This window comes from Pelmatolapia mariae, linkage group LG12 (genome assembly GCF_036321145.2).
Source record: "Pelmatolapia mariae isolate MD_Pm_ZW linkage group LG12, Pm_UMD_F_2, whole genome shotgun sequence".
In the NCBI taxonomy this organism is placed as follows: Eukaryota; Metazoa; Chordata; class Actinopteri; order Cichliformes; family Cichlidae; genus Pelmatolapia; species Pelmatolapia mariae.
Window position 1 is genome coordinate 20,363,294 of NC_086237.1, and position 126,186 is coordinate 20,489,479.

General features: G+C 41.4%; 1 protein-coding gene and 2 long non-coding RNA genes across 10 annotated transcripts; 2 read left to right on the top strand and 1 right to left on the bottom strand.

The window, feature by feature from the left end:
- Nucleotides 1-10,713: 10,713 nt before the first annotated feature.
- On the top strand, nucleotides 10,714-70,604 carry mef2cb (myocyte enhancer factor 2cb). 8 transcript variants are annotated; one of them, XM_063489223.1, is made up of 11 exons: nucleotides 10,719-11,223; nucleotides 32,574-32,815; nucleotides 42,160-42,363; nucleotides 55,996-56,139; nucleotides 58,858-59,044; nucleotides 59,866-59,913; nucleotides 64,224-64,396; nucleotides 64,972-64,995; nucleotides 65,910-66,039; nucleotides 66,366-66,501; nucleotides 66,797-70,604. In XM_063489223.1, the coding sequence occupies exons 2-11, from the start codon at nucleotides 32,762-32,764 to the stop codon at nucleotides 67,143-67,145; spliced, it is 1,449 nt and encodes a 482-aa protein (XP_063345293.1). In that variant the 5' UTR covers nucleotides 10,719-11,223; nucleotides 32,574-32,761; the 3' UTR covers nucleotides 67,146-70,604. The 8 variants fall into 8 exon arrangements, with proteins under 8 accessions (XP_063345299.1, XP_063345297.1, XP_063345293.1 ...); XM_063489225.1 differs by having other exon boundaries at nucleotides 58,858-59,035; XM_063489222.1 differs by having other exon boundaries at nucleotides 10,722-11,223; nucleotides 58,855-59,044.
- LOC134638528 (uncharacterized) lies at nucleotides 69,531-75,574 on the bottom strand. Its single transcript, XR_010095263.1, has 2 exons — nucleotides 75,335-75,574; nucleotides 69,531-72,983 (listed from the first exon to the last, which is right to left on the bottom strand). It is a non-coding gene; the product is annotated as an uncharacterized LOC134638528 (long non-coding RNA).
- A 1,273-nt stretch (nucleotides 75,575-76,847) lies between these two features.
- Nucleotides 76,848-113,027, top strand: LOC134638527 (uncharacterized). Its single transcript, XR_010095261.1, has 4 exons — nucleotides 76,848-77,174; nucleotides 90,739-90,836; nucleotides 109,473-109,570; nucleotides 112,779-113,027. It is a non-coding gene; the product is annotated as an uncharacterized LOC134638527 (long non-coding RNA).
- Nucleotides 113,028-126,186: the final 13,159 nt, after the last annotated feature.

A 126,186-nucleotide genomic window follows, 5' to 3' on the forward strand; every position in this document is an offset into this window, starting at 1 on the left:
TAAAGGTTTTGTGATTGTGCTACAGCTTTACTGGTACTTGTGCTCCTTTCTTACCATTTTTCTCCACACTCATAATCAGACAACCAGGATTTGGTCATCTGTAGTGCACTCTATTGATATTTGGATGGGGGGGGGGCAGACCCACTATTTCCCAACTGGCAAGAAAGAAGTGTACTAAGGGGAAGTCTTTAACCAAAATACACAATAATACAATACAGCACGGTCATATCATCTTTGATCAAGACACTGAATCCCTCATAGAGGTAGGTCACAATTAAATGAGCTCCCCCCAACAACCCGCTCCCCACCCAATTCCCTTCAAAAAAGATTAGTGAATTCCTGCTCATGATGTCACTGCAAATGTACCGATGTATAGGTACCCTGGATTGGATAGGTGTACAGGTAGTCATGGTGACAGAAAAACTTCCCCAGATAAACAGATTAGTTGATTATCTGTGCCCAGAAACATGAAAACAATACAACTAGATCAATACAAACCATATTTCACTGTCAGGAGTGTGAACACCTATCATCCAGGGAACACCACTGTTTTATCTCGTGTCTCAGTGGATCCACTCTTTTGGATGTATTCTGGGAAAATACCAATCTATAGTCTACTCATCTTTCCTTTGTGCCATCAGTCTCCACATTAGCAAATTGGTTGACTTAAGAGGGATATATAAAACACTAATTTAGGTGTATTGTTCTGTCATTATCTACATTAGATTTTGGCATCAGGTATGAGAGCGTGACTGGAAAATTTGTGATAAAATTACAATTACCCCTGTGCCACCCCCACAAAACTCAGCTAATGTACAAACAGTCACAGAGGATGTTATGATTTAAGCTTGTTGATTCCTACACCCTACTGAATGTATCATTTAGAAGGGAAAATGGCTTACAGTCTGGATGCCAGCGGCTTTGGGAAATTCAGAAGTTTTCTTTTGGATGAAGATGTATGATTTTTATCAGGTAGCAATGAAAAGGAGAAACATTTCCTGAGTAATATGTTTCTTTTTAAAAAACACAAGACTGTAGGTGGATTTTAGTCATAGATAAACTCAGCTAAATGAGCTTATAATTACGAAATTATAGGTGTATACCACTGCACCTGGTATTTTGACATTGGACAAGATGGTATCAATGCTGACAAATCTCTTCCAGTGGCTCATTTATTTGCACAAATTACACAGATTGGTTATGCAAAGAGTAGGAGTATTTGTTATGTAAAGTTATACTGTATATGTATATATACGCATATTTTTAAGAAAGATTAAAAGAGGATATTGAAAGTTTGTGTGCAGCAGAACTGTGGATATGTGAAGGGGCAAAAAGGGGAGTCTTTTTTTGCCACTGTGGAGCTGGCAGCATTCTTGGTAGGGCTTATATGCCAGTGCTGACAAAGGTCTGGGGCATGTGTATGCATCAGGGAAATGGGGGGTGGGGGGTGACACTGATCCCTCAGAAGGCTATATTTACCCAAGAGTGATAGGGACAGGTGGATTCAGCTGGGATAGAGGGGTAGGGGTGGTAGAGATGGTTGGAAAGAACCGGACCTGGTTTCAGTTCAGTCAGAGACCGGGGGCAAACAGACAACCCAAATTGGGGGTTCTATTCAAAGCCAGCTGGTCTGGCTTTATTACATGCAGGACATCTATTTAAGGTCATTTGTGGCCTTTTGTTTTCTTTTTATCCATTATCACGTTTGGTTTTTTTTCTCTTTTTCAACTTTTTTTTTACCTGTTTGATTCAGTCGGACCTCAGCTGGTGCTGGAGGGTGTAGCTTCCTGGAGAAGCAGAGAAAAGGCACGGGTGAGTTTATAAATTACACCTATTCCACTTTTTTTTCCACCCTCTAGTCTGAATCTCATTCTCTTAGTGGAAAACCTGTCTCTGTCAGAACTTCAAACACTTTGCACAGCAGGTCATGACATGTTTAACAGATTAAGCCATAATTTGGATATCTGAGCTGCACAATTTAAACCATTCTGAAATTTATTTTGCAGCCGCATTGCCTAATTGTTTCATTATAGCTTCGCAGGATTTAGTGAATGATGTCTTTGTCATGTAACCCAACACAGAAGTGCCTATACCAGTATGAACAAGGCTAGAATATCTACTTAACTGCTGTTTACATTTAGATTTTCCTGCTCCTGAAAAAGTAGAAAGACACCAAAAAAAAAAAAGAGAAAAAATCTCAAACAGTGTTGTAGGAGGAGCGAGGTCCCAGCTGGTGCCAATCACCTCTGTTGAGCACTTGGGGAATAGCTGATTGAGGCTCCTGGAAGTGCGTGTGTGTGTGTTTAGTTTTAAGAGTGTACATTTTTATGTCTCCAAGGCAAGAAAAATGGTTAAAGTCAGTAAAGTGGAACTTTATATTGTGCTGTTTCTCTGTTTCTAATTCTTCACAGTCAGTTTAGGTTACTTGTACCGTTATGGGTAATTGCTCAGAACATCTCATTGCGCGATCTGGAATTATCAGTGAAAGAAAGAGCGTGGCCTTAAAGTGCTGTTTGCTTTAGAAATGACTCATTCCCTCAAGGTGGCTGCACTAGATGCAAATACATACTTCAGATGAAACGTGTGTTTCACATTTTGGTGTCTAATGAAGACATACTGGACAAACTTTTGATTGACAGAAGGGGGACTATTCTTCACCAGGGGATGTAAGAATATGTCATTTGTCCCAAACTGCGTAAAAGGGTTTTATTTTTTAAGTTTGTTTCCACATTAGATTTAAATTTGTTGATGCTTCTGAATTTCATATCTTTAAATTTGAAGTTCAGGGTATTTTAGACTATTTATTAAAATCGTTACTAAGTCAACTGTTGACACAGAAAGTGGATATAAAACTTTATTATACTCCTACTTTAAAAGTAAAACAGTTTTATTTTTCATTTTTAATATACATCTAAACTTGAGAAGTACACATGCACACGTCTTTTTTTGATACCCGAGTAGACTTGCTGTCCTCATATTATTCACCCAAAAAGCAGAACAGTAGAAACTTTGACCCAGTTTACAGGAACAGTGCAGTCCTTACTTTACTGATTCTCTGCCCCTGAATTCCATGGCTTTGATGGTCAGCGGAGTTGAGGAAACGCACTGTTTTCTTTCTCCGTAGGGTGGTGAGCGCTCTTGTGCAGTTGCCTCTCTGCCTTTGAAACTCACCTCATCCTGTCTTTCCACCTTCCAAGTCAGCTATTGGTTTCATTGTTGCTTCCAGTTTTTTGTTTTGTTTTGTTTGTTTTTTATGTTGTATGAATAGTAAGTAAATTATAATTATTAATACATTTTTAACTTAAGTGGTAATGTCTCAAATGTGAATGTCAAAGTTTGGTCAGTGATAATACGAGCACAAATTTTCCCTAAAAATGTAGCTTTCTAAAGAGTTTCAGTGTTTCACTTTGTCTGGTGTTAAGTGGAAGGTAATTCAATGCAGATATGCATTTTGTGGTTTCCACTGTGTCACAGTGTCTTTGTGTAAATTAGAGGGAACGTTAAGATACACTGTAGAAGTAATTTGCTGATTTGTTGTTACTGTGTAGCTGCTGCTGACAGAAAGCATTGGTAGTATTTAGTTTCCATGGTTATTTTGTGGCACCACTGATCCAGATGCTCCCGAGTTACTGAAACTATGTTACTGTAGAAAGTGCATTTCATTTTTAAAACAAATTAGAACTGAACCAAGACCAATTACACATATGGGAGTGATTTCAATTGTGATGCATGAAGTACCTTGGTTCTGTAATGGCTTACAGTAACAGCGTAGTAATTCTGCTATTATTTTTTTTCCTTTTCATTCCACTTTTTATTATCTTTATTATTTAATTTTGGAAGACTTCCAGCAGCGGTCCATCCTTCTGTTTAAAAACTCTGTTTCCTTCTAACCCCCTGAGCACTGTCGAGGCCAGAAAACAGTATGACGCTCCGCCGCCACGATACAATGCTTGTGTGCCGGGGCCGCCTAAATCTACAAAACACGAGCGCTGGCGCTAGGCAGCTCTTTTGATCTGCAGCTAATCTCAGTTGCCTGCCTCTCCTCTGATCATGTCTGAATAAGAATGAGTTGGGGGTGATCCTGGAGGCACAAAGAGCTTTAGACATCGCCGCTCGTCTGCCAAGCTCTACTGTGTAACACAGGTCTGCGCCGATGGTCGGCCTCGCTATCATACATCTGAGCTGGGAAATCCTCGTTTAGATACACAACGTATTCCACTCTAGTTGCTTTTCTTCAGTGAGACACTATCAGCTGCTTGGTGAGAGTGTGGGAGAAGTTGCAGAGCCATGCTGAATGATTGTTAATTGTCAAGAGAATTGGCTGAGGTCAACAGCTGCAGGAGGGACTTTTGCTGTGTAATAGTTATTATGGGAAATCAAAACAAAGCTAACTGCAGACTTTCGTGCTATAGTTGGATGCATTGCAGCTGGTTTTGGTTATTCAGGACGTGCAAGTGCAACTTTTTACAAAGGATCATCTTTATATTACTCTTTATATTGTATTATTCTGTTAAAAATAATGTAACTTTACTTCTTCTTCAGTATTAAAAACTACTTTTATTGCTCAGCATGTAACTATATTGCTTCTGCTGCCTCTAATTAAACCACCAATGCCAGTGACCCATATTAATGCTTTCTGATTTGCCTCCTTTGTCAGCAGAACAAGTTTTGCCAGTTCCTTTCTAAAATGCGCTTAAGTTCAGGGAGCGATCATGGACGTGGTTTAAAGAAACCATAGTTGATGGTTAAATAAGAAAGAAACAGCTGTCTCCCATCACATGTTACGCTCAATATTATTTACAAATACATAACAGAGCCAAACTTCAGCTGTAATTTAAGTCTGCATTTCTTCTTTGACATGTTGATCATGGCACTTTGCTCAGACGTGGGCTCTGTTCCACTGCCGCACATTTAACACTAATAATGTTGTTTCAGAAACAGCTTTTGCACCACTTCAGGAAACACCGGTGGGCACCCCTTGAACTGAGACATAAAAAAAAAGTATCACTGGCATCTCTCTTTTATAGGCACAATTAGAGAAAGGGCAGCAAGAACAATGGAATAACTGTGCCTTTGTTGGAGCAGTTCATAGGGAATTACTTTCCAACCATTCAAAATGAGGAAAAATCATTAGCAGAAAGTGAGTTTCTTTTCCCTCCCTCTCGCGAAGCAATCTGCTGGAGACAAAGAGAACTTTGAGCCCTTGATATACAGACAGTAAGCGTGGCAGTTAAGCACAAAGAAGACACGGGGAGAGGAGGAGGTGGGAGAGAAAAAACCATCAGGGATTAGAATAATGAAGGAAGTAAATTAAAAACAATTAAAATATTTGTGGGATAGCGGTTAGAGATATTTAATATTTGTTTAAAAAAAATACTTGGCTAAAATGCCTAAAAAGACAGTTTATAAAAATACGACCGTGTTGAAGTAGTTTAGGGTAAAAAGTTAGTCAAACTTTGGGGCACAGAGAACACCTCCAGTTAACCCCTCTGCTAAACCTCTCCATTCCCCTAAGAAGGGTGCAGACCTCCCCTGCAGGCAGCACACTTAATTGCAGTGCCTGTACACTGTGTTGTTCATATATAGCAGATGGCACACACTGATGGCACCTGTCACATTAATGACATATGTGACATTAAAGCATTTTGATTGTAAATAAAATAAGCTGGCAGTCAATTTGCAGGTATCAAGGCTGAATAATCACCTCTGTAGTCGACGTGAGCTATTTTTATTTTCTTCCCAATGTGATCATCTTATTGAAATTGTTTATTATCATCCATTCGACAGGTGGCACGGTTAGTTCTTCGAATTAAATATGTGGAAGACGTGCTTGCTTTGTGGTCTGTGTCTCTGCGTGTCGAAAAGCCCACGTAGATGTGATATAACAAAGCAAAGAAGCAACAGGTCTGATTAACAGCGCACCCAGCATCGCTGTGTCTCAGTGTGCCAGTGCAGTCACAGACAGGACCATGGAGCTTTTCCTGTGATGTAACCAGAGAATCAAGAAGAACAAAGGGAGAATTTGTTGTTCAGCTTGTGCCTCATCCATAATGCAGGAAAGGTGTACAGACAGAATAGTGTTGGTTAAACGCAACACATGCAAATCACCCGAGCTGTCTCTGACTGACACTGCTTGTTAAGGGCTTGTTATATAGCCATTGCAGTTTTGGATGATAGATATTATTAAAGATGTAGCCACACAGTAGAAAAAAAAATGTGTTATTAACATTAAAACCGTATACAGTTTCACTGAAATATAGCAGGTCACTTCTCTTGTTATTTATTACATTTCAAGATATAACAAGTAAAACTACAGGATGTAGGAATATTTGACACCACAGTTTTTAAAAATCAGCTTTCTTGTAAAGTGATACAATAGTGACCTAAAGTTATGATATATGTATCTTGATCAAGTCTTTTTACATTTGCATACAACTGATTCTTGCAGAGGCAAAATACCTCGAGGCATGAGTGCCAAGTTAAGGCAGAATTGCGTCGCTGCTTTCTTTCAGAAATAAAATTAACAAGGAGATATTGCCTAAAAGCTGAATTGCATGTTCACATATTTAAAAAAAGTGCAAATAAATACTTCCTCATGGTTATATGACTTTCTTTGTTTTATATATATTATAACAAGGAGAAATATGATTTCAGTTAATTAAACCTGATTTTCTAACCTTTGCTCCCTTAATTATAAAGTACAGTAGTACAATTCCTTCGACTATAATTACTGATGATATTGCCCTGTGAGTTTCATTATAATCCTTATTAATAAGGAGCTTCAAATTATGAATAATACCACGCTTTAGATGACTTACCCAAAGACCAAACACAGATCAGCGGGGGAATGTCTCTCATTTTCTAAAGCAGGTGTGTTTTTCCTGAGAACAGAGCCCAGATGTTGAGGCTGAGTGAGAACTGTATGGCTTAGATACTAGGAGTTCAAATGAACAAAGAATGAATGACATTATAGTTTAATAATTGTATAAAATAATGGACCATGTTGTGGATTCCTCGATATTTGTGCTCTTGAATGTATACTGTCACATTACATACACATAGCACGTGAAAATGATTCATAATTATGAATAACGTTTTAATTATTATACACAGGTTTTTTCTTTAGTCATTCTAGGTTTGACCTAACCCTAACTATAATGATACATAATATGTGATGCATTTCAATAAGGCTGAATAAGAATAATAAAAAAAATAAAATCTTTTTTAATAAATATGCACTGAATTTTTAGCATTATATACCGAGTCAAAAAATATTGCTGTGATTACCCTTGAAACACCCATAAGACATCTCCACCTGCAAAAGTGAGATCTATAGATTCCCAGCTGAGCATGTGAGTTAAATTGGCCTGCAGGTCTTTCTGTGCTTTCTGTGAAGCCTTTGGTCGTCACATCATGTAGCATCAATCTATTGTCAAAAAACCAAACGTGTCTAAAATTCATTAGGGAACGAGTGCAGGAAGAGAAAGCGGTAAATACCAAATAAAGCTGCAAGCATCTTCAGACATATCCGACATACAACAAATACTCTGCGTGTTTCGTAGTGCTTCTGTAATCGCTGGCTAATTCTCAGGAGCAGTGAGGCAGAGCGCTTGACAACATCATCTACTGTGACAGGCAGATTGTGTTTTCACGTGAGCATGATCGACAACAGATTGCAGTGAGCCCGGGCTGTTCTTGTTTGCCCTGGAAATGTGTTTGTGTTTATCTTTTGCTTGAGAGAGGCATTTCTTTCTTTCTCCCTCTGTTACCAAAAACAAACGCGCGTGCGCGCACACATACATTTTTAGGCAAGCTGTTCTGCACGTGTGCGTTCGGTGCGTGCGTGTGACACATGCTGTGAAGTGGCTGCCAGGAGAGGCTTAAGAAACAATCCAACCAAGATCAATATCAGCAAACCGCACTTATATGTTTGACTTAAGATCCAGTCGCAGTTTCCCCTGTTTCACTTTTTATGCACAGCCGAAGCCAAACCTCACGAAACTGAATTTACCCGAAAGCCTAAAGTGTGTGTTTATGCACACTGTGACATATTTTGAAATTACATAATTGTTTGGCAAACTCTTAAACTGATTTTTTTCCTCCACCAGGCTTTGATGAGACTGTCAACCCACACTCCAACACACTCGCAAACACACTCCTCAGAACACAAGTTCAGGATTGCATGTAGGAGGGAGGGACAATGGCTAATGAGTAGGTCTGGGAAAGTTTCAGATGGCAAGAAACTAATAATTTAGCTCATTTTGATTAATGAGAAAATAGTTTGTCTTAAGATAACACAAATGCCAAAACATATAATATTTAACTTACGACGCGCTCTGCTTATTTGCACACAGTCATTGTGTAACTAACTCTAAATTTATCAGTTTTAATAGCACAATGTGGCACACCTTCAGCTCTGCAATGTGGATTAATATCAGCCTGGTTATAATGCTGTATATAATACATATAGATATAGATATTTAGCCTTAGACCTGTGCTCAGTAGTCTCAAGAGCAAAATATACAGCAGGTCTTCCCTATTTTGCATTAAATGTATGAGAACTGAGGGAGGCTGCTAGTATGGTTTCACCATAGGTTTATCCCCGTAGACAAGTCAGTCATTTATGAATAAGCATGAGCCAGTGTTTGCCTCATTTAATGATTTTTCACCATTCAAATGTATTCCACATCCCCCCATTTTTTTCTCTGTGTTTCACATGGCTATCATACACACACACACACGTTACACAGATGTTAACATAGATCTTTGCACACTATGTGCAAGTACCTACTCTTACACAGAAGCAGTAAGCACTTCACTGGCTGGTTCACTCTTCTTCTCACCGTGCCTGCCTACTTTGCTTCTCCTCTCAGGTGCTAACCAAATGACGACCTCAAGCACTGGGAACACTGAAAGGACCTCTTCAGTGAACTTCTCGCAAACAGCATAGAAAGCTACAAGAGGGAGGGCACGAACAGAAGAAGAAGAAGAAGGAACACTGCATGTGGTATGTACAATCACATAAGCACCCACAGCTATCCATGTATTTTGGAGACTTACTGCAACTGTCAGGTGCGAGCACCAGAAGAAGTCTGAAAGGAGGAAATCATGTCTGTTGAAACTGTGACTCTGTGAACGCGCCGTTTCATACATGCTGACATGGAACGCCGTTGATATCTGCCGTGTCGCGTTTATGAACCTGCTGTGTCCAACAGCACCTTATTGATTATTATGGAGGTCTAGGGACCAGAGGAAATGCTATTAAAGATTAAAGGGTCAGGTGATGTGAAGGTGGCATTCAGAGTCATCAGACACCAGCGGCTTCGGTTACAGGCTGTAATGTTCACCCGTCAAGCAGATTAGTCAGCTTGATTTATTTATTACCTGATGTCTTACCATTTCCTACCCTCACTGACTGAATAACTGATTGACTGGGTAGCTGACTGCTTGCATAGCTTATGCGTCGTAGGTGAACTTCAAAAGGGAAGGGGAAGATTATGGAGTCACTCGGTGTCTATTTACACAACACGCAGTCTGTATTGCTTTTACAGTGCAAAGCTAATAAAGAGAAAGGGGTTTGCTGTTTAACTGTATATAGGGGGCGCCGAGGGGGGGTTAGTTTGTTAAAATATCAGGATGGAAGAAACTTTTGGAAGCCTGTGATAATGTTTTCCCTTTTTTCAGTGTTAAATTGATATAAAGTCAACAATGGGGCCTAACGGTGTATTGTAGCGTAACAAGCTCCATTCAGGGCAGCCATTAAAAATCCTAAAACCGTGATACGGCACCCATATAATGTGAGTATAATAGAACTCTGGTATTATGAGGCCTATCTGGTATACATCTCTGTACAGAGAGCCAATGCACTGCCTGTCTGTGTCTTATCTGAAGTGGCAAACTTGCTGTTCTAATTGTTATCTTCACACTAATAGAGTGGATGTTTTGAAATCATTTGGTTGGACGGATAAAGGCTTGGCAATTCCCCAATGCTTACTGTCTCTGTCAGGGCTTATCTGTAGGAGATAGCTGGGTCCCTAAGAATGATTGGCGGGGTGCAGGATGTGCAAAAGTGTTGCAGCGTCTGAGAAAGGAGGCAGAGCAGACATCTAAGGAATTGTTGAGAATTAGAAAATGGCATTATTCGGGAGTTGCTAAAGTTGCTCCTACTTTTCCAGCGAAATCGCATTGAGGGAAGAATCATGTCATTTAATGTGATAATTAATCTTAAACTCTTATTGGTAAAATAATGAGTGATGTTGGATCATCTGCGAGTGTGTGTTTGTAGAAACTGGTGAGTCTTTTTTAACGTATTTTCTAAAAAAAAACCCAAAAAACTAAAGGTGCTCAAACACGCTGAAGTGTTTTGCTTCTTGCTACGACAGACTTAAGTTTTGGTGTACTTGGCATCTGATGTGACTCGCATGAAACAAGAGGCTGAAAACTTAACCTGCCTGAGCGAAACACAACTTTCGCGGTACGGGTTTCATCACATGCTGTCGCCTGCAGACCTCGGGGTGCTCTTCATCATCCTCCTCCTCCTCTAGCGGTCCTCTCTCAGCACTAATTGTGTCCACTCTGTCGGGCCTGGTGCGATAATAAAGCGTTAAGAGCCTTGCGTCGTTCATTAAAGTGGAGTTGGGAAATGTGAGACCGCCCCCTTTCAGGAGTTTTTTTTAAAAAAGAAAAGGGGGTAGAGAGAAAAAAATCGATTATTTCTTCACGCAGGAGAGCAGAAGGTTTAGGGAAAGACTTGGTCGGGATTGTGGGGAGGAACAGAAACAGCTTCGCAACATCACTATTAAGCTTCAGACGTCCAGTACTAATACCGGCACCACCTCCAACACAGCCGCTCCACCGAGTCCCTCGCCGCTCACCGGCACTACGCACTAGCAGACCAGACGGTGCGTCCTCAGCGCCTCCTGAGCGAGCTCTGTCGGATCAGAGAGAGAGAGAGAGAGAGGAGAGAGAGAGAGAGAGAGAGAGAGAGGGGTAGTTTTCTCTGACATTATAGGGACTCATACCACGTATTGTAGGTTACTTTTTTTTCCTCTCGGCGCCGTCCTCCTGCTTAGTTGCGCTCCTGGATTTTAAGTGCGTCTCGGCGAACTCCGTCCCCCATCAAGCAGCGGCTCCAACCTTCCTGTCAAACGGCCGGACCAAACACCCGGCGGACCGCTTGTTGTAGCCTTCTCTCGCTTCACTCGGGACAAGATTTCAGATAAAGTAAGTACCGCACTTGCACCACTTGGCACTCACTGGCAAACACCTCACTCCATCGTATGGTTCTTAAAAAAATATTATTTATTTTATTTGAAATGTTCCGTAAGGGGAAACTTGAGGGTCTAGTTTGATGCGCGTTGTCTCCCCTGACAAAGTACAGCAACTGCGTGTATTGATTTGTTGTGACCCCCTTTCGACTCGTGCCGGTAACAGCAATGTAATATAGTTACCGAGCGACATCAAATAACTGGTTATGGTGTATTAGGAGATCCGTGTGGTGATTTTAGGTGTCACTGCTGTGTCGACCTTGTGCAGCTTTCTCGCGTCCACATGCAGGCGCACAGTCCCGAAGCCAATGAACAGGCTGGTCACATTAACACTATACTTTATGCCCTCTTTTTGCGCCTTTGGGCAGGGTGGCATATGAAAAGTTAGATTTGGGTTGTAAAATGTAGCGTTCAGTCTACCTCAAACAAAATTATATAGGCAAAAGGAGATGCACAAGTTTTTACATTTCAGATTTCCATCAAAGCAACAGATTAGGGAAACAGTGATCCTAGTTTGTGAATATTCTTTGCGCACGAAATAAACGTTCTAAACTGAGGTGAACTGATGGCAATTATGCCGTGCTAAACTTTAAACCGGTATATTATGTAAGAAGCTTTGATAATTATTAAATAAATAGCTAATCATATCCTCGCTGCAATACAGGGGAAAACATTTTTTTTAGACTTATTTGGATGTAAATTTATGTAGATGAGCGACACGGCGGACTGTGCTGTAAATCAGTGTTTTAGAGGAGGTTTGGCTGTTCAGGCTCAACTATAATTTCTTCTCTGTGCCTTTGTGACTGAGACTGACTTATTACAAGAGAGCAAGTATGATTAAATTCATATTGCGAGTTTGGTTAAGCCTCACGTTGCTCAACTGAACCTGTTGCGATGAGAGGAAAAATCATGAGGCTACAATTAACTTGTGGCAACTTTTCTCAGGTTTCAGCTTTGGAGCTAAAAATGGATTCTTTGTTTTACACTTAAAGTGTGCGGACACGAGGCCCACCATGTAATGTGCAGAGAAACTCGGGCTTGCAGTGACATTTAAAATTACTATTATACATTTCATTTTCATTTAGATAGATTTGGGGATTGAGTTGGCTGTGGACAAAAAAACGTATGCTTAATGTGAGGATAAACGTTTATCTCTTTACTTATATTCGGCTGAATTAGTTCTTAAGCTGAAACACAGTTTTGTCTCTGAAATAAATTATATAAAAAAGTAAGAAATGAACAGGGCTTTAATATAGTGATAACTGCTTGAAATTAAATATAATTAATGTAACTTTTAGAGAGTATTTTGAGATTCATTAAGCTATTAAATTAATTTTAAAATAACAGCTATGTAAATGAGGTATTTTGAGGCACTTACAGAATGGTAAAAGTGTTTCTGTGTGTAGCTGTATACCAGCTTATTTAATGTGTGCGTTTAAAACACACTGCGTACCGCTTGACTGCATTTCTCAGTTCACTTTCAGAAAAAAAGAGAGATGCTCCGTGTTTTAAGGCATATGTCATTTTTAAGATTTTTAAGAACTTCTGAAGGGAACGTGGTGTCCAGTTGTCCAGTAACCCTTTATTAAACTTTTATGTGAACTTTTTAGTCTTAAAAAAGTCAGAGTGCATTCATTTATATTTTTTTTTAGAAAACAACATCATAAGTGTGGCTTTCCTTTTCTGACTATCGTCAATGAAGTTGTTCTGTGTGGCCTGTCTGGCCTGTTGCTCTCTTGGGATTTAGCGATAGGTTAATCCGCTCAGAGGAAGGTGAGCACTTGCATGTGGACCCACGATTACACACTGAGAAGTCTGTCAGCCAAGCTCTGTAATCTAAGAGACCCTCTACACACACACGGACACACACACACACACACACACACGGACACTTGTATGCAGTCGTGCGCAAACACACACAGGTGCACAAAAGCATGTTCTGTCTCCTTTCTCTCTCTCGCTCTCTCTCTCCCTCCTTACACACACACTTTTACACACATGCATGCATCAACACCCACACTATTTGGCCTGCGCTGCTTTTGTTTCTCTTATTCTCTTAAGACCTCTCCATCTTGACAAATCATTTGGGATTTTAGGCGCTGATTCACAAAACCAACAGCGACAACACACTCTTACCCTTCTCACAGAGAGGGATTAGAAGGTCACGTGTCTCTGTGATTGGCCAGGGCATTGAGCCGATTGTCAGGGCACTTTGCTGTACGCCAAAGGCTCAGTAAAGCTTTAGTTAAGTGAAGGAAGGGAACACATTGTATGCCACGGTCAGGGTAATGCCATGTGTTTTCAAGGCACTGCAACAAAGTCAGCATAATTAGCAAATATTTGTCATTTGAAATGCCTAATATGTTGCTTATAAATGTGTAATTTAACACCCATAAATTAGTTTTACTGGTGGTAACTTCTATTCCTGCTACCAAGTTTCCATCTTCGGGGGGGGGGGTGTAAACTATACCACTGTGCTCCCTGATCTCTGCTCACATAGACATTTAATACTGTACAAGAGGCACATTTCAAAGATCCCCACCTTATGGAAAACCAGATCTATGAAAACATTTTTGCTTAATGGAGACAACCAATGTATTTATGTTTAAGCAAACAGTTTAAAAGCCCCTTTAGCTGTGCTTTAAAGTTTTTGTTTTTTTTTCACTAATGGCTTCAAATATTTTGGAAGAAGTTTGCAGAGTTTACTCAGTTAAACATCAGTAAAACATTCATTTGCAGATTGCCGGTTGGCAAGATCGTGAGGTAGATATTGAAGAACTCTTAAGTGGACTTCGTGCCCTTTGGCTCAAATGAGAGGCTGATATAAGACTCAGATGTAGACATTTGTATTTACCTCATATGCAATGCTTCATAACGTAAGAAAATGTCTTAAAATGCTGAGAGACGACCTTGTGTATCCTGCATGTGAAAACGTTTAATTGGTTTAGCAGCATATGTAACGCAATAAAGTGCAGGCTGTGCGTGTAGTAAAATTTGCCTCGCATAAATAACAGAAATATTAAGGCATTTGTTGAGAAAACAATTCTTCTTGCCAATTTATAAGCAGATGAAAATGCTTATGTTTTATAATAACTTAAAGGCTTCTTGCATTCCTGTTTATTGCACATGGCAGGTGTTCTCTAGTTGCTGCATGGGAGGAATAGTCTCCTTTTTTTCTCTTTTTTTTCTTTCTTTTTTTTCTCTTTTCATACGTTTTATAGTACCAGTGAAATACGCAGGGCTCAACCTCACCATGTGTTTATTTACTCATCTTCAGCAGATCTCGCTTTCATTGTCCTAACTGTTGTGCGTGTTAGAAATGTTTATCCAAATGCATCTTTGCCTTAGGAGCACTGTCTGTGTATCTTCTCATAAGAGCTGCAATTACTCATAAAACTTACCACACACACACACGCACACACACAAAGAAAAAATCAAAAAGTAAATAATTCAGTCCTTGAATGGTTTTTTGGTGGATTGAATGCATATATTTGAATATGTCCTGGTTTTTGCATAATGATGCAAAGTATTCTTCTGTCTCTATCTAGTAATTAGCAGTGACGTTCAGCAACTTTCTCTGTATGCTGTAAGTGGATGGGGGTGTGTGGGGTTTGTTCACTGGGGTGTTAAAGATCACAGAGGAATATATCAGCCTTTGATGTTTAATTGTATTGTAAAACACACTTTAGAATATTTCTGCATAAAGTAGACTTCTGGCTGTGCTGTGCTTTGTGTTTGCTGTTTCTTTTGTGTGTTTGTCTGTCAGTGTGTGCTGTGTGTCTGGGAGGTGTGTGTGTGTGCGTTTTCAACTTTGCGTCTTGTCTCTGTGTATTCGTGCGCTGGAATCTTTGTGCTTTTGTGTGCGTACGTGTTTTTTTTTTTTTTTTTCCTTCGTCTGAGTTTTGTGAGGTTGTTGCTGGTGTATATTCAAATGAAAATGCTTGTTTTTCTTTTTCTCCTTTATTCTCACACTGAAGAGGGTAGGATTTGATGTCTGCGATGATGGAGCAGTCTGGAAAACAGTGTCAGTGTGAGGGCTGAAAAGGCAAACTGAGAAGACAGATGCACATGAAAACAGAGAGAGATACGCGCGCAGAGAGAACACAGATGGAAATTTATTTGAGCAGAGGTTAGTTAAGAGCACGGCGACAAAGTGTTCGGCCTCCGCTCAGGTAACCCTCCGTTAAGATCTCGATGCGTTCGTGATGTCATGTTTAACACACTGATCTAGATGAACAGGATGTCCTGCCCTTCTTCATCCTGTTTCCTGTTTCCTGCCTGGCCTGTTGGCCATTATTACGGCAGCAGCCTGCTGGGTGGTCTGTGCTCGGCAGTGCTGACCGCACAGTCATATCATCAGCTGCAGCCCACCTAAAGAGACACCCAAAACACCTCACCATACTTGAGGCCTGCTGTCTGAAATATTTGGACAGGGAGAGAGAGAGAGAGAGGCCCGGGAGGCGAGAAGGCTGGAGGAGTGCAGGAGCAGAGGAGTCTGAATGATAAGACAAAGAGAAACATTTAGAGTAGAGCAGAGTTTGGGTTTCTTTGTCCAAACATGAGATCATTCCAATTAGGTTGAAAGCCTCCAACATCAAGACTTAAATGTTCAAATGAGAGTTAAATGAGAGTTTTCAGGCTTATAAACTGGCACATTAACTTCCCAAGACTTACCCAACTTTCAATCCTGAGAGAATTTTTCTTCTTCTTTTCCTGCACAGCGCAGTTAGTTTTAGAGGTAACGCAAACATGACATCTGTAATGCTGACTTGAACCGTTACGTGGCGAAACCAGAATTTATCTGACAGATTTTTTAGAAGCCAGTTTGTCAGAGAAGTGTTTCCTGTCTGTTTATGGAAATGTAGCAGCCAAAGGCATTTTCTTTGATTAAACCCTGCTCCTGACCCGTAAATAGTTAGGAGCAACTTCTTACGCCCTAATATTATTTCAGAGAGAGATGCCCCCACCCGCCTTCACCATATTCCTTTGGTGTGGGACGCATTTGGAATCCAACCAATGCCAAGAAAAAAAAGAAAAAAGAAAAAAAAAGAAGGTGTAGGGATGGGGAGAGTGAGGAAAAAAAATGTAGAAATGTTTTCCAGTCGCTGTAATTTATCTTTGTCACAACTGCAACATAGCCGAGTCATTGTGCAACAGAGTCCTGTGAGACGCACAGAGGTAGCTCTGTGCCTTGGCCTCACACAAGCTCGCATCCATCTGAAACCCCCTGCTCGCTCGGCTGCCACAATCCGCGCCGCTGCCGCCACCGCTCCCCATCCGCGCTGCCGCTGAGCGTCACGTTGCGATCGGATATTTATAGCAGATCTTGTGTTCACACCAAATTCAGAGGAATTAGGACTTGAATTCTAACCCGTCAGGCTTTTTATGTGATATTGCTGTTTTGGGTTTTTTTTTCAATACAACATCGCAACAGTAAATATCCAATAATAGATGGCACGACTGATACGTCTGTCTCTCTTTTTGTGCTTTTGTGACTTTTTTCACCACAGCTTTAGAAATCTGGACAACCTGTGTAAAATCAGGAGATCCTCTGTGTCGTTGAAAATGCTGTTAACACTTTCTAAGTTGGGGAATTAAAAAAAAAAAAAAAAGAATCCATGCTCTCAGTGCTCTCCCTTTTCTGCAGAGCACACTGCTTAACCAGCCGGTGTCCTGCCAAAGCCCACACCAGTGTTTCTTTCCACTGTCATCTGTGCCATTCCCACACCAAAGGCCAGCCTATGAAATAATGTGCAACACGGGACTGTTTCGAAAACGTAGTTTACTCAGCTGACCAAAGAATTAAGGAGAAAGCGGGACAAAGAAATGCAGAAAAAGCTGAACAATAATAAAAGTGTTTAAACTTTTTCAGCTAATGTGCATCTGAAGTCAAACTTAATAAGACACTATAGCACACAGTAGGAAGGGCCCTGGAGGCGGTGAAGAGTGAAACAGCGTAGACCTCACGCACTCCTTTTCTCTCTCTCTCTCTCTCTCTCTGTCTTCTTCTTTTTTCAGCCCAGTTCCTTCTGCACTGTGATGTATGGCTTTTTCCTACAGTGGCTCTTCCAAAGTGCAGCTCGTGATGTCATTAATTTTATTCATACTTTATGGATGCTCTGTCTGGAAAAAATGAGAGAAAACGAAGAGGGCCGATGTGAGAAGAGAGGGAAGAAGATAGAGGGAAAGAGAGAGAGAGAGGCCTGGAGAGGCAAAGTGAGAGAGAGAGAGAAAGAGAGAGAGATGTGAAGAAGATGGCATTGCGGAAGGAGATTTTCAGTGCAGTTGCATGTATAATGAATGAGGGGGCACTTTGTTTGAAACTCCAGCCCGGCGCTTCACTTCAAGGTTTGCTGGGCAGAGTGAGGCCTTGTGCTCTCACACCAGCCACTCTCTTTATCTTGCCAATAGATGCTTTCACCTGCCACTGTGGTTCGACCCAGTGGAAAAACAAATAACCTTGATGTGTGTGTGTGTGTGCGTGTGTGTATATAAGAACAACAGAGAGAGAGCGAGAGAGCAGTGACAATGGAACAAGGGGTTGGGTGGAAAGGGTGAGGAGCGGGCGAGAGAGGAAAGAGGTGAGTTTGTATAACTGCAATGACAGCCAGACGATACTGAGGAGAATACTGGCACTTTGCCCGCACTTCCTAAATAGTGCTCTCTACAGAAATAGCTCAGCCTTGATATTGACTTTTGTCTGTTGTGTATGTGCGGATGTGCACATCTGTGTATGCTCAATAGCAGGACATATAGTTTCATTGTCAGGTGAAGACCTTTTTCACTTCTTATCTGTTGTTGTTTGTTGGCGGTGTGCGTGGATACTTTTCTGTTCCTCATATTCGGCGCTGGTGTGTGCGCGTGTGCATTAAAGTGTGTGAGTGAGGGATCTTTATTTGCTTTTATTGTCATGAGCCAAAATGGCCTCTGTCTTATTTTTGGCCCAGCTCCGGACTCGTGGTTTTAAAAATAGCTGAGGAAGTGCGGGGGATACCTGCCGTGGCTCCAGCCTCCCCACAGCAGAGTCCCAGTTCCTCCACGTCACATCCATCCACCGCCGGCCCACTCCAGGCTATGACATAGCAGCCCCTCTGGGGCCCGTGCAAACAGGATTGGACTCAGATTGAGGGTGTGAGAAAATCAGCCTCTGGAGAAAAAGCGCAGAAAGGGCTCGCAGTTTAGTCTTAGCCGACACTGTCAGATTTTGTAACGTACAGATTAGAAACCCTACAAGCTAATTCCCCTTTTTTTTCTTTTCAAATGTAGTCCAGAGTAAAAGATTTTAAGGGGAGTGTATGAGAACTGGGTTTTTCCACAGTTAGTTCATGTGTGGAAGGGCACGGGCTGGCTTGCTCTCTTATCTGTCATCTGAATGCCGAGTTGTCTTGTTGATTTCATTTCTGTGTCTTGCCTATGGGGCCTAACTTTGAGTCTGATCCTCACTCCCCTCTCATTGTACTCTCAATTTCTTATGGAATCATTCGACTGCAGATTTGCGAAGGCAACTAGAGCATTTAATAAATAGGGTTAGCTATAGGAGCAGAACTGGATGTTATTTAGATTTTACCATTTGACATTCATTTATTTTTTTTCAAAGATTCACATTTTCCAGGGTCAAACTCATTTTTAGTGTCTCACTTCTGTGGGTGGATGACTACATTTATTTTTGATTAATTCTGGTATTCTTTACAGGGCATCGTACTTCTCAAGCCCATATCTAATTGTTTGCTTTTGAAACGGCATTATTATCCCGAGATGCTCTTTCATCTGTAATTCTTTTAAACACGAGTGTCATCACTGCTACACTCTAACCCAAGATATTGTTCACCCTTTAAATGAGTGACACTCTGCATCTTGGCCCCTCATAATAGGGACCCCATAATCATATTATAAGTGGGACAAAAAAAGAGAGAGGGAGAAATCTTTGAAAAGCTCCACTGCCCTTGGTTGACTGTCTCTTTACACAGCGAATGAGAAATCTTTTTTTTTCCCGAATGCGCTTTCACCCCCCCACCCCCACCCCTTTCTCTGTGAAGAGAATTGTGCTGCCTGTTATTAATGTGCTTTTGACAGCTTAATTTGATAAGCGGGGTACTTGTTAAAGAAACCTTGGATTGTTCTCACAGCAAGAACGTGTTTTTTTTTTTTCCCCTCCCATGTTCTTCAAAATGGTGCCGCACAATCTGTCGATGACCCAGTTCTGAGAGATGGTCGAAAACAAGGAAGAGCAATGCAAAATCCACAGGGAGAAGAACGGAGAGAAGGCGAGAGGGTAGCAGGAGACAGAGAGAGAGAGAGAGAAAGGATACTATAACTAAGAAAGGCACTTGTGGGAAGTTAACTCAAATGATTTTCTTTCTTCTCTTCCCCTCTCGCTCTTCCTCCTCCTGCACCGAGCAAGCAACCTACCTTCTTGGGCTCCACTTCCCTGTAGCCTAATCAGAAAAGGAACGCTGGGAACGATGACGGGGATTAGCCTCCACTACTCGCCAGTTCCCCTTGGTTAAATACACGTGTAATGAGTTGTTTATTTGGGATAATGCACAGTAGGTGCTGCAGAAGGCCAGAACTGCCCTCGCCTCCCTCCTCCGCCGCTTACGTGCACGCACGCAGGCCCGCAGCAGATAATACATACATATAGTGAACATATAGCCCAGCCAGTTATGCAGAAATATAGATGCAGCATATGTGGTGTGAACACTGACGTGTCCAGGTATGTGCTCATACATACATTCACACACTCAATCCTCCTACAAACACACCCTCCTACTCAGATTCCCACACACAGCTGTGATGCAGGTCACTCGCTGTGGCAAGTTGTACAGAGGGAGAAAAATGGGCAGTTGCAGTTAAAGGGTTCATCTAAGTGTGTGTGTGTATCTGTGTGTGCTTTCTTGTGCATGTTCTCAGGCCTTCATTGGGTCATAAGGCTGGGGGATTTTTCTCAGGGCAGAGAAGGAGTGGAGGGGTGGAGGGTGGGGGAATTGAATGATATGAGAAAAAAAAATCAAGGGAAAAACCTTAAGAAGGAAAAAGGGGCATGTCGTGCCCGCTGGTCTTTGCATGCATGTGTCCAGCGCTCTTGAGGGCGTGCACAGCAGAATATGTGTGTATGTACGTGAAGTGGAAAAAGCTGTTGCCTTGCGGAGGGGACGTGCTCTGCTATCATTAGCGGAGGGGGTGAGGGGCAGGGGTAGGGTGGGAGGGGGACATGCGAGGTTATGTGAACGGTGCAGCTGTGCTCACAGCAGAGGGATTTGAGTGCGGGGAGTGGGTGGAGGGGTGGGGGTGGTGGTTTCTCCAGGCGGCCAGGTCCTTCACTGATCCACCAGCTTGCGAAGCCGATGAGAGGAGAGGAGAAAAATTCAACCAAGAAACAAGCCCAGCGAAGCAAAACACAAACCCGCCTCTGCCCCCTCTGTTCACTGTCCCTCCATCCCACACTCCTCTGCTCCTCCGCTCCGCCACTTTAGCCCATTATTTCCCCAAATAGGAAAAATAAATAAATAACGACTGATGGTCGATGGCAAGGATAAGAGTGCAAAAGAGAGAAAGAAGAGAGGGGGGAGCAAGTCACGATTTATATAGAATGCCTGTTCTGCTTTTCTGCCATCCGTTTATGCATTTTCATTTCCGATTTTCAATTGAAAAACGAGCTAATAATGATGAAGATGATGATGATAAAAAATAATTTATAATTAAATGTTCTCAAGTAACTATACAAGGAATAAAGAATTGTTTTCTGTCTTTTTTTTATTCAGGGGATTTCCCCAACAACTTAACATTCAAATTTGTTTAAAGCTAACTCCACACTTCTCTTCCTTTCCCCGGTGGAAAACGAAAAGACAAAAAACAAAAAAAAACTTGAAGCCCACGTAGAGAAAAAGATGGCGACGCAGACGACGACCCAAACTCGCTTGTCAAGACGTGTGATCAGTCGCCGCAGAGAGCGAGACAAGGCAGAGGTGGCTGAAAGACGACAGAACACAGAATGGCATCAGCGCGCGCTGCTAATGCATTCAGCATGCCACCGTATCCAACAACAAGGCAGAATATCACACAGCTCACTTCACAAGACATCCCCACAACAACAACAACAACAGACGCATAAACGCGCGCGCGTGCGCTCGCCGAGGCGCAGTCATGCAGCCGCACACAGGCATTCACACATGCATAAATATCTGCGCGCTGCACGTTTAAAAACCAACCATGAGGAACAAGAATTTGAAAGCAAACAAACAAGTCAGAATGTAAGCAACTTGTCTGAGACTTTGTGACAGAAAAAGAAGAAAAAAATATAAATGAAAAATGAAATAACAGCTTTCGTTTCATGGGAAGACAAAGAGTTAAAAAGGACAAAAAAAAAAAAATTCCTGGCAGAATTTAGCGTAAGTGTGAGCTACGTCAAAGACAATGGTGAGCGCTGAGCTAAAAATAGAGTGTGGTCAAACTGCAGTGGCGCTTCGGCGGGAGTGGTCAGCTCTGTGTGATAGAGCGGCCTTCGCTGTCGGCCACATATTGAGAGCAGAGGCACTCTGCCAAAGCTTGTAGATTCACAGCAGTAATTTAATATTTGTTTGTCTCTATTATTTCATTCTTCCCCTTTCTCCTTGTCCCTCTCTCTCGCTCTTGCTTATGAGGGTTAAGTAACAGTATGCTTTATCAGATTACTGGGTCTGAGGTCTCTTTCAAACCTCACTTTGCCATCTTGATGTTGTGCAGCTGTGCAGACTCTTTAATCACACGCTATCTTTTTTCACTCACCCTCTCCTCCCTTCTCCTAGTCCTCCCTCCTCCCTTAACATATGTTAATTGGCTGCTTTCTGTGACAAATTACGAGCGCTCACTTTGATGAGGTCGGTTTGTGATGGTGCTGGGAGTGGAGTACAGTGGAACAGCCAGACCCTCACCAGTTCCCCCTTAACCACTCCAAAAAGGAGCGCGGCACCCAGCCGATGACTAATGAGAGGCTTGGACTGGGTCTGGCCTGGCTCGAGCCTTGGTGGGGCCACTCCCCTAAACAGAGGCTGATCTGTAGGTACCGTATGCCGCCACACGCCCTCCACACTCCATACAACCTTTTGCCTCATGCACCCCACCGCCACCACCCTTCCCCTGGGAACTGTAACGCTCTGTGAGAGCAGAAGAGTTCAGGCTGTGTGGTGGAAAAGACTCACGTTACGCATGTTGTGCACGTTACACGTTATATATATGTATATATTGTTTTTCTTTTCTTTATGAGACTGGACACATTTTCAGTGCTTTGTTTCGCTTTCGCGTTTACGGCTTTCTTTACGTTTGAGGCTTAAAACAAAGGCCCAGTAGTAGCATAAATTATAGATGCGGCACATACAGCTTGTGTCTCAGGTTTACATTGAGCGGCATGTGTGTGCGTGTGTGTGTGTGTGTGTGTCTGTGGTGAAGAGGCAGTGCCTGGAAACATTAAACCAGCCATGCTTAAACAAACACTTACAGTGGAACAATCTCTGTTTAATGATGCTCAGCATCAACAGGGAAACAATGCTCACCAATAATCAGCACAATCAGCTTGCGGTAACAAAAAGAAAGAAAGAAAGAAAAAAATGACATCATCCAAGTAGTGTGTTCTGTATTCTTTTTTTTGTGTGTGTGTTCTTAAGTGTTGTTAGTGGTAGGGTGTAATAATGTGGCTGTCTCCTGCCAGTCTGTCATGCTGTTTCGTGTTCTCAGTCTCTTTTTCTACCTCTGTCTCCCATTCTTACTGTCTCACTCTTTTTCTCCCTACTTTATGATCTAGGTTACTTGGTTTCCTAGCAGAGCACAGGGACCGGAGGAAGAGAAAAAGAAAAAAGAAAAACAGAAGGTCGAATCTATGAAGGACATGCTTGTTGAAGTGTGCAACCTTCTACTTCTCTGCAAATTACCCACACACTGTGCATAGAGTCAAAGCGGAGCTGTGGCTCCCATTTCAGCTCCGCAAGGCTGTGACCATGACATGTAACGCTGCTGGGAGCATCACAGCTACGGGAGAGGTGCCGATGTACCGTCAGCTCCGGCGCTCGCTCGTCGCGGAGGACAAAAATATAATCGTTTTATATAATGGTATCGTTGTGGACTCTAAATTTGCTGATGAAGCGAGAAAAGGAAAAATAGTAAATTCCACAACTTCCTCATAGGTCTGCCTGTCTGTACATGCTGACTTAGTTCTAACAACCTCAAAAAGGGAAATTGTTCTATTTACCTCTTCCCATCAACAAAATGCAAAAGAGGTAACAGCCCATAAGCGACTGCTCATTTCCATAGCTACCAAACTGAAGCACGCACACACACACATATATATATATATATACACACACAAACAAACTGGGTGACAGTATGAAGTTGGTGAACAAAAACTGCACTCGGCACCTTGCGGTTGCGTGAGGGCTAGCCATGTTAGCATTAGCCTGAAGGCCTTAATTGAGGCCAGGAGGGAGCATTTAATAATTGCTGTCACAAGATCAAATTTAATTCTCCTCTCTTCACAGCCACCACTGCTGTAGGGTAGAGTGAAACAAATTGTCATCAGAGATTTCTAAATGAACAAAGCTTTTAATTAGGGTGATTAGAATACTGTGGCATAGAGGAAGACTAAAGGGTGGGGGGTGTGATGAAATCATCAGTGGATTGTCTTCACCGTGATGTGTGGCTTTGATACAGTGTGGGGTGAAGAGTTGGGGCACGCGACTGCTATGGGAAGTTGTCTGTATCTTATAAGTCAGCAACTCGTGTCGCCCTAGAAATTATATCCTATTGGAGCAAATTCTTTTACCGCTTTCAATGTGGAGCGAATTAAATCTAGCTGTTCAAGAGCTGTATTTTTTTTTACGAGTGCTGCAAGAGCTCCTAACCGGCGCTGACATTTTTTCTGTTCAACCAGATCGATATGTTTTGCTAGTATCTAAAAATACCCATAAAAAATGATTAATGTGATATTTCCTCAATTAAAAGAGGATGCTCTATTTAAAGCCATGCCTCTGTGTCTGCTGAGCAGGCACCGCCGTAGACAGAAACAAAGGCCGAACCCAGCATGCTGGCCAGCCGTCTCTCACCTTAATGTTGTTGCATGTTTTTCACAATAAAAGCCTCAATTAAACAAAGTAAATAAATAATAGGTTGTTTCTATTAAAACAACTTTTAATTTGAAATGGCTGCATGATGTTTTTAAAATTAAGCTGGCTGCTCTGTGCCGTATACAGTTCAGCTACAGCTGTTGTATGAGTGTTTTAGGTCCCTTGGTTGATGACCGTCTCCGTGTTGGTAGAGATAAGCGAGTGCCAAGTACTCAACTGTTTTGCTGAGTTTTATCCAGAATGAGTCACTGTCCTCTAACAGACTGATGAAGTAACTTTAACGTAGTCAAGGGAAACGAAGGTTTGTCTCTATAACAAGCCTGCTTCAGACAAAGACCTGTTACATTCTGCGGCTGAGATAAATAAAGGAACCGGGTTAACTTTCAAATCTTTACTTACATGTCCAGCCAAACAGACACTATTTCTTTCTTATGATTGGGGCTAAATTTTCTTCAAAATGTATTCACTATTAGAAATTACTTGTATATATAAACCTCAATCCTAGGAGACAGGGTTGGAGTAAGCATAGCCCCTACAGTAATGAGGCCTTAGCTTCAGTTTGAAACCTCTTGACTCAAAACACACATACACACACTTTCTGCCCTTCTCCCCTCCCCTCCGACTGGAGAACATTGCTAACATCCCGAGACATTGTCATACTCGGCAGAGTACATAATTGGGTGAATATGTCAGTGCTTTGTGTTCTTAGTGACATGACTCCCGGCTGTTCCTGTGGGGGGCTGGGTGTGCTCAGTAAAGGGTTTCTACTGCAATTTTGTTACATTTGGCTTATTGTTCATTATGGTTTTGCTTGTATTCTTCTAAATCCAGATAAGCATGTAACTCCTGATCCGTGCACGCAGACCTTGTCCTGTGACAGTGTGGTCATTTAAGCACGTGTGTGCATTAATTTTCTGTTCCTGTACCTTTGGTGTCAGCAGTTGGTCGCACCTGGGTCCTTCGGTAAACGTGGAAACATGCGAGTTGAGACAGTGGTTAATGCTGACTGAAGGGCGAGAGAAGGGGAGAGAGAGATGAAGAAGAAGTGAAAGAAACTGTGGTGGTGATGATAAAGTGAAACCTAGTGAAGTTATTTGTGTTTAAACATCAGATGTGTGTATCGCCACAATCAGCACCACTTCCATATTCAAAACCATTTTGATACCTCTAATTTCAGCCTCTCACACTGTACACTGATCTGTCGGGTACTTTGTCACCTCTGTTAAGCTTATCTTTCTTTTTTTAAAATATATAACTTTTATCTATGCATTATGCTTTAATTCAGCCATTGTCACTTCTTATGCTCGAGCCATGGAAAGACTGAATGTACGAAATGGTGATTCACTCCAGTCTTTCCGGGGCCTCTCCAAAATGTGGCTTGCCTATGCTTCTGCTTTTTCTTCTCTTCTCCTTTTTTCACTGATACCATTTTTTCCAGCTTGGTTCAAGAGTATGTTTGTGGTGAGCTGCGGTCCTCAAAATGTATTTATACATCTCTCATGTTCGTAAGTCACAGTCACAAAAAACAAAAAGCTGCTGAGAATTGACAAGGAATTCCTTTTTAGCCACAACAGCCAGTCCTTCTCCCTGTTGTTGTCGAGCTAGCTTTACCTAGGTTTAGCGTGGGCCTGTTTGCTCATCTACCTTTGGCCTAGCAGCTGCTGCTTACAGCCCTTGGCCTCCTTTCAAACAGAGGGGTTGACGCATCGTGTCAAATCATTTTGTCCTTGGAGCAGGCAGCATTAGGTTATGGAAAGATGGCTCTCACCTGTCTCCGTACTGGCTCTGACGGATGGCTACCTATCTGCGTTGCAGCTCTGATGGCCCAAGGCCTGCATTTCCTGGTGCTGAGTGAGACGTACAGCTGCCCAAACGAAGGGCAGACCTCTGTACACTGTCCCCTCCATTTCTATTCACTCATCATATCAATTTGATACTTTAAAATTTTAGAAAAATGCAAAAGTGATTATATACACACATTACTTGTGGGAGCGACCGTAAACGCTTTCACAATTAAACATGTCTGTAAGCTTTCTTGTTTTTTGTAAAACTTTACATTGTAGTTTACATGAAAAACAGACACATCATCATTTATGCATTAGTCCTCCAATTTACATTCACTCTCTAATTTCTTTTATAATCCTAATGCCTTAATTTAATTTGAAAATGTTTGGTAAAGTTTGCTGCTGTGATGAAAGCCACAGCAAAGTAAACAGAGAATGAATAAAGAAGAAGAATGACGTTCACAGCATCAAGGTACTTTTCTTCATGGGGATATTTTGACACTCCCCTCGCAGGTATGCATTTACCACAAAAGATGCTCAGATGTGTTCAAAAGTAAAAAAATAAAAGTTTAGGGGGGTGTGCAACCAAGAACAACTAAAAATGCACTCATAACAAACCTGACAAATTCTTTTGTTCAAATATGTTGAAACCAGTGAGTGTTTTCGTCTGATGCGTCACAGAAAGGTTATGATTTCAACATTTATTTTTTTGCCTTTTGCTTTGATTCATGAGTTCCTGCATAACCCCCCACCCTACCCCGCCCCCACACTCCTTCAAAATATGTCATAGCCTTACAAAACCAAGAGACACGTTTTGAGGAACTAGAAGTAACTGAGGCCTGAAGTATTTCGTATTGAGAAAAACATGGTTTCTGTTCATTTGTTCTCATTGTCAACCTCTGGAAATGAGAGGGGAGCGTAGCAGTTGAGTTTTGAACCCTAATTCTTACCCTGCGATTTGGGGAAGGAAAGACCTTCAGCACCTTTGATTGTCTATGTCTGCTGATGTCACATCCTTCCCCCTCCCCGCGTATCTGTGTTTACTTCCCGTCTTTCCGTCGTTCGAGACCAGGCAGTGCTGGTGTTGTAAAAATCAGTTTGAAGTTTGAAATTCAGGTATGAAGTTTTAAGTTAAAGTAGGGTTGGTAAGGAATTGAGACGTCACCTTGAGGACTTATTAAAAACATATTTATAAATATTTATTTACTTTGTTCTATAATGTCTCTCACACTATAAGTTGCTGGGAGAGTGTCTAAAACTTGTGCCAATCACAGACTACTGGCTCACTTTGCTCCTCATCAATAGACAGGTGTCTCAGTTCTAAGGCACCTAGAGATTGAAAATAGAATACATGAGAAAGCGTCCCTGTCTCGGTAATGATACAACTAAACCATGATCTAATAGAGAGAGACAGGTGAAGACATATCCTCCAACACACATATACGTGCACACTTACACAGCAGCCTCTCAGTTTCAAGTTTAGCTCGAATGCTCACTGGGAAAAAAAAAAGGAAGAAAAAGAAAGGAATGAACACATTATAAGATGATCCACCGCTATCACTCTAATCCCCAGATGTACATGTTGCTAATCTCTTTAGCTGCTAACATGTTAAATTAGCCCTAATATCTGCTGAGATTCAAAACCATAGAGGCCCACCTACGTGTGGGCTACCGCCCAGGTTTAGGTCACTCGTCTCCCCCTTCACTCAAAAAAGATACAGACTCTGGAGGGAGGGAGGGGGGGTGGCAGTGATAGCCATTCGTCACCCTGCCTATCTTGCTCTGACAGATGGGGAGTGTGGCGTGCCACATAGAGGAGTCACTGCCTGTAATGACATTAGAGGCACAATGAGACCTGATACACATTTTTTTTCCATCCTGCCTAGCCATCAACTTGCTCCTTTGCTTGATTCTTCCCCGCCTCTCATTTCTGCTGCTGTTATGCCTTCTTCTCGCCTTACAGAAGATAAAGTGTTGTCTGCTGCTATTTCCAAATCAAAAGTACAAATGCACAAAGTGCACATTTAACATGCAAACATGCACATAGCTGCAGCAAAAACACAAGAAAGAAACCTCCGAAAAATCTACACTGAAAAAATAAAAAACAGTTTCTGAGCCAAAAAAAAAGAGTTTCCTACATAACAGAAAAACTCGCGTACAAATCGAGCACCGCGAGTGTGTACTGACGTTGAGATTGTTTTGTGCAAAATGGTGTTAAAACATTTTTTTTTCTATCCTCGTCTTCCAGGAAATGGGAGTTTATTTAACAATGAGAGCGTTTATTTAAATGTACCATACACCTCCTAAAAGGTTTACTTACTGCAGTGTAAGATGTTATTTCAAATTCTCACAACCACATTTCCCATGAGGGACGGAGGACACTGGCATTGCACTTGTGCACACAGTTCATTTACAGTTGCCCCAGTTTTGTTTTTACGTTTCCCCACAGAAATTCTCTGAATGCAGAAATAATCTCAACAGATGATTGTGCACAACTTTAGTTCTTGGAAGTGGATCGTGTGTTCATTTCTCCTTATTTATTGCCACGTCCATCCACCTCATTCACAGAAAAAGGGAAAAAAAAACACAAACTGAAACTGTCTTTCAAAATGATGAATTAGCCCTGAGCATGAGTTAAAGTAAAGTTCCTGTTTTTTGTTGCCCCCTGATTCAAAGAAGTCATCTTCAGTGTATGTCCTCAATAACAAAGCCACATTAACAAGCACCCTACAGACGTCTATTAGAATGTGAAAAAGTGCCATGTGCTGTATATTAGTTTTTAGTGACTAAACACTTGGGAGAGGCGACCTAGAATCAAGCCTTGTGGTGCACTGAGTGTATATGTTCTCATTGTCCTCTCAGCTACACTTCTGAGACACAGAGAGAAAATGCTCATTAGATCTATGTGCTGAATTGCTCCTCTCTCTCCATCTCTCCCATCCTCCCCCAACCTTCATATCTCCCTCTCTGGCTCTCTCCCTCTCTCTCTCTCTCCATCCGTCTGCTTAACAGATGGGAGGGTCGTGGGCACAGCTCTTCCCCTCCCCCTGGAGAGGCCTGGTGCCTGTTCAAAAGATCCCTCTTTATGCTTCTCTCCATTTCTCTGTTTTTCTCCCAGCGCTCTTCTTCTCTTTTTATTGTCACCTTTAAAGCTCGAAGATACGATAAAACCGGCAGAGGCATAACCGTCGTCCTTCAGCACGCTCGGTGCCGGCGTGCCCTCTGACCTTAGCATTTGCCCACCCCGGCCTCCTTCCAGTTACCACACATTAGTGTGAATACAGGCATACCGCTAGTCAACAAGTCTACAGAGTATAACGGAGCTCTTTTGTTTATTCTTCATTTCCCTCAGATTCATTCCCTCCTTGCCTGCTTCGGGATTAGTAAATTGGCTTAATGTGCAAGTTTGCTAGGTTGTTTTTTTTTCTGCTCTCTTGTACCACGTGTCTTCATTTTTTTGTTTTGTTACTTTCTCATCCTCTTTGCCCTGTCAAGGTCAGATGTCAGTGTCACTGCCTTGCAAGACATTCCTGCCAAGGACAGCTGTGCTGTGCCACTTGACCACGTTCACTAAGCAGTGCTTATTTCCTGCTTTTCCCTCCACTTCACTGTCTTGGCGTCACGAGGCTAAATTGGATTTAGTGATTCACTGCTAATCTGTTAAGTTAACCGATGATCTCTCCAGCGCTGGGGAAGGGAACGCAATGGGGAAGTGGGCACTCGTTGGTTTTTTTTTGTTGTTGTTTTTGGGGTTTTTTTTACCCAGGAGCTGCCTGGCACCCATAAGGGACGGGGGTGGGAGTGAGGAAAAGTGAGGGGTGGTGGCAGGAGTGGGGAGGGGAAGTGGGGGGGGCAACTTGAGTTGTTGTTGTTGTTGTGTAGGAGGAGGTAAAGGAAGCAGGAAAAAGATGGGATGGGGAAGGAGGCTGGGTGAAGTGAAGAGGCACCAACATGGGGGTAAGCAGCAGCAGAGCTTCACCTCAGGGAGCGTTGGCTGGTGTTCAGAGCCAAAAGCGGGGATTAAATGTTCAGGACACGGGCTTAATCTTAGTGTTAATGTTACGTAAGGCCTAAGGTGTTGCCCCAGCGGGTGTTGACATTGAGAGGTTCAACTCTGCTCAGCGTGCTGTGGGAGGAACACGGAGGAGGTGCAGGCCAGGAGGCAGGGATCATGAAGGTAACGCCTCCTTGTTTGGAGCGATGCCCGGGCTGGGTAGTGTTGAGTACAAAGACTGGGAGGGGATGATGCTGTCAGCCTGTGATTGAGGTACGCTGGCTTGATTGATATCCTTGTCTGGCTGTCTTATGCCAAGCGCCTTAGTGTTGGCTTGTAATCCTAGTTTGTCTGACAACATCCTTTTTTGTTTTCTTCCACAGGGCAGCTCTTTGTGTGTCTGTCTACGGATGGGTGTGTTTGCACAGAGCAATGCTAAAATGTTTTGGATAGCCTCTTCAGAGCTGCCACAGAGTTATTTTAGATCTTGTTATTATTATGATGGTGCAGTCCGGCTGTTGTCCTAACTGCCAAATGACGCATTTATGTTCGTATCTCAGTTCTTCCATGAGTGGGTGTATTCCAAACCATCATCTCAGGAAGTTTTTTGTCATGCATTTCATTATTGTTGAGACTGTATTGTCTCACTTTTTTCAGTTTTTGTGTGATGGACATTTTTGGCAGGCAATCTTATAAAATCCATAAAAATCAATGCAATGCAGTTTCTTTAATACAATGTAATATACTTACTAAATCTGTGTTTCGCATACATACACTGAGAAGGCCTTAATTATAATGCAGGATTCTAAATTTTGAAGGAGTCGTGAATAAAGCACAGAGCCTGCATTTCATGCTGCAAATGGAAAAGATAGCTACAGCCTTGCTTGCACTACAGGCCTTGGTCTGTCATTAAGAGCCACTGCATCCCTGGATGTCTCTATTATGAGTTTTCATTATCAATGTCCTACTCTCTAGCACAAAAAGGTCAAGTGCATAGCAATGTGCTGCATTCACCTGAGGGGTTTAGATCTTTCTTGTGCTTCCTCATGCATGTTACTCAATAAATACATGGATTCAGGTTAGCAGGAGGTAAAAAAAAAAAAAAAAAGGAAAGGAAAGGAAGTGCATTACAATGTGCAGGTATGTGTGCAGGAGTGCGCAAAGGAGAGAATATGAGAGATTGAGGAAAAGAGCAAGGGTGTTTGAGAAAAAGGAGAGAGAGAGAGAGAGAATGATAGAGAGAGAGACTGAGACTGACATGTCTTTTGGTGAAGCGGTGTCGTCTTCCACATCAATGTCTGATGCTTGTGCTGCCAGGTGCCGGAAATCTGGTTCAGAAAGGAGAGAAGAGAGAAGAAGGGGAAAGTAGAGAAAAAAAGGCAGGGTAGATGGAGGATTTTTTTTTTTTTTTCATGTGACGGCGTTGACAGCTCCCCTGCATTGCACTGAGCTTAAATAATGGGATGCTCATTTGCATAACGAGGGACGTTATCACCTCTACTGTCAAAAGAAAACACAACAACAGTTCTTCTGCTCCTCCCTGAGATAGATTGGGTTGGCCTACTTTAGCACTCTGGAGAGATGCACTGGAGCTCTGGCTTAGCCAAGCTCACACAAGAGCACACAGTTATGCGCACGCACACACACAGATGTACGTGCACACGTGTACACACACACACAGTCACTCAGTCATGCAAACTTTTCGGAGCGCAACTCTGCTCTTCCGCCCATTCAGTCCAGCGCTTCAGCTGCTGGCCTGCACCTCTGAAACACAGGTACACACACATTAAACTGTGCACGCGTTTATTGGCTACTCAGATATCTTCTGGACATGCAAGGTTTTTTTTCTTCAAGAAACCATCGTGTATCAAACTATTATGTTGCCACATTTTACTTATTTTTACAAAGGCTTTGTTTTACCAGAACATGGCAACACTCTTAGCTCCTCGTTTTTTACATCTGTATTCTATCCTAGCATATCGCATCTGCCATTTTGGAGATGAGCTGCAGATAGAGTAGAAAAAAGTTGCGGCTGGCAGCTCCACTGTCAATACAGTGCAGTTTCATGGGAAGAAACAAAATGTATTTCTCAGTCTGGAGGTAATGTTACAGTGTTGGTGATTAGAGCGTTTAAGTTAGCGGCACTTCCAAAACACTGTCAAACTCTCTGTGAACGAGGCGAGATCCTGACAGTGCTGTCTCCTCTCATAGTCGGTGCCTAGGAAGAAAAAAAAATGCAAAAACTGATTTGCATGATATCGACAGTGAAAAACACAGCGGTTCTCACAACATTGTTGACAGATTCTTTGTCTTTCTTCACCCTCCCTTGTGGCTGCCACGATGCCACTTTTATTATTTTTTTTTCCCTCTCAGTATTTTGCCATATTTCATTTCATTTAATGCTTATTCTCCCCGACCCCTCCCTTCTGTCTTGCAGGTACAGATGCTGGAATCTTTGAGTTGATTGAAACAAATAGAAAGCAGGAAAAAAAAGAAGAAAAGACAAAGCAAAGGAAGAGCGGAAACGTGAAGAGAAACGGGAGAGAGAGAAGAGAAGAAGAAAGAGAAGAGAGAAGAAAGCTTGAAGTTCTTTAGAAAGAGGAGAGAAAGAAAGAGACGGGGACGATGGGGAGGAAAAAGATTCAGATCACGCGGATTATGGATGAACGCAACAGACAGGTAAGTCCCGGGGGGATGGGAGGATGGATGAGTATGAGGATGGGGGAGAAAAGGGTGGAGGAGGGAGGAAGGAGAAACACCCTACACCCCATATAGCTCTTAACAATGAAGGTTTCTGGGAGTCTGGGCAATATGCGAGCTGGGAGACAGAGCAGTCCTTGCAGGGAAAGTACAGTTATTGCTTTTGGTGGAGGAGTTCCATCGGCTTAGAATAGCAATGTTTGTTTCCCTTCAATCTAACAATCCAGTGTGAGGACACGAGGAGTGTACAGTGTTTCCTAAAATGGATTTTGCTTTAAAACTGTTGTGATTTTTAAAGCACATTCTGCATATCACAGAGAAGTCTAAGGGGTGCAGCCTGCGCTCAACTGAAGCACCCTTCACACACCCAAGCCCTCACACCATGCCACCCTGTTTAGCTCCCTGCCAGTGGAATATTACCGGGCAGAGGGTGGTACCACCAGTGAGGCAGGGTGGAGGAAAATATAAACAAACAACCAAACAGAGGGTTCGGGATGGTCTGAAATGACACACTGGGATGCAAACACTGAAATGCTATTTTTCTCGAGCTAAATCAGTAACAGTGGAAGTGCTGTAGCTTTCCTCTGCTTAGAATAATACACATTAATTTAAAACAAAATGTCAACAACCAATCTTAAGAGTCAAAGAATCCTTGCAAGACACTCTTAACGACAGCTGGCATCACTTGAGACTTGGGATAATAAATTGTGGACACTACTGTCTCAGGCAGGAGACAGAGCTCTCTCACTGCCCTTGAGGCCCACAATCGATCACTTCCTGTGGCATAGCTGACCACTGACACTTTGTCAGCTTCCTGGCAGCCCAATTGGATCCATACGCTGCTAATGTGGCCCCCGGATCACAGGTCAAACACATACACACACACACCAGCACACACACAGTTCTGAACACAATCTGTTTCAATGCTGCTTGAGACTTCTACACCGCGTGACATTCTCAATAGTATTTCTGAGCCATTTCACAATGTGCTTTTATCAAACACAGTCATATGTGGCCGGAGCAAAGGCTCGGTGCATTGATTGGAGTGTGCCGGGGGAGTAATTGAAGTAGATGTTGGCCCTTGTCGTGACTAAGCTCAAGTGTGTTTGCAAGAAACAAGAAGATAATAGGAAGTGTGTAAGAAAGTTTGCGTGCTGGACTCCAAGAAGGTCACATCAGAAATGTTGTTTCTCAGAATCACCGATGCAGCATAAAAAGAAAGAGTGTAACCAAGAGTCATGTATAGAGACAGTTTTTGAAAAGTATGGAGGATGTGAGATGGTATATCTTTGTTTGTTATTGAGAGAGCCAGACGGACAGACAGGTAGAGAAACAAAGAAAGAGCAAGGAAGAGGTCACCGAGTTTTAGATGAGGACTAAAACTATCGTGTTTCAGCAGCACCCACACTTCCTCCTTGCTGTTATCTCAGCCCTCCTCTCTTATCCCACCTAAGAATGGGCCCGGGCTCTTCGACTCTTGAGGAAAAGGAGAGAAAGAGGGAGACAGGAAGGACACCTGAGGGAAATCGATGCCTGAGATATCCGGGCTTCACTTACAGGGAGAGAAGAAGGAGGCAGGAGAAGAGACTGAGGAGAGAGAAAGGGTTCATTGGGAAAAGAAAATCAATATATCGCAGGATTTTGTTGTTTTGATCCTTAAAACCATAGAGTGCGCGTTGATATTATGTACTCTTTGTTGCTTTTAAGCGATTGCGATTCCTCCTGATATTATATCATCGAGTCATGTGGAAAGCACCACATGTTCTGTGGAGCATAGTGTCATAAAACCTACAGCCTAAAATAAAAATGACATCACCGTGTTTTGAAGAGGCGGATATCACAAGACAGGGACAGAGACAGACACAGAAACTTAAATTTTCTTTTTTAAAGAAAAAAAACAGAAGCTCAAGCTTTACATATTTTCACTTCCTTTTTGAGGAAATGTCCCAGAGCCTGAGCCAAATAAACACCAGAGGACTTTTTGCAGTGTTGCTTTTGACCTCACATTCTTCACATACTTTCAGTGATTTACGTGTTTCTGAAAGCCCTTCTACAGCCTTAGCAGGTTACGATCTTGTTTAAATATTGTTATAAAATAAAATATATTGTTATTTTCCATAATATTCATTTCCAAAAGTTTTGGGAGTTGCATAAAAAACAAAACAAGATATGGCGCAATTCCTGCATTGTCCTTCAATACAAGATATAGAGCAACTGTAACATTTCCTTGGTTATGACACTCTTTCTAACGCAGCCCTCTTTGGAGTGGCACCACTCTGTGTAGCTGTCAGCGCTACCTTTCCACCTACAGGGCTTTAGTGCCTCCTCACCCCTGCCCTCCATGCAGCTGCAGCATCATATTGGGCACAGGGCCTGGCTCTCTCTGGGCGGCCACTTTGGGCTGCCACCTCCAGGCCCCGAAACACTTCCCAAGAGCAGTGGCAGAGGGGCCAGGCCTCCCTGGCGTTGACTGGCTGCCCGGAGTGCTGGACAGTGGGCAGCAGTGTGTGAGCCCTGGCTCCAAGCCGCCCGACCACTCAGACCCTCTCCTAGCCTCGGGCACATGAAAGAGCCCCCTGTGTCATAAACTCATGGGCTGTTCACAAAGAGCAGACTCTTGAGCCAGCTTGCAAACGCGCACAGATGGGCAGGCGCACACAAGTTAAACGTACAGGTGTGCGCACGCGCCTGCACGCGTCGACACCGTGGGCGTAGACCGATCGTAGCACACACCTTAGACGGTTCATTTGGAGCCTTTGTTAACGCAGCAGTGACAAACGCATATGTGTATGCACATGTACACATCTAAAAACACATCTATCTCTCTGGAGCCTGTGTTGTGCATCGACTAATTTGCTGCAATTGGCTCTAATTAGTGTTACCTCTCCAGCCAGTCTGCTCAGTGGGCTTAATTTAGGATGACTTGTTTGTGTGAATCATTGTGTTTGTGTGTGTGCGTCTTTGTGTCGGACATATGGGTTTCATGGGGGAAGGGACCCGAGGCCAAAGGTTAAACATGTATCAGGTCATCAGTGACAGGAAGTAAAACATGAGGATCTCCCAACTCCCCCAAACAACAGTCATACCAGCACACACTCGGCCAAAAGAAGCTTTAAAAATGCTGTGACTTTGTTTTTTGGTGTGTTTTTAAAAAATTTTTCTCTCTGGTGAAGAGAGCCACGTTAACTGCACCGCTGTCGCTGTAGTAAGAGGGTCTTTTTGTTTCTACGACAAAGCGTTCTTCCCTCCAATCAACAGTACTGGGGTGAGAAAATGTGCGAGTGACATTAACAGCAGGAAAATAATGAGGCCCACAGGGTAGCTCCTCACCCCTGCACCCCTCCTCTAATTCCCTGTTTCCCACCTTCTACCATCTCGTTCATTTACCACACCGAGTGGCACTCCTTTCTATCGTATGTTCAGCTAACCTGTGGGCTCGCTAAGCTCTCACCTTCACTTTGTTTCCCCCATTTTTTCCGCTCATTTTTTTTTTGTCTCAGCCGCCTGTTCGTCACTTCACTCTAACCACACTCCCCACTACAAAGCATCAATGTTATAGCTTTCGATAGTTCCTTTCCTTTGTATGCTCTGGAATTCATCCCTTTTTGATCTATTAAAAGAAATCTGTGTATTAATGAAAGCATATTTTGCTGGATAAGTAAAAAAATTAAAAATAGAGGGCATACCATAAAAAGTTTGTTGCTAATGACACCAGCCTTTTTATTTGGCCTTGGTTTTATTCATTTTTTTTTCATCTATAACTTTCAGATGAGCTCGTAATCTGCAGATCATTTGCACTCTCACCAAAATGTTCTCATGTCTTAATAAAAAAAAATAAAAAATGGGGTAATGTGGTTTTATTCCGAACTGATTACCGGAACAATCAGACACACATGTAGATAAAGTGAAATGAGTTTAAACCAATTAGTTCCCTGTTTTTACTTATTTTCCTATTGCGAAAATCTGCTAAAAGTAAAAATAGCATCCCTTGCATAAAGTATACAGCCTCGGCCTCAGTGCCACACTGACAGTTTATACCCTTCAAATGGATGACAGCAAAGTTATTTTTGTCTTTCTGACCACTAACTTGGGCCTTGCAAATGTGACATCCCCTTTTTTTAGTCAGCGGGTATATCCTTTTCCAGTTGCGGTTTTTCAGCATAAACAGGAACATGCTGAGATGTAATTACTTGCTCGGCTAAGAAAAACAATCTAAACTGGCATGGACTTGAAGACATCTATGGTTGTACCTGCCATTATTAAGCTATCACGATTAACTTTCACACGCAATTTTTTAACTAACGTGGGATTAAAATACAAAACGTTTGGACCATACTCTCTCCCGCTCTTTGGTGTACAGTGCACCCTGTGATAGGATGACGAGTGGGGTTTTTGAGGAGAGAGAAGAGCACGGCATATATTAGAGGTGGGACAAAGCCTCTTTTGTCGTAATGCCTCTCTTAACAGTCTTGGCTGTGAGGCAAAGTTCAAGCCAAGGTCTTCGGCTCCTCTTATTCCTTTTGCGTAAGCTCGTGTCTTCCTGCTCGGCCCCTGACAATGGGATAAGTGTTTGTTTCAAGTCAAATCTCGCTGCTCCATAGGTGACTGACATCTATGTGTGTGTGTGCATGTGTGTGTGTGTGTCTTCACATGGCCATGTTTGGTTTGCTAACCAGCAGTTTTTTGGTGCCTGTCTCCCCACTCCTCCTCTTCCTTCACCTCCTCCTCCCCCAGGGAAGCAGGCAGGAGGTGGGAAGCAGAAGCGAAGCCATTGTGAAGGGGAAGCCACTGGCCTCTTCCTGTTATGAGAGGAAATGCATACAAATGTGCTTCCTGTGCGTCCGCCCCCTCTTTTCTCCTCCGTCTTTCCCCTCGTCTTTCTCTCACCCATGTGGCAGAGATTCAGCCTCTCTCCCCTCCTTTCTCTGTGTCCCTCTGCTTTTCCTGGGTGTTTCTCTCCATGTGCGCCAGATCAAATGCAGCAATCGGAGAAGAAATTATTAAAATATTTATACATTAGTTTGAATTAAAAAAAATTTGTTTTTTTTCACCAGTCATTTTCTGGTGATAGCACACCAACTCACAAGCTGCCAGAAATAAAGAAAGAAAAACAAAAACAAATTAACTCAAATTTGTTCAATAAAAATTTACAAAAGAGAGACTTTAACAGGGCAGCTAATGGTAACGCAGCTGAGTGGTTGCTGGGTTGTCTGTTTGTGTGTGTGCATTAGTCTAAAGCTCTCCTGGGATGGGGTTTGTGGAGGAGGATAGGGGTGAGTGAATAAGATGTGTGTTGCAGTGAGTGTACAGTTTACGAATAGTTTAGTTCATGTAAATAAATGCCCAGAGTAGTACTTAATATATTGTTTGTAGATGCTGTGGAAGTGTGGGGATGATTTAGTGTCCTTCACAGGGTCTTTTGAAGGTAGTCGTTGCCAAGATCTCTTCTATAATTGAGTAATCTCTTAGGAGCTTAAGCTTGTTGAAGTAACATTTGGACATTCTGATAGTTGCGAGGTTCCCCTGCACATGCATTCATTCAACCTTTGCAAGGTTCAGGCCAAACTTCCTAATTCTGTCTTTTTTTTTTATTGAAGAACGAAAATCAGAAAGCATAACGTTGAGACATCACTGAGATTTGAGTTCTGATAAACTCGTTTTTTGCATATTTTATGGGAAGAATTTATGTGTCAGGGTTAGAATTTAAATATGGTTAGACTAGCATGCCAAGACATCTGTAAAGTAATGTGTCCCATTCCAATTAGTTTAGGTCTTTACCTTTAACGATGACCAAAAATAGTCAACGCATTTTTCCTGCGTACTTGTATGTGTGCTTTTATGTGTGTGAAGATAGGTTTCACACCCTCGTTACCAATATACTGTGAAAAGACACAGTTGGGTTCACACTCACACACTCGCACTGTTCCCTTTTACCAGCATGCACGGCACTGTAATGTCATTCTCTCTGTTATTAACATAGTGATGTGTCTAACAGCACCCACTGACCAAGGAAACAAAGATTACACCCACACTGACATATGGGTGGTTTACAAAATGTTTTGTGTTTTAACAACAAAGACAGAGGACTCATTCAGTAAAAGAAATGTATCAGATTTCAGATTCATCCATTTGCATGTATAGCAAATGTAAATGTTTATGATTTTTTTTTAAAGTGATGATTTGTTCAGTCCATACAAACTTAGAAATAGTAACACAAGGTAAGGTACATTGTGTTTGGGTTACATATTAAGCTTATTGTCCTGATCTTTGGTTATGAATATAGCATGTAAGTGTTTAAATATTGCAAAACTTCATCTTTTTTATCAAGTTTCTTCAAAAGACTGTAGACCAACGACACCTCACATGGAATTAGTTTTAAGTACTTGGAAAACAGGTCCATAGTACTTGTTAACCGCTTCTGTTTGGGCCTAGTGAGATGTTTTAAGCCTGCACAGGAAAGACTGGAGGTGACATAAGCAAATTGGACGTTGATGGGCTATAAGTATTGCAAGATGACATCATATGATGCCAGGAAGTCACAACAGAGTTATCTTGAAAAGTCAACTATTGAGCTTCAAAACCTGCATTGATGCGGTGCAAATCAGCATGTCCTCCATGCCTTGTAAGATCTTTGCGGACTTTAAGCATTCACTCTGTTTACTTGCGTGCATTTCTCTTATATTTGTGGATGTATGCACACAGCGTAGTAGTATGTGTTTTAGAGGTAGCATGTTGTACGTGTCAGGTTGAGATAAGGCGCGGGGGGGTGTGATGTGATATTTATGTAGGTGTTATAGTTTGGTCAGTTAAAACTTTTCATAATCACACCCATTCTCTTCCCTGTGGTGCTGTTGAAGCCAGACTATGTGTAAATTATAATATGTGCGAAATGCTTCTGCACGTAGTTCCTCATTTAAAGCATGAGGCTAAAGACAACTTTGATTGAATTCCGCTCTTTGTTTTCTGCATTTTGAGCTGAGAAGCCGAGAATGCGTGTCTCTGAAAAGTACATTGAAGCATTTGTATGCGTGCGGTGAAGCTCGCGGCAGTCCTCACCTTTGAGACCGGCTGATCTGGACCTCTGAGACCCACGCCCCTTCCAACTGTGCGTCCCATGTGCACACTTTTTTTTTTTTGAAACATTAATGGCCCCAGCAGAGCGAGTGACTGAGTGAGTGACTGATAACGGAGCTTGGCCGCCAGCTAGCTGTGTCCTGCGTCTGCCCCCGGTGCCCCATGCATCAAAACACCAAGGGAAGACAACACTCTGCTTGTCCTGTCCCTGAAAAGCACGCCTTGACCTTATGTTCTGCAGTCCTGTCATCTTATTTACCTGCACAACTTGTACTTCAGCCTCACTCTTGTAGGGCTTGCAGACCCTCTTTTGGGGTGCTCACTTTTCAGTTGTGAATAAGGAGCGCAGAGTGATTTGAATATGACAATTAATCCTATTGTCACAAGATGCCATTTGATCTTAGACTATAAAAGTGAGGCTTGTTTTTTTTCTGGTTTTTTTGTCACTTTTCAGCATGCCTGTATAAATGTCAGCATGGTATTTAGAGCCCAGGGGAGTGTTTTTCTACACATTTCGTCAGTGAGTCACACGTGTGTGTACCGAGGTATAGAACCTGACACAGTGCTTTGTAAGGAGGTAGCACGCTGCATGTTCGTGTCTTTGGTTTCAGCCTCTGTTGTCTGACAAGATAGTTTGGCATGAGGCGGTGACATCAGTGGAAAACTTTAAGATGGGGTGGGGTGGGGTGAGGTAATGGGGTGGCAGCGAGAGGGTCGAGGATAAGACGGTCCAGTCCTGGTAGAAAGGTAGAGCAAGAGAAAGTCAGGGTGGAGGTTAGGGATGGTTTGATGTTCCGTTCCCCTGGTGCATCCTGGGAGATATTGTTTCAAGAAATTCAAAACTATCTATCAATATCTATTCAAGCCTATCTCCTCTTTCAGTTGTAAAAAGAAAATGTGAAGGGCAAGGCATGATAGGTAAATGCCAAAAAAATCTATTCAGGATCTATCACAAGCAAGGCTTTCTTTATAAGGGCCTTATAACTGTATTCGGAGCTTGTATTTGTTCTGCATTCATCTGGTATCTTTGGCCCACTTAAGTGCTAGAGGAGAATGGGCAAAACTGCAGTTAATCAACAAACTGAGATTGTTAGTTACCAGCTGGGCACAGTTCTGGCAGAATTTCCTCTTTATTAAAACAAAAAAAACCCCAAAACTTTGTCAATACAAGTCTCCAATGTAAATAATACACACAGTCACAGAGGAACACAAGAGACAGTTCTATTAAAAAAATGGGGAGGAAAAAAACATGCTGCTGTGTTAAGAGAGGCAAGCTGGCAGTGGAGCATTTTCTCTTTTTTTCCCATTCAACTAAAGAGTGCGCACACATGGCTTGGAAAAGAAACCAGGTGCAGCTCACTGGCATTAACTCACTTTCACTGTTCTAGTTTTGATTCAAACAATAGAGGAATAAGGCTGTTCTATTTTGACAGTGTTGGTCCTTGTGTGCCTGTATTACTAAAGGTACTTGTCTTGGGCTTCACACACATACACACACAGATATATATATATATATATGAAGGAACAGTAAGAGAGAGGGAAAAGAGACAATTTTTGTGGTTCAAGTTAAGCGCGTTATCACGATCTGTGCGCTGACTAAGTGCTTTAAGTATGGTCGAGGAAGCTATCTGTTATTTATATCACTGCTTGTTATTTGCTATGAGACTCGGTTAATTGGGCAAGACAATAACCGAGCTAGTGTTAATGTCGCTGCATGGAAAACAGTTAATCTCAGCTCATTTTAGATGAAAATAGTGTGTGTTTCTTTTGTGCAGAAGCACACATTCGGACCATCTGAAAAAAAGACAATTTAACTTGACATATGTTCCAGGATGAGACTCTGTGTGCTTTGATGTACAAGCAATAACTGACCTTCTTTACCGTTATCTGACTGAGACAGAGTATTTTCAGTTCCTTAAATGCAAGCCCAGCTTCTTTTTTTCCTTTTTCCTGGTATAGTGGATAGACTGTTACAGTCAGTGGGTGTTAAACCATTAGCAGACTTCACTTTCCTTTAATGCCATTTCCCTGAAAACTCAAAATTTTTAAAGAGGAAAGTTGCGGTGTCAAATTCCTATTTATTCTTTCATTGCAAGCGAAGCGGTTGAGGGTGGGGGATTTTTTTTTTTTGTGTCATAATCAAATTCTTATAACAAGTCAGATAAAACAGCTTAGTTTGATTGTAAGTGTGCCACAAAAGTAAACTAAACATAAATCCCTCTTCTCCCTTCTTCTCTCCTTTCACTCAGGTGACATTTACAAAGAGAAAGTTTGGCCTGATGAAGAAGGCGTATGAGCTGAGCGTGCTGTGTGACTGTGAGATTGCCCTGATCATCTTCAACAGCACCAACAAGCTGTTCCAGTATGCCAGCACAGACATGGACAAGGTCCTGCTTAAATACACTGAGTACAATGAGCCCCATGAGAGCAGGACCAACTCTGATATTGTGGAGGTAAGCTACGAGAAAACACAGACGGCACACACACGCATGCACGCGCACAGCCACACAGGAGCACACGCTCAGGCGCAGACATGGACGCTCATGCAAACGCACAGGCAGACAGATGGTTACAGCATTTGTGACTCATTCAGCAACCCTTACTTCTCTCTTTTAGTCTTCACACCTAACATAGTGTACAAAATAATTGCTCCCATAGTTTGTCACTTTTCCCCAAGGGTTCAGTACCACTATCAATCACTGTTAGAAAAACTTATTTTAAGACTCACAATAAGTCATTAATTTCAAGACAGCGTGTTTATTCAAATTGCCTTCTTGTGTCGCCTGCACTTTGCAGCATAAAAGAAGTAGCCTATCATTGATCTGGGCCTTTTAGACTGTCCCCTGCGGTGTGTAATCACCACGCTGTGCCCTTGGTGTCTTGTCACCATTGATGTGCCTGTGAGAGGAGGATGTTGATCGGACTTGCTTTGGACACATGTCGCTAGAGTGGCTCAAGGCGATGTTAAACAGCGCTGTCAGCCACGCCACTAGGCAGGTAGATAAAGCAGGAAATGACGCTAGCACCCTCCTGGATCCTTAAGCTTTCAACGTGAACCTGTTATGCAACATTCACTCTGGAGCTCTGACCTCCTGGGCCACACACAAACATGAATGCAGTCATGTGAAGTTTATCCCTTTCCCCTGCTCTCTCTCTTAATTACGCTCACACTGTGCTTTGCAAATGTAAGTGTGCCTGCCCCACAAAGCAATCCTGAATGGATATTACATATATGTATATATATAAACATTAGAATCCCTGCTCTTTGTCTTTATTGTTACACGGAATCCTTAAATATATAAATCCAGATTTAATTAGACTCAATTTACTACAACATTTGCTAATTCCATACATTTGCCTGTTAACCAGAATTAAAATCCTCTTTATGTTTGATGTTTCCAATTCTACCCACCGACCAACACAATAGCACAAGTAGAACAATATGTATCCCATTTTAATTTTAGAGCAATCTATTGTGACAGTAAATACTACATAAATACTGTTTAGGACTTTGAGGTTAAGAAACGAGTCTGTGTCCATATATAATCCCCCATTTTTAAATCAATTGTTACTGTAGAATACAACTGATTCACAACATATTTTGCTTGCAAATGATAGGTCACCTGGTTATGTTCATGGAAGATACACAAAATAAATAAATAAAAACATTAACATTATGAAGCGGTTGGCCACTCTAACACAGGACAGAACAGTATGAGACTTTTTTTTCCATATGGCTGTTACTGGGCTTCATGCCCATCTAACATCAACTGGTGTTCACATTTACATGTACATATTGCCCACGTTTTCTACATGTCATGTTTGGAGTTAGCCTAAATAAATTATGTGGTAAGAAATGCTGTACTACTGTTGTACATTAAGCGCATTAGGCATTAGCTAATGATGATCTTTGTCAAACACTGTGTAGATTTATGTGTAACCACAGCTTATTTTTTAATGTTACTAGAAATACTTATCAATTGCCGGAGTTTCATACTCCTTAATTGTATGACGTTAGTAATTTTTGCATACTTTTATCACCAGTTTGCCTCTCAGCACAGGTGTCCTTTGCTCACCAAGTCTTTCGCTCACTCTGTAGTCAGTTTATTATCCTTCCCCAGCTGAACCCATGAAGAGAGTGATGTATAACTAGTGCTTGTGACAAGAGCTCCCTGCTTTGAAGCTCTTTCTCTAACTGTCTCCATTAGAGAGCAGTGGATATCTAACGTGTAAACAGCCATGTCAGGGGGAGATGCTAAAGAGCCTGGTGGGGGGAGAGTGCTATAAAGCACTACATATAATGTGATCCCTGGAGAACGGAAGCTCTGCCATCTCTGAGAGACTCACAGCGGGAGAAATCGACCTGAAGGGGCCTTTAGCCTGAGCTGCGGTGTGCTAAAGGGATTGGCCACAGGGTTGACACTAGCACGTTTAGCGTGGGAGGGAGGGAGGGGGGGGGTACAGAGAGGGAGGGGGAACAAAGGGGAACAGCATGGTCAGATCTTTTCCTACAAGCCATGTGTGCCGACGTCAAAGCTGCAGTAACATGGGTGGCGTGTTGAGTTTTGGCTAAGTAAGGAGCAGAGCAGACTTCCTCTTGAGATGGCAGGATGATGAAAAGGAAAAGGAGGAGGTTCTTAACAAGATGAGGCGCTGATTTTAAAGTGTAACAAAACAAAGCAAAAAAAAAAAAAAACCTTAAATATGAAGTCTTATATATGTCAGATCTAATTTCAAATTTGTAGAAAGCTCTTGTCTTTGCCACTATGCTCAAATGCATGCATCTCTCTTCCTCTGTTGCTGCTGTGCCTGAAGGTGTAGTGGGAGGAGAGGCAGAGGTAGGGGAGCGGAGCTCAGAGTGTGGGCGGCTGGCATAGAGGCCCGCTACATTAGCAATAAAGCTCTATGTAATTAGCATGTCTTTGGTTGATAATTAGCGTTGTTGAGAGAGTGGCACTGAGTACGTTGCACAGCCTCTCTAGCAACAGCATGTTTACAAGAGGCTGGAGGGCTTTTCTCTCTACCTCTCTCACTCTAGTCTGCCTTTCTCTTCTGTATCTATTTTCTCATTGGAGTCTCTAAGCTTTTTTTTTTTCATTATTATTATTATATAGAATTTATGTATGGGTCAATGGGTTTATTTATTTGAAAGACAGAAATAGGAAATAGAAAAAAAGAGAGAGGAGTAGTAAAGAAGGTCTGATGACTCACTGCAAAACCGTTTCATCTAGGAACGACACTTGTTCAAATATACGAGAAAGCAAAAGAACAATAAACCAAAGCTAACCCTCCTGTGAGAGAAGTGGTGAAACAAAAGAGACATCACTAATGGAAATTATGTTCACAGTGCACAGTGTCTTTTATTCTGTCTTTCTCCCATCACCCCCAACCTGCTCCTCCCTCCCTGGCTCTGACAGAGGTTTCTTCCTGTTAAAAGGGAGTTTTTCCTTCCCACTGTCACCAAGTGCTTGCTTTCTTAGATTGTTTGGGCCTTTCTTTCTATTATTGTAGGGTCTTTATCTTATAATATAAAGGCGACTTGAGGCGACTGGCGCTATATAAATAAAATTGAATGAACTGAAAGACATATACTAATCAATAGAGTAGCAATTAGAAACAAAGTGAGGATTTTTTTTGTTAGTCTTATACACTCTTCAATTTAATCCTATTTCATGTAGGACCTGTTAGCCCACTCAGACTCCAGTGACTGGATTAAATAAAAACATAATATGTAGCTCTTCCATAAAAATACGGAGAAGTCCACTTAATTAATGCTAAGTGTTCAAAAACACATCCAAGCTGATCTCTCTCTAGTAGCTCGATGAAAGCAAACACAGAGGCAGACCCTCCATCATTTGATGTCCATGCAGGTTCCAAGTGTGCCGTCCTGGCAGGTCTACAGCACACTCTGAGTCTGGCTCCGGATAAAACAGTCAAACATGCAGATAGATTTCCTATACTCTCTGTCTGCCAGGCCAGTTTCCTGTACATGTGAACAGCATTAGAGGAGAAATGGTAAGCTGTGTTGGGAAATGACAATAGAATAGATTCATCACTCGCTTTTTCGCTGGTTTTATTCATGCTTAAGAACAATCACTTTGAGCCGTTACTGGTGATTTATATTCCGGTATGGGGGTTGTTAATTGCAATAGCACATGAAAGAGTCCTTTCTTCCCCTCCTGGTGATTGCAGATCTATCCCAAACCTAAGAAGCATTGGCTGGGTCTTGCTGTGATCGAACAGCCCCAAATCCAACAACGCACTTCGGCTTTGCCAAATCCCTCTTCTACAATGTGCTTGTTTTCCCCCGCTGTTGAAACAAAGAACACAGGTTTTTGAAACAACTGAAGGGTTAGTGAGTGTGTGGTGATCTGAAGATATATCGCCTCAATACCTAAAAAAAGAACCCAAAAAAACCCGCAAATGAAAAAGTGTTTGTGTGCCTGTATGCACACTTATAGCATACATGTGCTTAAACACACAAATACACTAATGTGTTTGCTGTGTAGGTGTGCTCTCACAGTGGCCTCACTGCATGGGTGTATGTGTGTGTACATACACAGTGACAATTGGCTCAAACCCTGCAGCGCTAATGGCATTGTGATGACCTCAGCCAGGGTCACACGCTCCGATGCCATTGGCTCAAGTATCACATGGAATAGCACATGGCTCTTGGTACTGAAGTGACCTGCATGCTTGCCTACCTGCCAGAGGATGGCCACTGGCCAATCCCATTTCCAGCAGATTAACCTAATCTGAAAGTTCAGCTCACCCTGTAATCTTAAACAGCAGCAGCAGGGATCTGACTCCCTGCCTATCCTCAACTCTTTTTTTTTTCACTTTCTCTCCCTCTGTCCTTACCCAGAAAAAAAAGCTATTGAATGAGAGGGGGACGGGAGGGACAGAGGGATGGATGAGTGTGAGAAGAGAAGGAGGGAGGGAAAGAGGGATGGCAGGAGGAAGGCTGGTAATTATTTCCAAAGGTCATTCTGTTAATGACTACCTGCTTGGCTAATGAGATTCAGCAAAGCTCCCTCACCATGTTTCACCCTGCGTATGTTTCACCCGTGTGCCGAGATGTGCGAGAAGCACAGGTGTGATTTCAGCCCAGTGACAGTACACTTGAGGGAGGGAGAGTGTGAGAGAGGGGGTGGTGTGTGCTGCTGGAGGGGTGTAAATGAAGAAACATAAAGAGAAAGTACATCAAGCAGGTATATGCATACCAGCTCAACGCTCAGCCATTTGGAAAGAACATCACATTACCATACATTCTAAGCACTGCTTAGCCAATTTCGCCATCTCCTCAAAAAATTACTTACTTTCTCAAGTTCTCCAAGCCAACCAGACCTGAGCTCCCTCTCTGAAGTGCTAGTATGCTCGAGTTCTGCCTCGCTCTTATGAAAATATTTTCCAGCATCTGTGCTATTCTGCGTGCTTATTTGGTTTCTAAACAGCAACGAGAACATTAGCCTTGAGCGGTTTTTCGATGCTGATCGGCTCACTGAATGGCTTCTTCTCATAGCTCTTAAAACTGTATTAATTGCTCCAACAAGAATGCAATTTATACCCTATTGCTTTTGCGTTGGTCGCCTCCAAGAGAAATAAGGGCGTCGTATCATATCTTGTGCTTTGGTTGTCCACGGTAATTGAGTGTGCAGTCGTTTTGTGTTTTTTGGAAGAGGTTGCATGTGGTATGACATGGGAAGGGGTTGTCGGCACATTCACGAGGCCTCGGTGTTTACCGGGGATGAAGCGATTGACAACAAGGCTTGTTTGTCCTGATGAGCTAAGGATTAAGTTCTGAAACTGCTTTGAGGGACTAAGTAAATTAACCTTGTGACACTGACGAGCTCGTAGTAAAGCGGTTTGTTAAAACAAAGGCTCCCGATGACAGACTGTTTACATGCTGTAGCAGGTTGTCAAAAATTCCTTGTATATGGGGTTGAGTGCATGTTAATTAACGTTGAAAAGCAGGAAAGAGAAATTGTACCACTTTCAATACTGCTTCACACATCTCTATCATCAGTGCATAATTCATATTTACAGTGTTAGCAACAATTCATCTATTAATTTACAAGAATACTGGACTAGTGTAATAGTCTGTTGCCAGATGTCTCTGGCCTCCTTTGAAATCAACAAAACACATTGCCTCTTTATTCATTCAGTTACGCAAGACGTTTTTTCAACCCGAAGCTTGAGATACAAAAAAATATTGATCATTAAATGTACGTACTTTCAGCTACTCCACTACTCTAAAATGTAGCGAGCTCACCACTTAAAGCAACAGCCTAAAAACAACCCACCATTTTCTTTAAAATACCCATTTCTTAATAAATTCCTCAAAAAGTAGTTGCTTTCTAAAAATAGTCTACGGTGAAACTAAATATAGACGTCTAGCTGGCGGTTCTTGCTGTGAAAGAATAGAAGAATAAGACTGTCTCTGTCTCTCTCTCTCTGTCCCCCCCCCCCCTCCCCCCCTTGTGTTTTAAACAAGGCTGGGTGGGGGTTGTTTCTGAAACAGAGGAGTGAGTAAGCAAAGTGTCAGGATATTCATCCAGTTTCTCTCTCTCTCTCTCTCTCTCTCTCTGTTCTTGTTGATCAGTTATGAAGAGTTGCCCTCGGCGACCACATTCATAAGACCACTGGTGTGAGACCCTGAGCTGCCTACAAACATTTGGTCCTTTGAATGAAATAGTCTGTTTTTTTTTTGGTTTTTTTTGGTGCAATTCTCTTGTTGATCCCCCGCCTCATTCCACCAAACAGAGCCTTCCTGTCTGCTTTTCAAAAACTTTTTCATTACAGAGAAAGGAAATTAATTTCTCTGAATTGCTATCATATGTTTGGGCCAATCTGAGTACGTTTTGATCAGCAGGTCTGCTTTACATACAATTGATCAGCCCGGAGAACCCATATGTCTGTGGCTTCCACCCTGCATCAAGGCACAAAGAGAGCAAATTCATGCCCACCCACCCCTTTTTTGAAAAAGTGGTTAAGAACAAGATTTCAGATAATACAGTATATGTGATCCACAGGCGCGGCACTTTATTCCACATCACATGCCCGCTGACCAGAAAAGCAAAAGCTAAGGCAAGAAACTATACCTCTTAGATCGCTGGCAGAGGTGTTTTTTAAGGTCAATACTGAAACGGAAGTCTGAAGTACTCACACAACAACAAAAGGTTTTAAAAATAGACTGTTTGAAATGTGCCAATATGTGGTCCCCGTGGTGAGGAGCAGTGAAAAAGGCAGGCCACTTCTGAGGCCACGCTGCCAAAAGGCAAGACTTTTCCACTACACACAGCCCAAAACAATTCACGCCAGCCATTAGGATGAAATGATGCCTTGTTCTTTGAAACTATTTGTGGAAAATTCAGAATAAAGATCTATTTTTACATATGGCATTCCCTTCCCTGCCTAGAGCTTCCTCTTGGCCCTACCTCCTCCACCCCCACCATGGTTACTGCTTTGGGCAGGGTGTGGAAACTCAAGGTCACTGTATAGAGGTCAGCCGGCTGGTCATTGTTACTGAAGGCCTCCCTCCGGCTCCCTTTTCCTGCTTTGGCACCACGCGATAAGAGACAGAGAGACAAAAGACGATAAGTGACGATTTGTAGTGGTTGTGTTTTTTTGTTGTTGTTGTTGTTGCTAAAGGGTCGGGGGTTAGGTGGAGTTTCAAGAAATGAAAAAGAGGTTGAGCGAAGGAGGCTTGAGGTTTGTTACCTGATGGTAATTTAAAAGTATGTTCAGTTTTGATATGATTCATGGTGTAGTACAGTCACATGATGACTGTGGCATAAACAGGCCACGTGCAGTTTCACTGTACAAAGTATGCAAAGCTAAATTATGTGTGGAAAACACACAATTTAACCTTGGCGAATCGATTTTTACGTTGCACCAGAAATACATATAGACCCGCACTCATTTCTCTCATTTGAATAGAGAAGCGTTATTCAACTGCAGTGTAGATGGGGATGAAAGATGGCTAGGTTAAGGGCGCAGACATAAGTGCCCTCTTTATCCAGTTTCACTGAGCTGGCATTGTGTCTCATTATGTCTATCTGGCTAATTATACAGTGTGGTGACAAGTCTGAATGACCACTTTGTTCCCAGGGCCGGGATGCTGCTGTAACAAACAGTGTTGGATTCTGACATGTGCTTAGTGTGTGTCTCTTCCATATGGGAAACACTGCACCATCTGGTATTCTGATGTGTACTGGCTAGCTAAGATTGTGTGTCTGTGAGTGGGCTCTCGTCTGCAGTGGGCTCTTCTTAATAGTGATTTTAGCACATGCACCATCAAAGTGGCACAGTTTGGAGAAATGTGGAGGAACCTTGTTGCACACAGTGCCCTTTCCCTCTGTCTTCTTTTCTGCCTCTCTCACTTGCCTTAACACTTTCTCTCTGTTTGTTGCTATATATCTCACTCCCTTTTGTAATGTTGAGTAAACTCTGTAGTCTCTAGAAAGCTAATAATCACATGTTTAGGCGGTGTTATTACTGAATTTACCACCAGGGATGATGGATCCCAGGTGCCAACGTCTGGTTACTTATTACAGTGCAGCAGGGCAGCGGGGGTAAGGGGCATCAAAGCTGCTAAAGCACTGAAAGGCCAATGATGCGATAGTTTCTTAAACAGTGAATAAGGATACAGAGATAATGACTTAAAAAAAGAAGCAGGCGGGGACATTAGATGGGACATTAGGGATTAGAGGTCCTATTCCTCAGATTGGTAACCTACAAAATAAACCATCTCCCCCAAATCGCTCACACACATACACACTCCATGTAGCCATCATCCATGGGCATGCCCCTCGACATGGTCCTGGCATGTTCAAACCACGCTTCATGAAACTGTGGCCCTCTTGCCTTTGGTCTGCCATCTGCTTCCAATAAACTAAGCCAGCCTGATCCCTCTGATGTTCCCTCCACTCTGAAAGGCAGACAGAAAGGACGGGCGAGCGAGAGAGACAGCGAGCGAGGAAGAAAGACAAAAATGGGAGCAAGTTAGATTGAGTCAAACGAACCCAAAAAAAGAAAGAAAAAAAAAACGAAAGAAAGAGGAAAAAACTTAGAAGAAGAAACAAAATAAGAAGAATAAGATCACATCTCAAACATGCTATTACCTCTTCCCTGCTGCCAGGAAGACCACCCTGCTGGTGCTTATTGTGAATTGGCACTGGGAGGTCTTAATCCACAGTAGGTCCACTTCATGACTACCTCCATCTTATTTTTGATAAGAAAGACAATGTTTCTATTCCTCTGTGCACCCCTATGGACACAAAAACCCTTTGCTTCTCACCAATGTGACAAGAGATGGTGTTCTAAACTAGATACACACCCCAGCCTACATTGACTCCTCACACTTTGCAAAGTACGATATATACAGTCTGCTTACTGAGAATGTTTGATAGCTGGAATAAAGTAAAGCCATTTTTAATAGTGCAACAATGGCAAGCTTGGAGCCTTCTAGACAAAAGATTTCATTTGAGTGCCGTTTTATTTTAGTTTAACAGCACAGCAATCATGATTAACCATAAGTGGCGCTGTTACTGATGTTTTTATATTGCACTTGTCTATCACCGACTTGTTTCCCACCCACTGCTGAAATATGCCACAAACCCCATAAACTGGGTCCATTTATGGTGGGAAACATTCCCGCTATTATATATTATTTTCTTTCTGGGTTTAGCTTACCGTAGTCCATGTGCGCTGAAGATCACACAGTGTTGACAGAGATATAAATGGCCTGTAATACACTGGCTGTTTGGTGGAGCGCCTTTGCGCCGATGCTCCCTGTTATTGGGTTGAAGACACTGAGGAACATTCGCCGACCTGACCGTCGCCAATAGCTATAAACACAATATTGAATGTGTCGTAGCCTTCAGCCACTGCCAGCATAACTACAGAGGGAAAATGGTCAACAATGGAGCTCTTTCCAAACACAAATCCTCAACTGCCCAGAGTCTATCAGAAATAAAGATGTACCCGTCAAGTCAACAGTGTTTGACTGAGCTTCTGTCGAGATGTGGTGGTTTTGCAGAAAATTAGGGGACTAGCGCAGAGGTGGTGAGACAGAGACAGACTGAGCAACAGACTGAGACAGAAATATGGGGGCAGAAAGACGGATTGAGGGATAGAGAGGGTGAGCAGGGTGGCAGAATGCCGAGCAGACGGATCCTGGTATGGCAGGAGCTCTGGGCAGGCGTCAGCTGTCCCTAGCAGACTCCCTGGGGCCACCCGGGATTCACACCCAAATACTCTCCACTGTTTTTCTCAAGAGCTAAATGAAGTTATCGCTCACACCCCCAACCTATGAAGTGAATATAGAGCAAGCGTTTTCCTGCAATTAAAACATTAGGGAACGGCAAGAGTGTTAGAATGTGAATCAGTTTCTTTGTAGCTCAAGCCGGCCTCGGTCTCAGCTCAGGTTACCTCCGTTAGGTTTTTACAGCGCCGTCCTGACGTTCCTCTTACACCAGCCCCAGTCTAGGCCAGCTTAGCTGAGGGTGTAAAAACTGAAGGGTACCAATGAGACGGGCGTCTCAAGTATGTAGGACACCTTGTCTATGCTGTGCCTGCCTCACACAGGCCCTGTGAGTCAAGTCATGAGGGAGCATCATGAAGAAGGAGTTTAATTAGGAGCAAGCCTCCAAAGGGGCCAGAGAGAGAAACACAGAGCCAAGCAAGAAGACACAGCTTTTTTGCTGTCTTTGCTCCTCGCCATACTTTTTTTTCCCACCTTCCTCTTTCTCACATTTACAGCACGAACTCTCTATAGCATTCTGCGTGACTCTTTACATCGTCGTAGCGTTTTGCTGTCTTCTAACCTCCTTCCTCTCACACTTTCTCTTCATAATCTGGTGTCCCCGTTTGGCCATTTTTTTTCTTGTGATTCACAACACGGCAGCAGAGGGTAATATTTAATGTGAAAAAAATGTCAGTCATTGCAAACCGGGGTAATAAAAACGCTATAAACTTAAATAATGCTCGTTTATGCCAGCAGTCAAAAGATTAGCTTCTTTTTTAAGAATGCAGAAAGAAAATGAAGTTACTTAGAATATTGAATAATTTTAATTTAGGCATGAGAATGTGGGGGAATTCTTTGTGCATAAAATTATTGCCACGAGTGAACTGCACCAAAGTGTTTTTGTTTAATCCTCATCCTATTACCGTATTCCCTAAAGACTCTATTTTCATGCCAAGTCTTCATTCCTGTACTCCTGTTTCTCTCAATATTACAACAGCAACCCTTTTTTTCACTGATCATTATTCTCCCCATTATTTTGAAATATAAGTCTTGGATGTGCCTTATATAATGGTGATGTTACTGTATAACAGACTGAAAGTTTGGAGCAGCACTCAGTGGCATATTCAAGGAGCAGATAAAGCAATGGGCTATTAGAGGAGGGTAAAACACATAGGATGGCTTAAAAGTAGGGCAGCGGGATGGTGAGGTGGAAGGCTCAAGAGGGAGAAGTCCTTCTAAGGCTACATGAGCTCTTCAGCAGTTCTGATTGGTTGCTGGGTTGTATGCTAGGCCTTTGGCAACAGGTGTGATGCCTTTAAACAGGTGGGCATAACTGAGATGAATGGCATAACATCTTTGTACTGCACCCTAAATAAACCGAGGCCTGCTGGAAAGCTAAGCCTGGGTCAGTCATGCAATACTCACACCCTGGCTAAATGCACCTCCATAAACACACAGAGCAACTATTGCCCAACTACTGCTACACCGCCAGCTCAATTACCCCATATGGGTGTCACCTTTAACTCGGCCCCCGTTCTCCTCTCCCAGCAATGCTCCACAGCTATTCTTCCAAGAATGGAAGTAACTCTCTCATGGACTCATGTGCTGGTGGCAGTAGGTGGAAATCTATGCAAGTAGGAAGAAAAGTTGTTTTGTTTTTTCTTCTTTTTTTTTTGTTTGTTGGTTTTTTTTCCTTGCATGCATTCTCATGTGAGCAGAAAAAGGCCAGTGGTTCAGCTCTTGTCAGTTCGATATGATACATCGCCAAGGCCAGATTGAAACTACGCAAAAGAAATAGCAAAGTTTTACATCTCACGCCTTTGCCAAAAAAGACAGCATGCTAAACCTCTGTGCCCCTTTTGTTCTCTTGACTCATCCTCCTCAGATAGAGCAAGAGTGCCTGATTCACTGTAGGTCTATTGGAAGTCAGATCTCCTGCATCGCCTAGCGTGATTTGTTTGGTGTGATTTCCTGAAGACTGTCAAAGATGTGAGAGATGCTTTCAAATTCAGAATTCCAGATTTCCACTCCAGGGGCCAAGTGAGGATTCAGAGAGAGAAAAAGGAGAGCCAGCAAATGTTGACACACTTACAGTAGCTGCCTCGCCACGAGACGCCTCAGGAATCAAACAGTTATCACACAACACACAAAAGAAGCCCTCTAAGTTCACTAAAACCACACTCAAAACAGGCCTTTGTTGTGCTGACATGAGAGATGACTGGATTTTTATTTGTTTTCTAAGCAGGCAGATCGCTCCTTGTCACTTCTGCTGCTGGTTGTGATGGAGTAGCTAGCACTCGTATCTCTTCTGTGAGTGAGTACTGACAGAGACAAACAAATGAGAGGAAGAAGTTCACCGAGATTAACTTATCTTAGCATCTATCTTCCTCCTTTCTCCTGCTCAGTCGCTCTTTCTTTTTTCTTGACTCTAACACCCACTCTCACACACCCACACATGCACACACACACACAAACACAGACTCATTCCCCTCTTTCCCCACCCACACACACACACACTATACAACATATACAGAGAAGCGCACACTCTCACACACTTGATCAGCATCAAATACAAGGTGTGCTAAAGTAAATTTAATTACGTCTGTCTGATATGGAGCTTCAGATGAAAGTAGGAGAGCGCAGTGTGAAGCGATGACTGCACAGACAGGAGCAGGCCCGTGATATTCCTCCTGTAGACTAATCTCCCTTTATTAAAGCCAGGAGGAGAGAGGCAAGGGGGAGTGAGGGGGGGCGTGTGGTGGAGAGAAGGAGGAGGAGGAGGAGGTGGTGTCTTTGATGAGATCTCTCTAACTGTCAGCTACTGTACTTTTCTTCTCTGCCGCTCGGTCTTTGTCTCTCTCACTTTTGCGAGGCAAATGAACACAGCACCTATCGTTACATGCCCACTTGCTCAAGCAAACATACCCTCGTGCTATCACACACAGTAATGCACTCTGAAACTTATCCCTGTTGTTAAGGTTGTCAACAATATCTAAAAAAGGACAGAGACAGCTACAGATACAGCCCCCCCGCGCCAACCACCACCACCACCTCTCGTTTTCTTATTTATTCCAATGCTCTCTTTGTCTGTCTCTCTCCTCCAGTGAGAGGGAGTGGTGATCGAGTGGAGAGTGTGTGTGCGCTTTTTTCCCCTTCTTCTTCTTTCAGCGTGCTATTTTCTGTCCACTCTAATGGGGGCAGGTGGCCATCAGGTGGCCAGAACAGAAACTGCCACATTTAATAGCACATACACCACACTCGTAAACTTGTGCACCTCAGCTGTATTTTAATTCTATTTCACGGCCCGCTGATAATTATGGTTGTAAAATATGTTTTACTTTTATGACTGTTCTTTTTTCTGTGCAATTATGAGGTTTTAAGGTCCCCCCTCGATTTGTCATTCTGTTATGTCTTGTTATTGAATGTGATTGAATCATTTGTGCCTTTTTTTTCTGTGTTTAGCGGCATGTTTACTTGTTCATAAAAATAGGCCGTGTGTCCTCACCCCATACCATCTTGTTAGAGTTCATACCGTGAGCAGTTTTTTTTGTTAAAAGCTTTTTTAAAAAATTAAGATAATTTGTAGCAAAGATCTCATTACCCTACGCAGTAAGCCAGATTTGTTCTTTGTTTTTTAATTTGATATAAAACCACATCAGTTTAAGAACTTTTCCAAAGTGTTTCTTTTTTTTTCAAGATGTCCTTTAATCGGACTTGCATTCGAAAATGAACCTCCTCACACTTCATTACCATTATGTCCCTCTGAAGCTGTTCACCTGGGTTTCTCTTCCCTACCCCAAAGCCCTTCAACTATGTTGTGCAACTGCTCTGTTTGCAGACATTGAGAAAGAAGGGCCTAAACGGCTGTGACAGCCCAGATCCCGACGCAGATGACTCGGTTGGCCACAGCCCCGAGTCTGAGGACAAGTACAGGAAAATAAACGAGGACATTGATCTGATGATCAGCAGACAGAGACTGTGTGTAAGTACTTCTTGTTAAACCCAGAGCCTTCTTCTCACCTTTTCTTTCCTCTCTCCCCCCCCACATGCTTTCTGTTGCTTCATCCCTGTCATCGTCATCTGTTCCTACCGTCCATCTCTCCGTCCCTTCATGTGTGTGTCTCCCCTCCATCCTTCTCTGTGGTTGTGGGACCTGGCAGGCATTGAGCAAGAAGGAGAACAAAGGTGGCGAGAGCCCGGAGCTCGAGTCCGCTCTCATCCTCACCCCACGCACTGAGGAGAAATACAAACAGATTAACGAAGAGTTTGATCACATGATTAAAACTCATAAGATACCTGTAAGTACTGGGTTATACTCAGCAGGCTGGCAAAATGCTGACTGGCAAGTAACTGTTGCGCTAACCCAGCTAACCACCATTGTTTGGAAGCAGACTAATTACACAAAGTGAGAGTGAGAGTAAGATCGGGGTAAAATTGCACTCTGCAAAATTACAGATCTTTGAATTTTCCTGTTTACAGTAGAGGAATGGTCCTTTAATTTGACATGTCTGCAACCATAACTAGTAGGCACGTTTGCTGATTTAACAGCATAGTTTCTTTTATGACAAATTTTAACCTCACCCGGTTCCCACCTTGAACCCGCTCTACCCATAATGCCTTGCCTGGCTCTCAGGAGAGGTGTGGTGTGCATGCGCTTTTCCTTTTCCTGCACCAAAACCCAGTGGTCTGTGACCTGCAACAACAGGGACAGACAGTGTTGGCAGTGAAACAGCTGCAGGCATTCGAACACTCTTAATAAGCACATCTTCCTAACTCAAAAAACTTGCTTATCTCTCCTCAGGCAAACGCCTTTGTAACTTTGTATATGCTTAGATGTGTTATCTGCTGGATTTATATTATGTAGTGTCAACTTTACAGAAGACTTTAACCTATAGCTAGTTGCCAGAAACCACAAAATTGAGGCCTTCTTTCTATGTAAACTGAGCTTGCCACTCATTCAGAGAGCACATTATAGAATGGTTAGCGCTTCGGCCATACGGAGCAAAGAGATAATTCCACGGTAGATCTCTCAGAGAAGAAGAGTAGTGTCTGAGCCGCGTGGAGTAGGGAGGAGATGTGGTTAGAAGCAAGGCAGTGGTTGGTGAGCTGGGGTGGTGTGTCGGGGTGAGGTGGGGTGTGTTTGGGATCAGAGAATGGGTGGGGTTGAGTGGTGGTGGGGGAGATGGAGGGGGTGGGGTTCTGCAAACAACAAGTGGCAGTTCAGTGTGTGGTCAGAGTGGCTGCCAAGCACTGAGCCTCTGGATTGCAGGGGACTGTTGAGGGGACTGCGGGGAGAGGCAAAGGAGGAAGATGAGTGAAAACAGGAAGGATGGCACCAGTTAAAGGACAGCTCAGAAACGGGGCCCTTACACCCAGCAGTGGAGTGTATGTGTGTGTGTGTGTGTGTGTACACATGCAGAAATGTGCATGTACGACGACAGCTCACACATTTTTAAATAATAGTTCACCGGGACCAATTAGGTCAAAAAAGTCCAGCAAAAAGTCAGAGATGGAAGAAATAATAGGGTGGGTGGGAATAAATAAAACAGAACCAGAGACAGACCCTCAAAAAAAAGAAATAGCATATATAGGTTTTGGCTAGCCACTCCCGTGCAAAGTCGTAGTCAAAGCAAAACGTGGAGAGGCCCATAATGAAATATGGTTAGAGTAATCATCTTTGTACATTGAAATAATATTTGGCCTGCTAACAGAACATTAGCAGAGGGGAGAAAATTAAAGAAGCTGAGGCACATCGCCCACTTCCACATGAGCCAGGCTGATGATCTCCCTGATGCACTCCCTCCATGGCTCTGAGACACATGGCAGTAATTTAGGGCGCTATTTTCTACTTCCTAAAACTAACAATGCAGGATCAACCACTTCCAGGGCACTCCCAAGGTTAAACCCTTATGCCAAGTGACACAATAAAAATGACAAACTAGATGCCGTAGGCTTCTCATGTTCCTGGTGAGACTATTGACTGATCTGAGTGCTTCACTTAAAACACTTTACATAAGCTCCATATGATCTGAAAATAAGTGATCCCCCGTTGTGTTCTCTTGTGCCGTTTTACTTTTGCAAGATATTCTGCAGGCTTGTTAGTGAGGTGAAGATAGACTGAATTATCTTAAGCACTGGGACAGTGGAAAACGATTGGCTTTGTTCCCTGTGAACCACAGCCTTCCATTTTTTTATGTATGACTGTAATGACTTCAGCATAATATTTCCTTTGGTCAGCCTTTTGACTTTACAATGGCAAATGTTACAAGATGTCAGGGCCAGCACTTGACTCCTGTGTAAAGACATTAGTAGCCTCCAAAGTAACTCGATCACAGTGAAATGAAAAAGTACCGCCAGTCCATTTATATAATCACTGAGGCAATTTGAGTAACTCTGAAAGGAGTTTTCCTTTTGTCTTCCATGCAATGCTGCTTTTGCCCAACTCTGCTATCTTGTATTTTTATTCTTTGCTGTAAGGAGTTCTGTACAGTTCATCTGTCCATTTGTCCTATTGAACTTCACTCTTTAAGTTTCTTTGTGTTCCTGGACTACTTCTGACCTGTCATGCTTTTTTCCTCTCTCTTTCTTTCTGTTTGTCTCATACTTCGAAAACCTTGTTTTATAACAATTCAAGCATCAGAATCATTGCAATCTGTAGTCTAATCACACCCATGTTTATGTCTCTCTATCTTCTCAGCAGGCCGTGCCCCCATCGAACTACGACATGCCCGTGTCCATTCCTGTTAGCAACCAGAACAATCTCATTTACAGCCATCCCGGTGGATCCTTAGGCAACCACAATCTGTTGCCACTGGCACACCACGGCCTACAGAGAAACAGCATGTCTCCTGGAGTTACACACAGACCCCCCAGTGCAGGTAATACAGGTAGGGTCTCACACGCACTCATGCACCCATGTACATGCTGTTATCCCATCTGTCTATCTTCTCAACTGTGTGTACCTGTCTGTCATGTTAATAGAGGCGCGCATAGAAATGTGCAATTTATTTTATGACAGCTACCCACAATTTTCCACCTAAAGGCAGTTAATGAATCCTAAGTCTTCCCCTCCCACATATATTCACATATTGCCTGCTCAGTATTCTGTTCAAAGTGAGCTGATGATTTAATGCAATATAAAATCCCAAACCACAGGCCTGCTGATTTAGTGTTCTGTTGTACACACAGGACGTCTGGCCTTATATATAGGCACGAGTTGCTGGTGACATAAGCAAATTGGGCCTGTTGGTTTGTTATTGTTGTCCAAAGTCCTTTTTTTGTCCCTTTGGTCTGAAGGCTGCTGCCCACACCCTCACCCTGTCATTACAACTGGATGCTAGAAATGCCAGCGCAAACTAAATATGAGTTTTGGCGCTTGCAGCATCCATGCCAAACCGCACACGCTCTGGACCCTCCCACTCATCCACCTCTTATGCCTTAAAAATAATAATGTGTCATTTTTCTTGGACGGCAGCTTAATGCATCCGCTCGTAGTGTCCAGTTGCTAAGCGTGTTCGAGTTGAAGTGAGAAGCTGTGCCGCTTCTGGTGTCAGTGCACATATGACGGCCTGACACGCGCGCACACACACACACGCAGCACATTGTGATTAAACCGAGCGAGAGACAGAAGGTGCAGTGGAGCCAGTGTGGGTGTCTATCCTCTAATGGGTTTCTCTCGTTTTGCTGCGCTCTCTATTTCATCTTACAGGTGGCCTCATGGGTGCCGACCTTACCACTGGCGCAGGCACCAGTGCTGGTAAGAAAGCCCTCCTCTTCTCACACACAGATGTCTGCTAACATGCACACACACATACACCCACTCACACACATACATGGCACCCACTCACCCACTTGGGGCCATAAAATGCATGACTAACACTAACCCAAACCCAAGTGGAGATTTTGTCCATGATGTGTTGAAGTTAGTGGTCGTGGAGTTCATCTGGGAATGTTTGCTCAGTGCCTGGGCTGTGACACATCCTGCCTGTGTTCATCTATAAAATGGTAGAGCAAGTGGGGGGAAGAGAAGTAAAATGGCATTATATCCTGAGGCAGCAGATATAACAGAGATATTGCTAGGTTCTTTAATGTACACATACAAATTTGTCTTGTTGTTTCTGTCACCTCTCGGATTTCTGTCTAGAACCAAATTAATTCAGTGTTTAGAGAGTCTCACGGTGGGATAATGATCCTGCCGGTAGCTCAGCAACACACATTTGGGAAACACGTGTAAAGCATCTTATGTGTTAACTTCTGTTTGTACATGGGTTTGTCCCTGAGGACATGTGAGGCCCGCGTTTATAACAAAGAGACTCCCTTTTAAAGGGTTGAATTTTTACGACTTCAGCGTACGGTGCAGAGTGTAAAAAAGAGAGAATTGGGGGCGTCAGTGGGTCACAGCTGGGCAGCCTTGTCTGGCCCCTGAGGCTCTATCACAAGGGGTCAGTGCCTGGTTTCTCTGTCTGGACAGTCATCGCACACACAAACACATACGCGCGCACAACAGGCCCATTTGTTGTGGCGTGTGTTCCATTGACTGCGTTTCGCAGTGCATCCTTCAAAAGTAGCCTTTGTGTCACTGCGCTGAAGGAACAGAGGCACTCTGTGAGCGCTGCGCGTCGCTCAGCAGCGGCGAAAAACACAACGTGGAGAGAGAGTCATGTGGGAGCTGAAAGATTCCATTCAGTGCTCTCTTAAATCTCATCTGAGGTGGAGCGCGGGGGGGGCACAGTGATGAATATCCACCAATGGTGGAAGCATGTGTGCAAAGGAGAAACAGAGGGGGGAACACAGATGGAAGTGTTCTGCGAACTCGGTCAGCCATTTTAATGATGTTCCTCTAAAATCATCAGTATGAAGTGGCACAGCCACTGTGGCACCTCGAGGACTGTTTTAACACTCCTCTTCTCCCCAGTGTAAGTTTTGATAAGATGATTGTACAAGTGGCCGTCTGCCCCGTGTATGTGTCATCAGTCATGTGCCCTAAGTAACATAAGAGGAGCCTTAAGACACACAGAAACACACAACTTCTTTTGTGCTTCTATGAAAGAAATAAAATAAATACCTCGTCTGTTTCTCTCATTGCACAAAGATATGCTGCGTTGAGTCATATCTGTACATAATCCAGTGGATTATGCCTGTATATTCAACTGAAACAGATCTGCAAATCAGCCACATGAAACCCAGATGTGGGGGTATATTCAAATCACAAAAGTTCCCCTGGTGATTCTAGTCCAGTGTAAATAGGACATGTTACTGAAGGGCTGAGTCATCATAGCTTTCCTATGGAAAGTTTTTATGCCTACATCTAAGTATATGTTTTGATCTGTCAATTTGCATGATGAGAGACAGAACGTGAGTTGAAAGAAAAAAAGAGCACTCAGGAAAGAAGTCCGGATGGAGGCCTCGGCTTGTGAAAACCTTTCCACCTGAATGCGCGCAATTAAGCAAGTGTCATCTGTCCACACGCTTCTCACCAAAGCACAGCGAGGAATTAACAAGAATCTCCTCTCACCTCTCACCTCTCACTCTGCTCGTGCCTCGATTCCTCCTTTAAATGAGTTGCATAGAAGGTACATCTTGAGGACATCTCTGATCGCATTCATTCAAGTTTTTTAAAAAAAAAAGGGAACACACACACACGCTCACATATAGTAACTGACAAAAGGTCAAGCTGATGAGTGTCTGCTTCAGTTTTGACAGCATCCTACACCAACTGAACAAGTGTGACACCTTTGTTCAGTTGGAGAATTCAGGGTTGAATGCACGTTTGGCCAAACCGCAACGGAAGAGTGTGTGTATGGGGAATAGAATGGAGTGCGCCTGTTAGACCACAACAGGACATCAGAAATTTGTTCAGTAACAGTAAAATCTACATGAGTTTAACCACACCTCTCCTTTGTGTGTGCGCTTTGTGTGTGTGTAAGATGGAAAAACACAGAGAGAACACTCTGATGGGGGGGTGGATGGGGGGGGAGTCTTGTCTAACACATGTATCTTGAAGTGCCCTAGCTAACCATGGAGCCAGATTGTAATCATTCAGCTCTGACCTTAGCTATCCCCCCCCCAACCACACACACACACACACACGCACACACACACACACACACACAACTCAGCAATAGCAAAAAAAAAAACCCTATTTATCTGAATCTGAGATCAGATATTGTTCTCCCTATATCGAGTTTAACGCAACAGCCAAAAAGACTCCCTGCTGGGCCGTGTTTAATTTTGGTACTTCCTCTAAACAGTTGACGCCAGCCTGCGCCGCACTTCGACTGCGCAAAATAGTAATAGAGGAGGAGAGTGGAAATGAACTCTGGTTATCATCTGTCTCTTTTGAATGCGTGCGCCCTAAAATCAGGTTGATCACGCTGCAGAATAGACCGATTTGAGTCACAGTTCTCGCTTCATTAGCTTAATTGGCTTGTGATTCTACTTTTGAAGTGCTAAAGGACTGGCCTGTGCCACTCATGATTAAAGTCATCCAGCATATAATTGACTGGACTGCAGCCATCTCCACAGGGTAGCAATACACAGATGTCTGAGTGACTGTCACCAAGATGAAGTCCGTGTCATCTTGACCAAAGTGTGTATTAATGTCTCTCCATTGCTCACTGTCTTTTTGATTCATCTGTACAGAAACAGTGATGTACTTCCTGCTGGGTTATTTACTAAAGTATGTGTATGTGTGCTGGGAGGGTGTGTGTTATGTGTGTGTGAGATCTCATTCATCTGTCTCCACATGCACCCACTCGATCTCACAAAGGGCCAGCCATGAGAATGAGAGAGCGGGAAAACTGAAGAGGCAGCTGCCTCTTTGCTAATGTGAGACTGACATTGGAACTAAGAGGGTCCAATACAAAACACACATGTGCATCCATATACGCGTGGCTCGTGCAGAAGCAACGTTTCTCACAGAGCCTCAAGTCATATATAGCGTGAAACATTGCATAGAGCAAAACGTATAGTGACACACAAAGTCTGCGCTAATATCAGGCATCACGCGTCGGCACACACATCAGCGGCAATAGTAACACAACACTGTTTTTCTCGTTTTCTGTCAGGCGGCCTCATTTTCTCTCACTGCTAGCGGTCGTTTACTCTTCAGATTGTTCAAATTGAGCTTTTGAGACTTTTCATTTCAAAACAACAAAAACCTCGCTCTCAAATTAAACAAAGATCAGCAGGGGAAATTGCCCAGGAAGACATCTGTGACTCATTTTCCCCTGGAGTATATGATTAGGAAATTCATTTATGTCTAACGTATAATTCCTGCCCGTCTTTCAAGTGGGAACGTCCACACAGTGCCCTGTGTTCTACCCCTAGGAAGAGGGAAGGAATGGAAGGGGGAAAAAAGCAGTCTGTGGGATTGGGTTAGAAACAAAGACCATGTTGCTTGCAATAAGTCTCCACTTTCAATTTTTTAATGATGTTGCTAGGACTACCCTTCTTCTTCTTTTTTTTTATTTTTTGAGGGAGAAACTGGTGCTGTATGCTTGACCTTCCATGCTTAGAGGAATCCAGGTCTAGTGACAAGAGAAAGGCACGACTTTTGTCTAGAAGAGCCTCAAAACTGTGTTTAACTACGATTTACCCAATCCCTCTGTGGTCTCGCTACCCAAAATTAGATGTTTCGGCAAGATTCGCTGGCTGAAACGGGAACAATATAGCCTTCAGTGACGGTAGCAGAGTTTTAGGGTGAGGTGCTGTCGTGTGGGCACTAAAAACTGGTAATGAAGACGAAAACTGCACATCTGCTCCGCCAGCAGTGTGCACCGCTTCCATGAAGCACCATTTACAAGTCTTCTCTTCAGGACGGTGCGCTAATAAATTTCCTACCACAGGAAGTGAAGATGAGGCAGAAACACTGAAAGGGAGTACAAGGTGAAAATGGATTCCTGTAGTTCATAATTAGGTCACACCGTCACGGACAGCAGGAGTTTTGAGATTCATTAAACTTTTGACACAGGTTTAATAACATGTAAGTGCGCCTTCCTAGAAATACCAAAGGAGAACACTGGTGTATTAAATGTTTCTCTGCCTTTTTCCTGTGCTCTCTCTTAGGAAATGGATATGGGAACCACCGCAATTCGCCTGGTCTGCTGGTTTCTCCAGGTGGCATGAACAAGAACATGCAGACTAAGTCTCCCCCACCCATGAACCTGGGCATGAACAACCGCAAACCTGACCTACGTGTGCTCATCCCCCCTGGTGCCAAGAACAACATGCCGTCCATTGTGAGTAGCGGTTGCATCCCTCTCTCAACCTGCTTCCTTTCCTCATCCACTTTCCCTCCCGCATATCCTGCTACCTTTCTAGGGGTGGGGGGGTATCCTGTCAGGTTTGGCTGTTATTGTTTATTTCCTTTCATGTCCTCTCTGCTGCTTTCATCCTATCATATCAGACTTGGGTTGATGAGGTTATGCTTGTGATAAGTGTGACTTAAGGTACACGTTTCTCTGATTAGTCTTGGCAGCTTGTTAAACCAAAGCCTTTCTTTAAAATGTACTTTTGGCCCAAGGCTGATATTCTGGCAGTTATAGTGTATCACTTCTGCTGTGTCTGTTTGCGTATGTTGATGCTTCTTCCAAAGGTCCCCCTTATTTCTTTTTCTTCCCTCCTATAAATGAGTGTGTTACGTTAGTAGAGTTACAATAGCTGTTAGCATCCTCTTTTCACATTAGCTCTGCTTCCGTTGGCTCAATTCCAATGCAGCTCCATCCCTAGATCCACGCCTAGCCACCACCACTTCTGTGTGCTCACCTACACTCACTAATTTGAATGTATTACCCTCCCCTTTCAATGCCATCAGTCTGAGGATGTCGATCTGCTATTGGTAAGTCAGACTGCAACTCAAAATCAGAGATTAAAAACAAAAGAAAACAACAACAACCCTGAAACAGTCGAAACATTCTGAAGCTGTCGAGTTTTCCAGTAAAAAAAAAAAAAACCCTCTAAGAAGCATAATGGGCCTTTTAGATCCTAGAGCGATGCAGTCCCCTGATACTAACCTCTTAATTTGAATCCAGTTTTGCTTTGACTAAAGGGCTTATTACTGCAAGATTTTTTTTTCTAAGAAAACCCATCGTGACTGCAGAGAAACTTTCACCTTTATTGCTGCTGACTCCGCTGAAGGCCTCAGTGTCGCCTCGTGCGATGTTTTTTGAGGGCACATGGTGCCATCCAGTGGTGTGCCAGAGTAAAAGCAACCTGGCCTTTTTATTTGTGTGTGTGTGTGTGTGTATCCATTCCTCCCTTTCTTCCTCATATTTTTTCACCTGCATGGAGAATTGTGTGTTGCACATGTGCAACTCACAGGACCGCTCAGAGTGTAGAAATGAAAGGCAACAAAAGAGTACACTTTCATGTTGCATCAAACCTCCATGATTTTCTGACAAACCCTCCCCTCTGCCTCACTAAAGTGCCTTTCCTTTGCCTTTGCTACCCCGCGTTGCCGTGGAAACCGGCGGTGTTACTATAGCGACAGTAGGCCCTCGGAAAAAGGGTGGTAAATGATAGGGTTGGCAGGGTTCAGCCTTGCCGCATGTCAAGTGATTAATTTCTCCAGAAGTTGGCATCACATTCATTCTTTCAGCATCTGTTGAGTGAAAGAAAGAAATGAAAGAAAGAAAAAAAAACTTTCTTGGTTTATTACTTTTTTTGTTTGTTTTGTCTGGAAGTAGATTTTATGTTCTCAAGCCTCTCCCATCTTTCCCTTTTTTCTCTCTGTCTTCTCTTCCTCTGCCACAGAACCAGAGAATAAACAACTCTCAGTCTGCTCAGTCACTGGCCACCCCAGTGGTATCAGTAGCAACTCCTACTCTACCAGGACAAGGCATGGGCGGTTACCCATCTGCCATTTCTACTTCTTATGGTACCGGTACGTTGCCCAGTGTGTCTGTAAACATAGAGTTATTTTGTGCAGTTTGTATAATTTTGCATTACACGCAAAATGACCCATCAAATCCAAATTTATTTTAAAACTCTATATTGTGTATACCAAGCTTTTCTTTTCTTTTCTGTGTGCAAATGGGTGTTATACAGCAATCTAACAGCAGAGGGTGATATTGTCCCACCCAGTGACTTGAACGCATTCATGTCACAGCAGGATTTACCAGAGCTCCAACTTTGTCTTTTTTTTTTCACTTCATTGAACAAACTATAATATGAATCTTCCTCTTCTTTTTCATATGTGTTTGCACACAGAGTACTCCCTGAATAGCACAGACCTGTCCTCCCTGTCTGGCTTCAACAGTGGCAGCTCTCTACACCTTGGTTCAATGAGTGGGTGGCAACAGCAACACCTTCAGAACATGCAGCATTCAGCGCTGGGCCAGCTAGGGTGAGTGCACAGAGCTTACTCTGAGGTGTTGTTGGGAAGTGCATGAAGTAACACATGAATTACTCCCAGAGATTTTTTATTTTTTGAAATGCCACACTCATAAATCTACTTTACTGTTCTCAATCCTCACTTGCAAGATCGAACACAAGTGACACCTCACTTTTTTTTTCACGAGTGTGTATATATGCATGCCAGCATGTGTGTATGTTTGCGTGTGACGAGCTGACTTTTAAAATCACTTTGTTTCTTGCTCTGTAACTCTGTAACCCCTTTGCGTTTCCTTTCCTTCCAACAGAAATTGTTCTAGCTCTCACTTATGTCAGGGTTCAAATCTGTCCCTGCCCTCTGCTCAAAGCCTCCACATCAAGTCCGAACCTGTTTCTCCTCCTAGAGATCGCACCAGCAGCACACCGGGGGGCTACGGTGGCGGGGTGCCACCTCCCCAGAACCCCTCGTCCCGCCAGGACTCGGGACGCTCCCCTGTTGATAGCCTGAGCAGTTGTAGCAGCTCCCATGAGGGCAGCGACCGCGATGAGCACAGGAATGAGTTCCACTCACCTCTGGGACTGGCCCGACCCGCCCTGGATGAGCGTGAGAGCCCCTCCATCAAACGGGTACGCCTGTCAGAAGGATGGGCGACATGATTGCACTGTCCACTCCTCTGCAGTGCCCCAAGTTGCCCCGAGCTCCCGACAATGCAGCATTACGATGCCCCACAGTCAGCTCCCTCCTCTTCCTCCTCGCGCTCGATCTCATGAGTCACTCACCGCCCAACCCCATGGCCTCTCTCCTTTTTTCTCTTTATTGCAGAAGGAAAGCAAAGGGACAACCCTTTCCAAAAATCTGTTTGTAATTTCTTTTCCTTATTTTTTGTTCCTTGTTTTGATTTTGCTGAGTGTGCGTGTGCGTGTTATACATATTGACATTATATAAAGCAGTTGGGTGTTGTAATGGGGGCTTGGGAGGGTAGTTGTTGTTTGGGATGGGATCTGGGGGTATTTTTGTTGGGGAACTATGCATAAATTGTATTGTGGAAAAAAAAAAGAATCATGTATGCATATATCTTAACACGTGTAACACGTGTCTACAGATGTGCATATCAACAAATACAAAAAAAAAGGTCAGGTACTCTGTTTCATAAAACGTACTTACAATTTGCCCCAGTGCTATATCAGTGAATAGAGACAAAAAAACAACAAAAAAACAACAAAAAAAAACAAGATGAGCGTGGTTGTGTCCAGTGAAAAACACCTTAGCACTTGAGTTGGACAAACAATACATGTGTACAGTATCAGTTTCATTGCTATAGACCTTCTCTGCAGTTTTACCTTGCAAAAATGTGTGTTAACATTAGATGATGTCATGTTGCAGGTTCAACGTATTTATGTAAATAGCGGGTCAAGGGGGTAAAAGGGCCTGGGGTCAAAAGTCGCCAGACATTACAAGATTTATTTACTCACTAAATGAAAAAGCTATTATGCAACATTTGAAGGATTGTACAGGTAAACGAGAAAACCCGATGCTAGATGTGTGGAACCCTTGATCGTTTTCGTGCTCCCCTTAAAGAACGGAGTGAGGACCACTCTTTGATCTAAGAGCTATGTCGGCGTAATCAAGAAAATCTCTGGATCTAGTATTAACTATTCAGTATTGATAAACAAAAAAAGAGAAAAAAACAATTGTACAATACACTTGCTTATATTTTCATATGAAAGGAATAAAATGCAAAGCATTTTTGTGGCTTTTTGTAGTTTCTATAAGCCAGAATGTGTTTTTTGATAGCTTTGCCAATAAGAGATGGATAGTTCACCCAGAGGGGAAATGACAGGGCTTCAAGCCCCCAAGCCATGAAAAACAGACTGAGATCCAATGCTTTGCTGAACTGTTTAATCTTTGTAGAGGTTTGTTTTTAAACGTGTATTTCTTATTATATATAATAATGGTAATATTAAGAATCTTTTAAAAAAAAATCTGTGAAATTAACATGCTTGTGTATAGCTTTCTAATATATAAATATATATAATAATGATTTTTTTTGTTGGTTTCTTAGTGAAGTTTCTATGTGCTGTTGCACATGTTGTCTGGTTTGTTTCATTTTAACTCTGAACAGGGCTGTTTGGGCGGGGTGTTTAGACTAACCTTAAAAACCAGCTGGAAAGCATTGCCAGGGTTGAAGCCTGAATGCTGAAAAACCTAATTTCTAGTGGAAAATGTCACGAGGCTGAATCTGGAGACCACACAGAAATAAATGTTGACACGTAACGTACACGATTGTCACACTGATGAGGAAATATGACAAAGCCGGAGTCTCCGAATACATTTTTATGCATCCGGATATTTCGTTAGGAGTCCAAATTATTATAATTTAATAATCGCAGTCATAAAACATAGATTTGACCTCATCGATTTTGAATACCACCTTCAATTTTCGACCCAGTCTACCTTGTGTTCGAGATGTCGCTCAGACGCAAACTGTAAAATCTTCCTTTGAATCGCATTAACGTAATGCGATTTATGCATCGTGATTAAGTACTCTTGTTTTCAAACCTAATTTAATTCTGTGTCGCTCCAGTCTCGAAAACAGGGTTCCACATCCTTTACCACACTGTCACAGACAGTTCAGCGTAAGACACAAAAAAGAACAAACTGATCATGCTGGTATGGGAGAAGCACAATTGTTTATTCTTGATGAATAGCTTTGATTTTCTCTTTTTTAAACAATGAAACTAGCCACATATCTCTCCGCCTCCCACACCCGTATCTGCTGTCACTTAAGTGTTATGATATTTCTATGTGCATATTTCATGCAGGATCACTAGGTTGTTACTGTATACAGTCTGTGTAGTCAAATGGGGCAGAGCCTCTATAACAGTGTTTTTCTTCTTCTTTTTTTTTAAAACTTCAATAGAAAAAAAAAGGTTGGGAAAAAAATAAACATGATGTTTCAGGCAGCATAAGTGTGGAGAAACCAAAGCCAGTGGCATTTCTGTGTTGTAAAGTCAGCTTTTATTTTCACATTCATTTATGGGTTGTTTTTTTTTTTTTTTTTTGCAAGCATTGAAACAAGATAATAAAAGATTCTGCTTAAATTCACAACTGTTTTCACATTTCACTTTCAGTTAGTTATTGTAGCTTTAGCCATCAAACTGCATTGTCCATAGGAATCGTATTAATTTACCTGTTTTCTTGTTCATTTGTCTCCCTGTGCAGCGTATCGAAAAAGGTTACATGGGAAAAAAAAACAAAAAGAAAAGGAAAAACGCATTTTCTATTTACAATTTGTTACTTAACTCGGAATCATTCAGGCCCGTGTGAAAGCTATACTTGTTTTTCACTTCATCAATCAACATTACACACTGCTTGCTCGCTGAATAAAATAATGCCAACATGTCCTGACAGTTAATTAGAGTGCTATAGTTTTGACAGTATTTTTAACCAAAGACATGGAGAAAGCTTGTCTTTATATCTTTGATGTGTTTTTTTTCTTCTTCTTCTTTCTACGTTTGTTCAATTTGAAGCCAATTTTTTTCTTCATCTGTTGATCAGTTGTTCTTTGTCATTACTATATCAGACTAAATGTTGGTACCTCAAAATTGACCCAAGCAGTACCTCAGCTGATTTTTTGATAAGTCACTTAACGTGCAAAGGGGAGACCATTCACCTGTACAGCCATGTGTAATAACAATTGCTTAAGGTCCCAACATTCACATGCTACGGGATTCTTTGTTGCTCCTCTGTGTTTGTGGTTTATTTAAGTTGTACTCAAAAGCTGAAATTTAAAAAAAAAGAGTAATATGTTAAAATACTTAAAAAGTCAGTCTGTAGTTTCAATGTAGCTTGTATAAACCTGATGATGGGGGCGGACGTTTGTAACTAAGGTTTTTTGGAATGCAGGAGCGGCTTTCAGCGGCATAAGCTGGCCTTTGTCGCCACTTGAGACTAAGATGGTATTAAATTAAAATCACATCTCTGTAACTCAAGGGACTTGATTCAGCTGTATGTAGTGAAAACGTATGGGGATGAAATAAAAGTCTCCTCTGCAGGAGGGAAAGGCTATTTGTATTTTGCAGAGATTTCAGTAAAGTTACTGGCTTTCTTAGTTATCCTGATGTGACTTGGTGTGATTTCATTGTGTTTGACTTGTTTCTACATGCATCCCATACAGTGATTGCTTTCATACCATGCAGACTCAAAAAACATATCAACACAAAGAGCTTCCATGAGGAAATGAAGAAGGGACATGGTGCCATAGCAACTTCACTTGCAGATAATTTGACATCCACATTTTTTTTCAATAGACGCATTTTTATATTTATAATGACAAATAAATAATAATTGTAAAAAAGCAACAGCAACAACATTTGTTTAATATTTAAACAGTTTTTTTAACAGTTGGCCTCACAATTACAGTGGCATCATCTTTCTGAGTAGTAAATCAAACTACATTTGAACATGAGAGCACATAGATCCTAAACAATGCAATCACAGTCGCATGCTCCCACACGACAAGAAACAAGGTAAAGGTTTAGGCCTACTCCTGTCCTACTCGCTTTTTCTTCAATAAAAAAAAGTGGAAAAAAAACCAAAACAACTCAGAAGTGTGAATCAAAGAAAGAGTGGACAGCTTATTCTATAAAATCCATTAAAGTCTTTATTTTTTCAGCTTTTCTTATAACAGTTATTTCGCAATGACTGACCCCCAAAATATAGCTTAACTTTGTTGTAACAATTATTGAGTTGTGTGGTTATCAAAACGCAAAAAAGGAAGAAATTTTCCTGACTGTTCATGCATTTTTCTGCAGGCAGTACAGGTCCGCATAGCTTACCTGAAAGAATCACTTTTTTCGAATGGAAATGTAATAACATTAGTGAATACCCATATAGACAGACACACACACACACACAGAAAAAACACACGAATTACAGTTTTACAAAAATAAAAAATAAATCCATCGCGAGATTTCGAACATTTTGTAATTCCAAAGAAATCCTTTTTATAGCGTTTTATATGTAATATATGTCTACCGTCTATATTTTCTAAAGGCCCCTTTTCTATCGTTTCTTGATGATCTGAAGTCATTGTTCCTTGAAGTGAATATTAACAGGAAGTTATCGCTTCTTAACGTTAGCGTTATTTATTTATTTACTTAGCACATGCAGAAAAATTGTGAATCGATATGAATAAATATATTTTCCAGGAAGAGAAGCGTTGCAGTGGGTTGCTGTGAACATAGGCCTACCTGTAGGATGGTTTCAGAATTATCGAGGAACTAATTGCATTTAGGTTTCGTTTGCTTTTCTACCGTTTTTCCTCCCTACTCGGTTTGTAGTCTACAATTTGGCAGTCGTTTTTTTTCGCTGAGAAATACGCTTTTTTTTTCTTTAATACGTAACAAGAAATGATACAAAAACTTGTCACACGTCATCTATTAATTGCACGTATTTAAAGGTGGCAAATCGAAGAAACAGATTCAACACGTTTTGGATATTGTTTTATTTCACAAGTAATTGCTACATCAGTAACATGTCTACATGCATCGCTTTAAATATGCTTTAAACAAATTATTCACGATCTAAAAGTAAGCGAGTTACTCTTTTAAAATTATATATAACAATGAGGCTAATGCTCCGATGTATTGTACTGACTGCTTCACTTGTGCAGACTGGAGCAGGAGTGTGCAGATGCTGGCAAGTAACAGTTTTAATGTTTACAGCATCTTTATTGACACTGTTTCCTAAACTGTCTAAATGTTCACATTTTCTTTCGCCATTACATTAATACCAGACACACTGAAGTGATTTTGAAGAGTTTTCTACCAGTAACGTGTGAAAGAAGGTTTGCAAGGTCACTGCAAACCAAACATAACGAATTATCTATCAAAAATAATATACTGTGACAACAGTTTTCACAGTTTTTCAAAGGCCAGCCTGATGCAACAATCCTGAATCTTTTTTGAGAAAAAAAAAAAACTATAGAAATGAGAAAAGGAAAAAAAACGAATTGTAAAAAATCAGCGCCTTCAGGGTGAATAAATTAAAATAAATAAATCAAAATCAAGACAGCACGTGTACACTTACATGGTGGGGAAAAACAATATCTAAAATACATTCTTAGCTTAAAGCCCAGTTAGGGCTTCAGTTGCTGCTTTTGTAACATTAAAAGTGAAAGAGTTCTGAGGGCATGTGTGCTTCCAGCATCAGGCTTATTTTAAGATCATGAATGTACATTAAATTGCACGCATGACGTTGGATTGCGCAAGTTCAGTGTGGCGTTGGTAGGAACAGGTACTCGTTCACCCGTGTAGGCTGCCCACTCGTTCACCGTGAGTACTCAAACTAGAAATCACCACTAGATGTCACCGTTTAGCTGTTTAGTCGATGCCCTCACAACCTGGATCTTCCTCACCGTCTTTCTCCAAAAGAAGCTGTAGACCAGACCCTGAATGGTCCCGTGTACTCCACCAGCTGCTTCATCCATTTTTCTTTGAGGTAAGTGTAAATACATAATACACTATTTATTATCATTTAATTCTAACAATTACTGCTTAATATCCGATTGTGAAAACAATGATAATGTGTACTGTGTTGCAAAGAAAAGAAAAAAAAACCCAACAACTGTGACATCATCATAATAATAATAAAAATAATAATAATAATAATAATAATAATAATACAGTTTTTCTTGTTACTATAAGAGAAAAAAAGTTTTTATTTTTGAACACAGCTGCAAGAGAGACCTCGCACTTTTACAGTTTCAGGTATTCAGTTTAAAAATAGCTTGGCTGGTTCTTTACCTTGGAGGTGTTTCATTACGCCAGTTTCTGAATACCGTTTTCATGTGCCAGACAAAGCGCCCCGGGTCCTCTTACAAACTGCATCGTAGGCTGATGTCTACCCTGGCCTCAAATTGGAAAATAGGCAATATTTTTATTTTATTTTGTTTATTTATTTATTTTTGTCTTTTCGAAGATCAGTTAGTGTTATCTGATCCAAACTGGTTTCGCTTATTGTTTTGCTCCCTTTTAAACGAGGATTAAATTCAGCATGTTGAGAACCGAAACACTGCTTCATCTCTCAATAATATTTTTTTTTATTCCTAAAAACGACATGCCTTTCGATTTTCTGTGCCCCTATTTGAAATCACATTGTCTCATTTGCTGGGAATCTGTTGTCCTGATAAGACCCGAGATAAAGGCTTTATTATCCACGCAAACAAGTGATTTTACCATGAGGAACAGTGGGAATCCACCATGAAGGTGTCTCTTCTATATACAATTCAAATGAGGATGACGGAACAGCGAATTGATCTCCTCCCCAACTCCGATTACAGAACTGGAAAGTGTAAATGTAAGTTCGTGCCCAGAAACGTAGTGGTCTCCCAATTAAAACGTATAACATCATAAGCTCTTTCTTTTGCTTTGTCGAATTGCGCAGATCCATTTCTTTTTTTCTTTTTTCCTTTTTGGTTACACTAAAAGGATAACAAGTAAAATAATAAAAGGTTACATTTGTTTAAAAAAGAGAAAGCCTCCTTTCCAGACCCTTTATAAAAACCTTTCTTCACATCGTCATCATTAAATCACAACACAACTGTTACCGCAAGAATCGTTCATTTTGTTCAGGCTATAGCACCAGAGTGAACACTAAACATTCTTAAAATTGACCACTAATCAATATGCTCAGTTATTTATCATTTCCAAAGATAAAGGCCTACGCGTTACATTTTGGTTTTTGGTGATGGTGATGAATACGTATGTGATGCAACAAAGGATGATGAATGGACCCCCAAATATTCTAATATTTTTTATAACAAGTAATGTTAGGCTGCTTTCTAGTTAGAAGCCACGCATAGGTGGGGTAACGGACTCTTGTGGCTTTGAATATCTTTACGTGAGCCAGCCTGACCATTGGTGTTGAGTCACGAGCAATTTAAGAATAAGGTTCAATGACAAGGGGAGTAGCCATAGGGGCTGCATCTGCTGTGGCTGCTAGAAGAAAGTTTGACCTCCCGGAAAACGTCCTAGCAACTTGATCGAAAAGTGACCTATAACCAAACACAAATTAACAGCAGCAACAGCAACAGCAGCGCTGGATTATGATAACTTGGAGGTAAGTGGTCAGATTTTTCATTTAAGACCCGTGCGGAAACACAAGGAATCAGAAAAAGAGGGAAAGAGAGGAGAAAAAAGGTGAAAACTGCGATGTTTTAAAGCATTTGTACTTGGTTTCATATAAACATGTGATCATGTTTGTGGATATTTTTCTCCAAGAGCACTTGCATTCGCGCTCTCGTCCCTGGCATCATCTCTGTGCGCGTGCACGGACACTAAGGAGACAGGCTGAGCAATTGCAACCTAAATGTCAGCGCTGCGTCACTGTTTTTTTTTTCCTCACAAACGGGACAGCAGACTTTTTAGTTATTACTTTTCGACACTGTCATTTTCTTGCTCTGAGACAGTCGTATCAGTATCACCTCTAAGCTATCACCTATGCTGAGTGCCCATTGTTTGCCCACCAGAGAGCTCTTTGTTCATGCATGCTGCATTTACGTATTCAAAAGACATCGCCGATTTACATTAAGATCCAGTGTTTTATTTAATTCTTAAGCACACAGTGTCGTCGCTATCTTCGTTGTCGGCTTAATATAAGCCAGCATTAGTCAAATAATTTGATTACTGCATTTGAAAAATAAAGGAAATCGTCGCTACGAGGGTGCACAGGAGCTCTGCACAGATCTAAACATGAGGAAATGCGTCGCAATAAACAGCAAGCAAGAAGTGTGTAATGCAAATCTACCCTCTGAATATGCATCAATATTAAAAATAATACGCACACCAGAGCCAACGGCGTCGGAGAATTGAGAATGGCGGAGCGGGTCGTCTCATTACGCATGGGCGGTTTTCCACGCAGGAGCCTGGGTTCTCCTTCTCTTCATGTTTCCCTTTAATTCTGTCCTGCTCACATTAGGGAAGCTTCTTTGGAAGACAAAACAAAGCTATGTTGGCTTTCAATACGGCAAAGCACCAAGAACAGGCTGAGGGGAAATACTCCGACTGCGGCCGGGCGGACTATGTAGTAAGAGGGATTTGCATATTTTGATGCGCTAATTGCCTTGATGTATTTAAATATGGCTGCACGTAGCTGATATGCTTGTCTACGTCATTGAACGTGCCCTCGCTGTTAAACTAAAACGTGAATCCGGTTGAATCTAATGGATACGCCTGCAATTAGGCAAGGGATGGGGCTGGGGTAAGGGGGGTAAATGAGAGAGGATGCTTGGCGCCCACCCCACCCCCCCGCCCAAAGCTTTTTTTTTTTTTGCATCCTTTTTTTTTTTTTTTTGCATTTTCCGTGTTTCGGTCACATGATGATTTGCTAAAAGAAATGAAAAATTGGCTACGTGGAAATTGTGGCCGGTGGAAATAACAGAGCGGGAAGCCCGAGGCGTTTGCCTGGAAGAAATGGTGTTCTGGCAGGAGGAAAGCCTTTTAACTAGTTTTACTGGGAAATATCGAACAGTATAATATATCCCCCCCCCCCCCCCCCCCAAAAAAAGAAAGAAAAGGAAAAAGAAAAAAGTACGTCTTCACCAACAGAATTATATAAAGACACAGGCTACTTGTAGGCTACTGACAAGTGGGTCACTTCATTCTAACTTTTTTTTGTGGTTTAAAAAAAAAATCTCTCATCTTTCTTTTCCTTTCACTCTCTCTCCAAGCTGTGTATACGTGCGTACGTGTGTGTGTGTGTGTGTGTCCAATTTGGGAGGGGCGGTGTGTGTGTTATGAGATTAGCCTACCTCTTATTAGGCAACTGGGACCAAGGTGGATTTATAAGTCTTAGTATGGGCCTGTGCTGTACACCGAGATTGAATCAAAAGATTCTGAGTGAAGTTTAAAAGTGTGTTTCTCCCCTTTCTTTTCATTATTGACCCCATTCTAGACTTAGTTTGGGAATTGCATGTAGCAAATCATTTCCCCTCTGTCTGGAAACCGGTAAATGCGTTCCGTTTGTCAAAGCGTGTTAGCGAAGCGCCTGCAGCAAATTCATTACCACCCAACTGCGAGGCTCACTTCGCAACCTGGTCAGGCAAGAGGAGGGAGTTGTCCACGCCAAACCGCGAACAATGCTGCCTTAGTTCGTGCGTGCAACAAAAGAACCGAGGGAACTTGTTTGAATTTCAGAGCACGTCCTCTGCTCACACAGAAGGATGGACTTTACACCCCCCCCCTCAACCCACAACCCCTCCTCATCATCATCATCACCCCCTCCCTCCTCATCCGAACCCACCATCAACAGGGGGGGGGGGGAAACTTGCACACTCTGAGAAGCTCAACTGTGCATGCACTTTTTTTTTATTTGGTGCTTGTAGACGTTATGGGAAAGTTGTGTCTCTCCCTCTCCCCATCCCTCTCTCTTTCTCCTTCTCTTCGTCTGTCATGTGCGTGGGATGCTCATGCTTTGCACAGAGCAGCTGTAGCACGCCGAATACAGGCTAGAGTGTTAGCGGCAATTTTAAAGTCCCCCTCCCCTCCCTTCCGCCCCCCCACCCACCAAATAATACGGCTGGGATATTTGAAGGGAACATACACCATATCACGGTACACTCGGACCCCGTTGTTCTTCACCAGGTTGGGACGGCTTCTGGTCTGATTGTGACTCGCCATTAGGAAGTAAGTGCAACTTGTGTGTCTGATTTAAAGATTTCCTTGTGCGCAAAAGTTGAATCTAGCATATCGTTTAAAAACATGCTCGCGTGCGCTGCTGTTTTCTTAAAATTCGTCGCTGCTGAATGATGTCTCGCAATTACGTTACACTTTCAGGAAAGAAATGTGAAGTTTGTGGCTTTTAACCTTTTTTTTTGCACAGTTTGGATATAAGACACTGATTGGCACCCTTTAGATGCATTCAGATCCTAAGTTAGGCTTTATTCTCACAAAGAATAGTTTAATGCTATTAACTTTAAGAGCGTCTTCACTCTTTCAATTCAGCCTTCTGCAATTAAGTCATCTTTAAAGATTTTCAGCAGTGTTACTAGAGTAAAAGGTGCGTCAGAGATAATCTACTTTCGTCCTTTGGTTATGAAAAACAGCCGAGCATAAAAAGAAGTACTATCCAAAATTTGACATTATTATTACACCTACATAAGGCATACTTCAGCGCCAATGAATCCACCGTGTTTGGGTTTTGTTTGTGTGGACTGGATGCAGTGAGAGAAGTGTGATTTCGAGAGCGATGTGTTTGAAAAAAGAAAGGAGAACAAGGACGGACTCATTTAGGAACAGAAACAGATCCAATCGCATATTTTTTTTTAATGTTTGTTGAAGGACCTGAAATGTCTTGGTACAAAAGACACAAAAAAGACAAAAAAGTTTGACTTTACTCTGAATGAATAACGTCACCAAAATCGTCACACACCGTCTTAAAAACAAAGCGTTCGTTGTACAGTTTTACTTATGTAGGTGTTATTACGCATGAATGCGTCGTATGCTCGAATAAAGCTAATACTGCAAAGAGAACTGCACCCTTCTGAAATGTTTGGCTTCTCGGCATTGTGTCTTTAACTTTCGCGGAAATGCAGCTTCTTGTAATTGCACAAGGATCAGCAGGTCTTACCTCTGAAAAACGGTGAGCTGTAATGAGAGCGTGGTCTCTGTGTGGAGGCCCATTCTGAACCCCTCTTTACCTTAAGCAGGTGTGCTTTATAATGAAAACCGCAATGATATGAAGTTGGTCACCCAACAGATCAAAAGAAGGACAGGATGATTTTTGGATGTGGTGAAGCTTACGGTGCATTAAAAGAAATAAAGACATTAACAATGTGTATAATTTGGGGCATTTTCTATTGTGCGGAGATGGCATTTGGGCAAATTCGGATATATCACGTTGCGAGTGGAATATGTTGTTTGGAAATGGACAGCTGAGATTTGCAAATATGAATTCACTAGATGTGACTGTGAACGTTTGAAGGAGCAAAGTGGGTAGAGTAATCCCCCATTGAAATGCACAGGCCCTGTGACTCATATTTGCTCATTAAAACACCTCTGCTTTGCCCCTCCCATCCACGAAACGAGAGTACACTTGAGGGCCAGGTCTAAAACTGTAGCAAGTGAATGGAACACCTGAAGAAGAGGAGAAAAAAAAGTTAATGTGCCATTGACAAATAACTGGATGTTAATTTATCACCGATATGCACGCATGAACCGACTCAGCCAAGGTGTGAGATTGACTTTTTTAATTTTATTTTATTGTGAGCTGAGAGCCTTTCGCAGTTCGAACAGAATCAAAGTTCTGCACAGGATACAAGAAATGCACTCGATAACCTGCAGCTGCGTGCTCCTGCGCATGATCCATCACATGTTCCATGTGCGTGTTATTGTTGACACACTTACAGAGCCCCTATATTTTTGACCTATTTGTGCCGAGCTATCAGTAAACTACTTACATTTCTACGGAAAAAGTGAGCGGGTTAACATCCTCGCGGAAAAGCGCTAGGGTCTCATTCCGCGGGAAGCGACACCGGCAGCCTACCTGAATGCCATTGTAGTCTGCCCATCTGATTGCGACGATGGCAAAAAGAACAAAACAACAACACACAAGCGGCTATTAAGGATTTCGACGCAAAGATCGAGCACGTGAGAGCAATTTGACTCCTGTTGTACAGATGTGTCTCGTGTGAGGAGCAGAGCAGTGAGCAAACGGGTACCGTGTTATTGCGAATAGAAAAATACAGCCTAGACAGGAAGACGCTGGCGCTCAAGCAGCGCAGCGATGCTCTCCTCACAAAGTTGTTTCGTTTTTATTGTTTAATAGCTGCAATTTCTGCTCGCGTCTCCCACTAAAAGCAGTAGAATCGCTCTCATTCTGTGTAAAAAAAACCCCACATATGGTTTCCTCTGCCATCCATTTTCATCCCTGTGTGAGAGAGGGTGTGCAGACTGCTCGCTGCAAGGCGGACTTACTCCAACGCGCTCTGTGTAATGGATGAAGATTGAGCATTGATATGAGGCTGCATTTGCGATTTTTTTTATGACATCACCGGAGTTACTTTGTCGTGGTCTGAGGCCTTTGACCTCACTGGGGTTGGTCCATATTTTGGCCACCCCCAGCCCCTTATCCTTTGGGGATGGCCCTTATCCCCCCCCCCCCCCCCTTTTCAGACTGATCGACCATGCAAGCCTGCAGAACGGACCCTTTGGCTCAGAGTCATCGGTTTTTATCTTTCCTTAAGTACACGTTGGATGCGAGCGGACAACTTGACACTCTGGCCAAAAAAAAAAAAAAGAAAAAAAAATAACAAGCTCCTGTCTTCATAATCCGAAACATTTGCGTCGTAATTCCCTCTGCTGTTATTGCACTTTCCACAGGAAACAGGATTTCCCACCTTCTCTGCCGCGTTTCTTCTCCACTGGCCTCGCAGGATATCTATTGCCACTGCCACAACGACTTAATAGAGGCGAAAGAGCCTTTTGTGGGATTGAAGCTATTTGCATTGCAAATGATGGCCCCCGTGCAAGGATGACTACACCTTACCGCGATTTTGAAGGCCCTCTTCAGCTCAGTAATACTGGTTAATGTCAAGTGAATATGACATTAACACTGGGAATATATATCTTTTTTTTTCTTTTACACCAGGTGTCTAACAGTTCGGGCTGTACTATGGTCCCCTCAACGACAAAAATAAGGGAATATAAGGGATATAATGCACAATGTGACTTGAAACAGGACACTGATGACTTTTTTCCCCACCGCTATGTATATTTGAGTTCTGAGAGATGGAAACTTGGAGACCAGAAGATGAAATACACATGTGGATTATTGCTGAAGATTGGGAAGTGGGTTGTTATCTTTGGTTATCTAGCTGTATGAGTGTTCTGCTCGTCATAAAGCTAGATAACCGAAAGTAAAAACTACTTCCAGACTCGTCGAGGACTTTTGGACCACCTATTCCTACTCAGTTTCCCCATGGACCTGAGACTGTAGATGTGATTCATCTAAATGGGTTTATTTTTGTTCTTTTATTTATTATTATTTTTGTATCCCTCCCTCCCCTTACACACGTGCAAGCTTATCCACATTTAACCACACACACACACACACACACACACACACACACACACACACACACACACACACACACACACACACACACACACACACACGCTGAACTTTTCCTTCGATTGAAACACTTATGTTAAATTGTTTCATACTTTCTACAAATTGTTTTCAATCTAAATGTAGTTTTTAAGCTTATGGGGAGCATTAAAGATTGGCGTTAAGAGCTTCTGTAGTAATCCACGTGTACGACTCCATGCTTCTTATTCCAGCATGATCGAGTCCGGCCAGGAAACGGCGCTGGCATCCCAAACAGTAATAATTAGGACATATATTGGAGTGACAAAAATGGAGAGAGAGAGAGAGAGAGAGAGAGAGGTGGGGAATAGGGGTAAAAGCAGGAGGGAGGTGGCAGAAGAGGGAGGACAGGAGGGAGGGAGGGGATTGGGGAGATGTTGGGGTGGGCGGGGGTGGGGGATCGGGCCCGCTTAATTGATTCCGTTAACCGCAGTGCAGGAGATGTGAACGACTGGACGATCCCATTCCCACGCTCGGTGGGGCAAGTGGCAATGCCATGCCCAGGCCCAGTATGACAGACAGCGCCGTAAGGACCTGGAGGGGCTGGGTGGGGGGATGGGGAACGACAGGGGTCATGAAAAGACGTCAAGTGCACCAGACTCATCTGCATCCCCAAAGAAAGAGGCGACGTTTCCCAGCCCCAGCCGACGCGGCGCTCCTAAACTTGGAGTAGTAACGGTCCTGAATGCGTTAATGTCTCCACAATTGTAGCAAGTGATAATGAGGACTTGGTTTGGGGGGGTGTCATTATTTTAAAACTGTGCGGTTTATGGCCGCATGTGCCCTGTGTGCGCGCGTATCCGGGCATTTTCCTCGAGAATAATTTTGCAAATGAGTCTTGGAGCAGCTGAATGGATCACAGCTCAGCACTTTGTATTTGAACTTGACCGCGAACGTCCTAATTGAGATTAAGAAAACAATGTCGGGGGTAGAAAATTAGCTGGCACAGATAAAACTGTGGGGTGACACATGGGACCAAGCGTTGTAACGCACATTTAACTGCCTCCCTCAGACGGGCCTTTAAAAAAAGAAAACACATTTCCTCCAGTAAAAGAAGTTTATCACTCACGGTGCTGTAGATTCGAGCTTTTAACGCCTGTAAGCTTGCGAAGATGCCTGCTAGCCTTTCCGATGATTGCCTGATTTTAAAAATGAGAGGTTGTTTCCATTGCAACCCACGTGTTTCCAGCTTGCCTGTTTATTTTGAATATTTACAGATTTAACTTCATTTTCATTCTTTGTACTCCCATTCACAGTGTATGTTTTTCCTTTCTTTTTTTTCTTCCTTTTTAAAAAAAGTTAAGATTAAAAAACCCCATCTGATTAAGTCCTATTTCAAGTTCAGCATATGTTCAGAGTCTTTTGCAACAGAGGATTATTTAGGTGCCGTGTTAAACAGAGGCACAGTGGCTGAATTCAACACCGGCTTTGCTGAAAAGGTCTCTTGCAGACTTTCTCACACCGTCAGACAAAACTAGTGTCTCTTGTTCCCGACCCCTGTCAAAGACGGCATACAATACCGGGTCGTTTGGCCGAAAGAAATTTGAGAACACAATTTGGGCCGAGCTGCGGTGAATAAAACAAGTCTTATTGTCCTCGGTTAAGTCGATTGAAATCCTTGTCTAGCGTTATGAAAGAGAACACTGTTTTTAAGTCTGGGGGGCACACCAAATGTCAAGTCGGAGTCAGGAATATAAAAAAAAAATGCCTCCGTCACTAAGGCAACATCTCATAGCCTGTCATTAGCCAAATTTTCGACTGTGACATATTCAGCCTGTCCTTATTACAAATTATGCTATATATATTTTGGTTTTGGTTTTCTTTAAAAAAAAAGAAGAAGAAGAAGAAGAAGAAAAAAAAAAGAAAAAGCATATATGCTGAATTTATGTATGCTGCTGATCTATCCTAGTAGTCACTAATGGACCTTAGTTCAAGGCTTGTGAATAGAATTTGAAATGTAATGCTTGGTTGTGCTATTACCAGGAGAGAGCAGCATCAGGTCTCAAACAGTTGCAAATCACACTTGCATGTCTCTCCTACTTAATAACCTCCTTTGCTGCATGCAGGGAAGATGCAGCATGATTGGCAGCTAGCGTTTGTGTAGTTTTTGGGCTTTTAAATTCTAATTTGGTTCAAAATGCTGGTTTTATATGAAGTGGAAGCCACTGCTGCCATAAGTCCAAAAAATAATCAATAGCATTCTCTACATGTGGTGATTACTTGGCCCCATCTGAAACTTACATTTAACTGATCCTGAAAATGTGCATCTTCTGTTGTGCATGGTCTCTAAAATATGTCTTAAATTAATTAAGTGTCCTCCAGTCTGTGAGGAAGCTTTTATATTATTCTATATTATTCACGGAGGTGTTCCTAGTACAGTATAGTATACAAACAAGGCTCTCATTCTCGTATATATATATGTATATATATGTATTTAAATATATATATATATATATACATATATATATATATATATATATATGTATATATATATATATATATATATATATATATTCGGTTAGCTTTCCATCCATGTTCACACATGCAGTCCACTGCTGCCACACCACTGTTGTCACCTGATTTGTTGAGTAACATAACCATGACGACCATCATAGAAGGTGTTTTCATATTCATTGGATGTGCAATCAGCATATTTTATGTGAGTGTGTCTGGGCGCTTTATGTGATTCCTCTGTGCCTCTGTGCTGTGTAAGCCAGGTGCAATAGCAGGTTTATAGTATGTACCAGACTTGGATAATTTGTGCGCCAGACAAAGGATGTGAATATAGTATATAGTTCTCATACAGGTGACACACACACACACACACACACACACACACACACACACACACATATATATATATATATATATATATATATATATATATATATATATATATATATATATAAATGCAATATATATATATATATATATTCCTGTGCAGTTAGAAAAGCTGGCAGATTGTGGGTATACAGAGTTATACACGTTACTCAGTTAGTTACAGCCACTTAGTTAAAAAAAAAAAAGACATCATGTGTATCTACATAGTGGCGTTTATGCCCTACCATGCATCGTGGATAGCTAGTGAGACTACCACAGTCATGTTGATGAAAGGGAACAATAGCTGTGTCTCAGTCAACAACGTCTGTCTGGCTTGGGTCATGTCTCACTCTTTTTGTGTATATCTGTGTGTGTGTGTGTGTGTGTGTGTGTGTCCCCTGGACATGAACTTGAACTTGAGACAGGCGGCCAGACACCATCTGTGCACCAGGGGTAATGAATTCAGTGCATTCATGGCTGTGGAGCAAGCCTAGGCCACCACCACCCATTGATGAGCAGATGACTCCTATAGTCTGAGTTAGCTCTTCATCACTAATAGAATTCAACATTACCAGCTGGCAGTAGGGGGGATTGTTTTGTCTGTTTCCCTAAATGAGTAGCGCTGTGCAAGTGTGGTGGAGCTTACGTGTATGCCTGCAGTGTGCATCCTTGTATGCGTCTGCATGCCTGTCAGTGTGTGAGCATGTATGCATGAAGGCCTCCATGTTTTCCTGTTTATCTTTGTCTCTCCATATAGCATATGCAAATTAATTGACACGGACCTCTTTTCCTCCCCATATGTTGGTCTTTTCTCCAATAAAGCACTGGCCTGCTATTTTAACAACACGACTGTGCTGAATTTATTGCCTTGATAATTGAATGAGCCAGTTCAGTATTTCCCCTGATAAAGGGTAGTAAGTGAATGAGGCATAAACCTTAAACAAGCCAGGCACAATGTGAATTCCTGCAGGCCCTCCTTCTCCTACTCCTCCCTCTCTTCTTCCAGCTCAAGCTTCTGTCACAATCACAAGCACATACACATACACACAGACGCATGCGCACACACAATAAGCTTTTCCCTCTGGTTGGTGTCGCCTTGGCAACGGTAGGTGAGATCACCTTGCGCATGGCAGCATCAGTCCCTGCCAATGCAGGACAGGTTCCTAGTTTCAGTGTGTGTGTTTGTGTGCGTGTCTGTGTGTGTGCGTGCGCAGGTGAATACAGAGTGTTTTATGCAAGAAACTAGAATGCCACCCACCCCTGTCTCCGTGGCTTAGCGTATACACAGCTTTTTGTGTAAGGTTTACATCTTTTTGCTTAAATCCCTTACATTTGTTAATTGATTAGCTTCAGGTTTCTTCTTGTTTCCTCCTTTTTTTTAATCCATAAACTGAAGTCATTATGGTAATCTAGCTCGTGAAAAATTTATAAGCATCCCGATATATAACACAAAACAGAGTCTGAGATAGCAAATTCGTGTTTTACAGACATGCACGCTTAAAAGTGTCACTAACTTCACTAAGGGTGTCACTGCTGATTAACAGGGATCTGATCAGCCACTCTCCATAACAGACCAGCCAACCATAACTTGCCAATAATCCATTAAAGAATGTCATGGCCCAGCCCTTTTTAATGACATCATGCATGGCCACTTGAATGTCTTGTGGGGAGCAGCGGGCATGCTGTGCTCTGCCACACTGTATGCCCCCCCTCCTTCAACTAACTGTGTGGATATGCATGACCGACATGTTAGTCAGACACCTCACTTAACTGTCAAATGTCTGTTATGCAACATAATGGGATTGAGTTTGAAAGCAACACATTTTTGTTGTTTGTATGGTGTAATCCTGCCTTTGTCAGCAACTATGAGCTCTGTTAATATTATCATTAATCTTTTTTAGTATGATGTTAGAAATAAAATGTAAGTAGACTGTCAAATTTTTTGACTATGTTTAAAAATTTCATCTTCAAAACTTAAAAACTAGAACCAAAATGAGTTTACATTCATCATTTAAAACTATCTTATGATAACCTGAAAATGTTCTGAGCATGCGTAAAACTCTTTATTCCATTAACTGACCATTAAGGAAAGGCAAAAGTGAAGCTGAAATTTGATAATTCCAAGACTGACCCCCTCACTTAACCCAAATCCAAATCTTATTAATCTACATCGCCAGTATGCATGCTAGTATGCTCTCAAAGCACCCTACATTTCCCCCCATATTTTATGCATCACCTTTAAAGTTAATCACAGTGTAAAAAACATTCCACAAAAAGCTCAATTTAGAGACAATTTAAAAAAAACAGACATAGGAGGGAATTTTGAGGAAATACAAACCAGCCTTTTTTAATGCATAACAAAAAAACAGAAAAAGAATTTCCCACCTTATTGTCTAAAAATCAACAAATAAATAAATAATTGAAATCCAAGTTGATATATAGCTTATCTTACTATTTATCTGCACCCCCTGTTGAAGTTTTTAATGGAGTGTTTTTTAAGCTGATAAGATGTTTGTAATTCCCCAAAATCTAACATTACAACAACTTACTAGTAAAATATGCTTTCAGCTTCGTGGCAGTACGATAAGATATCAGCATTGTGGCAGCAGCAGTGCAGACTAAGGCTGTACGCACAAGTGCTATTTTTGCTAAAGTCTGAATCTGGCTGTCTGCCTGTCTATATCTGTGCTCTGCTGGCTTTTGATTATGCAAATACTATGCACTATAAATGAATTAGTACACTTGCATCTGAAACATGCTTCCTTGAAGATGAAAGTGTGTAAATAATACATTTGGTGTCACTGCATAATTCATTCTCTATTAATTACATACACAAGACTGTGTGCTATACTCTACATTTAGATGGTGTATGGTGTTAGGGCAACACACACTCAGATGTTGTTTTCTTAAATATAGAACACATTGTGTACACAACCGCAATCTGTCAGTATGTAGATACTTGTTTCCAAAGTGCAGTTTTAATTCAAATTGCCTCTCATTGTTTTCATAATCATTTCCTATTATAAAACTATCTTTGCATTGCCATCCTAACGCAATTTCTAAAACTCTACTGGCTTTAATCGTTGAATTAGTAATTCATTTTTGAGCGGGCTCTGATTGTGTAAAACCCTTTTTCATTGTTTTTTTCCCCTTTTTCATATCAAGTGCCTCTGTAATTATGTATGAGAGGAGGGGCTTCGCAAAAAAATTAAATAAGCGCAAATATTTTAGACGCGCATCCCCTACAATTAAAATATGCCCATCTTCGCGCGCTTTGTAAGGCATGTGGTATTGAGGCCGGACTACAAATTTGAATACGGAGAATCGTTTGAAAAATATATGCTGTTCGGCAATTAAATTATATGAGCACTTGGATGAGGAAGCACTACCACTGCATATAGAATAGTGAGCAGTAGTTGCTACGCTCGCATTAGCATCTGGCCCTTTTATGTAAATTTGATGAGAAAGGACTCATGCATATACGCCAGGGCTGGGGTGTACTCGCCTAATATCCTTATTAGAGAGGGATGAATTAAATATTTATTAGGGGGGCTAAGGGTTAGGAAGGGGGGATGGGGGTGGGGGGGGCTGTCCTGTGTTGTCATGAGGACCTGAGGAGAAAGAAGGGGGGAAAGGGAGGAGGAGACTGGCTTTCTGTACGAGTGTCTCTCTCTGCCTCAAGGTGCCACCATCTTAAGGCGTTTGGCGGTAGTGAGATTGTGGGGAGGGTAGACCTAAAATGTCCGCTGGCATAGACACACGCACGCATACACATTAATGCATACAAATTTCCGTGAAGCATGTGGATAGCACAGAGATCTGAGAGTCAATTATTCAGATACTGTCGTCGGCAGCTATGCATGCCGAGCATTTCATTTGCATCTATTAATTCCTTCGATTACTGTCACTTAGCAGATCGACCTGTGTTTAGCTTTCTGTTGCGCGCCGCTTATTGTGTACGAACGCTAATACCGGCACTGCGGCTATCACATTTGCTAATATTTTGGGAATTTCAATTTAGCACGTCAGTGTATTTTTATCCCTGGAAACAATTTTCAGAGGAGCCTTCGTTAAGGCCCCGATGAAAGCACTGTAATGAGACGCTCCAACTATTTCTTTAAGAGATATATGAAAAAAGAACTAAATTTTGTGCATTTGCCATCTTTTTAAAACATTAAGCAGTTCTTTAAGTTGTTTGATTGCTATGATTTTCAGACACTTGCCAATTTAAAAGTACTTTTTGTATATAATATAAATACATGGCTTTGCTTACTTAAACATTATAGACAAAAGATGCAGCATTTTACCTTAAGTGAGAATTTAGAGAATGTTTTGAGAATTTCAATTACACCTTTTTTAAGGAAGCTTTGCCAAAAATGACAATACGAACGCTACCGAGCAGGGTAAGAAAGGCACTGACAATATTGTAAGTTTATGTAAATGAACGCTTTACTGTTCTCCCTATCATTTTCTGTCTCCTTCTCTCTTACTCACTCTCGCTGTCACATACACACACTTTAGCTGACCTCTCCTATCTGTTAATTATCATAAATGTGCTTAGTGAGCTGGCACACACGGGCACAAACGGGCACGCACACACACGCACCCATATCCCCAGCACACAAACACACGTTGTTCAGTCAGATACAGACGCAGCATTAGCATTCCCTTTCATCGTGAAGTGCTCCTGAGCATGAAAAAGAATGTGCAGGAAATTATTCAAGATGAATTATGCCACACATCATCCCGAGGATTCAGGCAAAGACACACACACACACACATACAATGACAAATACACACACACAGCTTACACGCCAAAAAATATGGGGCTCACCAATCTGGGGAAAGTATGTTATCGAAGGAAATTCGGCTCTTGCTAAAATTTCAAGATATAGTTTAAAATGGCCGTTAACTCCCGTACATGGATGTGCATCGCTGTTAGTCTATTCATTTGTGAGTTGCCATCCTTATACGTTGAAACTGTCTCAAAGATTACGTGTAATTATTCCCATGTGAATTCTGCGTCCTTGCCTGTTGCCTGTTGTCCCATTTTTCTATGCATAAAGTATATACACAATATCAGCTGATCCCCTTCCCTACTTCCCGGTTTCCTCTGATGAGCGGTATGCCCTGGCGCATTGCCAAAGATGTAAGAATAATTAAAAGGCTGTGAGTTTGAATCTTGCGTTGGCTAATGGATTGTTACTGAGAGGAAATGAGACAGGCAGCATGGGGGAGCTGGGTGGCAAAGCAGACCTTGACTTTGGATAATGAAACACTGTAAGCCACGGTGGTGGAGAGAAGACACACCTCTCATAAAGCAAATGCTTTTGTTCTGCGACTACTCCCTTTTGTCATATAGGCAGGGGCAATTGGAAGGTGTCGCACAATGTGGGAAAGACACCGTCAATCCTGCGTCACTTCAGTCAAAATAGATGTAATTTTTTCCCCATTTTAATTTACAATCTCTTCCAAATCTCTGCAGCTCACTTAAATGGGCTTTTTAAAAAAAATGTTTCTCCACACAAGATAATCATTTTATGGCTCGTGTACATTTCCCTTTATGTTTTCTTTTATTGCCTCGGTGCGCGATTGCCTGTGATATGTATACGTCTGCAATTTGCATTATATTTAGCATCCAATGCATCACCACAGTGCTGCTTAAAAGAAAGCCGACTTGAATCTTTCTTTTTTTTTGGTAGCGTTGTTACCAGTGTAGCACCTCTACCAGCCCCCCCATCCACCCAACACACATGTAGGCTCAAAGCGTGGTGGTGGGGAGAGCAAGGGGAGCAGAGCGAAGCAGGGAGACAGAGGAGCAGGAGGGAGATGGGATGAGACAAGTCACACAAGCCGCAAAGGGAACAGGGTGAAGGTGGAGGGGGAATGCTGTATAGTTACCCTAAACTCTGCCGTAGGGCTAGAAACACACATAGACACAGCAACACACGAATGCAGACACTTACACACACACACTGGTTTGCCACACAACCGCAAGACACACTCAGAAATATGTGGAACATTGCAGTGGGGAGTATGAGAATATGCACCGATATCTCAGTGATTTATTTATTTGTTTAGGTTCTTTTTTTCTTCTTTTTTTACTCCTGAAGTCTTGATTGAATTTAGAGATACAGGACTTCCACGTTTCTTTCAGGGTGCTTGATATCAATGCGCTCGTAAAACCTGTATTTGATGAAATAAAAAGGCAAGTAAATGGGAAAAATAAGAAGATGTCATAGATGCATTATTAATTACTTCTTACAGCACGCACTGCAAGGGTGAATTTTTTGTTTTGCACATGCGCGAGAGCTTTAATACAGAGCTCTAATAAAATGTGGCACCTGTCAGTTTGACACTGACTCGCTAAAAGAGTCTCGCAATCACTTGGGAACACAGGAGGAAAGAAAGCCAGTCTAAAGTGACTACATAGTAGCCTACAGTATATTTCTGTACATAGCCTCCTAATGAGTCATAAGCACCACATGAGAGCGGCGAAACCTAAAGAAGTGTTATGTCTAAAGTGCACGCTTTGTCATCCATGTTCAACTTTCTGACATCGGGCCAATTTTTTAACTGACTTCTGTCTCCAGGTGAGGAGAGTTCCACCAGTCATATTTCATATACAGGGGGCAAAAGGACAGAAAATGAGAAGCTAAAATGAAATACTCCTGATTGTTTAAGGATGTGTTCAGGTTCACATGGTGGCTCGCTAGATAAAGTCACAAATTAAGTCTCAAACTATCCTTATAGGCTGCTGCAGTCTCTAATGACCATCTCTGACCTCAAATGCACTACTCAAACAACATGGCTGCAGAAACTGTGTTGGCATACACCAGAGATAATCAGGCAGTTTACAAGAAATAGCAGACTCTTTTAATATGATAGCGTTAAACATCGTAGCAAAAACTTTAACATTTGAGCAAAGATTTATAATGATATTTTGAAGTATGCAAAACTGCTTGCCATGACCTTCAAGTGATACGCAAGTCAGCCGTTCATGTTCTGTAAGGTCCCAGGTTTGGCGTACTATTTGTGGCAAAGAGTAAAGGTTGAGAAGACATTTGCACAAAGTTATTGCCAATTTGAATTCCTCCAAGCAAACTTAGCTATGGTAGCTATTTCCCTCCTTAACCATATAACTGTGTGTTTGCTGTCATTCCGATGTTTTTTTGGTGAAAACCCGTTAATTGTGATTTGCTCGGGAAGGGTTGTTCAGCAAGTAAAGGTTACCGCTTGGTAAACACTCCCTGCTTGTGTTGTGTATGTCTTTCATTGCTGCAGTGCTGGAGAAAGGGAGCTGCGAGAGGAACTGCTTGCAGCAGGAAGTAGAGGTCAACACAAGATTTCGGGGGTTTTGCTCTCTAATGGACCCACACGAGGTGAGCTTTGGTTAATAAACCAAGTGTGTGTGTGTGTGTGTCTGTGTGTGTGTGTTGTTGGTCTAAGCTGTTCGAGATGAACGTGTATGAACATTTAGTTTTAGTGCATCTGTCAGAAACATGAGTTTACTGTGACCTCTGGTAGTTTAAGGACAAAACATTTCAGTAAAACACTTGGTACCAATTTCTTGCTTGGCTTTTTATCAATAATTCTTTTATTTTATAAAACATAATTGAATTATTGATTTGCCAGACACATGTTGTGGACTTATTATGCATTTGAAACTCATTTGGATGTTTTGAATACAAAATAATAAAGAATTTTGTTGAAACATCCAAATTTCTTTGTTGCCAGTTGTTTTGACTGATTTTTTTTTCCTCTATGCCTATCTCCACTGATGTGTGTGTGTGTGTGTGTGTGTGTGTGTGTGTATGTGTGTGTGTGTTTGCCTGCAGCAAAGTTAGCCCGTGTGTGTTGGATAAAGGCATAGATGTTAGCAGTGGTCCAGAGGACACAGTAAACAGAATAACAGCGGTTTGAAGGGAGCTCAGGCAACGTGATCGTGGGCAATATCAAATCCCATGACCCATTCTTTGCCCTGTGGTCGATACCAAAGACAACAAGCACGGGGGAAACAGAGGTTACTGCTCACTATTCATCATCACAACAATGCACACACAAACAGTAACTACAACCAGGAAGTGATTGCAAAAGAATCATCTCCTCTAGCTACCAGAACCCGCACATTAACACTAATTACGTGGAAGGCATCGTGCTGTACTACCCGCCATTTTCACAAGCAACATTTTTATGCAATCATAGGCAGACAAATATTTTAATGATTAGTTTAATGAATGGTTTTCATAAGAATGAAATTCTTTCTAAATTAGCTGACAGCAAGAGCAAATATTCCTCATAATATTCCATATATATATATCATATATTTTCATATATTCTTAGTTTGATTCTTGCTGATGCTGAAAAAATGAAAGTAAAAAAAAGAAGCGCCAGTATGGTGGCATATTAGCACCCTTAGGTCACAGTGCCCTGTGGCATTACTGTTCTTAATTACTCCCAGTACTCGTACACATTCGGTGGGCTTCTCAGAAGAGCCAATTAGAAGGTCAGGGCAAGTCACTTGGTAGGAGCAGTCACTGCAAAAGTCTGTAGAAGTCTTAAATTTCACCCTCATTCTCTTTCCCTCTCTCACACAACTTAGACAACACAAAAACATTCACACTGTAAATCTTCCTTTAGTCATATCTGTCGACCATTAAAACAAGCACTAATAAAAAATAAAGGATGTCTGCTACACAGTATTGTTTGTTTATATTCCATCACCTCATTTGTTATGCTATAGTCATAATCATCTATCAGTCATGCAGATTTGAAGTACAGCTGCTTACTATTAGGGTGCCAGCGGGAGTAAGTATTTATAATGTGCCGCCTGCATTCAGCGAAACCCTCGAGTCTTTGCAGGCCGGCTTCTGTATCATCAGTGCTATCCCACAGCGATTAATGAAGTCATCTGCATGTGTCTGTATGATTAAGGAGCGCTAAAGTGTCATTGTGTGTATGTGTGCGAGTGCGTGCGTGCGCGAGCGTGCATGTTGTCTGGTCTTCATAGATAAAACAACAGCACAGAACAAAAGATGCCAGCATACGAGAAAGCATCGCATTCGTCCAATCCCAAAGAGCAAAATAACAATTTTGCACAGTAATAACAGCACAGTAAATATGAAGGCTTCATTCTTCATGATCAGGTTATACAAGAAGAGACAATTTCAAAAAATAAAAGAATGAGTAAAATCAAAGTGGAAATTAAGGGAGAAAAAGTGAATTATTTAAAAAAAACACACTGTAAAATACTGAAAGTTTTTTTCTCCCTCTCTCTTTCTCTTCAATGATTTAGTTTCCATCTATAATTTTCCTATTTCCTATTTGTCAAGTAATTCCATATTTCATGCTTGGATGCAATCCTTTCCCCATGCTATATATTGCAGATGCTCATGCCTCTTAGCGATAGCATAATATGTCTTTTCCATGCTTGTTCAAAAATTCCACAAAACTAGAACATCCTCATCTCTTTTTTTCCCCACTCCCACCCCCAACACCCTTCATTCTAATCACGGATGCACCAGAGGATGAGTTTGGTATTTGTGCACATCTCATCTTATCAATTCATAATTAAAACATATAAAGCTACGGTTCTTTTTCCCCCCCCCTTTTCATATAATATCTAAGTAGCTTTCAGTGGGCTGTGTAATAGCGCTGCTTAGGGAGGCTTTCTTCTGCATCACCATACAGTCAGAACAAAGGATATGCACATCGTAAAAATCATGCAAATACATGCAAATTGCTGGCAGCAAGAGAAAGCGTAGTAGCAGGAGGGGGGGAGTTTGTATAAGCAGAGAGGGATGCCAAGGACTTTGTATACAACACTCACGCACACAGTCTTTCTTTAAGTTGTGTCATATAACTGAAGAATACTGCTTTTGAATCTCATTGTAAATCTCTTCTCAAGACTTTCTCCTTATAAATTCCTCTTTATTTCTGTTTACCCACAATGCATAAACGATATATGGATTTGTATTATTTGCGGAGAATCGCGTTCCATTTTTATGATGCAACAAAATGTATAGTGCTCATTGAGGATGCTATTGTAAATGCAGTGAATGCAAATGTGATTCACTGGCTGCAAAAAGCATGCGTGTGTCTGTGTGAGCGTGTGTGCTGGGATGATGCAATATTTTGGCAGCACCACCTCAGAAAAATGCAGAGCAGATATTAGTGGCACCATGCTAATAACGGTCACACCCCTCCTCCTTGCCATCACAGTGAAAACTTTATCTTACGTGATACAGAAACTATAGGGATTAGGTAAAGACAGCTAGGCCCTTTTCCCTCTACCTCTAAAAAGCAATATGCTTGCATTATATTTCTTGATATTAGAATTGGCTGTTAATGTGGATATTCAGAGCCATGACAGGGTTACTGCATCATCACGGTTTCATCAGCATAGAATTCCTTAAAGAATAATTTGTGGTCTACTAAACTCAAAGTCACATTACTTACATCCTAAATTACATAGCATTTTTTTTTTTTAGATGAAATGTTTTTTGTTTTGGTTTTTTTTTTTGCTTGAAATGTATTTATGGGTTTAGATTTCCCTGCTTGTATTTCATTTTCATACCTTATTTGAATATAAATCCTGCAATTACCCAATAAAATCCTTATCAAAAACCGAACATTTTGCACAATATATTTATTTATGTGAAATTAATTCCCGTAGCATCTCACCCCGATGGCCAAAGCTGATCAAGACAACAGTCAACAGTCAGTAATGCCTTCTGCTTGCCTGCAAACAATCATATTTAAATAACACCGCCCTCTTTCAGACACACACGTGCACACATACACACACGGACCAACCCGCAGACACAATATGGCAGGGGAGGAAAAAAAGGGGGGAGGGCACACACAGAAACACACTCACAATTGTGTATAATGATGTTAACATTCCTGCATGTCTAATGCAGGGGATATTGAGACAGACACTAGCTGGTCTGCAGTCTCGCTGCACATTGTGTGTGTTCACGGGTATAAACGGTAGCAGGGCATAATGATGTATTAACTGTGGCTTGCTCTCGCTCTCAGTGTTTGGGCTGCTTGCTGAGGTTACTACAAGACTATGTTAATCTTATGCAAGATCACGCTGCGCTTTATTTTCTAGTCTGCTGCATTAAATTTTAGGTGCGCTGCTAAAGAAACATCCGTGTTTGCTTTGGTTTTTGCACAGAATTGCAACCAATAGACCGTTTATTGCTTTTTGCTTTCTTAAACACTTATTCATTTTGGAGTGATTAACCAGATTTGCTAAGCTATTTAAATATTGCATGTAAACAAAAGAATAGCAGTGGGTGTAGCATTCCAAGGTTTTAGCAGATAACAGCTAAATTTCTAAAAAAAAAAAAAAAAAAAAAGCCAAGTTGAAACAAATTAAAACATCATCATCCTTCATCACAAACGTATTTATTCACAAAGAATATCTTAGAGGGTGTGGCTAATTTGAAATGCAAGCAACATCAAGTGTGGCACATATTTTTCAAGTTCCTTCCAAATAAAATCTGCACGAATATGGATATGAAAATGGAGCGGCTAGATCATAAAAGATGGAAACAAAGAAGGACAGACAGCATATACTGGCAAGGACAGGCAAAAGATGAAGCTCATTTTTCCATGGGCACCCAGTGGCGTCTGCATTGCAGATCGCTAAAATCCCCCTCGAATGCATCCCTGGGCTTAAGGAGGGTGGAGTGGGGAAGGGTGAACAAGGGCTGGGTTTATGCTGTCCCTGCTTTGGTACACTTTGTTTTTTTTTTTCCTTCCCCCACCAAAATATATTTTTTTTCTGTCTGCATCAAATGTCAAGTTAATTTCCTGGGCGCTATGAGGGATGTGTCCTCCCCTTCGGTATGTGTGGCAGGGTGGTGGATTGTGGCAGGGTGCTTTGCGTGCCGGTGTGTTTATGTGTGCGTGTCTCTGTGTGTGTGTGCGTGTTTGTGTCTATATGGGTGAATGGGGAAAGGAAAAGGGGCATGGCAAGGCAAAGAGAGAGATGGTGGTGGGGGGTTCAGTACAGTATGTATAAATTGGTTCTCTCTGAAGAGCTAGAGAGGTGTGTTGAAAGTGTGCATGCTTGTGTGTGTATGCAAGTGTGCCTGGTTGTATAAGAATATGATCCAATTATTAATAGATACTTTTGGCAATGTACCCCTGGCCATGTACCTGTCATTTTCTTTTTTCTTTTTTTTTTGTGAATTCATATGTTCCGGTCTTTTGAAATTTCATCTGAATTGAATACTAATGCAAAAAGGAGAGAGAAAAAAAACACAAGGTATACAATAACAGGCATAACAGCATAACTCAATGACATTGTAAAAAAATCTAGAAAAAAAGCAGAAAATCTTACCTTGCATACATTTCCTAACAATATCGTTTCGATTGGGGTTGTCTTAGAGGATTTTTTGTGGTTTAAACAATACTGCTAAAAGCTCATTACCAAAGGATATGTAGCTTTGTTAAACACATTGATGTATCAGCCCTCTGTTAACCTTCCTGCTGGACTCTTGGCATCCTTTAAGTCCTTCTGAGACACATTTAATTTGACTTTTTGTATTGATTTGCGCTTTTCATTATTATCATGAAGTAATTGTGATGCCCTTGTGTACGCTACCTTTAAAAGCAACTAGGCCTTCATTTATTGCTGCTGGTTTTTTTTGTCTAAACACAAATGTACTGTGCTTACCTGTCTCTGTGTTGTTAAAATGGAGTGTGATTGAGAGTTTGTGCTCAAATGCACAAGCTGTGCTGTGTTCTCAAGGCGTTTTTTTAGTGTCTTTATTATGTTTATGCATGCAAAGTGTAAACGTGCACCTGTGTATGTTTTTTTGTTTTTTTGCATACAGCTATTAGGTGAATAAAAGCAAAGTGGATATTTTGTATTGCAAAGTGTAAAAGGGCTTATTGCAGAGAAAGGGATTTGCATTTGTCAGTCGGGCTTGCACTGATGTATGCTCCTGCCCCACAAATGTCACATCCCATAACCCAGAAAAATTACACTAGTCCCACCTAATTACGCATATTCATGATGCTGTTTTGCATAGTGCTGGTAGCATACTTCTGTTACAAGCCACAGAGCTGAGGGATGTGGCTGAGTGAAAAGGCTTTCAATCCACTGATTCAGCGTGTCTTCGCCACAAGCATCAGCTTGATAACAGTACCTCCATGCCATTTTTTTATTATCTCAGACCATTATGGAAAGAGAGCTTTCTCTTATTTCTTGCAGTCAGTCATGCTGCCACTGCCTGCAGCATGTTCAACCCCGGTGGGAATTTTTAATAAAGAAATTAGCTTTGTCCTAGTTTATGAAGGTCATTTTGAAAATAGATCAGATTCAACAAATGATTTTTTGAAATACTTTATCATTTATAACCCATCTCGTCTCTGTTTTGCTTTCTCTGCTTCTTTATCCGCCTTATTCTCCTCCTGTAGTAAATGCGGTTCTGTTGGTCACTGGTAATGAATATGCAAATCAAAAGGAGACTAAGGCTAGCAACTGGGAGCAGCTGAAGTTATGACTGAAAAGATAGGAAAGTGGATGAGTCGTAGTGGCGGGCTCAGTGGTGTATTCTAGCACTTGCAGAACAGAAGTAATCAGACTTGGCCCAGCTATAATGAAGGAGAGAGTCTAGGCTGTGCCACCGCTTGGGTAAACAGCGATTGTTTCAGTCCAGGATTCCAAACATGGGCAACAGTGGTACTATTGTCCAGTCGGCTCTAATTAAGAAGTGAACCAAAGATGGGGGAGAGGTGGGTAAAAAAGGGGCAAGAGGGGGAAAAGGGGGGGTGGGGGTGTTGAGAAGACAGCAGGAGCAGGTGGGAACCTGGCAGGAACAGAAGCTGGGACGGGCGGGGGAAGTGAAGAAAAAGAGAGGTATGGAGGAAGGTAGTGAGAAGTCCTTCTCTGATCCTCGTCTTTTTTTTTCACACTATCATTGTGTCTTTTTTCTCACCATCTTCCTCTTGTTTCCATATCCTCCTCTCTTCCAACACACCTCTCTACCCCGTCTTTCCCTCTCAGCCTTTCATCGATACTTCCATCCTTCATCATTCTAAAAGTCATCTACTCTATTCCTTCCACCTGCCCTTTGTTCCTTTTTTTTTTTTTTTTTTTGCATTTGGGATGGTGAGGGATGTTTTGCCTGTCATACCACCTTTGTATCACCTTTCCCATCCAGTGCCGGAGAGAGAGAGAGAGAGAGAGAGAGGGGGGCAGAGAGAAGAGGAGGGAGAAAAAGAAAAAGAGGAGCGGGAGTGGGGGGAGGTGGATGAGAGGAGCAGGAGAGAGTAAAAGAGGCAGGACCGAGACAAAAAGAAAAGATCACACTGCTTCCTGGCTTAATGAACATGGGCAAAGGATGATCACAATAGAATACATTATGCTCTTGTTAGCAGAGGCAATCAATTAGCAGAGAGCACACACCACTGGCACACCATCTTTCCTGCCTGGGCACTGGCTCATTCAAAGCCCAAACGAGTGACTGAAGGGACCCCCTCGAATCTCTGTTTTTCCCACCCTCAATGCCCAGTGGCCACAAAAGATTTTCTTTGATACATCAATGTGAAAGGGGACAGTTTTGAATTTGCATGTCCACCACATTCACGCCACATGGGTTGAATTATTACTCAGGTTTTACTGCAGTCAAAGGTCACATGTGTGTGTGATTGAATAAACAGAAACAAAAGCATTCATTAAATCAGAATTAGAAAACAAGTTCCCAAACCCCATTTAGTCCCATTTATCTAAACTAATAAAACAATACGAAGTTTATTAGACATTTGAAAGCTGTCCACTGACGACACACTCTACCCACTAAAGCTTAGCTTGAGAAGATGGGAATCAGACATGACAACGTATCCGTGAGTGACACTGACAATTGCATATGAAATTGTCAGTCAAGTTTCCATCAGCAGTTCATACAGTGGTTGGATGAAATTCCTTCATCCTCTTACCCCCATGTTTTCTTCTTCTTTTTTGTGTCATCTAGAGGAATAGCTCCAGATAATGGCAGCAATCTTTATTGTGAAAAAGGCAAGGAGTAGTTCTGCCTTAACACAGGCACAAATCACAACTGTCTGGCTGAGGATCTGTAGAAGTGTCTGTGATGAGTAGAATAGACTGCTTTCACCGAGGAACTTTGCTGTGATTCGAGGTAGAGGCTGGAGATAGAGGAAACAAAAGGAAATGAAGGAACATGAGAGAGAGGAAAAATTGTATTAAGAGTGAGGATTCAGGACTTGTTTTTTTTTTTTTCCCCTGAAGACAGAGCTCACTGAGAGAAAAATGGCCACGGGTTTGGGTTCAGCGAATCAGCTTTTCCTGTTTTTGTCAGGGCATTCACACTTTTCAATATGGCCATCTAGAGATTGTGCCCGTGTGTGTGTGTGTGTATTTCAGTCACCTTTCCCATTATGGCATGGGGCATAATACACTCTAACACTGAATACAATTTCTTACACAAACGGTGTACAAATGTCCTTCAGAATGAACTTTGATGCTTGACATGATTTTAAATTTTCTCATTTAAAAGGATTAATGTCTCAAAGGTCAAATTAGCGAAAATACAGAACAATCCTTCAGTTTTCTTGGAAAATTAATTTTTCTAGTTTTACCACAAAAAATCATTTGTTTTCTAATAATGTTGCAATATATTTAATTCACAACACACAGCAGATTCAAAGACTATAAACGGTATGGGCTTTACTACAAAGCTGTTAAGTAAGTAAAGTCTATACTTATTTCATACTTACATACAATGTTCCCTCTAATTTTTCATGTGTCTGAGCGAACACACAAACTCCCTGAGCGGTCCTTTGGACCACTGTGAGCAACAGCAGACATGTGCACTGTGGTCACGCCAGCGTCGAATCCATCCAAGTTACATGGTTTATTAAAATAATCAAATTACAGCATTTACATTTATGTTAGACTACTTTTAATTAACTGCTTTAGCCCACTTACAATGAAAATTTAAAAAAATCTTGTTCATGACCTGTGTAAGATAAGATAAGATAAGATAAGATAAGATAAGATAAGATAAGATAACCTTTATTAGCCCCACACGTGGGAAATTTGTTTTGTCACAGCAGGAAGTGGACAGTGCAAAAGTTATGAAGGACAATTAGAATAAAATAAAATAAGAATAAATACAGTACACAACTGTACAGAATAGAATAAAAATAGAATACTATATACAGTAGAATAAAATAGAATCAAATATACAATAGGATAAAAATAGAATGTTAATACTATGTTAATACTATTGGAAGTAAAAAAAAAAAAATATATATATATATATTGTTTTATAAAGCTCTGACTTGTATTATGAGTATGAGTCTGTGGTCTGGGAGAGAGTCCTGTAACTCTCTGTCTGCAAAATACAGTATACAATGACCAATGCTGGGCAATTTAATTATATAGCTACTTCTTCAAAAAAGTTTTTTGCAGCTGTTTACCTAAAAATGCAGCCAAGGTGTTTTTTTTAAAATAAACATTTCAAAATATTTACAGAACAATCAGGTGTTCTGCATCAAATTTGATGCCACACTCCAAAAACTCATTTCTGTCCACTATGAGATAAAGGAGAACAACAGCCTGATACGTGCAGGGCTGACAACAGGAGATGTATCACTCCTGTAACACCTGTAACATTCAGTAGTCGTCTCATTGTTCTGACACACACAACAAAACTATTGACTACACTACACACTAACTACACAAGATTTGCGCTAAATGTTGCAAATCTCTCACATCTCAAAACATCACTCCTAAAACTTCCCTCTTCCTAAACAACTAAATGCCACGTTGCCATATCATTTTTTGATTGGTCGACATGGTACATTTTTTGACCAATAGGAAAGGGTGGGGTTTTTTGTTTTTGTTTTTGCTCACAGGCGGAGAGTGCTTTTGAGCGTTTTCCTTCTAAAACGCCGTTTTTACCGTTTCTTCCCGCAGTAAATATAAACAACGATAGTATTCAGGAAGAAAACCAAACATTGCATATATTTTTATCATAACTCTGGTTTTACGTGGCCTATCAACACAATTTAAAAACTGGTATAAAGTCCACACTTTTTCCGTCTGTCCTGCTCACATCTCCAATGGTTGTGCACGTTGTCATTAACGTGGCTTCACTCCACATCAGCCACGCCGCTTTGCTAGCTAAAACACCGGTGTCGGCACATAAGGACGCTGTCATAGCCTGTCAACGACGTTGATTAGCTGCGTATATACGAATGTGAATCGCATTACTGGCTGAACTATGGGATAAGGTGGCATCGTTCTAATCCCATACGGGAGCAGCCAGTCACTTACTGACTAACACTGCAAAACAGAATTGTTAAAGTATTAATTTTAATTTCAATTCAGGTTAGTTTTTTTTTTGTGCGCAACGCAGATTTTCTGTGCGCAGAGACCGTGCCAGCAGTGGGCAATTGCGCACGTGCGCAGCTTAGAGGGAACATTGCTTACATACATATATACATACTTATAAGTCTGTTTTTAATTAATTAAGTATTTAAAAAGACATACAAGACATACTCATCTCTTATCACTTAAGTCCACTTCAGACTCATATTGTGGAAAAATGAATAAGTAACATGAAAAATTATATTTCTTTCCATACAAGTAGGAGAACTTAATTTGGCAGATTTCTGAAAGTCCATGCCTACATAGGTCAACAGAAAGGCAGCACAGCTGGTACCTATGATACTGGCATGTTGCATATCAGATAAGTTCTGAAGCGTTACTAAAATGTTGCTCATGTTTGTGCCACAGCGTAACTTACTGGAAGGAAGTTAACTGAATCAGCCAATCAAGGAGACTGTGTGCTTGTTTCTGCATTATTAGTGGCCAATCACAGGAGCCAGGTCGATTTGCAGCAGCAGAATTTCACTTTGAAGGCAGAGTCACCTGCCATGTTGTGTATGCCAAGAAACTTGTGCATCCATGGCGGCTGCTTTGTGTGCCTGGCTGCTTAGTTTTATACAGGTGGTTGTTAAATTAATCTTCAGGACTCAAGCGTCAGTGAATACCTGTGTGTGTGTGTGAACTGCTATTACTGGCTGTCCAGTATGTTTTATTGAGCTTGCTATGAGAGAAATTTGACACCACACCTAATGGAGCTTAAGTCAACACCACAATTAGTCCAGATCTTATCTTTTCTCAATAGAACTATGTATATGCAAATAATTATTGATTAATTATGATATCTTTGTTTTTTGTCTGTTTGCTTGTGTGTAACTGGATCAGCTTTTGTGTCTTTGTGTTTATATTTCTTGTCTTCTGAGTTTTTGGAAACACTGTAGTGTTGTGTTTTGACATTTCATACTGTATGTGTGCTATGGAAGATGATTGAATCATCTGGAATATTCAAATGTGTGTAATGTATTCATTGTTAAAGCTTCAGTGGGCATTTTGTTCCTCCTGCACTTGAAAAGGTGAAATGTTCACCAGTGCTGGTGAGCCGTTCATGGTTTGCTCTGCTACTTGCAAAGAAAGAGATGGAAAGAGGTTGCCTTTGCCGTCATTTGAAAACACACAAAAGCCGAAACATAAAAAAAATAACATGGCTTCTTTCCTAAAGCCTCAACTCAAATTACTTTATACATTTTAAGAGCTTCTCTTTACCTTATATATACCTCTGCCTTGGTTTCATTGCCAGCTCTTTTTTATCTATTTCTCCTCCTTGATCATATCCTGTACTCTCTCATTGTGGGTTCCTGTGTACAGGTCATCATGCTGCTGACATTTGTGTCCAAGCACGGCCTAGTGGTATGGCCTTTACCACCCCTCGCTGGGTCTCCCTTCACCATCAGCATCCCCCACTGTGATTCTTAACCCACCAAGTCCTCTTCATCTGCGTGCACATCAATGAGTGTGTGTGTTTTCTTGTGTGTGTTGGTGTGCTTTGGGACCATCCTCTGTGTACAGTGTCTGTGTGTTTAAGCCATGTCCAGATCAGCCACGTTCATGCTTGCCTTTAGCCTGTGAGCACAGTAGGGAGCATGGCATGGAGCAAGCCTCTTTCTCTGCTGGATACAGGGTGAGCAAATACAGTTGCTGTGGGCTGGTGGGGGTACTGGAGTATGTTACAGTGGATAGCTCACTATGATGTGATAAGCTCAACTCACAAGGTCTTTTCTGTGACAGTAACTTGAAAATATGTCTAAATATGTCTTTCTTATTAAAGAAATATCTAAAAATTCAATTATCAAAGGGAAAAACTGCTTCTGCTTTTTTTTTTTTTTTTAAATATATATACGTAGATTACTTGGAATTCTTTTATCCCTGACTTTCTGGAATGAAGAATTTTGGAAGAGCTGATGTGTTTTAAAAAAGAAAGTGCAAAGCCTCATTGTTCTGCTTCTCAAACACACACTCTTACACACACACACACACACACACACACATAGGCATACTCACCGTCCCTGCAGCCATGGGAATGGAGAATACCGAGGTTCAAGGTCATTTCAAGTATTCTGCACCCCGGGGCTCTCCATTGTCAGTGCACCACATCCTTTTGCTCACGCATCCACTCAGATTCACATACAAGACATTGTATGCAGGGATTTATTCTACACACAGCTATTCAAAAATGCACAAACATCTGAGGGAGGAAAGTGTCTGTCAGGTGTGAACATGACACTTTGTAAGTCCACTCACATATACAAGCAGCTGCATGTGTGACTCTCTGGTGAAGGCACAATTATCCACGTTTGCTTCTGTAGCAGAAAAGAATAAAAAAGTATCGCTAGCTGACAACTGCTGGTTTTTGGCATCATTTAACTGTTGGAATAATCATTGTTTGGGATCATCAGATTATTGATTTTTTGGTTTTCTATTAAGTAAAGGAGTCGTACTGCTTGGAAATGATAGAGGCATTTTTTTTAGAATGAAACTGAAGGTAAGGAAAAGAGAGAGAGAGCAGCAGTGGGTGTGATTAGCTCCTTTGTTGGAGGTCTGTTGAGCTTCATTGGTTCCAGAGAATAGGTTCCTAATGAACCCAGCCAAGCTTGGACCAAACTTTGTGCTGAAGACAAACTAAGTTATGGTGGTCTGGCAGAGCGCTGGGGGTGAGCCGACTGATATACAACGTCTGGACATATGGTCCCCCCCCCCCCCCCCCCCCCCCCCATCAGTGCCTCTCCCAGCCACTTTCCCATGTCCTGGCTTCTGTACATGACTGTGTCCTTTTGTGTGTGTACACGCAGAGTTGGACGTAGCGTGAGGAAGAATATTTATAGTGTGCATTTTTGTATTTCATTGGTAACTCATCAGAAAAGGGAAACAGGAGAGAAGAAACAGAGGGATTCAGGGGCACGGGTGTGTGTGTGTGTGTGTGTGTGTGAGGGGGGTGCTGGAGAGAGAGGCTGGTTGATGCTTACTGAAAGCGACAGAGGAGAGAGGGCTGCAGGCTTTGTCTTTCCAGCTGACCCCAATACAGAATCCTTTCTGACACGTCCTACAAGACATGGAGTAACTGAGTAAATCAGGCCAACCTGGCTTTTGTGTAGCAGCAGCTACACCATAACAGATGTGCGTTTATCCATGCATGTGTAGGAACATGTAAGGAGGAGGTGCAGGTGAGCCTCGTGGTGGTTTGAGCCTAATTGTTTGGGTCAGGGTGGGAGTGTGGGGACGGATGTCTTCCGTGTCCCACCAACCAGGCTCTCGGTAACTGAGCTGGCGAGGGGGAGAATGGGCCCACTACAGGGCCACACAGCAGGCTCAAACAACACTTATTCTACTGGCCAAACTGTCAGCCAGAACAACTTCATTGTGCCCAAAATTGGAGTTGAAGGCAAGGCAAAGACTAGAGATGGGAGGGGGGAGGCTTGGGAAGGTGGTGAGAAAGAAGAGGAGGATGCAAAGAGAGAGAGAGCGTGCAAGAGAGAGAGAGAGAGAGGGAGAGAGAAGAGTGAGGGGGTCTGTGGGAAACGGGGGACTGGAAAAGGGGGAGTCCCAGAGAAAGTGCAGTCTTGGGGATGAATAAGGTCAGACGGTGTGAGTTCATTTCAGTAGGAAGAATTCTCATAGATCCTACATGAGGGGCAGACGGCCAGAAGCAAGGCTTGAATGGAAATTTATTAAAATGTATTCTGGGAGAAGGGGAGGAACTACACTATTTTTGTATTCCAGTGTTTGTTTTGTCACCACATATAATCATGCTGTTCAGCCATGAAAAACACAGTTTTTAGACAACAGCACAACAGCTGATGGGGGTGCACGTTTAACAAATTTGCACGTAGGGTAAATTCTGGTCATTATTATTCTCTTGTAGTCAAATTGTGCACATCCACTTCCCCATTAACTCATATTAGATCACATATTTGAGAAATTTCTCAAGCATATATAATACATAACAGGGCCACACACATATATATACATATACACAGGTAACCCATTAACATTAGACACTTCCCTACAGACTTTTCCTGCCTTGCACCTGCACGTGCGCGGGGAGTTCAGCACAGCAGCAAGCTTTGAACTGTGATTTAAATACAGTACATCAGAAAGCCCCTTTAGACTGACACTAAACCTGTTTAAATCAGTCCAACACTAGCTTGCGTCACAATTCTCATCTTTTGTCTCACCTCTCCTCTCCTGCTGGTGATTTCAGGTAACGGCTGTAAGAGGGTGAAGAAGTTTACTTAGTCACACTGAGTTTAGGGAGATGAGGAGAGTCTGTGATTCTGTGTGTGGGCAAAGGTGTGCGCGTGTGTGTGTGTGTGCACAAAATGAAGAAATGTACACACACGCATGCACAGATACACACACACACATACACCCCTGTTTGATCCAGAGCTAGCCCTGCAGCTCCCAGAGACTCAACAAAAGACCTCCTCTATCCATTGTATGAGCTGTGTGTTTCCCAGGAGAGCTCGGGCTCAGTTAGAGAAGGGCCCCAGATCGCTTTCTCCTGACATGGATGTTTATTCGCTCTATGGTCCAGCAGAACACCCTCAAAAGGGCTGGCCTTCGCATTTTGACGTGCATGACACATAGTTTTTGAAAAGAAAAGAGGGGCTAGAGGGTGCGAGAAAGAAAAAGGGAGAGTGAGTGTCTTGACAGATGAGCAGACATATAAGACAGACAGATAGAGAACAGGCCTGTCTGTGAAAGTGTTCTCAGTGCACTTGTATGAAAAAGAATATTCAGCGCGTTCGCCGCCATCTTATTTGCTCCTTGTCTTTACACTAGTCAGCTTTCTTGTCAACCTTGTTCATGAATGTAGAGCTACCCGGTGGGTGGGTAGAGATTTCTTCCTGATCTTGACAAGCCCTCCCATCCCTAACTGCATACTAATTTCTTCCGAACTACTGAGCCAATGCAAAACAAATACAGTCTGCCAGGGCTTCTATTCAGCTTGGTCTTAGCAGGTTAGCAGATATTATTCTGTCTATTCTGGGTGTGTGATTAATGAGCTGCAAGTTGTATCTTTAGGACTCTGTCAGTGTGTGTTGAGTATAAAATCCTGAGCTAATGAAGGAAAGTGTACGAATAGCTTGAAAATGAATTCACAATTCCTCAAATATTTAATGCGACCAGTTAACGGTTACTTATTCTCACAATCGCAGGTTTTTAGCTGTCAGTGCATTTCACATTATATATTTAATGATCCGTCCTGCTACCATTTCACAGCTGTCTCTATCTCAGAGTTTTGAATGCTATCTGTCAGTGTTCTTCACTTTCCCTGACAGTATCTAAAGGTTTCCTTGAGAGGGAGAGTGCCTGCAGGGTTGACCATACATCTCAGTCGAGAAGCAGGAGTCGACCGCTGAAAACAAACACAGTATGGCGGATACCATCTAATCTGCTGAGCGCCATTATCGTTTAAGATATCAGTATACTCCCTTCCATACCCACATGAACCCACCCTCTAAACCAGACGCACTCTCTCCCTTTGCTCTCTTTGAGGTAAAAAAAAAAAAAAGAAGCTTGTGTGTTGAAACTGAGAGTGAATGTAGTCTATTGTTGTGGTGTAACCGGACTCTATAGCAGGTTGTTTGATCCTGTTTTGGGCCTGAAAAGCTTTTTTCTTACTTGAGCTGCCAGATCAGCTGAGAGGGTCAGACAACAGAGTCTATTTGTAAAGTCCTCAGTCTGTCCGCTTCTGGGTTTTGGGGGAGTTTTTTGTCCTTTTTTTCATCCTCACTTTGTCAGCTCAACTTCCTCATCCAGATTCAAGCTAGAGTCCAAAGTTTTAATTATAATGCAGAGGAGCATGCACTCGTTCACATACTCTACTTAGACACAGATGTGTGCTTTTAGGTGCATGGTGCTGCTCTCAATGTCTCCATTTATTCCCTTTTCTTTAAACTGGATCTTCCTGTGCCTCTCTCTCTCTACTGTGGAGACACTGGGATTATATTCCTCGCTTTGCACCTCTGGTGTGGCAGTGGCAGAAGGGAGAATGTTACTGGAAAGTGTTTAGATGACAAAAGCTTTCGCAAATTGTTTTGTTAAACCACAATACTTCCCGTGATACATCCAAGCTCTCGTTGTATTCCTGTTTACCCGACATCATTTCATTATTTACATTACAGCATAGAACCATGCCTCTGTATTGTCGACTGTTTTGGGAGCTGACTTGCACTTCTATGCCTTTGTTACTGTTTTGACATTGCACTCTCAATTTATGATCTGTTTAGCGTTCAGTGTGGACAATGTGCATGCAAATATACTCATCCCATTATACTGTCTCTCTTTGTATGTCAGCTTTCTTGCCTAAGAGGTATAGATGTAGAGTTGGTTGGGGGGAAGGGTTTGATAGTGCTGTATGTTTTTTTGTTTTTTTTGGAAGGAGATTTGCGCACACACACACACACACACACACACACACACGCATCTGTGCCGCCAAACCCGTTTCAGACGTGAGAAACTGTACCTTAATTTGCATAAGAATAATTGACACTTCAAATTAGCCTTCCAATCAAAGAGGATTATTTTTTCAGCATATGTGCAGCTACTGAGCACTGCCATAGTGGAGAATATGAAAGGGAGGGCAAAGAGTGTAGGAACGGGAGGGGGCACGTCATAAAAGATTAACCCTTTCACTTCCTCATCTCAGACAGGAGGAGCTGGCGTGCCATTTTATTGCATATATAACTTGATATGCAGTTTAAAAAAGAAAAAAGACTTTTGCAGGAGGAAAAAATGATTTCTCCTATAAGTCAGAGGATACTGTAAGACTCTGGTAGGGCAAAATGGTGCATCTGATTGATAGGTGTTTTACGTTTGAAAGCCTTAGGTGCACTGACTGTGTTATGTGCACGATAATACATCTATATTCACCTTGGTGGCACTGGGTACAGGCCAAGAGAGCGAGCGCTATTAGGCAGAGCATATGAGCGTGTGTGTATGTGTGTGTGTGTGTCAGAGTGAATGTGTGCAGATTGAGGGTTTGCCCACATTAAACCATTAAAGCAAGTGCAATGTTGAATTATTGATAATGGCTAATGAAAAGGATCAGTTCAGGATGAACTACAGGCTTAACCACAGCCCTGAGGCTAACACACACACACACAAGTACATGCATATACACCCATTCTCCAGGTGCAGCATTGATTTCAGCTTTTCTCCAACTGGAGTCAAATCGGTACCAATGTGTTTTTTTCCCTGTTTATAGCTTACTCGTCATCATTCCATCATCTTTAAAGGCCCATAATGATCCATTCCAGTGAGGAGCAAAGGAGGCCACAGCAAAAAAAATAACTCCGGCTTTCTTCCAGGCCTTCGCATTTGACAAGCAGAGAGCCTTTTTTAAGGTTGAGCCAGTTTTCAGGGAGAATAGGGACAGAATTCATTTTGGGGGAAGGGGTAGAGAATGGGGACTGAGGGTTTGGCGCCAGCCCCTCTGAAGCGCTCAGCATCCCCCCGCTTATGGGATGGCGGATGTGTCTGGGTGTATCCATGACAACCTCACTGCATGCAGGGATATACCACGGCAACATAGCCAAGGAAAGTTAAGAGAGTAGATGTGTGTGTGTGTGTGTGTGTACGTGTCGGTGTAGATCCATTAAGGTCCACATACTGTATCTCAGAGAAAGTATTCTCTCAGTTAGACCGGGAACCTGCTGAAGCCTCAGTTTGCTGATAGACATATATCTTTAGCCTTTGACTCAGAAGCTAAACATAAATAGATGTGCTCTTTGTAAGCCAGTTTTTTACTTTGACACAGTTGTAAGTGAAAGCGTCTTCTTGCTAATGGTTCAGCATTTCCTCCTATGTGCTGTGTGTTTTATGCTTTCGCAGATACAGACAGGTGCACCCTCATGTGCACTCAGGTCGCTGCCTAACAAACATTAAAACACAGACTAACACATTCTCAGACACAAAGTCACACAATCACTCTCATGAGTCTTGCATAGCTCAAGCTGTGTTATAATAATCCCATCTGGGATGGCCTGGAATTTCACTCAGAAAGTACCTCATAAAGTAGCACATATATGTGTTTCAGTGTGTGTGTGTGTGTGTGTGTGTGTGTGTGTGTGTGTGTGAGAGAGAGAGAGAGAGAGAGAGAGAGAGCACAAGGTAGACAGTGCACAAGAGTGAGACAGAGGAAGATGCTTTCTGTGACATGGAATATATACTGTTTTATATTTTAAATTCACCTTTCTGTCCATACTCAAGCACAAATGCACACAAGCACACACTCACAGATGTAGAGTCAAACTCAGATCCTGCGGGAGTGTATTTTTAACCCCAACTGCCTGTGCTTTTGCTGAGGGGTTAAAGGGCCGAATGGAGAATCAAGTAAATAATTCACAATAGCTGAAACTCTTTCGATGTAACCTCAGAATGAACGGGGGAGGGATACCAAAGAGACTTAGTTATGTAGTGGCACAATATAGTCCTGCAAAATCCTGCTTTGACTTAACGGTAAAAAGAAACAAGTAGGTCAATAAGTGGAAAGGCCCCTCACCTTCTGATTAAGTCTAGTTACATGGAACAACTGTGAAATGTCTCTATATATACAGCACTAAACAATATACCTGTCCTGTTATTTCAGGTTTGATGGACCAGAAGTCCATCATGATCCACAAACATCTGGAATAATGACCGGAGTCTCCGACTAAGGACGTGGAATACATTCTGCTGATCACAGAGGTAACCGAACTCTCTCCATTGTTACATGGCCTGCTCTGTGCATCCTTTTTCTCAGAACATTTGATATGGAGGTGTCTGTAAGACACTTTTGAGTGACATTGCCTCTGTCAAATGGCTGATTGAAGGAGACATAGAGAGAAATGCTGTGCTAATGAAATCATCTGACCCACATCCTTTTGTGCTATCCATTTCTCCAAAGACACAGAAAGGGCATTTATACAGGTAAACCTTGACTGGTCCCTGAAGTGAAAGAGGGGGTTTTTCAGAAGGAAGAGGAGCATCCATTATTTACTATACTGAGGTTGCTAGACACTTAAGAGATAATGCAGTGCTTCAAGCATACAAAACATAGAGCCTCCTTGGTGCTGGTGAGGCCATTGTTGTGTGTTTTGAACATGTCTGTTTCCATCCATACTGACAGATGAAAAAGAATGTGTCTCCCAAAGGTTCAGAAGCTTGGACAGAGATAGACAGAGAACGGAGGAGAGGCAGGCAATGGGATGGTGGAGAGATGTGTTTGTGTGTGTGTGTTACATCTCTGTGGATGTTCGTTTTTGTGTCTGTGCATCTGTGCATATGTATGTCTGTTTATTACCCCCCAGTTTGTTTTTCGGTATCTGCTCATGCACTTATATGTTGAAAAACGTATCCAGTCATAGACTGCATAATGCAAAATAAATAGTCTTATTTAGTGCATGTGCCTGTCTATACATACATCATGTTCCTGCTGACTTTGTATAAATATTCTCTTCCAGTTCTAATAGACTTCAGTCAGGTCTTATTCTCTGTAGATTAGCAGCATCACTTTCTCCCTCCTGGAGACTGGAAGCATCTGACTGTTGTCTACTGGGAGTAGTTAGCAGGAGGAGACTAAGGCATACAACTCCTTCCACCCTGTTACCAGACTTGGGGCAACACCAGATACTACTTTCTGCCTTTGTCAATTTCCTGGGGGACACTTTGACATGAAATCCTTTTTATTTTCTTGTGGATGAGGAGAGAGCACTCCCCAAAATTCCAGTGTTTTTCTGCATAAATGCGCATTGTGATGAAGAGCACGACAACTATACATGTTTACAGATCCGCTCAGGGAAATTCCAAGTCACTGAACAATATCCGTAATCTAAAATATAGATGTGTGCATGTGTGTGTATTTTATAACATAAATGATGAAAATAGTGACAAGGGGACCTATTATGCTCATATTTCAATTTTAGTTTTGGAATCTACTAGTGTTTATGGCTAAAACATATTGGTTCAGTCCCTGAATTCAACCTCTGTATAATAAAAAAGAAAAAAAATTTTTTTTTAACTCCTCTCCCTTTAAGGCCAACCTCCTTTTAAATAAACTGTCTTCTGATTGGCTACTCCTCACAAGCAGAAAGCAGGCCAGGCTGCTATGCTAACAGCCAGAGATGTTTGACTGAGGTGACCACGTTAAGGATAATATCATTGTCTTTGACATTATATAGATCCAAGACTGCAACAAAACTTGCACTTACACTGTTTGAGACTTGGCCATCAACCAGTATAAGGCCACAAGTATCATAAAGCTAAAAATAGGAAGATCATATTTCACAACTCTTGGGTTTGTCTCTCTCTGAATTTTACAGTCAATGAAATGTTATGACAACCAAGAAAACGAAGGCTAAAACTATTAAAAATGCCCTAGTTCGTAAAAGATGCAAAACTCTCTTTGGAACATTTGAAATAATAAAGTTATAAGAACATATTACAATATTTTACCCTTTAAGTATTCATCTTGAAGCACGAGTTTTCACAGTGTGCTTCATCTCAGTCTTTCTGTTTTTTCTTTAAATATTTTACACTTTGGTTGAAAGTTTTTGAAAGAGGCAAATACAGCAGATCATCCTTATAGGCATGAAACTGCAGTGTCAGCAGAGGACATCAGGAGGATGCATAGAAAGGCACATGTAGTTTTGACTACGATCAGCTGCCACAAATAGACAGGCAGGCAGTGTTTGCCCTTGAGGAGTTGTGAACAGATAGGGTGGTGTGTTTGAGTTGTCTGAATCCACCTCCCTTCATCTTTTGGAGTCAGGCTGAGTTGGACTGCTGATGGCCCAGGGACCCCATGCCAGCCCTGAACTATTTTGTACTGTCAGCCAAACATCAGACAAACTTGTTCAAGGAAACATGTCTGGCCAAAACACTACATCCATAAATTCTTGTTTTCTCTGAAAAAAAAACTTTGGGGAGTTACTGATTTATTGCAGCTTGTAAAGGTGTAGTGCACTCTTAAAGCTATTTCAAGTGGTCAGTTAAATCAGCAAACAGCAGTCACAGGTTCGTAAAATGACATGCTTTGTTGTCTTTGTAGTCTGATGCAGCTGACGAGACACTCAGCCACCCTTACTGTCTCAAATGACCCCAGCTGTTCTGTACAGCCTATACATTTGTATTGGGCCCCTTAATACCTTCCATGCTTGTCAACGAGCTCTATGGTTTCGAGGAAATTTAATACCATAATGTCTTTTTGGAGGAAGGGAGTGTCGGGTATGGCAGGAGTAATGGAGGAAGGGCTGGAAATGCAGGTAACCCAGGTTAGGCTGAGGGTACAGGGATCCGGTAAGGCGTTCCCCAGACCTTAGAGTCTTCTAGGCTTCTCTATTAGAGAATAATAAGCAGCTGTAACCCTGAGACACTCCCAGGCCTGTGTCCTCAGCTACAAAAACCTCCACTGGGCTTCTTATCAGGTTCTAAGGATATCATGTAAGACAATACATGTGAGAAGTGCAGGGAGAACAATAGGAGGAAAGTGCAGTGTGATATGAGGGGGACTAATGTCAGCGGATATTGCTGAGGCCTTTGTCGCCTTCAAGTACACTGGGAACTCGCAGCTCACTGAGCTCCTTTCATTCAAGGCTCATGCTCTGGGATGTGACGAAACTCTACAACAAATGCTGTCCCTCACGCTTGATGGCAAACTGTAAACACGGAGGTTATGTGTTTGTTGTGTATGAAGCATAACTCACTCTTTCCCCAATCTTGGTGGAAAAATTGTGTTTACTGAAAGCTAAAGAGTATTTCCTAAACGTTGTGTGCTGTACATTTTTTTCCACGCAGCATCAATATTTTTCTTTAAAACTGTAATTAATAAACTCCTGTGATAAAATCTAACACTGTTGTAATGATAAACTCATATTTCTCTTCTATTTCTTTTTCTTTGTATTTCTCTTTTTTTTAGGTAAATAAGTTATCCTGATTAAGAAGAACGGAGCCAAACTTTCAGCAATACAGAGCTTTACAACAGCCTGAAAATAGTACTTACTGTGCCTTTGTTGTGATGGGTATCATATTTTCTTTTCTTTTTTTTAATGGAAAAACACTTCTTAAAATAAGATGAAAATATTCTACACATTAAAACATGTATTTATTTCATGTCAGTGATTGAATTTAACAAGTATATTTTCTGACAGCTAAATAAAGACTTTTTCCCCCATAAGTGATGTTTTAAGCGCGAGTTATTTCTTCCTTTCTGTTCAGTGCTGTGGCACTCCAGGTAAAGAACAATGTGCTTGACATAATTGGGTCCTATGTGGTTATGAAAAGAGCACGCACACTGATAAAAGCTGGCAGTGTGATCAAAGCACTATGTGTCCTGATCAAATCACACACCTGACACAGTTGTAGTTTTTCCAGACAAACTTACGAAATGTAGAGGAAAGAAATTTCAGTCGGCGCCAAGAAGCCTTCCTCTTGAAAATCTCTTTCATTCAACACTATGAACCATTTTGACGCGCTGCTCCTTGTCTGTCAAATCAAGTGTAAGTGCATGTGCAATAATTAAGAATTACAATAATTATTATTTTTTTCTATATCTCCTTTGGGGGGGGAAATGTACAGTCTGACTTCTGTTTGTGCTGTCAAGGTGTCTACATAATTATATCCACACACTAAATTACAAAGACAAATTAGGATCACGATGTCTTACAAATTGTAATTGGTATAGAAACAATTTGGTTTTATCTTTCATTACTCAGTTTTTATGTCCTTCCTGTTGTACAACTACCAGTATACAGCACACCAGGCTACGAACCAATAACATCATAACACTTCATGAGGTAAGTAGAAAGCAAATGTTTGACACTGGAAAATGCAAACTGGACATGTAAAGGACACACACATACAGACAAACTCATACTGACGTCCTGCGTTTTTCCACGGTATCCAAATACCAGCGTCTGGTGAAATACTTTTTAAAAGTACCACTAAGTGTAAAAACCAACTTTATTTTTCATTTCAGTGCAGCTCTCTAGTCTATTAAGTTGTCATTTTAAGGGCTTTCCTGGCTTTCCAGTTAGCAGCATCAATTGAAACTGCTGTAAACTGTAATTGATTAAGTGATGGCTCGAGTTCATTTGTAGCATTTGTGTAAAGAAAATAATATGACATAGAAACCTGCGTATATTCCTCGATTATTCTATTTTAGCGTTGTCTAGCTCTTAATTAGTTTAATATTCGGTTTCATTTATAGTTTTAAGGGCCTCTAGTTAAAACACAGCACAGAATAAACACCAAATAAACCACAATTCAATGTCAAAATATTCCAGTAGTCTTTCTTTCTTAAAGAAAGAATAAAATTGAGTAAATTTGAGGCTTAAACGTTCTCCGCCTGAATACATGCCTCTATAACCCTCAAAGATATCAACTGCACAACAACTGCCAAACTCGCTTTCAAGTATCAGCAATATAACTGCAATGCACTGCAGTACAAATAGATGTTACACCAAAAGGTAGAAGTCACAAGCATAATTCCACCTCTTTGGAAATGTTTTTGTTTCAGAAGAAGGAGCATATAAAAATTGTGGTATGTAAACTTTCCCTTGAAAAGCCGTTGAATAAAATTCAGCTAACTCACAAGGGACACCACCCAGCAGGGGCCGTAAGTTAAACAACCTCAGAACAACTTTAATTTTGTATATTTTTATCAAACAAGCCTAAAGGCCAGTGCAAAACCTTCTTTTAATGTTAAATTTGATGTTATTTAACGACTGAGAGGACACAGTTATGTTTGTGGCTGGATTCCTTGTACACGCATTTGTAGGAGTGCAAAATTTGGAGAGGAGCTTATTTAAATGAATCATGCAAACTTAATTTACAAAGATTTTAACAGGGAATCTACTGCAAAGTACATTGACTGCAACACTGAAAAAAACGTCACATTTTGAGCCTGATTTGGGTCTGATATTTGCTGCTAGGAGTGGTAATTTTTGTCGAATGCCAAGTGAATATTTTAAGCACAAGATACTGACACAGGTGAATGCCTCAATGCCGTGAGTGCAGAGCTTTTTACTGACTCCCAATATTTGATTTGTCAAACTACAGAGATTACAGTGATTTAGGCAGGTCAAAGGTGTGTTTTTGATTAATGCCTGACTCTCACAATATGCACTATGAACTTTAATAAATACTTGCAACCCTGTATGGCAAAAACAAGAGTAATACAAACAATTATGCATAATCACTCAATCAAAATGCTTAAGGTAATTTTCTGTGTTACCCTACACACCCTACAGGACAGCTGTCACACAAGATTTACCGGTGAAATAGTTTTCACCAAAGCACACTATTTAGTTTCTTAGAACTTTAAAGTTTGCCCTTACATCTTAAGAAACTGCTCCCTCGTCAGGTCTGTTCATTAGTGACGCTAATTTAAAGCGCTACTGTTGGCTTGTGTTGGTCACTATTACAAGGAACTGCCTGTGAAAGCTATCTTATCTTTTTAAGTCGCTCAGTAGATTGTTCGCACACTTCCCACTGCCCAGTCTCACATTACTTTGATCTGCATAGTAACTCTGGTCCTTCATGGCTAAAAGGGAGGATCACTTAATAATTACTCTGCAATTAAATATTTATTTTTCACTCTGACTACTCATTATTTGCTGATTATGTATGTAATATGTGAGATAAATACATTCCATTCGGACCAAATCATTGTCTCTGTGATTCTGCACAGAATTGGAGGTCAATAAAATTAAGGCTTTTCTTATGAATTAGACTGATACATTTATTTTAATTGGTTCAATTCATTAATATGAATCTGGTGTCACTGAAAATCCAAAGTGCCACACTCTTCATTCTTCCCTCTCCTATTCTAATCACATTAATTTTCTCTGCTTCTCCCTACTTAACATTCATTGTCACTATTTTTCTCACACTTGCCCCATTTTCATTTCCTTTACCAGCATCATTCTTCCCTTCTTTCCTTCACCCATCTTTCAGGCTCATCTGTCCTCACTTGTCCTCTCCCACACTAAACCATTCTTTTACCACCCCTCTCATTCTTTTCCTCCCTCTCTCTCTCTTTTCCTCTCTCTCTCTTCTATTTTTCTCCCTCTCAGATGTCAGATCACAGTCTAGTCTTCCGCTTGCCCTGTCATCACATTTTTCACACAGCCCCATCCCTTAATTGGGCCTGTATCATCATATCATATCATGTAGAATACCTGATCACAGCAAGAGATGAAAGATGGCCTCCAACTATCCCCACACAGACAGACTGACACACATAAAAACATACACATTACACACAGCCGCGCTCACACGGATGCACGTCAGTGGTCATATGGGACATGAATCTAAGCTGAGGGTTGTGTCTGTGTAAATTTTTGCTCCTCGTGTTTGCAGCACATTGTCGATGTGATCGTTACAGTGTGACAGGTGAGATGGTGTGTATTCCACGAGTGTCCAATGATGTTTGTATCAACTGCTAGTGGCTTTTGTGATGAGACAAAGGATGCCCTGGAGCCAGCAGTGTCACATCTGCAGGTAACTATGGCAAAATAAAGGAAGCATCAACAACAACTGTCAGAGGAGTGTTAAAATAGCTCAAACATGTCTTGGTGTCAGTTTGAAAGATGCAACATGAAATCTTGTGCAAGCTCCCCTGTCATTTCTGCAGCTGGTAAAAACGACTTAGCACTGTAGTCGTTAACTATATAATGAGCTTCTCATTCACTTTATGTTCTTCCAGGTAACAAAGGTAACATATTAATAAATTAAGTTTATTTAAGTCTTAATTATGTTTATGACTTAACTGATAAGCATATTATATCCCCATTTAGGTCCATGGTAATAAATAAGAAAAGAATGGGAAATGGAACTGGGCAAAACTTTGTTAGCTTTTGCATGCATTGGCACTCACTGTTATAACACAGTCCAACTCATGTTGTTTCTAAGGGTATAACTATTATTATTACAGAGAGGCAGAAGCATTTGTTGCTCAGGTTCCACATTAACAGGGTTGTTGTTAGCCATAGCCGCTTAATGATAATACACAGCTAATGTGACTATGAGATAATTGCTAACAGTTAAACGTCTAATGTAAACATCTTCACCAGCAATGTTAACACTTATGATAACTTTTTAACATGTAAATGTTGAAATGGGAACTGTACTGACCTCTCCAAAGTCCTCAGGAAGAGTTCCTCAATATTGTGAACACAGCTAGCGCTAGAGCAGTTAGTTAGTGTATGGCCTGTGGGTCTGTCTGTAAAGTTCTGAATTAGCTGGAGGAGGTGAAGTTGACATCAATACTACTGCAAATGCATATCTAACCCAAAAATCTTTACTATCAACTACTATCTTTTTCTTCTTCTTTCAGCTGCTACTTTTAGTGGTCACCACATCTGCCCCCATTTTATCCTATCTTATATTGCACGTGATTTCTTAGTTTGGTGTATATTATTCGGACCATCAAACAAATGGTAATATTAAAAAAAGAGTAAATAAAAAATGTGGGTCATAAATTGTGCCAGAATTTATAAAGGGGAGAAAAAAAACTACCAAAATGCACCTGAGCCTGAGTTAAATAATTAATTAACTGTGTTTACCACATTCCAAACTTTCCACTTTCCAAAAAGGCAAGTTCAGGTCAATTTGAAACAAGAGATCACTTAAATAGAACCTGACAAAGTAAAAATAGGCTAAAAGATCTCAGTAAGCAACAAATCATGCCACCAGTGTTAGACGTGTTACTCAAAAATATGAATGTATTATGTACTACTTTTCATAAAATTAGTGTAACCTATTAACTTACGTTACTTAATTCCTCGCCAGAAAAAGTAATTTTTTACAATGTTTGTTACATTAATTTCACGTTACTCTGTGAAAAGACCAGAAACCGCTGGTACCTAATTACCAGTTAACAATAAAAACCCGAGGCAGCATTTCCACACATCAACACAAAACCCTATACTTGTTTAAGACACATAAACAATTTCTTTTTAGTTTATTTTTAGTATTGTTTAGTGTTCATGTGTGAACACAAAACCAACAAAGCAAAGATGAAAAATAGCCCACTTTAAAGCCACAGTGATTCTACTGCAGAAACATATACAGGTGAAAATGGAGGCTGAAAATGTTGAAAACCTAATGGGTCATCACTACCCTGTTTTACCTGTTGTAGTTCACGGTCTGGTTCCTGACCTGGTTCCTGGGCTGCAGTCACGACCCACTCAGCTTTAACATCACTCTGGATTCTTGGCTAGCTTTGTGTTAGCATGTGGTATGTACGGATGCTTGCTGGGAGCCAAAGTTGTATGTAGTCTGCATCTCACCAATCGCACCTTCTTGTCTTGTTGTGCAATTACAAAAAAAAAAAAAAAAGATCTCCACTCCTCAAAAACTGTAGAGCACCTCATCATTTCCCTCCTCCCGCAAAAACTGAATTCAGCTAACTGTAGCACAAGTGTTCAGGAAGAAAGTATGTTTGTTTGAACAATGGTGAGAGCCATCGTTCACTAATGGAAAAAATTCTGAAACAAAGGTGAAATTTCCTGGGACTGACTAGCCTAGCAAGAGCACATTGACTACTCACCTAAGAGGTCACACAAGAGCCCAGAATAACATCTGAAGAACTGCAGGCCTCAATTGCCTCAGTTACGGTCAGAGTTCATGATTCAGCAATAAAAAAAGGACTGGGCAAAAACTGTATCATTGGGAACGTTTCATGGCAAAAACCACTGCTGCCCCAAAAAGAACAAAAGGGCTATCTCACATTTGCCCACAAAAATGTTGATCCCCAAGACTTTTGGGAAAATAATCTCTGGAATCATGAGACAAAAGTTGAACTTTTTGGATGGTTTGAGTCTCGTTACATCTGCCACAGCATTTTCTTAAAAAAAACAAAAAAAAAACCCCATACCTACTGTCAAACAAGGTGGTGGTTGTGTGTGTCTGAGACTGCTTTGCTGCTTCAGGACCTGGGCGACTTGCAGTAATTGATGGAACCATGAATTCTGCTCTCTACCAGAAAATTTGAAGCAGAATGGCACCCGTTTATGCCCTGAAGCTCAAGTGGACTTAGGGTATGCAGCAAGACAATGATCCAAAACACACCAGCAAGTGCTCTACTGAACGGTTAAAAAACAAGCAAGGTTTTGGAGTGACATAGTCTGGTCTTAAATCTGAGCAAGATGCTTTGGCATGACTTAAAAAAGACCCTTCACGTGGGAAAGCCTTTAAATGTGGCTGAATTAAAACAATTATGGAAAACAGAGCGGGCCAAAGTTCCTGAAAAGTGAAATAAAAGATTCATCGCCAGTTATCACAAATACTTGTTTGCAATTCTTGTTCCCGAGGATGGCACACCCAGTTATTAAGTTTAGGGCACAAATTCTTTTGCACATAGGAGCATGTAGGTTTGGTAACTTTTTCTTTATTAAATGAGGTCATCACTTAAAAACAGCATTTTGCATTTACTTGGTTATATTTTTATAATATTAAAATTTGATGATTTGAAACAAATAAACGTTAAAAGCTAAGAAATTAGGAAGGGGGCAAATACTTATTTGTGGCACCATATTTACTGTTCCTCCTCTTCACATTTCCAATCAATTTCCATTAAGTTTACATTTCCAACTGTCAACATAATGGAACAAACGTATAAGAACTCCATAACTGACTCCTGCAAAGGCAGAACTTACCCAACACGCCCACTATGAACGTTTCAGAAGAAAAATGTTACTTTATTCGTTTAAAAAGGTATTCTGTAATTATACTTCTGTTTACAGCTTCATTAAAAGCAAAACTGGTTCAGATTGATCCAAAATTATCTGTTTCATTGAATCAAATAGAAAGGAAATGTCATGGAAACTCAAAATATTTGTTAATGGAATTTTAAAATGAATTAAAATAAATTAAATTTAAACTATTGAATGTAATTTACTTGCAGTAATTTGGTTTACGGTGAGTCGGTTAACCTTTAGAAGTAAAAAAAAAACCCCAAACAAACAGACAAACTGTACACACTACCTCAATGCAAAGTCATAGGCTCTCATATTTCACTAACATGGGTAACTTCCAGTAGATATTGATGCAATCATGTGCAACGTGTGTGGATAAACACAAGCACCTGGGTTTGCTCAGAGACCCAAAAAGGACACACACCTCTTTATTCCGTGGGTCTTGTCAGTAAACAACCACACATACATTACTTATTCTTGTAGAAGACATTAACGTTTTAAAGAATATATATGAAGGTCATGTTCTGAAAAACTAAAACTAATGGAAACTGAGTTACAAGCCCATTTTTATGTTGTTCTCCTGTTATGACAAAGTATATCCAGTAGCTGGGTTGGTGCCTCAATTATATGCAATGTGTGTATTGTGTACAGACACACAAGGTGAGTTTGTATCACAACAAATGCTTTGTCAATAGCCTGGCGCTATCCATGAAAGAGAACACAGATAATACTGTACTGCAGTAGTTCATGAATGAATGTGAAATCCAAAGAACACAAACTCAGTCATGTGAAGATGTGAATCTCGTTTTTTGTAGAATCATAAGACACCTGTCTACATCTTTCAGTATTGTTGAATGGAACCTGGAGAATTTGGGAAACACAAAGACCTCAGATGACTTTAACTGGCACTTACTCAGGAAGAATTCTGCTATTGATGCAGAGCTATGAAGCAATGAAAAAAAGCCTTTCTACATTTAGGTGGGGGTGTTTTAGCCCATGAACATGACCTTGGTAACTACTGGTGAGGAAAAGTAAAGAATAGAACTTCTAAACTCTATTATGTGATAGAACTTTTTGGCTCCGTTCTTTGTCTCCCTCTTGTTTTTTTTTCCACTAGACGGCACAGTATTTCACTTTTATCTGCAAATAGCAGGACTTTGTGTTATCTTATTTTGTTTGGGGGAAGATTCACAAGTACTATCCGCCACATGATCCCAGCAGACGACAAGATACAGAACTCCAAGTCTGGAAACTTCACAGAGAGAAAAATGAGGTCTTACTGAAACTATCTTTGGTTTGTGTTTAACTCTGGTAATTCCCGCTGAAGATCTCAAAACCATAGTATCTGCTAGTGTTTTAGTATACAATGAATTAGTTTGTTTGCATTTTAAACCAGTTTTTGCTTATGTGTTCATTCCTTCTTTTTTTTGTAGATCACAGCTGTAGACTGGAAGAGCAAAAAGGATATGACTCATTATTTAAGGTTGTCGAGGTTACTCAGCCTACTTTTTTAAGGCTTTTTTAAATGAGAATGTTGTGATAGACTTGATTTGATCATCATTTTACAGACACGATCAGTTCTCATCATTGATCTGTTTAGTCATGTTTGCTTTTGTAAAGTACTGTGCAAAAGTCTTAAGTCAACCCTCATTTCTTTATCATTTGCTAGGAAAATGGGAAGTAGATTCAGCTATTTATTGAAATGTGTACAAACATACATCGAAATGCAGCATATAAGGCAAAAAACAGAGTTTGTACAATTCTAACAAGCTTCAAAGTCAGTATTTGGTAGTAATACCAGTAAAGTAATTTCTTAAAGTAGTCTTCAAGAATGGTTGTTCAGCCTTCTTGAAGGATATCTTAAAGCTCTTCCTTGGATGTTGGCTGCCTTTTGTTCCATTGTCTGCCAAGACAATTGCACACTGCTTTAATTATCTTGTAGAGGCCAATCCATGACTTATAGTCCGATTGTGTAAAAGAAAAACAAATAAATAAAAATTGGAGAAACTGGACAACTGGAAAAAAAGCTATCTACAGCAGATGTATCTGAAATATCTGAAATATCTGAAGTATCTGAAAATCAGGTTCTTAAGAAATAGAAAAAAAAATCCATCAAAGATCTGAGAGATGCTTCTGGATCTTCAGTTGATTTTAGGCAATCCATGTTTTGTTTTTCCTCTAGTTATCTGTTTCTCTATTTTTTTAAGGACACATTGTACACAGTGCTGAGATATGGCAAGTGTTCAGTTAATGGCTATTTGGGAATCACCATGTTGGTGCAAAATATACTATTTTATGTCTGTCAAATTGTGTTGTGTTTTCTGTAGACATAATTAAAGAAATGAGAACAAATTATTTTTGATAAGTTGTCTGTTTTGTCTAGAAACAACACTGGATGATCACTTGAGTTAGATGAGTATTAACCAAAAAATACATACCTCTGAAAATTGACAGGTACAAAGACTGGACTGGAAATGAGTAAAAATAAAAGAGTCTGAAGAACTATATCTGAAGACCACCCACTTTAAAAAATGACAGGGAAGCAAAATGTAAATACTGTAAATGAGGACTGGCTCAAAATTTTTGCACAGCACTGTAGCACTACTACTTGGAGATAAAGAATTGTGATCATCACCAGTACAGAGGATGCAAGTTGGAAAATTTCTCTGCCTCTCACTCTGTCATAGAAAAGATAATAAAGCCAAGTAACAAGTTTAGGGAGTGTCAGTGATCACATCACATGATAACTGTCAGGTGTTACACGCTGTCTCGACATCCTAAGTCTGCCCTGTTGAAGCTGGACAAGGGCAAAAATCATTGCCTGTAATATGGTGTGTGAACATGTGCATGTTTGAGTGTATGAGCTTGCATGTGTGTCTTTCTTTTTTTGTCCAGTTGAGAGTGATTGGGTTTGAAGTGTAGAATGTTGACAGAGTGTTCAGTCATCTCTGGAGGCACGAAACCACAGGGCCGAAACTGTTTCTTCCCTTTCTGTCTTTCTTCTAGCTCACACTCACTCTCTTTTTTTTCCTCTCAATTTGCGACTCTCATCTTCCTCATCTTTTCCCTGCTCAATCTAACCTCTTTTCCTCCTGGCTATTTTTACCCTCCTCTCTGATGAATTTATTGATATCCAACATTGATATTTATTGCTGCCTAAAATGGTCCTCCGTCTTCTGAGAGGTAGGCAGGGATTCCTTATATGGGTCAATAAGAGACACACATGCCTGCTGCTTTGAGGGAATTCACAACTGCTATAGCAGAGATATACCTCATGGTCCCATATATTGAAAGAAAAAAATATAAAAGAGACTGGAAATGGGATAATCAGAGATTTTCAATATTGTCTAGGTCACTTATTTGCATTCTGTGCATTCACCTATAACTTCCTGGTTATAAATGTGTATTTACAGTGTATAGGGTAGGAACCTAGGCTCTAGGTTACATGTGCTTCTTCTGAGCACTTCTGGGTTTCTTGCAGCTGCCTGAAAACTCTTTTAAAAGTAAAAACAACATCATAATAAGAATGAATAATTGATTTATGTTTTTTCTTTAAATTGCACACATGTCATGATACATTTCCATAAAAAGTTCAATAAATGAACTTTGAAGCCAGCTTCCCGGTGAGCCCTTGGTGGACTGACTCAGTTCATCTGTGCAAACTTCAGGTTTGAATTCTTGAACTGCTCATTGCCGTATCTCAGACCTGCTGGTTGTCACGAGGACTAAGGGTAACACAACAGAAGCAGTGATCCTCTCTGCCCCGCCATTATTGATGTCGTGTCACCCACTCCTGGGGCTCCGGCTTTGTTTTCCCATCATGCCCTCGCTGCCTGCTGGTTGGTTTAAACAAGCAGTATTCTTGTTCAGCCTTTCAATTATACCATGCCCTGTAGCAGCACCCTGCACCCTCCATATACACCAAGACAGGAGCTAAGAGAGTGGGAGGAATTGATTTGAATTTGGCATCTAATAGATGTTTTGGTGTTCCTGTGGTTTTTCTGTTTATTAGTATTGTGACTCCTTATGAGCAGCTATTTTATGTTTTAGGTATGATTTTGAGTGATGCACCAGGAAAAAAGTACTTAGCCTTGAAGGAAAACCTAAAGTAGTGGACCCCAGGTGCTGAAAAAAATAAATAACTTAAGAATTCAAGAGTCCTAATAGTTTTTGATAGTAGTAGAGTTAAACAAGTTACAAAGAACACTGAAAAGGAAATGAAAAAATGCAGTTTCACACCAGCTGTTTCACTTAGGCGTTTATCACACTAAAACATATTTAAAAGTCAGGCCCTCCATAACTTAAAATACCAAAAACTTATTATTTCCACTGCTTTCCCACTGTCTCATCACCCTATAACTCCCTGTCTCCTTGTCTGCGAGTCCCACAACAACTAGACACGGGTCAAGTTCTTCTATTGAAAAGGTTACATAGAGGCTGAAACCCGGCAACCGCAAAAGGAGACCGTCTAGACAAGGCCCCACAGTCCTGACCCCAGTTATACCCTGTCCCTCAAGGGGCCTATAACACCTTTGTTTTCATGTTGATAAATTCCATTTCCTGTCATACTAGCAGCACAACAAACGCTGTGATATCAAAACTTTGAAACCTGGACTACAGGCATGTACAGAGCAAGTGACAGAGTGTAGTATAGAGCAAAATTAAAGTGTATTTTTTATGTCGGTAACTATTTGTTTACAACAAATTACCCAACAAGTCCTGCTTGCATAGTGTATAAATTGTTTTTGTAAAATATTCCACAATTATTGATGAGAATAAAACAATCTGCAGAAAAATAATACTTTTTTCACTTACATTTACTTTGGTTACCTAGGTAAACTTTGATGAGAATATGTCTGGCACAAAGTCCTCAGTTCCCACAGACACATGTCTGGATTTGGGGGAAGTCTGTTGATTTAAGCTTGCATTATCATCTAGTCACACAGCATAAATTAACATACAGAGCACACACGACCAGGCTACATCTATTCAATAAGGGAACGTGGTTTGCTGGCTGACACGTCAAAGTGTCGTTTTAAGGCCTGCTCGTGGCTAAGCATTATGCTAATTACTGCTTACACATGCACTTTAATTAATATGTAAAACATTAAAAATGCATGCTATATTTCAAGTGCAGTCAATAAAGAACAGCTTGCATAAAATATATTTAGTTTTTATAATTAGTCTTGCGTAAAATGTACTCATGTAACCCCAGCCAATCGTAGGTACACTCCATGATTCAGTTTCATTCGCCGTTTCAGAGAATAATTGAAGTGGAGACGTCTCTGATTTCAAGATATTATACTCAGATTTTTTCCTCATCTCTAATTGTAACAGCAATAGAGTGATAGAGTGTAAAACAGTTTACTCTATGTCATTATATAAATATAGTACATCCCTGTAGTCTCCTAGATAATAACCACTTTGCTTCTGTTAAGCTGTTTTTCTGTACGTTCAGTAATGTCAAAATTGCAAAAACCTAATTGGACTTACTGGACTATTACTTCCCTCTCTTCCCTTTAAGCTATTAACTAACTGTACATTTAAATTTTATGTATACCGTATTTCTTAAAATAACAATCAGTAGTCAATTAAAAGCTGGGCCTATGAAAGTGCTGCAAGTGTGACATAATAAAAGCCCTGTTAAATGATGTGTGTCTGGCGAATTTGCTAACGTTAAAAGCTCAATGTTACGCATGTTCTGCTATAGTGAGCTTTTCTCTGTTGTTCTATTATATTAGGGGTTTTGGTTGCACATAATGTTTTTTATTTACCTTTTCACAAGATTAACTAAGCTGTGAAACCACAAGTGCATTGGGTTGCTGGGTTAATGACCATTCCCATGTTGGCTCAGTTTAGGGTGTTTAAAGTGAGTTGCTTCAGATTTTAAAATGAATGGCAGGGAGAAACTCAAGTTCATGTCTATGAAAAGTCACTACTCTGATCTGTTTTAACCTTGTATGGCAGTAATTGTAGCAGGACATGTGAGAGCAGATTAAAACAAGGCTGTCTACCAACATAGTGTACAACTTTGTGTAATTAAGCAATCCTGTGCAAAATCTGAGTGAATGTAACTGCAAACACTAGCACAGAAAAAAAGCAATATGGGCATTTAAACAATTAAATGCATTTAATAAATGAATAATTACATACATTAAAATAATTAAAATGAACACTAACCAAAAGTGACCAAAGAGCAGATAGATATTGATTAGACAGCTGTATTTTTAAGCACACCAAACTAGGTTTCCCTCATCTTTTCATAGAAATTATGCAGCATTTTTTTCCAGTATATATGTGGAACAAAATGGTTACAGGAAATATTGGCATGGGCAGAAATGTTAATTTCTGTAACCACATTGTGTCGTTAAATCAACTCCACATTTTTCTAGAAGTAAAATGAACAATTATTGCAATATCTATAGTTCATTTTTTTCATGTTGGCACACATAGAAGAATCTCTTGTTTTGCAGACACAATATTTAACAAAGCAGATAATGATATTATATAATTGTTTATAAATACAACACTCCAGTGAATAGCTTTATATGATATAGTTTGTTTTATTTTATTTTATTTTTTTTTTTATTTTTATGACAGATATTTTAGTCATCTATCTTGATTTCA

Coding starts and splice junctions, on each gene's coding strand:
- mef2cb (XM_063489222.1), top strand. CDS start 32,762: ATGGGGAGGAAAAAGATTCAGATCACGCGGATTATGGATGAACGCAAC. Junction 59,045..59,865: donor CCCCAGTGCAGGTAATACAG/GTAGGGTCTCAC, acceptor TTCATCTTACAG/GTGGCCTCATGGGTGCCGAC. Junction 66,040..66,365: donor TTCTACTTCTTATGGTACCG/GTACGTTGCCCA, acceptor GTTTGCACACAG/AGTACTCCCTGAATAGCACA.